Raw genomic sequence first — 144,179 nt, forward strand, 5'->3', positions numbered from 1 at the left:
TTGTCGAGAAGATTGTTATCCTTAATATGTAGGGAAAAGTCTTTCGCTACACACCTTTCTGTGGTTTTCGCATAAAAAAAGGGAGGTTGGTGATGGGGCGGAAGTTGTTGAGGTCATTCGCATCAGCAGAGGGTTTTTTAAGAAGTGGGGTAACCTGTCCTGTTTTAAGGGCAACAGGAAAGGAGCCTTGGCTGAGGAAGAGGTTAAACAGACTAGTCCAATAGGAAAGAATAAGGATGTAGAAGTCGATGGCAATGACACTCGGGATGGGGTCAAAAGAATCGTTAGAGGGTTTTGTTTTGAGAACGCATTTGAGGGTGGCATCTTCAGAGATGACGCCAAAGTTCTGCCAAATACCTAAGGATTTAGGGTGAATGACCTGATTCACCAGTGATTTCAGTTTTTCATCAGAAAATATAGCAAATTCTGCAATTTTTTGGGAGGATCGTCACGCTTGATTGTTGAGGAAGAGAAGTTTATATTTTTGATGAGGTCAAATCGTTTTTTGGATCTGTTTTTGGCTGAGTTGAGGAGGAGAGTTCTGAAGTATGACGCTTTTTCATGGAAGATGTGTTTGTGGTATTTTGATCTTGCTGAATGTAGAACAGAAAGATTAGTGGTGGATGGGGATTGTCGCCATTGTTTCTCCAGGAATCTCAGGTTCTTCCTTTCTTCATAAAGGGATTTATTGAACCATGGTGCTGAAGGAAAAGGCCTTTCCTTTTTGCTTTGAAGTGGAGCAACATTAATAATTTTGACTGCAAGGCTGGAAAGGCATTGGGAGGTAAGATCTTTGACATCTGAATTAGGGTCTAACATTGGAAGTTATAGCAGAGCAGATTCGCAAAGAATGTAAAGTCCAATGTTTTTGGTATTACAAATCCAGGTAGTGGACCTTTTAGGTTGGCCAAGAGTTACAGAGTGAAGTAGGTGAAGAGAGAAAGGGATGAGGACGTTGATGGACCAGTCTACTTGAATAGGGACAGCAATAGTTAAAATATCTGCTTTGGATATAACAAGGTTAAGAATTGAGCCCTTAGAATGTGTTGGTTCTGTGCAGTGTTGGATAAGATAATTTACTGAGAGACAATTGGCAAGCCCCTATTCTTGACACCTTAATCCCTCCAGACTACGCAATTATCAGAAGTAACCGATTGGATAAAATAGGAGGGGGTATTGCCTGTATTCATCGTGCCAACTTCACAGTGAAACAATCCTCATGTACTGATTTATACTCCTGTGAACAGCAAGTCTCTGGAATCTGGAACAAAGGCAAGAAGATTTGCTTGCTGCATTCGTTCTATCACCCTCCTGGTGACAATCTAGTCTTCATTGAGCAAATCATGGAGGTCATCAGCTCGAGCTCGGATCAACTCTGCCACATATTCCTTGGAGACTTCAATCTTCATTGGAATGACACAAATGATCCAATTGTCTGTCCTTTTAAGACTTTCCTCTCTGACCTCAAATTCTCACAGCTCTGTAAAGGCTCTACTCACAAAAAAGGCGACACTCTCGACCTCATCATTGCCAAAGACAACTTCATACAAATAGGGGAAATACTACCTTGTGACTGGTCTGATCATTTTCAAATTCCCTTCCTAATCCTAGAAAAGGGACCGGCTCGACAGGGTCAACCCCTAAAAGTGAAACAACTGACTCGCAACATGCGAGACCTCGACATTAACATGATAACTTCTATCACCAAAAATAGACTTCAATCCCCGTAAATTAGACCAACCTTGATGATCTTTTTGAATATTACATTAATACTTTCTCTAACATTCTTGGCTCTATTGCTATTCTAAACCATGGTTTAATGGTGCCCTGAATTATGAACGGCGCAATCTAAGACTCTCCAAGAGACTCTGGAGAGACTCACCTTCCACCACTAAGCTATCTCAATTGAGGAAAGTGAGAAGCGTCTACAACAAACACATTCACTTGGCCAAAATTGAACAATTCAGAACTCAGCTGGATGGAGTCAAAAATAGACCAAAAAGACTTTTCAAATTATTAAGTAACAACCTAACCAATCCTCTAACCAGAGCTATACTGCGCTACACCTACTCCTTAGTGGTGATGATTTAACAGCTCACTTCGCTAACAAAACAAGGAAAATAGAGCGGGAGCTATATCTGCAACTCCAACCTTGTTATCCATGATACCGCCTGCAGGATTAGGTGAGGTGGCAGAATCCACGAAAATATACTCGCCTTTTGGCAGCTCTCTCAAAAACGCCTCTTGAAGCAGTTTTCTCCTACCAGACTGCTCTGAAATGCTGCGCAACATGTCATCCATCAAACCCTCTATCCACTTTGGTGATCCTCTACCCCCTGAGCTCTATAAAGATTTTATCCCAGCCTTTCTCCCACTTTGGTCCAGGATCATTCATGAATCCCTCTTTACAGGGAAATATTCCAGACTGCCTAAAAGTTGGGCAAGTTACTTCCATTCCTCAAAAGCCCAACGCGGATCTATACAATCCAAACAATGATTGACCTATCACTAGCAGTATGACTCTAGCTAAAGTGCTTGAAAAATGCACACATTCGCAGCTCTGCAAACACCTTGAGAAATATCAACTCCTGGATCCTCATCAATCAGGATTCAGAGTAAGGCACAGCTCTGAAATGGCACTAACTCACATTGTTGATGACGACGTGAGACCCTTGACCAAAATGTCCCATGTCTCCTGATCCTTCTAGACTTGTCCTCAGCCTTCGATACCATCACACATCAAAACCTGATTGATCTCCTACAACATAGGATGGGATTTTCGGGGCCGGTCCTAAACTGGCTTAGCTCTTTCCTTCACAACCACACACAAAGGGTCAAAGTTATTCATGCCATAGCTTCCAATACCCATGTCCTGATTGGAGTCCCCCAAGGTTCTATGGCATCAACCACTCTCTTTAACCTATTTATGGAGCCTCTTGCAGTCATTCTGAACCAAGCGAACCTTCAATACTACATGTATGCAAATGACACGCAATTTTTCCTGAAGGCCTCCTCGCGAGAGGACATAAAAACTTTAAATGCTGCACTTGCCCAAACTCAGCAATGGTTAGCTCAGAACCATCCACTACTAAATAAACTCAAAACTAAATTTCTTTTGAGAACCCCACCTCCTACCCTTGACTGGATTACACACCTAGCTGCTCTGAACTGTACACCTCACGTTGTAGACTCTGCCAAATCTCTAGGTATCACCTTGGATAAACACCTGAATATGCAAGCACACTTCAGTGCTACTACTAGGGGTGCTGATTTCCAACTCAACACACTGAAGAAAATCAAACCATTTCTACCCCCTGAAGATCTCAGGCCGGTAGTTCAATCTCTTATTATTCCTAGATTGGACTATGGGCTTGTGACCCTAGCAGGACTTCCCAAAGATAGCTTGGCCCCACTGAGAGCTACCTTGAACGCATCAACAAGACTTTTAATGGGCTCGAGAAAATTTGATCACATTTCGCCGACTTGCTGCAGCTTAATTGGTTATCCATCGAAGCGAGATTCCGACTTAGGACAGCTTGTTTGACGCATAAAGCCATTCATTACATCACCCCATTCTGCCTTGCAAATAAACTTGAGTTATCGAGCTCCAGCCGGAACCTCAGAAGTTCATCCACCCTTCTCTTGAAACCTCCAAGATTCAAAAAGAAAAAATCATACAACCGTGTGTTTACCGGTCTAGCTCCAAGAATCTGGAACCCCTTGCCTTCTGAGATAAGATCCAATCCATTCACGACTTCCTTTAAAAAACTGGTCAAAAGACTACCAATGAACAAACGTTAATACATTGATCATGCTCCTGTGTTTTGTCAAGAACAGAAACCTTGATATATTTTCACTGATATTCCATTATGTGTTTTTGCCCTCTTGTACAAGTCCTAGATAGCTATTTCAACTGCATTGACTGTTGATTGTGCTAGTTCCTTCCTTCTGTTAAAATTCTTTGTGGCACATGGAACATCTTGATTCATTCTATTGTATGATGTTTTGACTAGGAGCGCTCTATGGCACCTCAGTAACACTATACTCTTTAATTTTGAATGTTTTTTCCACAGGTTGTAACTTCGCTTACTGGTTTATATTTTGTATACTTGCTGGTTCTAACTCTGTACAGCACTCTGATTCCCTTTTTGGATCTTGTTCACGCTCTATAATACTTTTCAAACAAACAAACAAGGATGCCACTAACATGTGAAATGTCGACCGACATGCATAATGCACTGACTGTGCTGGGTTTCTGTAGCTCTCCTTCTTTGAAAATAAGCTTTATATAGGGAGTACTCATTTGCACAGAATGTATTCTCTCAAGAAGGCGTTCTTCTATCACCCTAATTGCCTCCCTGGAAGTACTTACAAAATCCAAACTCATGGGCTGAACATTCCCAGATGTCAGCTGAGAGCGTTTAACACGTGGACTCCTTCTGACGGTATTTGTTAAACACCACTGTGTCCTATGTCATTATAAAAAGAAACATTTCTCCCAAGCATTGCAAATCACAGTTTTCGTGATCAAATACACCATGCATTGGTGACAGATTTAGAAGTAATCATGCCTAAAACAGGATTAAAAACAAAGTACAACTTGAGCCTAATGCGATATGTTAGCTCCGCAGTTTGTGAATGAATGATAAGTGTGCCACAAATCACAGATGTAAATTGAGGTGTGTGCATTCTCATGTGTAAATTGCACATAATTATAATTTCTGGGAAGTGCAATTCGGAATTGGATGCAATTTACACATTTGCTAAATAACTGCAGGCTAGTGGTGATTAGCAGGTACACAATTTTCAACCTGCAATTTTCAGGTCTTGTTTATTTATTTATGCTACGAGTTATTAATTTTCCTTTATTATATTGTTGCTTGTTTCATATTCAGTAATTCAAAATGTAATGTAGGGGTGACAGAAATATATAACTGCCCTATCAAGTTGCTGCTTGATAACATCCCACCATCCCTATTAAACAGGGGAAATGGATGTTTGATGATTGTAATGCGAAAATTATATAGGGCACTTTGTGGAAGTCAGCATTTTTTGTACGGGCAAGGTGTGCCCATATTCACTCTGCACCCCAAGGCAAAAGACGGCGAAACGGGAATAAATTGTAATAATGGACAATTGCCATAAATCCCTGCCGTTGCATCAAAAAGGGTCACTCGGGTCGCACTCTAAAACTGTTCACTCCCACGCACAATGCGTCGAACTCTAAACATGTTCGCTCTCCACACAGTGCACACATTTTAAGACCTGAGCCTTCCAAATTCTTTATATCTGTTTCATTTGTCAAAGCAGAAACTTTCTTCACATGGAGGTAGGTGATTTAATTTGCAGGTCCTACTGTAAATCACAATTTTTCATACAGGATTCACAGTACATTATAAATATCCCTAAAAACTACATGGAAAGTGCAGCCTTAATAATAAAGTGCAGTATTTTACATAAGGGCAACAAAAAAGAATTGTGGGGACATTTATAATGCGCACGACAAAAGCTGCATGTGTGTATTATTTAATACTGCAAGGGCATTGCTTGTGCATACTAGGGAGGCTTTCTGTACACATGCTTCTATTGCAGAAATTCATTTCTTAATGATTAGCCACAGTTTCCAAAATCAAGAACTGTTTTCTATGACGCTTGGTTCTGCTGTTATTGATATGCTGCTGTTATTGCAGCTTATGTGAGTTCTAAAGAGGAGGTTGTTCCATTTGTCAACCCCGGAAGGTCGAATGGCTGAGTTGGCCCACTCGAGATGTCAAACAAGTTAGGCTCAGATTGCAGTAGAGGGAGTTTAACTGACTGAGCCATTGCTCCAGTTGCATCTACCTTTAATGTGTAGCATGGTTGAAAAGAAAAATGCACTATGAACCTGCCCCTTACTCACCTGAACTTACAAATAGCTAAATCTAATGTCGCTCTACTTTACTTGCTGCTTTTTGCCAGCACATCCTCTGCTTTCATTTCATGCTCTGCTTTTGGCATTCATGAAGTCGTGTGGACTCGGGACCAAGTACACCCACAAACACCAAGCTAAACCTTACAAAACACATAAACGCATTATTAATCTCATAGCCAAAACCTATTGCACACAATTCCACAACTAACAAGTCCAATTCAAACCACACAATTCCATCTTGGTGTAATATGAAGCACTCAAGTAGATTGCACCTACCTTTCTGTGTGGAGTTCGATTTTCCATCTCATATCCAAGGAGACAGACAAAAGTTCATTTGTTTTGCGTTTACATATTGTGTTACAATTTTCGTTTTGAAATTGTACTATGATTAGTTGTGAAAAGGGCGGGATTTTCCTTTTAGAGTCTGCATATCATTATCTAGAATCCCGTCTCAGGTCGACTGAACCTTTTTTTATAATAAGAACAACATGAACGGGAAGTTCCCATTACTCTGAAAGGAAGTAAATCACAATATAGACAATTGCCCACAGAGACAGCTGCTGATATCAAATCATTTTATTTTCATATACAAACATTTTATTATTTCATTACTTAAGGGGATCTATAGATTTTTTTAAGTTCAAAAAATTTTATTGAAAGAAATGCATGTTAAAGGAACAGAATATGAACAAGTACTGTAAGGAAAACAAAAAGGGAGCAAAAAGGGAAGGGGGAATATACGATGACGGATTAATAAAAAGATATAGGAACAATATAATTGGAAATAAACAATTCATAATATAAAAACGAATCAGGAAAAACAAGATACAAAATACAGTAAATATGCAATAGAATAAAATGCAAATATAACTATGCAGTAAAATGGATTATTTGAACATGAAGAAATGTAAAGGGTGTCAAGGGAGTTTGGGAACTTCCTGCTGAGCAGGTAGAGGACGAAAGGAACGGGTTGTACAACTGTCTAGATATGAGGTGATAGGAAGCCATAACTCAGCACGTTTAGGTGCCATCTGTGGAGGAAAAACAAAAGCAGTATCTAGTCTATGGTTGTGACACACATTATACCACCAAGCCTTGAATGTAATACTCGACGTAGATTTCCAATTAACCGTGATTTGTTGGAAGGCAACTGCGATTAACAGATCAATAATACGGACATTGAAATCAAAATGGTCCCAACAAGGAGAGAGGCTACCTAGAAAAATATGAGCGTGTGAAAATGGAATAGTTGTTGAAAAAATGACATTGAGTTGAGCCCATACTTGTAACCAAAAGGCATGAACATTCTTGCAAAGGAACAGCATGTGAAACAAGGTAGCGTTCGGGGAAGCACATGACCAACATGTATCTGGTGTGTTGGGAAAACGTTTATGAAGGGTGGAAGGAGTATGAAGTAGACGGTTATAAATTTAAAAAAAAGGGATTGCGTTAAGGAGGCAGCTCTGGAGGATTTGCGAGTCTTCAACCAAATCTTATCCCAAGTGGAAGTGGGCCAAGATAGGGAAAGGTCAGTCTCCCACTGCTCCTCTACTTTGCTTTTGAGTCTAGGGAGAGTGCGTGTATGAAAATGTTTGTATAGGAGTGCAGCTTTTGGAAAGGTAAGTAGAGTAGAATGAAGGTGAGTGGTAGGATCAGGAGTGGATGAAGGACGAGAATGGGGAAGGTTATTGTATGTGTCCAGAACTGATGCTTTAAGTAGAAGATATTGGGGAAGGGAAGAGAGAGGTAGGTGAAAAGTGAGACGAAGAGTGTGAAAAGGTAGGAAGACGGAGTTGGAAAATAGTTGTGAGATCCAAAGCAGCCCTTTGGTTCTCCAAGATGTCCAAAGAATGGGTCGACCGCGAATTAAAAGATGCTTATTATGCCAAATAGTGGAAGATAGGAAGTCAGCAACGCAAGCAGGAGGCGGGGGTTTGGAGGCTAGGAGGAGTTTAAGGGTGAACTTATGTATAGGAGTGAGAATTGAGGCAGGTTTGCGTGAAAAGGAGATACATTCGGCAAAAGAGAAAGGTGAGAGAAACAGGCGCTCTACCTTGGTCCATAAAGGGCAGGGAGAATCAGGGTCTTGTAACCAGAAAGAGGATTGACGTAATAGAAAAGCCTTGTGGTAGGCATAAAAATCCGGAAAATTAACTCCACCTTCAGAAATTGGGCGAATGAGCCGAGCCAGAGACATCCTGGGTCTACGTTTACTCCAAAGAAAGGAAGATAGAATTGAATTAATCTTTTTGACAAATTTAGCTGGAATAGCAACGGGAATATTAGATAGGGTATAAAGAATAACAGGGGAAAGCATCATTTTGATTGTATCTAGGCGACCCCACCAAGACAAATAAAGAGGATGCCACCTAGCAGTGAGATCAGATAATTTCTGGATGCACTTGGTTAAACAAAGGGAAACTGTGTCAGGGATCGAGGGGGTAATATGCAAACCTAAGTATTTAATATGAGAAGGACTCCAGGTAAAGTTAGAAGCACTGAAATCATTCTTAAAAGTGAATTTTGTCAAAGGTAAAATTTCGCATTTGTCATTATTAAGTTTGTAACCAGAGACTGAGGAGTAATGTCGAACCTCCTCTAAAAAAGCGGGAATAGAGACCGTAGGGTTAGAGATAAAGAGTAAAATGTCATCTGCATAAGCAGCCAATTTTATGGAAAGATCATTAACGTGAAAGCCGTGGATATCGGGGTTTTGACGGAGTTTAGATAAAAAAGGTTCTAAGGCCAGGTTAAAGAGAAAGGGCGAAAGAGGACAGCCTTGACGAACACCTCTACGAAGATCAAAATATGAAGAGACTTGGCCATTAGCAAAAACTGCAGCACGTGGGTGAGAATATAGCAGCGAAACTAGGGACATAAATTTAGGGCCAAATCCAAACCAATTAAGGGTGTGAAAAAGGTAAGGCCACTCTACCCTGTCAAATGCCTTTTCTGCGTCCAAGGCAATGGCAGCAAGAGGAGATTGAAGATGTGAAGATTTTGTCAAGATGTTGAACAGGAGTCTGGTATTGTCAGTTATATAACGGCCTTTGACAAAACCTGATTGTTCATCTCCTAGGAGATCAGGGAGCAGATGGTCCAATCGGAGTGCTAGTAATTTGGCAAAAATCTTGTAATCTATATTAACTAGGGAGATGGGTCTATAATTTTTACAATATTGAACATCCTTGCCTGGTTTGGGAATTAAACAAATATGGGCATCGGAAAAGGTACCAGAAGAAGTGCCTAATTCAGTAAAAGAGTGTATGAGAGAGTGAAGTTTTGGAAGAAGAAGCTTCGAAAAATGAAGATAAAACTCAACTGTGAACCCGTCAGGGCCAGGCGCTTTGTTCAATTTTAAACGATTAAGGGCATTAAGCAGTTCTTTGTGCGAGATATCAGATTCTAAGGAGGAGAGGTCGAGAGGGAAAGAGGGAGGGGCTTGAATGGTAGAGAAAAAATGAGTGAGAGTCTGAGGGGAAGAAGGTGTGTCTGAAGTGTATAAGGACTTGTAGAAATGTGAAAAAGTAGCAAGAATGTCGGCATCTTTGTGATGTAAATGGGCATCATCATCGTAAATTGATTCAATGGTTATTTTATTTTGTTTGACTTTCAAGTAGTTAGCAAGAATCTTCCCGGCTTTGTTCCGACCACCATAAAACTTGGCACTAGATTTAAGTAGTAGATCTTCAGTAGACTTCTCGTTAAACTTAAGTTTGGCAGCAACCAAAGATGTCAGACTATCTGAAGAGTGCGAGGTAAAATAGGCGTGTTCCAATCTCTTAATATCCTGAAGAAGGTGTTTGGTGAAGTGACGAGCAGATCTACGTTTTTTAGCAACATAGGTAATAATGAAATCACGGACAGCTGCCTTAAAGGCATCCCAGAGAGTATGTTTCGAAATAGGTGGGATATCATTAAAAAGGAAAAATTCATCAAAAAAGGCAGAAAAATAAGTAGAAAAATTAGGGTCCATAAGGAGAGCATTATTGAAACGCCATCTCTTGGGACCCTCAGTCTTGGGTAAAACGTCAAGACTAACCAAGACAGGGGCATGATCCGAAAGTAGTATTGGACCAATTTCTGCCACCTGTAGAGTTTGGGAAAGAGCGTGTGAAACAAAAATGTAATCGAGGCGTGATTGAGAGCGGTGATGGGGGGAGTAAAAAGTAAATTCTTGCAAAGTTGGGTTACATAAACGCCAAGAATCTACAAGCTTATGTTGTGAAATAGCTTGGGTAAACAATTTGTGAGGCCTTGTGGGAATGTAAGTAGCATCGGATTTCCTATCTAAAAATGGATCAAGAGGATGGTTGCAGTCTCCCGCAAGGATGAAGTTATCATCCATGAATTGAGTGATACGGGGAGAAAGGTCAGCCCAAAAAAGGGGGTCACCCGTCGTGGGACCATAAAAATTAAGGAGAGAGATTGGAACACCTCTAAGTGATAGTCTGACATGAGTCCATCTACCATTGGTATCAGAATCTTGAGATATGACCAATAAAGGAAGTGATTTACGACATAAAATAGCAACACCATTGCGTTTCCCATCACCCTGTGAGAAAAAGACATCACCCACCCACCCTCTCTTAAGTTTACCAGATTCTGTGTCCGATAGGTGAGTTTCTTGAAGAAAGGCAATGTCAGTATTTAATTTGGCTAGGTGAGATAAAATACGTTGTCGCTTAACAGGTGAGTTAATACCCTTAACATTCCATGAAACCAGATTTAAAGACATAGGGGCATATTATCAAGCCTGTGCGATAAAATTATCGCCGCTTTATCGGCCGAAAACGGCCGATAAAGCGGCGGTAATGGGCTTGATAATATGCTCTATGAATTCCAATCGAAGCCCATGTTAGATGTCTTCACATCTAACATGGGCTTCGATTGGAATTCCTTAGAGCATATTATCAAGCCCATTATCGCCGCTTTATCGGCCGTTTTCGGCCGATAAAGCGGCGATAATTTTATCGCACAGGCTTGATAATATGCCCCATAGTTTACGAATAAAGTTCATAAAGTAGCTGAGAAAAGCGTCCATGCAAGAATAAGGAGTAGGAAAAGAAGAAAGTGTAGACCAAAGAATGAGTGATCGAAAGGATATGGAGAAAAATAGAAGGAAAATGAGGAAGAAGGAAGAAGTATACAAGAACAGTGAATTCAGAAATAGGAGAAAGGTTCAAGAAGGAAGAGGGAAGAGTAAGAGATAAAAATGGAGTATTGATGGACGGAGAAGTGAGTAAGAAATAGAAGTGACCGAAAGTAGAAAAAGAGTAAATATAACCTGAAGAGAAAAGAACATCATCGTGAAGCTGTACAAAAAGTACTTTGAAAGAGGAAGGGGAAAGGAAGAGGGACATGAAACAAAAAAGGTACAAAAAACATGAAGAAAACATACCTACTAAGGAAAAATACGAGAAGAAGACGAGGGGGGAAGGAGCCAGGTGGGGGAGGCAACACAACTGAAGACAACCGGGCAAGGAACCGGGGACACATCATCATGGATCAATGGGTTCCTGTGGAAACAAATAAGGGGGAAAAGCTGAGAAGGCAATACAAAACAAAGAGCAGTGGCAAAAATGACGATGAGCAAACGAACTAATGGTATACGTCATAATATGGAAAAAGGAAGATAACAAACAAGCATACATTAAACTTCAAAAAAGGGGGAAATGAGAACAACAAAACGCACGAATGGTGCATAGAGCAACTAACAGAACCAAGTAATCAGCCTAAAACAGGAGGCCGACAACAACACAGTAATGAAAGAGCGTAAGTCTTCAATAAGCATGCAATGTGAACAGTCAGCCAGGAGCAGAAGATGAAGGACCAGAGGTATCCATAGTAGAGGTGCGATGGGCATTGATGAAACTCTGCAATCTTACTGGATCCTCATAGGTGGTGGTTTTGTTATTGTAGGTGACCTTGAAAAGACACGGGTGATATAAACCATATCGGGCACCCATGGCGCGAAGGGCTTCTCTCATACTGAGGAAAGCTTTTCGACGGTTGGCAGTAGCTTTGGCATAATCCTGAGCGAAGAATAGTGGAGAGTCAAGCCAAGTCAGTTTAGGAAGAGCCTTAGCCGCTGCTAGAACTTTCAAAAGGTCGGTGTACTCCAGGAAGTATAGAATAACACCCCTCGGCCTTTGTGACATGGAGAGGGATGTGGGTAAACGGCCCAGACGGTGCGCACGTTGGATGTTAAGAGATGTATCCTGTGGTAGATGGAGCAGTTTAGGAAGGAAGGTTTTAAAAAAGGCAATCGGGTCGGACCCTTCAAGATTTTCTGCAAGACCGTAAATACGAAGATTATTACGTCTGCCTCTATTTTCCAACTCCTCCACCTGTTTTTGAAGAGCTCCTACTTGTGAAGACAAGTGTGTGACTTTGGCTTGGGATTCTTGAAAAGATGCAACAGAGTGTTCCACCGAAGAAACTCTCGTTTCAATTTGAGTCCAATTGTCCGTGAGAACTTGAAGCTTGGCATTAGTCTCCTCCATGAAGGGGCGAAGTGTTCCAATTGCCTCAAGAAAAGGACGAAAAGAGCGTATTTCCTCCAATAGCAGCTCCATGGATACAGGAGACGTTGACTTAGGCGGAGAAAGAGGTGTTTTTTTTAACCGCTTGACAGTGGTCTTCCCCAATGTTGGAGGAGAGGGTGTTTCCATTAGTTCCTCCGAGCCTGAGGGTGAAAGAGAGTCTTCTAATTGAGAGAGAGCAGAGAAGACTTTCGAGTTCTTAATAAAAGCCACCCTTGTTGATGGTTTGGAGGAAGAGCGAGACATGAATTGTTGTTTTCCCATGGAAAGGAGCAAAGAAGTGAAGATTGAGCGACAATTGGTAATAGCGAGGAAGAATTCTGGAAGCAACTCCAGTGATGAGGAGCTACTCAAGAAGAGCAAAAGGCAAAATGGCGGAAACGTGCGGCCAAGTACATCACAGAAAGTGTTCCCAAACTGCGCCAAAAATCTGAAGCTGAAATGGAAGGCAGCAAGACCTTTGAGAAGGGCAAATCACCATACCATCGTCGGGCTGATAGACAAATAGGAAGGAAGCTTCTGCTTCATTAAGGCAGGTCCCATTCAAATATGCTAACTGAGAAGGACAGTATGTATTCTACCATCCCTGCTTGTGGCAAAAATAGAATGTATGCATTAAATTCAGTCCATGGAGCGATCAGAAAAAAAAAATATTGTAAATATGGGAAGCCAGAGTGGAATGTAGAGGGAGGAATAGTCCCACATTAAAGCAGAAATACAGCAGAGTTCGCAAAATGACGGCCGCGCTACGTGAGGAAGGACATTTACCTCAAGTGCGAGGCACCGGAGAGAGAAGGCAGCATGTCTGGATTCTGAAAAATTTCACCGGCATTCCAAAGGACAAGCAGCCGACTTGGGAGGTCTGAGCAATGAATCACCTCCGCCTCCGTGTGAAAGTCGTTCCGTGACAGGACGCGCAAAATGGCGCCTGCGCACACCGGAGCGTCTGTGAAGACGGAGCGACAAATATCTTCTTCTCCGTCGCTCCGAAAAGGTCGTCAAGGGCGCCGCTGCTCAGGAGAGATGTTCCGACGGCTTTGTGTAGCGTCAGGACAGGAACATCGCGGGAATGGAGGCAATAATCCCGGCACCTCGGCGGAGCTTCAGTCAGGCGCCGCCATCACCCACGGCGCCAAGCCACGCCCCCCAAGGGGATCTATAGATATCCAGGATTAATGTAGCATCAGCCCAGAACAGCAAAAGAACAGTAAAAACATTGTTATATACAAAAGTCACTCATACCGTCAGACATACTCACATCCAAAAGTCACCACATACATCAGAAATACTATAAACTACAACCATATTCTCAAACAGCAATCAGAAAAAAGCGCCGACGCGCCTTTCCGAACAAGTGCCACCATAGGAGATTCCTTCATCAGGGCGCAAGACACTCATTTATATATGGCCATCATGGTCCTCCAGTCTGTCAAAGGGGATGAGGTTTTAGCTTAATTCAAACGTTTCTGGGCATAAAGCAGCTTATCACAGCGTATCTGTGGGCAAAAACAAATTTGAGTGAATCAAAATTCGAACCATATTTAATTAAGTTAAAAAGGGGGAGGGAGGAGAATAAGGGGAGGCAGGTCATACTTGGAGTGCAACCAGAACACAATTCAAAACATGCATACATATACATTTCTTCAAGCAAACACACTTTGTTATAAAAACAGATGAACAAAATACAAGTATACCTCTGTGTGATTAGTGTCCATAACCTAGGGTCAAGTGCAGATAAGAAAGGGATGCAAGGAAGAGTAATACTAACCACCAAACATAAGAATACAAGGTCTCCTGAACCAACTCTCGTCAATTTTCCTGCCAGAGGGAACAGCAATGTATGTGCCTTTAAAACCGGAGAAAGCAGGTAACTAAGAAGTTAACCGTTTACAGGGCAGAGAAAAAATGAACGGACCCTGGGGACTGAAAAGAACACATTTCTAAGAATACATATATTCCTATTGTCTGAGGTGATACATACGAGCTAGTTACAGATGGAAAAAACTTCTCACCTTTATTATCAAATCGACACGGTTGCAGCCAAAAGGCGGAATTGCATTAATCACCAAAGTCGGGAATTTAAAACACATGTCTGGATAGAAACACTGTGAACGAAAGAGATAGAAAATATATATACAGCGTTTCTCGTCATCTCAGAATAAACATGGTGAGTTAGACATGAGCCCAATCAAAATAGCCGCCTACGTCAATTTCCGACAAAGAACTTATTCACAGGAAGCCAAGGGGACATCGAGTGAGCCAGAGCGATTGCATGGTGCACAATGGTTGAAACACACGTGAAAACGTCTCCTAATTCTCAATAATAAGTAGTTACCTCTAGGTTCTCACTTGTCAAAGTGCGTGTGAGGCAGACCGAATACAGCAACAACCGCTGAGCCTGGCCAGGTCGGGGCAGGATTTATGCTTTAGATGTATTTTCTGAAAGGTGTTAAAATTACACGATTTAGGTACCCAATTCTAAACAGGTAGACTGAAAACAAGCCTACTGCCGACATATGGACTCCCTGCGGGGGAAGAACTTACTTGTCAACGTGTGGCGAATCTCTCATAAGTCTCTCTGACCGGGAAACCCTCAGCACAGAACCGGAAGGATTATCACCGGAAGGGGAACCTGATATATACCACGTTCAAACTGGGGAATATGTTACACCTGTGTAGAAACATTCAGACTACACTGGAACGATAACCTCAGCCCCACGAGATGTAAACACTTGGGAGGTAGAATGACGCCATATTTAGATTTCATATTTGCCAGGCGAGAGACTTCCCACAGAAACGAAATGATAAACAAGGGACTAAAAAATAACGCCGGATAAAATGACGCCCGCGATTTTGGAACTGAGGCACCAGATTTCATCTCAGTTAAGCAGACGATAATTCTGTAGTTTATAAATGCAGAAAGATAACAACAACTTCGTAGTTCCAAAAGGAAACCACTCTACAGCTATGAAGGAATAGCCATAGAAAAGGGACTGATCGATACACCTTAACAGAAACAAGGGATATTCTAACACTAGAGATGACTGGACCTTTTTACCTGTCATAAAATGATTTAGGCAATCTTATCTATCAATAGTCAATCAACTTCACAATTCCCACTGTTTCCCCCAAAGAACCACCGACTAAGGACTAAGTTTGAAGATTTATTACAAAGCCAAAAACAACTGGATGTATAAACACCTCAGCAAAAGGTTTAGAAGATAAACAGGCACTAATACAAACATAATCCTACGGAAGAGTCTCAGGCGGCTCAGGAATAATACAAGAATCAATTCAAGAATCATCAGGCTAACAAGAATTGCTATAACCTGAGTTTTAGTATGCATTGATAAAAGGTATAAATTCAGGTTAATCTGTCCCTACACTATACTAAGTGACATCCCTACTCAACAATGGCCCAATCTAATAAAGGTGTCAGCAGTGGCGACTTCCAAAGAAGTCCACTCACTTTCTTACGACTTAGTCTAAAGACTCCTCAGTCATAGCTAAGCTCTCTGCCTGGTCAACTGCTCCCTCTCGCCCCTCAGCTCATCTACTCTACCTTCTCCCTCGGGGTGCTGTCCCTAATACAAAACCCCACAATGCGGACGACACGCCTTCAGGTACGCCCCTCTCGAAGGTGTTGGTTTTCAGATTTTTCCATTATGGCACCTTTCCATCCTTGTCCGTTAAAATGTCCTTGGGTCCCAGGCTCTCCTTCTCTTCAAGTTGCTTTCTTAAATTCCTCGTCTACTCCTCCACGTCTGAGCCTAGTATCCTAACACTCATACACAATGGGCCCTTCTACTCCACTATCTACTTGGTCCTGCACCTGCAAAGGAATACATGTGAATCGGCTCACAATTTCTTAATGTTGCAATTGACTTTAGCTAAAGGCAGCTTTCTCCAAAAACATTTCTACGATTTAATGCTAAGCAAGGCATCTTCGATCAGGCCTACACGATTTCCATGAACTGGGCCTCTGCACGTTTATGTGCCCAACATCCTAGCATAAAAAATATCTTTCGTTCTTTAAGCCTCCATCTTTAAAGCAAAATACGTTTCTACCTCAAGCAATTTTATCACGTTTAAAAGGTACAACTTATGAAATTTAATAAAGCAGATCTAGAGTCACAATGGTGATCTATTAAAACACATCTCTTATTAATGAAAGACTTCACATCAAACGACATCTCTATGTTAAAACGGCAATATTGATTTTCAAAACTCTTAACATTAGCTCTCCATGTATTTCTAATACCAAGTACATTAGTTCTCAGCCCTACATTGCATTTGAACATGATTAGTAAATCCTCTATATATGCGGGTGTTAACTACTTGTACATATGATACACCCCTACAAATTTTACTTCTGTTTGGCGCTCTCTCAGTTCCCCCCTTTGATGACCTGTGTTATCACCATCATCACACCATCCCTGAGGGTAAGAACCGAGTTAAACAGAGCCTGTCGCCACTTTCCCCCGCTTGAGCATCTCCATCGCTCTCAAGCTCCGATATTGACTGTCCTGCCGTCTCTCCATTCTGCGCTCCTGCACTCTCACCGATTTTTCCAATCTAGTTGACCTATACCACTTGTACTCTCTTACCAAACCCCACAACCCAATCACACATGCCACAACTATGATGAGGGGTTTCAGTACAACCCCAAGGAAACTCCTTCCCAGATTTGCAAACCAGTTTCCAACATTTCTAAATCCCTTGCCAACCTTCTCCCACACGTTCTCTTGCGTTAAATCCTCAATTTCATAATGATTGGCAGTAATGTTGCTTATATATTTCTCCAGATCCTTGGAATTGTCTGGAATATACGTGCAACATTCCTGTACCTTCAAAAGTTTACAGACTCCTCCTTCTTTTGCTAGAAGGACATCTAAGCCAAGACGGTTCTGTAAAACCATTATCCTTATCGACAACATCTCACCCTCAACCAACACTAATGACTTAGCTGTACTCATTGATAGTTCATCCACCACAGTTGCCAACCGCCGTATCTTCATGTCATTCAAAATCACTCCCAACATGGGTATCACTGCTCCAAACACGTCTCCAACTATTGCACTAGCACTTTCACCTCGCTTTACCCTCGTCTGGTGTCCTCCCTCCAAGAGATCAAAATCCTCAGTATGGTAAATCTTGGGAAAAATAATCGCTAGATAACACGTTCCATACCACTTCTCCGGCAATCTTACATACGCATTCCTTCCGCAGACTAAATAAACTGTAGGAATCACCTGCACCACGCTCTGCAAGAAATCCTTCGTGTAATACTCCAATGTGAAAGTGTGTTCACATGTAGTATGACCCACATACACATTTTCATAATACGTCTGTGGTCTGTGAATGCACAACTTCCCCTTCTGCACTTCATCTAGAGCTATAGGGCCATAACTCCCTCTTGACCTGTGCTGCTTCTCCTCATCCGTCCAATCAACTTTACCTTGCCCTGAATCTTGCAACTGTATTTGCTTTTTTTACCTGTCCTCTACTTGTTCTATGAACTTTTTCTCTGTCTCTGATAGCAAACATGTCAAATTGTGTCGGTGAGCATATGAGGTGTCTAACTCCTGCGTTGGAATGAAGAAATATCCAAGTCTATCCTCTGACTTATAATAATCGAACTTATTCAGGTGTTTATAAGCAGGGACTTCTGGAAGCACAACATCATAATTCGAAAAGAAATACTCAAAATGGTTTCGCCCATAAAATATGCTAAGCAGCAAACTACATGAAATTCCATATGTCAATGGAAGGTGATGGTATCTAATACCCTCATCTACTGAAGCCGGCAATTGCATACACACATAGCAGTCTTTCGCATCTATCGCATCAATGTATTCATACAACAACTTTGCATACGCATTCTGCTTAAAATTGCCTTTAGACAGATCTGCATGTAACCTACGACTCTCTTCTACTAGCAAAGCCTTCTCTGCTCCTAATTTGACCTCTTTCTTGCTAGGAGTGATAGGTGTCGGTGTTCCCTCAACCTCCACTGCCTGCTCGTGTGGTACTAAATAGGAAACTATAACTACTGAGAAAATAAAGAGTATCACTCCTCCAATAAGGGTGCCTATAATGCACTTAGCCCTACGAGTCGGGTTTCCAGCGCCATGGTCTCGGAACAATGTAGTTCGTTCTCAGCAACAACCCAAAGTCTCTTTCTTGGTTATTTTAGTCTCTCGAACCACACCTCTGAAAGCAGAAATCCCCATTTTAGTTCTTCACTTGCATCAACAACAGACAACCCTAACCCTTCTCCGTCCTCTGTGAAAGTCCCTAAATTTCTTCTTCTTCCACTCGGCTCTAGGTTAGTTCAACAGCTATTTACAAAAGTCTTTAGTAATCAATGATCACACTTGCTCCAACTGCACTTAGCACGTATTCCAGAAGTTCCATGCGAAGCACAATCAATTCATGAGATGGTATTTCTGGACCAAATGTAGGAAAAATCAGTCTATTCAGGATTAAATCACGTATCTTGCTTAGGTAAGGGGGATTAGGAACAGTGAGTGTCAGTATGCCCTCGATCTCAAGTCCTGGTACCAACAGCACCACATCCAACTAAACATTTGGATTCGTACTGGTCACTGTCACAGCCCTCACCCTTCCTGATCTCAGTACACCGGGCATCTGTCACAGGGTAGGTCCACTCAGGAGTGGCGTATCTTCGACAAGGTACTCTCACCCTCCTGGACCTTCTCGGACCTCCTTGCTCTATTTCTTGTTCTCCCTCTTCCTGGTCTGATTCTTCAGATACATGAGCAAGATCTCTTTCGGAAGCCAGTCTTACGTTCAATCGCCTCCGCCTCTCAGGCCAATGAGCCTCTGCGCTTCTCACTCTTCTGCTTCTCGTTTGCACACCTTGCTCATCACTACTTTCAGCTCGTTCTGCGCTCGAATCACCTTCATAGCAACTTCCCCATTCAGAGGTAGACTCAGCGTCACTGTCGTCGTGATTTCCTTCAGCTCGATCAGATGAGTTACCTGCCTCTTCAGACACCCCCACAGCTTGACTTGTCCCCTCCAGTGGATCTCCCTCCACGTCTGGATTTTCATCTACGAGAGGAGCTGTTTCTTCCAGGGGTGCTGGAACTCATCGGGTATGAGAAACATGGACCCAGTTTGGCAATCCTCCACACTTCACAGCAGTGTTTATCACCAAGATAACTTTAAACGGTCCTCCCCAGCGTACATCCAAGCAGCTTTTCCTTACGTGCTTCCGCACCAGCACCCAGTCACCCGGACACAGACCGTGACAAAGGTCTCTAGAAGCCGGAATTTCAGCAGTCTGCACCTGAAGGGACACAGAATGGATGACATCAGAAAGTCCTTTACAATAATCAAGAATCAGATCATCTGTGATATTTAGCAAGGCTGTTGAAGGAACAGATGGCAGCCTCATAGCCCTCCCCATCAATACTTCGTGAGGTAAGAGACCTGTTCTCCTGACTGGCGTACTACGCATGCTCATTAGCACCAATGGTAATGCATCTGGCCATTTCAGGGGCGTAGATGAGCACACTTTCGCCATTCGGGCCTTGAGGGTTCCATTTATTTGCTCCACTATGCCAGAAGCCTCTGGTCGATAGCTACAATCCAGTCTCTGGTCAATGTTCAGTGCAGAGCAGAGCATTTTCACAATTTTGCTATTAAAATGCGTCCCTCTGTCCGATTCCAAAGAGGTCGGAACCCCGAATAGTGGCACAAGCTCCCTCAACAATAACTTTGCTACTGTGAGTGTATCGCACCTACGAGTTGGGTATGCCTCAACCCACCTGGAAAACACACACACGATCACCAAGACATACCTGAGGCGATTACACCTCGGCATCTCAATGAAATCCAGTTGCATCCTATTGAAAGGTCCGCCGGACCTCCCAATGTGACTCAATGTGACCGGTGTTCTTTTCCCAATGTTCATTTGTTGACATGTAACACATCTCTGACATACTGCTTCCGCAGCCGTTCGGAATTTCGGATTGTACCAAGTTTGTCTGAACACACGCATCATCGCATCTCTTCCCAGATGTACAGGACCATGTATCTGTCGTGCGATCGGACTGACCAGTTCATTCGGCAACACCGCTCTCCCATCAGCCGAAACCCACAAATCCAACTCTCCTTTGACACAACCAGCTGTCCCCCACACCTTTTTCTCATAGTCTGACGCCTGCTCCTGCATGCTTTTCAACTCTTCCCAGGTATCAGCCACCTCAAGCATCATGTTTAACTCAGTCCTTCCCTGCGCCCCTTCGACAGTTTGTTCAGTAAACGAGTATCCCTGTTCGGCACAGTAACGTGCAACTTCATCAGCATAACGATTACCCAGGGACACAAAGTCGGTACCCTTGCTATGTGCAGTGCATTTAACAACGGCTATCTCTGCTGGACCCTGCAAAGCCTCCAACAGTAATCTTACAAATTCTCCATTCCTGATAGGGGAACCCGATGATGTCATGTAACCCCTTTGAGACCACAACTGACCGAAGTCATGAACCACGCCGAACCCATATTGGCTGTCAGTATATATGGTGATCCGAATCTTGTTGGCTGCCAAACAGGCACGCGTCAACGCAATTATCTCAGCCACCTGAGCGGAGTGTACTCCTTCCAGGCAGGCCGCTTCGACTATTTCAGAAATAGTACAAACAGCAAAAGCTGCTCTCAACTGACCAGTATTGTCCCTTACACATGAGCCATCAACAAAGAAAATTTCATCAGGGTCTATCAGTGGCTCATCAACAATATCCGGTCTAGGTTTAGTGCACAGTTCAGTCACATCGAGGCAATCATGGTCTTCACAATCATCGTCTAAGGCATTTGGTAATGGCATCAAAGTAGCGGGATTCAAGACCGAGCACCTCCTAAGGGTCACATTCTCCGCAGCAAGTATAACCTGCTCGTAGCGTGTGAGCCTATTATTTGTCAAGTGCTGCGTCTTGGTCCTGGTCATCAACAATTCCACTGAGTGGGGAACATGCACCGTCAGTGCATGACCCATCACAATGCTTTCACACCTTTCAATGCTGACACCTGTTGCGGCAACGGATTTAAGACATCCGGGCAACGCTGCGGCTACTGGGTCTAAGGTAGCCGAGAAGTAAGCAACTGGTCTACGGACTCCTCCATGATCTTGTGCTAAGACTGCCAAAGCACACCCCTCCCGCTCACAACAGAACAGTGAAAATGATTTGGTGTAATCAGGCATTCCCAGAGCCGGGGCGCGACACAAGTCCTCTCGCAGCCCAAGGAAAGCCATCATACAGTCTTTGTCCCATGGTACCGGATCACTCACATCCTTGTGCGTCAGTTTCTGCAATGGTTTCGCCTTCAGGGAAAAATTGGCAATCCACTGGCGACAGTAGCCAACCATACCCAGGAACATCCTAACCTCTCTCTGGGTCGAAGGCACCATCATTTTCATGATCGCCTCAATCCTGTCAGGTGACACTTTCCTCTTTCCCTTCACTATCCTGTGACCCGGATACTGTACTTCAGACAAACAGTACTGTAACTTGCTGGGAGATACCTTGTGCCCATTCTCTGCCAAATGGTTCAACAAGGCAATGGTATCCACTCTACAAGCTTCTTCTGTCTCTGACGCAACAAGGAGATCGTCTATGTACTGTACGAGAACTGAGTTCTGCGGCAGTACCAGACTCTCAAGATTCCTTTTCAGCAACTGATTAAAGATCGATGGGCTCTCCGTGTACCCTTGAGGGATACGACACCACGTTAAAACACGATTCTCCAGCTTGAACGCAAAAAGAAATTGGCTCTCCTCATGCAAGGGAATCGAGAAGAAAGCCTGACACAGATCAATCACAGTAAACCACTCAGCTTGGAACGGTATCTGAAACAGTATCACTGATGGATTCGGTACCACTGGACAGCATGGAACAACTATGTTGTTCACCTTTCGCAAATCCTGCACAATCCTGAACTTCCTGCTAGGCTTCTGCAAACCCATGATCGGGGAGTTGCATAGACTGCCTATGACTTCCTTCAGAATTCCATGTCAAAGTCAAAGAGTTTTTATTTGATTTGGTACTCAACTGAGGACCACAAATATTATATAAACACAATTTTCATTACAAGTCAGTATAATGTCAAAAAAGGTTTTAAAAATTTATAAAAATTATAACAAACAAATTCATTGGGAGGCTTTTTACATACAAGTAGCAATTCTTTTGCAGTAACAATTCTACACTTCCGATATATAGGGTCTAGATATCTTAACCGAGCTGTTACTACATTAGCATATGGGCATATAAATAAGAGGTGCTCGATGTTCTGATTTTCCCCATGACATAGAGTACATAACGGGGATCTGCCTGGAGACCACCTTGAAGTAAAAGTTGACACTGGTAAAATTCCCAAACGCAACATTGTGATTGCTCTCCTTGCGCCATGAGTGAGGGAAAAACTTAAATATGGCTGTTCTTGCTTATACTCCAATGACTCGATGTAAGAGTTGTACAGAGATAAATTGCTACAATGTGAGTAATCAAGGTCAAAACTCAACTTAGGGGTAAAACATTTTAGGAAAAGTTTGAGTTGAGAGGGTGACCAAGTCAATAAAATTTCAGAATTAATTTTAGCTAATTGAAATGCTACTGTCATATTTCTAAAGAATATAGAGTATGAAGCGTTTTGATCAAAAGTCTCGATCTTTAACATAAATCGTAAAGAGCCTTCTTTAGCATGAAGGAGGTTATAAGCCCACCTGATAATGTTAGCTACCGCTGTAGCATATGCGCTAGTAATCGAAAATTCAAGTCTTAGCGCTTGCACTGGTGTTGATGCAGAGACTTTCAAGATTTTCTTTAGTATTTTTCCTTCTTTTAGATCCATGTAGGACCACTGTTTTATAGCAATGTGTTCGGTGGCATACGATAAAACAGGAGGTATCTTTGCTCTATACACTTTTAGTAATGTAGAAAAATGCCTATTCCCAGTGGCCGAATACAATCTCAAAAGGGCCCCAGCGTGTAATTCGGATTTCCTTTTTAGATGATTGATTTGCTTAATATTTTGCAGATTCTTTGAAAAAATCCTCCCTAAGTATGTGTATTCCTCGACCTCTTCAATGCGTTCTCCACCCAGCCTCCAACAGTACTTTGCACCTTTTTTCTTACCGGAGAATGAAACCACTTTTGTTTTATTTAAGTTGGGAATTAAAAAGTTATCTTTCGAGTATTTGTGTAGAATGTCGAGAAGTCTTTGTAATCCGAAGGGCGTGAGATCCAACATTACTATATCATCAGCATATAATAAAGCGTGTATGCTTTGTGCAGCGATCTTTGGGGGCAAGCTGGAGCCTTGTTGCAAATGAAGGGGTAGGTCGCTAAGATACAATGAGAATAAGATCGGTGCTAAAAGGCACCCTTGTTTGAGGCCGTTGAACGTGCGAATTATATGAGTCAAACCTTGTTCGCTCCCCATTTGAACTTGGCACCATGTCTTATTGTGGAGATTAACAATAAACCGAAGCAATTGTTCGGGGATACCCAACCTCCTCAATTTGTTCCACAGAGTCGGTCTGTCCACCCGATCAAAAGCAGTAGAGTAATCAATAAATGCTGCGTATATTGATTGTGATCTCCCCACTATATATTTGTCTAGAATGGTCTGAAGTGTTGCTATATTATCAATGACGGAGTGGTTGGGTCGAAATCCTGCCTGGAACATCGGTATTAGACCCTGTGAGAATGTCCAAGTTTTTAATCGATCTAATACTTCTGCTGCAAATATTTTCCCAGATGCATCCATCAGCGCTATTTGCCGGTAGTTACTGGCTATGTTTTTGTTCCCCTTTTTGTGTATTGGAATGATTGTGCTTCCCTGCCAAGACTTCGGTATTTCTCCGGTTTCAAAGATGTAATTAAAAAGGGGAGAAAGCATCTGGCTCCACTCCTTGGGGTCTGTTTGGAGGACCTTGATGGGAATTTGGTCAGGGCCTGAAGCGCCAGTGTTTCTCACTTTTCTGATATGCATTGCGATGGAAATTGACGAGGTCTTAATGATTTTAATGTCATTCCTTTCCGTAATAGTATCGAAATCCTTCCCTTCAAGGTGAGATGGGTTTGGTTTATATAAATCGTGCAGATATATTTCCCAATTCTCTGGCGAGACTGGGATAGCTACAAGTTTCTTTTTCAATCCAGTCATTTTAGCAATTAGAGTCCAGTATTTTCGCTGATTGTGATATTTAGCTGCTATTTGGATATCAACCCAATTGCGGTCCTGCATCAGATTCTTGTGCTTATTTTTCTCTCTTCGTATTTGGTTTTTTAGTTTATTGATTTCTGCCTTGGTTGTTATTGAGAAATTCAAATGTTGAGCTCGAATGAGTGTATTAAGCTTTTTTGCAGCAGGCGATTTCCGATTTTTATTTTTATTGGTAGTTATGCTTTTTCCATAACTGGCCAGTTGTGTTTTATTTATGAGCGCATTCTTAAGGTTATTAACTATATGTTCAAAATTCGTTATGGGGTCGTCTGAGTGGATGTTAGTTAACAGTTGAGTATGAGCGACCATAGTAGTTATGTTATTCAAAGTGGAAGAATTCCAAAAGATCCGCCTCTGGTTGATATTAACTTCAGTTGTAGATTTATGAAATATCGGCTGGTTTGTAAAGGAGGTATAGGCCATCCAAAGAGTAGTTAAATGTAAAAGAGCGTGGTCACTCTCTTCTGTAAAGTAAATATACAGGTACGAGACTGACTCCTTTATATCCATCCCACAGATTAAATAATCGAGAGTAGAAGAAGTTCCATTTCCCCGTCTGGTATATGATGCTGGTATGTCACCTGCCATATTGCCGTTAAGTATTGTCCCATTTATACTTGGTAGTAATGATAGTAGCGACCTACCTCTCTTATCCGATTTATTACCCTTAGGGAATTTTGGGAAGGACATTTCCAGTGATTCTTCTTTAGATAAATTAGCCCATTTGCCAATTTCGCTGTTTGAAATTTTTCCGTTCAGGTCACCCATAATTAAATATGGCATGTGGGAGCGATCGTCAAGTATATGAATTATTGTTTCCATTATCTCACCAAAAAGGGCGTCATGATTATTGCCGGGTGGGGCATAAATGTTAAATAGCAATATTGTATTGCAGGAAGCTGTAGATTGTGTTTTCAATGCCACCTTGATACACTGCAAGTTTTCTAAATTTGTCTCGATATTTTCTTGAGACCATAAATAATCCTCACTTAGCAAAATTGCCAATCCACCCTTTGCGTGGCCCCGATTAGATTTCTTTGCAGGGATGTCATAGACGTAGGATCCCTTCTGGTAGAAGGAATTTGTTGCCCAGGTTTCCTGGAGGGCCAGGATATCTGGATGATTTTTTGTGGCATCGGTCATTTTGTTAGTGGTTTTCCCTGCCATATTCCATGATGTGATGCTCAAGCCTTTACTAAACAGTATATTGTTGGTGATTAATGATTTTTTTACTGTTTAGTGTCTCCGATATCCAAGCCCAAGATTTTATTGTTTTTTCGACATCGCTTCCTTCTGAATCATAACTCCATACTGTCCTTTCACCTTTGTTCACTTGGATTTTTAAGGTGTCATTTCCCAAAACATATGGTACAGACTCTTCCCAGTTAGTGAAGTTATTGTGCTGACTTTTGCTTTGTGTAACAGTATTAAATAGACCGTTGAATCCTTTATTATGTATGATGTTCCTGGGTTCTATTCTTGCAATTACATCATAGCCATTTTTATGTAAAATTTCCTTCTCTCTGAGAATTATCTCTGGAAGTACTGGTGACCAGAATGATACCAGCGCTAATTTGTTATTTTCTTTTTTCGGGAAAGTTACCAAGTCTATTTCGTTACTTGTAAGCGAATGTAGGGAAGATATTTGTTGAAGAAGATTGATTATTCTTCCTCGATTCAGTGGCACATTGTCTGTGGGGAAGAGTTCTTCAATTATTAGATGCTTTGATGATATTCCTACCCCAGACGAAGATTTACTGATGTCTTTTTCTCCTACTCCATTAGTTATCAACCCAGTTTTATGCATTGATGAAACCGGAAGATATGCATCTGCTTTTGGGTTCAAAGATTTCACATTCAATCTAATGTGATTACCTGAAGGTACCTCGAGTATGGATGTATTAGAGTTTATAGCATTTTCGCCCTCTACAATTTTTGTCAGAGTTATTGGTTTTTGGAATTTGAGTTTACGCACTTTTTTTTGGTGAATTCTTCTTAGTGGCTTTCTTCTCCTTTTAATCCCCTTTGCACTTAAAGTTCCTTTTGTTTTAGAGATCTCATCCTTGTGGTCTACTTCAAGATCATTTTGGGTGGTTGTTACCTGGGCCTCGTTATCACACCCAATTTGGTATAAATCTGTTTTTTTTGTAGATTTCGAAAAAATGGAATAGTGTTTGGTTATATTTTTTGGTTCTTCTCTGAATAGCTTTTTAAGTGAATATGTAATTGGTGATCTGTTATTTCTTCTTGGTTCCTTTGTTTTTATTTCTAGTATTACTACTTCAGATGTTTGTGTGCTTGTATCACGTTTGTTTGGAGACTGTGTATTTGTAGTACAATTTGTTAAGTGACCTTCCAGATATAACATCTTGTCAGATTCTTGTTGTTTTTTCGTTACATTAATTAAGTCTTTTTTCCTTTTTTTCTCTACTAAAAATTTAAGTATACCTGTTTGAACATCGAGGGTATCATCCGAGTTTGCTAAGATGTGACCAAGATGAGTGAGGACCGATTCCAGTATTTCCTGCAAGGAAAAAAGGGCTTTTGACATAGGTGTTGCAGGGTTAGCAGAATTTAGGTTTGGGTAAAAAGGATCAGGGAAAGACTCATGTACTGAATGGTGATGAAATAATTTTTGCGGAGAGCTGATAAAAAGATTTTCTTGAATTAAAAGTAATTCCGATTTGTCATTTGCTGACTTCGTGTTGTTGCGCATAGAATCTTCAAAACAGGTTTGGCTACCTAGAGGTTCTGTCGGCCTTAGGGGTGTAGAGTGAGACACCTCGTGATCCAATTTTTGTAGATCCTCGGTTACTGAGTTTTTCTTTTGGTTAACCTCGGAATCTGAATCAGTTAAGTTGTGCGCTCGTTGTTGATTCGGAGAGGGAGACTGTTTTTCCTCCTTAATTTCCATGAGGTCAGAGTTGTTTCCTGTTTCAGAGTTGATAATGGATAGTTGTTTTTTCGGAGATAAAGCAGAAAAGTATTTGCTAATTGCCGGGGTACTAGATATTTGACCGTGCTTTAATACTTTATCGGAGGATTTCCTGACTGCTTCCTCAGTGCCCATACGTCTCATAAAGATTGTACGTGATCGTAACTTTTTTAATGCCATTGAAGTTGCCTAAAAATCCACTGATGAATGTGAGATTACTCTTGCTCCAGTAGGTAAAGTTCTTGAAGTTATCTTAAGAGACTGTTTGAAGTCTACTGAAGATGTAGGTTTAGCAATCACAAAAGTCAGTGACTATTCCCTGTTCGTATACCTGTGTTTTGGTCACGGTAATACCGTTAGTTCTATCCACGACCTACATTAATACAGATGTCAAAATAAGGTGGCCCGTCCCGTCCTCGTACGTCCCCGGACGGCCACAGACGGTCCCGCCCTTATCCCGGGCTTCTCCCGGGACGCTCCCGCGCGCTCCCGCGCCGCGGGTGATGCCCTTGTCTTAAATAGGTGGGCCGTTGGGTTGCAGGCGGGGCGTGGTGGACAGGGAGAGCGGACAGGTGTCGTAAGGCGCGGTTTGCAGAGGCTTCTGGTCCTGGAAGTCCTGCCCCGCTCACTCGCAGCCCTAGTCCGACACACGCAGCAGAGTCAAAGCTTCCTGGGTGGGAAAGGTGCGCTTCGGGACCCGCGGAGCGGGTTCCGCGAGTTGTGGTGCAAAAACGGGTCTAACAGAGCCCACAGCCCTCAGCAGCAGTCAATCAAATCACAAGGGTGTCCCGCGTCGATTACTCCTCCCCAGCCTTTTCAAGGTTGCAGGCGGGGCGTGGTGGACAGGGAGAGCGGCCAGGTGTTGTGAGGCGCGGTTTGCAGAGGCTTCTGGTCCTGGAAGTCCTGCCCCGCTCACTCGCAGCCCTAGTCCGACACACGCAGCAGAGTCAAAGCTTCCTGGGTGGCAAAGGTGCGCTGCGGGACCCGCGGAGCGGGTTCCGCGAGTTGTGGTGCAAAAACGGGTCTAACAGAGCCCACAGCCCTCAGCAGCAGTCGATCAAATCACAAGGGTGTCCCGCGTCGATTACTCCTCCCCAGCCTTTTCAAGGTTGCAGGCGGGGCGTGGTGGACAGGGAGAGCGGCCAGGTGTCGTGAGGCGCGGTTTGCAGAGGCTTCTGGTCCTGGAAGTCCTGCCCCGCTCACTCGCAGCCCTAGTCCGACACACGCAGCAGAGTCAAAGCTTCCTGGGTGGCAAAGGTGCGCTGCGGGACCCGCGGAGCGGGTTCAGCGAGTTGTGGTGCAAAAACGGGTCTAACAGAGCCCACAGCCCTCAGCAGCAGTCGATCAAATCACAAGGGTGTTCCGCGTCGATTACTCCTCCCCAGCCTTTTCAAGGTTGCAGGCGGGGCGTGGTGGACAGGGAGAGCGGCCAGGTGTCGTGAGGCGCGGTTTGCAGAGGCTTCTGGTCCTGGAAGTCCTGCCCCGCTCACTCGCAGCCCTAGTCCAACACACGCAGCAGAGTCAAAGCTTCCTGGGTGGCAAAGGTGCGCTGCGGGACCCGCGGAGCGGCTTCCGCGAGTTGTGGTGCAAAAACGGGTCTAACAGAGCCCACAGCCCTCAGCAGCAGTCGATCAAATCACAAGAATTCCCTGTCTAATCATGGATTCGATCACAGGTTTTATTCCTGCAATAGTTTCCGGAGTCAACTTGTATTGGGGTGTTCTTAGGAACTCCGCATTCGGCCTTACTTGAATCTTAACTGGCTCTACTCCTCTAATCAAACCGATCTCCTCTCCTGTAAAGTCCCACACTTCCTTTGAGACTGTATCCCTCAAATCCCAAGGGAGTTCCTCCACCGTTAAAGCAGGATACAATTCTATGCATACACGCGTATTTGCAACCTTAAAGGCAGCATCATCATCATTCGTCTGCAACTCCACTCCCTTGGGGGTACAGTATATGGTACAATTGAGTTTACACAGGAGAACTCTCCCTAACAGACTCACAGGACTGGAATCACACACTACGAATTGGTGTTTGTCCCTGAAACTTCCGGTCTTCACTGGGACCGGCTCAGTCAGTGGGTTCGTCATTCTTCTGTTTGCAACACCTACAACTTGGATAGTCTGTCCTGAAAGGGGCAAGTTGGGGACTACCGCAGACCGTACAGTAGAACGGGTAGCACCAGTATCAACCAAAAAGGTGGTGGGATGTCCATCTACATCAGCCTCTACGAATGGTCCCCTCTGGTCTACCTCCAGAACTGCCCCGAGGGTACAGTCCTCCCCCCCACTCAGGCACCGTCCTGTCACTGGGTCAAAGTAATAGTACTCATCCCCTTCGACTATGAAAGGCATCTGCTTGTAAACCTTGTTCCCTGTCGAAATCTTCGGTGGCTGGGGAACCGGAGCCCTAGGGGCTGAAGTCCCCCCTTTAGCCATCTGGAACTTGGTTACTGTTACTTTCTGTACCGGAGGTGCTTGAACCTCCTCCTCCTCTTCTTCCTGTCCTTGATTTTCTGGGTTATGGGGACACTCGCGTCTCCAATGTCCGACCTCATGACACTGATGACACTTGGTCGTCTTTTTCAGAGTCGCCAGATCTATCCTGGGTCTTGAGCCGTCCTCGTTGTCCCTTTTTTGTCCCCCCGATTTTCTCCCTAATGTTCCACTTCCTGACTGACCTTGTCCTCCCGATTGCATCTGGACTAACATCAGTTTATCCTTAAGCTTCTTTGTCTTAGAATCTATCTCCTCACTGCAATACCTCGCGTACCTCAAGATCTCGTCCAGAGGCTTGTTCTGCCAACAAATTAAATGTTGTTGTATCATGAGACAGATATCAGGTCTCAGTCCCAGAACAAACTTAGACACAAACTGCCCCATGTCCTTTGGATCCATCACATCCAATCCACTGTACTGCTTAAAAATCTGCAATAATCGCTCATAATACTCGTGAACTGTCTCCTTCGGTTCCTGCCTAGTCCGATCTATCTTCACCCAGTCAATGTCCTGTGGTGGTACCTTAGTCTTCAACCACGTGATCGCCTGCTCATACTTTATCATCACCCTGGGTGAGGGTCCATTCGTGGCAACATCTCGGTCTGGCTCCACTGTGGGCCATTCAACACTGACCTTGCATGCTATCCACAGGTCTCCTGGAACCACAATGTCAAACAGTGTGTTTAGATCAATCCACAGTACCTTTGAGATCTTAACAAACCTCTCTACCTGTTTGTTCCATTCCACTGGACTCTTGCGCAACTTCGGAAACGAGTTCGTAAAGGCAGCCACATCTCCCCTACTCCAGGGTACATGTACATATCCCCCGTGAGCCACCTCCCACAAGGGGTACGCCTCCACATGCATCAACCCTCCTCCCGGAGATGTCTCAATAGCGCTTCGCCTAACACTCTTTTTCTTTGACCACCTTTCCTCCCATTTGTCCAATTGGATCCAGGTTCGGAGTCCCACAACCAATTCCTTGATGTGGGTTCTTAGTCCGATCACCCTCTTCTCTTCTAGATCTTGGTCCGAGTACTGCAACCTATGGCCACCCTGTAATGCTTTCGTCCTTGTCAAATCCACAGCATACTTATTCGTTAATTCAGACAATTTCTCATGAGCTGTCCTAGCCCTTAGAGTAACATCTTTCGCAACAAACAACAGTTCATCGGGTTCATAGAGTTTGATTCTCTCTAGTGGCAATGTGCCTTCCACTATTTCCTCCACTTCTGATTTAAGTCTCATCACATCGATCCTTCTTGCCTTTATCGCCGCCCTCAATGTGCCTTGGCTAGAGTTTCCATGAGAGTCCCTCCCGCCACAGTCCTGACTCACTCGTCTGTCTTCTTCAGGTGTGTTATGGGGAACCCTTCGGTTTTCCCAACTTTCGCGGTCCCACTCCTGTCTATTATCGCTAGGCGCGTGGTGGGACGCCCCCCTACTTTCCACACTCCCGCGATCCCATTCCTGCCTTCTTCCGCTAGGCGCGCCGTGAGACACCCCCCTATTTTCCTGGTTTCTATGGTCAATATCATCCCTCGACCTGTTGCTCTGGGTATCCGCAATCGTTTCCCAAGTTCTCAAATCAGGCCTTAATTCTCTAAGTGACCTTGGCCGTGGTCCTCTCAAGTCCATCAGTCCTCTCAAACCCCCCTGCTCTCCAGGTGAGTCTGCCGATGCTGCCAAAGGGGTGCTCCTTTCTACAGGCCTTGGCAGTTGGCTCCATCCGTCCGCCACAGTACTCCTTCCTTCACTGTCACTTCTCTCTCTCTCTGTTTGTGGCGGACTCTCACTCTGTGTCTGTTCTGGATTGTACACTGATACTATGGGACCTATGGTAACAGGTACCGTAAGAGCATCTGGCAGTCTCTGAGAATAGACACCCTCTTCGTTTTGTACATTTTGTACCGTAAATCTTCCCACTACTCTCGTCCTTGTAGAAAGTGGAGGTGCTCTTTCTCCCTCCACCGAGCCTAACCTGTCCCCTAAGGGGCCCAGGCCGCTCTCCATTGGGAGGCCACCGTCCATGACAGAAGCTTCCCTGCCCATTGCTGGTGCTGGCCTTTCCTCCATCTCAGGATTATATGGAGGTGGTCTCTCCGACAACAGTCTCTCTATCAGGCTGTCGTCTGTCTAACTGTCCTCATCCTCAGTACCCCTTCTCTGCGCATCTCCTGTATTGACCAACAACGGGTACAACCTGTCCCCTTCGATGGTCTGCACTCTCCACCTCTTGGCTAGTGCATCCCATCTCTCATCTTGAACCGCCCTAACTGATCTTTTCACTCTTTCCTGTCTCCTATCTCTGTTCTTTTCATGGGCTGCCCTGATCCACGCATTTAGTGCTTCAAACTGTGTTGGTCTGGGCAAAGGCCGCAAAGAAGCCAAAGTCGCTTTTAACTGATACAGCACCTCCAATCTAAATGTTCCGTATTTAGGAAAAGTCAATTCCTCGCTTCCATCTGTCATCTTACACCAATTCTCAAGCCACAATATGGTATGCAACCCGACATTCGTAGCCATATAATGGGCTGGAGTATCCTCGGGTGGAGCCTCTTCCCCACCCCGAGGTTCTAACTTCTTTTCACCTTTGAAACAATTTCGCAACCCTTTTAACCATTTCATGATGAAAACCACAACGTTTCTTTGTTTACAGCGCTCTTTTACTTCCCGACAACAATCCACCAATCCCAGCGCGGCTCCACACTAACCGCCCTATCCCAGCGCGGCTCCTTCTGACGTCACTCGCCTCCGTTTCGCAGCAGTTCCCCTCCTCTCTCAGTTCGTATCCCGGTCACGCATGCGTCCCAATCATACACTGGAAATGATCACTTCCGACCAAGCAACCACCTCCTTGACTGTACGTCCACAGTCAGGCTGTAATTGTCACCGAACTGGCAAATGTCTGTCCATGAAACGACCGGACAATCGCCACAAACACACGGCAACTTCCGACCAGCGTCCGTTACCCACGCACTCACACATTCGTTCCCCAATCTTGGTCCTGCGGGCGATCAATGGTACCTCATGACCCCCTTAACAATGGTCGACAATTACTATGGGTGTTCGATACACCCGAACCACTTAAACTCCCCGTGAGCCTAAGATTTTCACAGGTTGCACGCGCTCACAACCTGATCTCCTTTCACACTACAGGCACTCATCTCCGCAAGACAATAAAACACAACAATACAATGTAACACCGCAATCTAACAACGCATGACCCTTTTCATACTCACTCTCTTCCGACCTGCTGCTTTCTGCCGCACCGTCACTCTCCGTCAGATTCCAAGGAACGCCATCCTCCATCCGCGACTCTCTGGACGCTCGTCATTGGATCTCTATGGGCCTCGGGGAAAATCTCAACCTACTCCAGATTGGATTGGATTGGATTGGATGTGCATTTGTAGAGCGCAAATTGCTGCCCGGAGGCGTCCAAGCGCTAGGAATACCATGGCCCCACACAATGGCCCAGGAGGGGGGAGAAGTGGGAGTTAATTAGACTGGATGAAATAAAAAGGTTTTCAGCTGTTTGCGGAAAGGCGAGAGATTGGGGTTGGCTCTGAGGTGCAGCGGAAGGGCGTTCCAGACCCTGGCGGCATTGTAGGAAAACGTCCTGCCTCCGGATCTGGATCTTTTTATTCTGGGAGCCATTGCACGGAAAGTCTGACTAGAGCGTAGGCTTCTGTTGGGCGTGTAGTGGGTAATTAGGTCCCGCGTAATCCTGGGGCCAGTGTTCCAGAAGGCCTGGTGTGCTATGCACATAGCTTTAAACATAACTCTCTGGTGCACCGGTAGCCAGTGGAGGGTTACCAATCCGGCCCTCACTGACTGTCTGCGGGGGAGGTCGAGTAGAATACGTGCTGCGCAGTTCTGGACTATCTGAAGCCTTCTCAGAGTGGATTCAGGGGCACCAAGGTAGAGTACATTGTTAAAATCAAGGCGTGACTGAATTAGACCTTGTACGGCTGCTTGTTTGGCTTCCAAGGGGAGGAGAGGGAGAATTTTTTTTAGCATCCTCATGATGCCAAAACATGTGGCTGAGAGTTTTGTGGCTTGTACGTTAAAGGACAGGGATCTGTCCAGCCAAACTCCGAGACTCTTGATACTGTTTTTGGGAGTTGGCGGGGGACCCAGACTGGGCGGCCACAGGGAGGCGGGGATGCTGAGGTCTGGGGGGCCTTTGAGCATCAGTTCGGTTTTGTCCCCATTCAGTTTTAAAGACGATAGGGACATCCAGGTCTTCACTTCCTCTAGGCACTCTCTAAGCCCGCCCAGTGCAGATGGGTTGGCTTCCTGCGTCAGGGAGACCACCAGCTGCGTGTTGTCCACATAGGAGATGATCTTAATCCCAAAAGGGCGGACGACATCAGCCAGCGGCCTCATGTACAGGTTAAAAAGTGCAGGGCTTAGAGATGAGCCCTGGGGGACTCCGCATTTCAATGGTCTGCTGGTGGACACAGACTCGCCTTCAAACACGCGGAAGGATCTATCCTCTAAGAAGGACTGGAACCAAGACCAGGCTTTGTCCTTAATCCCGACATGGGACATACGGTGCAGCAGAGTGTCATGGCTAACCGTATCGAAGGCCGCGCTGAGATCAAGGAGGATCACTGCCACTGATCCTCCTTGATCCAGGATTTTTCTAGCTTCCTCGGTAACCATGAGGAGGGCTGTCTCGGTCCCATGTTTCGGTCAAAAGCCCGTCTGGGTGGGGTCCAGTAGGTGGTGATCTTCCAGGAAGTTTATTAGTTGTTGATTTATATATTTCTCCAGGATCTTACTTGCACATGGGAGCAGGGATATGGGGCGATAGTTACTCAGGTCAGTAGAGTCCAAATTAGGCTTTTTCAATAAGGCTCTGACCATGGCCTGCTTCCATACGGTCGGGACCGTGCCAGAGGAGATGGAGGCATTTAAAACCTCCCTTATGATGGGCAGGGTGGTCTGCGATGCTGCCATTATTATGTCTGGCGGGGCTGGGTCATCGGGGGATCCGGATTTTACTTTCTGTGCTAAGGGTTCAAGGGTAGCGATATCCAAAGGAAGGAAGTGAGTCAGCGTGGGTAGGTGTTGACTGGAGGGGGAGGCTGCGGGATAGAGAGGAGGGGCTGAGGGAGTGGGGGTTTTCGGGGGAAAGGCAGAGTAGATGGAGCTTATTTTCTGATAAAAAGAATTCAGCGACATTATTGCAGTGGGTGGTGGACTTCTCCGCCTGCAAGCTAGGGGGCTGTTTTGTAAATTTTTTAATGATTTGGAAAATTTTCTTGGGTTTAGATTCAGCAAGCAAAATTTTCTCAGAGAAGTATGTGGCCTGGGCCGCTTTTATCAGTGTTTTATATTCACTGATGGCTTCTCGATAAAGGGTTTTGTTGTCTGTGGAGTAATCAGATCGCCAGCGTCTTTCTGATTGCCTGCAGAGTCGTTTCTTGTCCCTAAGATCCCCCGTGTACCACGGGGCAGTTTTGTGGGAGCGTTTGAACGTGATTTTTTTTTTGGGAAGAGCGACGTCTAGAGATTGAGTGATCCAGTTAACATATGCCTGGTTTGCTAGGCTGGGGTTGTCTTTAATCAGGGGTGGATTCTCAGCAAGTGTGCTAGTCCAATTATCAACTGCTAGGTGGGACAAGGCTCTCATGAGTCTCGTGGTAGGTGTTGGTTCAGGGGGTTTAAGCGCAGTCCAGCTGATGGGGATCAGAAAATGGTCCGTCCAGGGCAGGGGGATAGGTGGACTGGTTAGAAGATCAGGGCAGTTGCTGAAAACCGGATCCAGCAGATGACCCTTAACGTGGGTGGGAGAAATAACCCGTTGGGTAAGTTGCAGAGCTGCTAGATCATCTGCTAAGGTCACAGCTATGTGATCTGAGGATGAGTCGAAATGAAAATTAAAATCGCCTAGCAGGGTGAAGTTAGATGTGATATTGAGACGTTCAGCCACACTTGAGGGTAGACTGACGTGGAACTGCTTCGGGGGGCCGGGGGCGGTAAATAAGAGTGCCGGAGAGGCATCTGTTAGGTGAGAGTTCAATATTAAAGGTAAGGCTTTCACAGTCCGGGATGGTTTCGGGAACCACTCGGCAGTGAAGCTGTTCTTTATGAATTATCGCCAAGCCTCCTCCTCTCCCTTTAGGCCGGTCTTGTCGAGAGATTTGGAAACCTGGTGGGAGGGCGTCTATGACCGCTGGATCAGCGTCAGGGGATAGCCAGGTTTCTGTTAGGAACAATATGTCTGGTGTGTGTTCCTCTATTAAAAGCACAATTTCAGCCCTATGTTTAGGGAGAGAGCGGCAGTTCAATAAGAACATGCGGAAGTCATGTAGCAGTTCAGTAGTTGTTTTGGGTTTGAGGGGGATATGGCATTTGGGACAGGCAGGCGGCAGAGTGTCAGCTTGATAGCTGTGTCGACAGCAGTTGCTGGTGGGTGCCCTGAGACTGTGGAGGGTGTCAGCACTGTAGTATATAGGGTCTGAGGGCTGGGATGCAGGGGGACTGGCCCTAGGCCCGGACTCGGCGCGGACGAGCGCAGACGAGCTTGCCTTATGCGCGCCTTCGGCACGCAATCGTCGCGCCCGCTGCGCTCGTCCGCTGCGCCTCCGGTGCATGCACATTATTATGGGGCAGGGAGGGGGCGTAGCCTCGAGGGGGGGTGTGTCCCTCGATTCAGCGTGGCCGATGGCGCCTGACAAGACTCCCGCGAGCTCTCCCTCTCAGCGCTAGAACCGCTGCTGGGGATGCTTTCAGGCAGGAGACAGGCAGGTAATGGGCAAGTTTTAAAACAGATATACAAGTATTTTAAAATTGAAATGTGCAAAATACGCAATAGCTATCTCCCGGCTGTGCCTCAGGAGGGTGAAGGTATTCTAGCGCGCTCGCAGATCAGCGCTCTATTTATACGAGTGAAGAGGGGGCGTGGCCTCGAGGGGGGGCGTGTCCCTCGATTCAGCGTGGCCGATGGCGCCTGACAAGACTCCCGCGAGCTCTCCCTCTCAGCGCTAGAACCGCTGCTGGGGATGCTTTCAGGCAGGAGACAGGCAGGTAATGGGCAAGTTTTAAAACAGATATACAAGTATTTTAAAATTGAAATGTGCAAAATACGCAATAGCTATCTCCCGGCTGTGCCTCAGGAGGGTGAAGGTATTCTAGCGCACTCGCAGATCAGCGCTCTATTTATACGAGTGAAGAGGGGGCGTGGCCTCGAGGGGGGGCGTGTCCCTCGATTCAGCGTGGCCGATGGCGCCTGACAAGACTCCCGCGAGCTCTCCCTCTCAGCGCTAGAACCGCTGCTGGGGATGCTTTCAGGCAGGAGACAGGCAGGTAATGGGCAAGTTTTAAAACAGATATACAAGTATTTTAAAAGTATCTGGAGTTAGATTACCCTAACTCCAGAAGATAAACCATCCTACTCTGCTACCAACTGAAAAGGGCGGGATTTTCATTTTAGAGTCTGCATATCATTCTCTAGAATCCCGTCTCAGGTCGACTGGACCTTTTTACCTGTCATAAAATGATTTAGGCAATCTATCTATCAATAGTCAATCAACTTCACAATTCCCACTGTTTCCCCAAAGAACCACCGACTAAGGACTAAGTTTGAAGATTTATTACAAAGCCAAAAACAACTGGATGTATAAACACCTCAGCAAAAGGTTTAGAAGATAAACAGGCACTAATACAAACATAATCCTACGGAAGAGTCTCAGGCGACTCAGGAATAATACAAGAATCAATTCAAGAATCATCAGGCTAACAAGAATTGCTATAACCTGAGTTTTAGTATGCATTGATAAAAGGTATAAATTCAGGTTAATCTGTCCCTACACTATACTAAGTGACATCCCTACTCAACAATGGCCCAATCTAATAAAGGTGTCAGCAGTGGCGACTTCCAAAGAAGTCCACTCACTTTCTTACGACTTAGTCTAAAGACTCCTCAGTCATAGCTAAGCTCTGTGCCTGGTCAACCGCTCCCTCTCGCCCCTCAGCTCATCTACTCTACCTTCTCCCTCGGGGTGCTGTCCCTATACAAAACCCCACAATGCGGACGACACGCCTTCAGGTACGCCCCTCTCGAAGGTGTTGGTTTTCAGATTTTTCCATTATGGCACCTTTCCATCCTTGTCCGTTAAAACGTCCTTGGGTCCCAGGCTCTCCTTTGCTTCAAGTTGTTTTCTTAAATTCCTCAGCTACTCCTCCACGTCTGAGCCTAGTATCCTAACACTCATACACAATGGGCCCTTCTACTCCACTATCTACTTGGTCCTGCACCTGCAAAGGAATACATGTGAATCGGCTCACAATTTCTTAATGTTGCAATTGACTTTAGCTAAAGGCAGCTTTCGCCAAAAACATTTCTACGATTTAATGCTAAGCAAGGCATCTTCGATCAGGCCTACACGATTTCCATGAACTGGGCCTCGGCACTATTAAGTGCCCAACATCCTAGCATAAACTATATCTTTCGTTCTTTAAGCCTCCATCTTTAAAGCAAAATACGTTTCTACCTCAAGCAATTTTATCACGTTTAAAAGGTACAATTTATGAAATTTAATAAAGCAGATCTAGAGTCACAATGGTGATCTATTAAAACACATCTCTTATTAATGAAAGACTTCACATCAAACGACATCTCTATGTTAAAACGGCATTATTGATTTTCAAAACTCTTAACATTAGCTCTCCATGTATTTCTAATACCAAGTACATTAGTTCTCAGCCCTACATTGCATTTGAACACGACTAGTAAATCCTCTATATATGCGGGTGTTAACTACATGTACATATGATACACCCCTACAAATGTTACTTCTGTTTGGCGCTCTCTCAGTTGTATTAGTATTGCGTGTATTGTGAACTACCTTGAGATTACAATAAACGTACTTTTGAGCAAGTATATGATTCCTGCTAACAGAGTCTCTACTCTGCCCTAAGTTGGTATCCCGCCCACAAAATGTTCTTAGACCATGGATTACACACATGATTGTGGCTAAAAGACCGGAATAGAATTACTGGTGACAATACAAAAGTTACAATTTCCTGTGCTTGGGAGGTTTGAAGTGAAAAAGGATTGAGACTTTGAGATGTGTCATGTTTGAGATTAACCCACAGCTGTGACCTGCTCCCTTCAAAGCCTTGAATGAGTAGGATTACGTGGCAAATAAGAAAGTGCATAGGAAAATGTTGAAAGGGTAAATTGGTAAATCTTTCAACCAATGGACAGATGTGAGATTGTGTTTACCAAAGAATGCTTGGAGACAGGAAGTGCTAGATACTATTTTAGTAGCTTTCCCTGTGATTACTGGTGAATCAGACAAAAGGAAAACAAAGGATGGCAAAAATAAAACCAACAATTAGAATAAGGAAGTGATGAAAACAATTAGTGTGATTCTGAGGGAGAGAACAACTTAATAGAATGATTGATGACTGAAGTGAGACCATCTCTGTATAGTAAAGCTTATGTGTAAGTGAAAGAGATAGTGTCAGGAAAGCGGAGTGAGAGGAGAGATGAGACAGAATCTAGTTCGTCTTTATGAAGTTGTTGGGGATTAATAGTGCCAAACTCAATAGAAATTTGGAAGTAATGTCAGAAATGGAAATTTATGACGACAAAATTTAAATGTAAAATAAAAATGAATTGCCAGTAGGGGGGCAGATCCAAAAATACATGCTCATCATGAATTTGAGAAACTTTAGGAATTGACTAAATCATTTAAAGTGGATACAAAAATGGGTGAATTATATAAGACAGGATTGACTGAAAATGATCTAATACATTAGAATCCCAGAACATTGAAGAAAAGCTCATAGAATTATTAGATACAATTAGAAAAAGGGAGATGTGATGAAGTATCAACACAAACTGACGCAACCATCTGATAAGTGTACGGGGCAAAAAATAGTAGAATGAAGAAAAATGAGAGTTTGATTGATTCTGAATATGAAGTGGTGGTTGAAAAGGTTTCTGTTGAGAGAAGTGTAGGAAAGAGCCGATATTCATGCATCTAGATGAAGAAGTGATCTTTACACATTTAAAAATAATTTCTTTAAATTTAGAGAAAAGCCAGAGAAGTGGTATCGAGAACTGTAAAGGATTAACACGATTTCAAAAGTGTTTTGGATACTTTTATTTTAATAGTGGTGCTTTGAGATTTGTGGACTGAGTGTAAGACCAAATGACAATGGCCAAGTGAAGAACCACAGAGCGAAGGTCCTCACAATAAGCTTTCTTCAATTGTTATGGGGAAATATAATGTGGGTATTGACCATTAGAAAGCAAATGTTGCCTATGAACAAGTAAATTGGGCAAAGATCGTGAGATCAACGCACAAGCTTGTGGAATCGGTGCATGCGCATTATGAGGGATTGATACAGATTTACATACAGTATAGTGGAGGTGAAGTCCTCATGGAAGAAGGGTTTCTTGATTAGTTTTGGTTTTTGTATTGGGATTGCGTCTAGACATGACTTTGTATAGTCAGTAAAGCACAATATATTGGCTGGACAAAGAGTTACATGAGATATTTGCCTACATGAAGTTTTGCAGTGATAGTTGCAATGATAAAAAGAAAATGATACAGGAGAAGTTGATAGCGACTCAAAGAAAGTTTTTCCACAAGTGTGGGTAATCTGGTTTTAGGGCACCTGGTGCTTTTGTGGAGTAGTGTGGCTCACTGGTTAGAGGCGGCAGGCCTGAGAGCAGAAGTCAGCCTGGGACCAGGGTTCAATTCCCGACGCGGCAGGGTCGTGGACCTTGGTCAGCGGACTTGATAAGTCTCGCTTCAGTGCTTACTCTAATCAGGGGTTCCACTCGGCAACTCTGGGCATTAGCTTGCCTAATCTCCACAACGGCCCCACCAATTCCGGGGATGCCTGGCTCCACCTTGGGGACTCCCAGCAAGGGACCATCCCACAGGGAAAGCCAGGACGGGTTCCCCAGAGTTATACAGCGCCGGGACGCCCCGTTGCTGGGGCAGCTGTGCGCTTTACAAGTATACTACATTTACATTTACATTTTGTTCAGGGTGTTAAAGAACAAGGTAATGCATAATTTGTGCAAAGTGGAAACCGTGGGCATCATGGTAGAGGTGTATGATTTAATGATAGTTCGAACATGAATAATGTTAATAATGAATAGATGAGAATTGGTTCTTCCACATTTGTGAGAGAACAGGATAGTAAATATGATTCTAAAAGAGTTGCAAGTGATTCCCACATTAAAGCTAAACATGAATCAAATGGCACAAGGGACAAAGTCAGTGGTCCTAGGCTCTGTCCAGAACATGTAAAATCCAAGGCAGTTCAATGGGAACATGCCTTCATATCCGGTCATGCAACAGGCCATGCAAAACAATATGCAAGGGTTCCAACAGAGTTTCAGAATTCAGCTAAAATCTTCAATGATTAATGATAATTTTCCACAATTTGGAGCTACAATGGGAGGTCAAGCAGGACCGAGTTCGGCACAACAACAATGCCTGACGGTAAAGTCGGATTGCATGCTTGGTGCAGTTCTAGTTATAGACCAAAATGGCCCTTTTGTGAAAGGAGATGTAAATCGTCATCCAGGATCATTCTTGTCCAAAACAGATGCCACCAGCTTCAGTATTAAACCAATAGAAGTTCTCAGTCCACCCTCTCAGGAAGAGAAGTCCAGGCATTTAAAATAAGTATATGACAAATAAGTTATCAGGTTATGTCCTTGTGATAATTGGTTCAATCACAAATAATCTTGAATTCATATTCAGTGAGATGAGTGCAGTTAATTGCAGTTGGAATGAGATCTCTTGTGTAAACTTAACTGTACAATTTACATTTAGATTTAAGACATACTGTGAACAAAAAAGAATTAGATTTTTCAGGAAAAGAAAATGGGTTCATCAAAAGTGCACAGGCATTGCAGATCACTATGAAATCCAAACACAGTGGACCCTTCGACTCCTCAGCAACCAGGGATGCCAAATTGCAAGAAGGAATTTTATTTATTTTGTCAAGAAAGAGAAGGGAGGGCACTTTATGTTTTGACTCAGTAACACAGTGAAGGGAAACGTCTCATTGCATATTTTTTTGCTACATTAGACTCACCCAGTGAGTGTGTTCCTGAGGAACATGAAAAAGAGTGTTCCAACATCTATGAAAATTGTACAAAGTGAGACAATTGTGCTGGCACATACGCTTATTGTGTTGGTTCCACATTCAGTTGAGCCATTGCTGACTCATACATCCAGCATCTTACGGTCACTTTACTAAGTATGGACATATTGTTCTGGTGGCAAATACTATTTCAATTAAATATTGCAATACCCTGAATACTGAAAAACTCGTACCACTGACAAAAGAGAGCTTGATGAATTCTAAGGGCCACCGTCCTGTGGGACTTACATGGCCCAGATCCTGTGCATTGGCCCTTTAAATTTATTAGGGAAATCGCAGACACTTGAGAGAAGGTAACAAGCCAGGGTAACATATGGATAGATATAATGCAATCAGTAGACATATATTTCTCCTAAACTGAGATTTTGAAATCTAGATTGGAAACAGAGGGTAAAAATTGCAATTTCTCTCTATTGGGTCTATATCCTCCCTTGGATAATACAGTGCATATTTATAGAAAGGTAACATTATGATTGGTCAAAATAATCAGAAATACTTAATCAAAACAGAACTACTGTGGAAAACCAGTGTGTCTAAATCTTTCCAAAGTACTTGTGAAAAAATGAAAGGTGACTCCCTATACCCTTGAAGGTGGATATATTATTCAGAACTCACTGACACTGAAGGCAAAAACAAACTGACTTTCAGGATGGAGAAGAAGGCAGAACATAGATAATCAACAGTAAACCAGAAAGCTGTAGTTCGGATATATAACATAACGGTTGTTGGGTTGAGAAACTACAGAAAGGCATAGATCTTGCACAAATCTGTATTTGTCTTTATCTGGATTTTTCATGGGTGGAATGGTGACATTACCAATGGTTACATGGCAGACTAAAGACTTTTTCTTTGAGTAACAGCAATAACTGGTTTGATGACTAAATTACAATCTGCTAATTCCATAACAAAGACAGAACTTGGGCCAAAGCTCCAAGGTTTGGTCAAGGTTTGGTCAAGCACTTTTAGTGTCATAGTTTTTAGCTGCAAATTCATTTTCATAAAACATGACAAAACGTATTTTTCCATTCATTTGTACAATTTAAATAGACACTATGACTGGAGCAATATACACCGGTTGTAAATTGTACCACATGGTTGACAGCATTATTAAAATATAATGCTATTTCTAGCTCCGATGTTCCATTAGCACTTTGATACAGAACTGATAGAACTGTTTGGTGAGCCTGGGTGTTAACTAAGCAGGTAATCAGGCAGGTCCCAGAACAGCAAGTTCAAGAATATTTGAAAGGAAGCATGATGATTACTGTATTGTAATGGTATTTGTATCAATCAATCAGGGGAATTGTAAGATCGCCGCTCAACACTACAGAGGTTGTTTTATGAGATATCATGTAGACATTTTATGTAGAATAATGAGAATTGTATTCTTACTTCAATTATTTATAAAGTTTTGCCCTTGTTTTTTGAGGGTTGGTGTTTCTAATATCATGTAAATTCTACCCTACTGATGATGTATCTTCTATCATTCAAACGCCAAAGTGAACAAATGCAATGTTGAGCTTTCATCATGCCTTGTGGTCGGAATGCTAACTTTTCAGAATGCAAGTAGTGTATTACGCTCACCATCCAAATCTCCCAAGTTTTAGGCCCAGAATGTGTTTGTGAATAGAGGCGACAGAACATTATTTTTCCTTTATGTGCGTCTAACTGCTGCTTCTCATAGTCTTGTGGTAAATTACGCCTTTTACAGGTTTTTTAAGGAGTGTTAATGTTAACCCATTAGCAGCTACATGCTAAGATCTGAACCTGAAAGGCTTTCTCTGCCCTCTCACCCGAGGGCTGTTTAATCTGTGATAATCTACAAGTAAAAAAGCTGAAAGCTAGGACTTATATTTTTTTTAGTTTCACAACTCTGTGCTTTGTAAGTGTGACATGATACCATCATCTATGTCTTCTTATTTTTCTTTTATCAGTTTCATCATGGACTTAAACCCAGGCATAAAATGTGCTGTGGTTAAAATGCCAGAACTGGCTACTTGTCAGCTAAGTTTTAATATTTTACAAAGTCGTCTTACCAGCTATCCTTTAAAGTTTTGCAAAGCCGACTACCCCATATCACACAATTGCTTGTTTCTTGCATACATTTAAAAGTAAACTCTTCATACATATTTTGTGAGGATTCACTCTTTTACTCACAATATTCATTAAAACAAGCATTAGCAATGTGAATATGTATTTCTTATAGGTAATAGAAAATGTTATACTGAGCTTCAAAACACAATAAAGGTACAAGTTGTATTGCAACAGCACAACTCACCATAACACAAATAATACGTTATGGACAGGTAGCCATAGCAGAATGAGCAGAACATGAATCTTTCACAAATACAGATCAGGTACAACACAGGCAGGGAACACACTAAAGAGTGAGTGAGAGGAGGTACAGACTGTTGTACATTTTCAATAAACATACGAGAAGTATAAAACTCATTGAAGAAATAGCCAAACCTCTTATGGAAAAAACATGCTTTCATGTAATCTTATCGGATGATGAACACTCACCAACCTAGTGTGGTAGGCTTCATTAGTGAGTCGGATATCTTGCATTAGAAAACATTCAAGAGTATTACTGTTTACTTACTGGTTATACAGTGTCCTACTTATTGGTTTCCTAGTTTGGGCGAGGTTATATCACTTATGTCAACATTTATCTTTGTAAACTGTCTGATCTATATTAAAATTGCACATGGATTAGGTATAATGTTGTTTACTGGTGTCTCACGCGACACAATTAAATATAGGATGACAAAGCAACAAATTCTGTTTCTCTTTTTTGTCAACATGTGTCTTCCACAGGAATATAGGTATCTCACTACAAATATTAAAACAGTCCCTGTTTCTTAGGGCATATTCACCAGCATCAGACTAGGGCTGGGGGAGGGGGACGATTTAGCAAAATTCCTCCATTTCCTTGAAGAGGTCTGCTAATGTACCATTGGCTAAGCTGTCAGCATGTGTACCATGTTTAACAGGACAAGTCACTGTACTCTTAGCCTGCACTGTGGTATATGCTGTGCCCATGGTACCAAGCCACACTAACAGGTGCCTAGGTGTAGGAAGTAGGAGTTCTTAGGACTTGAGAATACCAACCATGCGCCTAACACCAAAGTTTATCCTTCCAGCACCAATCCAGGGCAGGTTTTCTAAGGCCGTGATAGTAGGGTCCCATAATTATGAGCATCCCTGTCTTTGTTGCTTCCTGTTTGGAGAAGCAGTACTATAGAGGTTAAGAAGAACAGCTCTTACCTCAATTGGACCTACTGCTAGCTGCAAACACCACTTTATTTATAGCTGAGGTACACACTTGGACATATTGTTTCACTTTAGCACCTTAGATTCTACCACTGCACTTAGTAGCCTTTATTAGAACTGGTGATCAACAACCTTGCTGCCAAAACTGTTTTATTAATGACTGAAAATACATGTTATTTGTCTTGGTTCTAATAGATAAGCCTTTATTTTTATAGATGGGTGTAGCATTATGGTCTTTTACACTACAAACTTGAGAGACTGTTGTACAGTGTGCATACTTAACTGAATTATATGAAGGTACGCTCAGATGTGGTGATCATGGAAAGAGAGGCACAGGCAAGAAAAATAATCACATATGGTTGCTCTTTTTGGTCAAGTGTGGAAACCAGACCCGCAACCAGGTTCTCTAAATAGACAATGTGCAATTCCGATCATGGATGGGTATCACATTCTTTACCCTTCTGCCCTGATGATAATTTTATTAGCGACCCACAAAGCAAGTCAATTGACTTGTGCCACCTCTACTAGGTTTCTATTGGTGCTATAGATGTAGCAACAATATTGTCAATTAAACCATGATAAATGTTTTTTACAGTGCATTTCCTTAACTGAATTAATTCAAAGTACTCAGGGAGAAAAGTAATTGCTTAGGATCACATAGTTTGGCCAAGCTGGGAAGCTGTGATTGGAACCATGGTCTCTGGGTAAAGGCCACTGAACAAGTGCTTGCTTTCCCTTGGTCCAACAAAAGCTTCAGACAGGCCTGGGCATGTATGGAAGCGTATTCACAATATCCTTTTAATATTTGTAAGAAGGAGTAATAGCGTCAGAAGCACCCCTTTTTTTAGAACAGGCACACACTGGGCAGAATGCTGCAAGCGTCCCAACTTCAGTAGACTGGTACAGCTAGGGTAGCATCAGCACATGCATTTCCCATCACAGGACAGGTATAAATTGGGCCGTGGCAGTGCACACTTTACTTCATCAAAGAACAGGGACAATATGGCAATGGCAAAACAAACTTGCCTCACTCACAGAAGGCAATACAAGCAATTTTTGATTTCCCAGAGAATAGATTCCGCATTGCTCACAAAATATGCACAGTTAAGGCATGATTGACATGTAGCTTACAGACAGATCTCTGGAGTGGGTGCTTAAGTGACTGAGGCAAATGTATATGTGGATGAGTTAGTGAGTATATGAGTTCTGACACCATTCTTGCATCCTGAAAGTCCAGCTTCTGTCATTTGCAGAACTGCTGTTTGCGTTGATGCTTTGGTGATGCAGATATAAGAAAGTAGTCACCACCTACTAGGTCTTTGTCGTTTGGAGCCACCTTGCCACAGCTTAAATAACTGTGCTCTAGAAAGACGGACAGACAGAGAGGTGCAAACCTCTAGGAAGAGGTTTGTAATATGCTCACACTAGACGCTGTGTTACATCAGGCTCGGTTCTGCACCAGTTCCGGACGTAGAGGGCCGCCAGTGTCAGAATATGTTCTAAAACGTTGGGACTTATATCAACTACTTTTATGTCCGATTTGTTTACCATGACCTTTGGCTCACCAATATTGTGCATGAAAATATACAATTCTTTGAGATACTTCAGTGTATTAGGTCGTTCGTTTTTTTCCCCTCTACTATTAAAGGGCTCAATTTCAACTTTGTGGCTACTCCTATCATCCCAATTCTAGCATTCCTAATCTAAGAACTAAGGGCCAGATGTAGGTGTCCAAATACCGGTCGGAAACGGCCGAAAATACCGATTTTCGGCCGTTTCCGACCGGTATTTGGACATTGGTATGTAGGGGTTTGAAAAACCTACAGATTCGGTAATTTTACCGAATCGGTAATTTTACTGAATCGGTAAAATTACAGAATCGGTAAATTTACCGATTCTGTAAATTTTACCGATTCGGTAAAATTACCGATCGGTAAAAATACTGAATCTGTAATTTGCTATGTAGGTAGCACTGTTAACAGTGCTACAGGCCATTCAGGATTCGGTATTTACCATGTAATACTATTACATGGTAAATAACGAATTCCTGTGTACATGCACATCTGTGCATGTACACCTGTGCCATGTGGCACACAGACATGCCCTAAGGGCATGTCTGTGTGTCACATGGCACACATGCCTGAAACAGGGGTGCAACAGGGTGTCAAAGTGACAACCTGTCCCCCTTGTAAAATCGGTAAATTTACCGATTCTGTAATTACCGATTCGGTATTTGCTATGGAATCCTATGGGCTTCAAGGCCCATAGGATACCATAGCAAATACCGAATCGGTAATTACCGAATCGGTAATTACCGAATCTTACCGATTCGGTAAAAAATACCGAATTTTTACCGACATCTTATTTACCGATTCATAAATACCGAATCGGTAAAATTCGGTATTTATGAATCAGTAAATGAGATTTACCTACATCTGGCCCTAGGGCTTTTCATAAACTTTCGACTGTGCCTCATGACATTTAGAAGGAAGATAAACAACTATTCTGCATTCAGTACTCAGTTGTAACTTAGATGATGCAGAATAAGTTTGAGTGTTGGGGCATTGCTGCTGTGTTGTGTTTTAAAAGTTCAAGTTATTTTGCGCTCAGTCGGCTGAGCTCCGAAGCACAGAATCATATTTTTCATATCGTTTTCACAACGCATTTATTGCAGCTACAGTTCCTCTTCTCACTTTAAAATAATCTCAGGTCCAATTATGCCATTTCACTAAAGCAGTATTTTAAATTGGTTTATACAATAGATTGTTTTTAAGTATTCGGTAATGCTAGTTGAAGGAAATTGATTCAAATGGGAGCTGCCTACTTAATTGCACGATCTCGAAATGTTTTAAAAATCATTAAGAACATAGTTTGCACCTTGTAGAACTTTTAAATGAATTACTGCACTCTAAAATCATATTTTACTTTGAAGTCTTGAATTTCAAATGTTAAATTATAAGCTTGAGTACAATTGTAAGCACTGCCTGAATGGAAATGACAGTATTTGAAAAGGAACAGCTTCTCAGTGGAACTAATAGCGTTTAATGCTAGCATTAGTAATTTTAATTTTATGATAAATAGTGAATGTAATACCGGTTTGCAGTATTTCAGGCATTCAATAACTTATTTTGTGTATGCACTCGGGTATACCATTGTGAACATCCTCGATATGTAACTCATTTTAAAATGCTAATGTGAGACAATACATTCATAACATCAATGCTGTAATAAAAAGACAAACCGCTTTACCCTGGGATGTTTGCTTGGCTTCATATTTCCCTTTCTCCTGCATGTGTACTCTCACATTTCTTTTAATCAGTATTGTTTCCCCCCAATACCATGCCAGTCTCTGGTTCTGAACACATCGATCCTAAACTTATGATCATAGCAAACCTGCATATTTATTTTATTTTGTGTATTTCACAAACGTTTACCTCGCAGCAGGGCCAAGAGTTACATGGGCCCATTACGGTGTGGAACTGATTATCGTTGCGAGAATTTCATTTGTTTTAAAGTTTCCATTCGAAATATAGTTTACAAAACTATTGTCCTATTTGAATTAATTGTAGAAAATCTACACCTAATTGGACAATATGTTTGTTGTTGCTTCAACATGAAATGCCTTGAAAAGACGAGAGGCATTTGGCAGAACAGAAATAGTTTGTTTAATGAAACAGTGCAGCCAGAAGATCAGTCACAGGCACAGTACTTAATTTGTAAAGACATAAGTGCCAGGGCCCTTTTCAGGGGACCACTGCAGCTTGCATCACCCTTTGCACTACTAATGACAATAAAGAAGACTTTTTATACACTAAAAATTACTAATAGCTGCCACCAAACTATTTGTATAGGGTTGGGTGGTAGGTATTAGTCATTTTTAATGTATATAGAATTATTAAACAACTGTTGCTTTGTTTATCACAAATGAGGCAAACAGCGCCACTATTTGGCTGGTTATCATATGTTCTGGTGTTGACAGTTAATTACTGAAGCCGAGCACCTGAAACCACTGGCTCAAATTAAGCATTGCACAGGCATAGGGTCTGAGGACGGTCTCAATTTACAATAGGTCTGACATGGGTTTTTATACATTTCATTGAAAGCAATAAGATAGTTCAGCAATCCTTTGTTGGTAAGGAATGTGAACCTCTGTCTTTAAAGTCATTAATGAATGTATTAGATGAGCAACCTTGCGTGGACACAATGCGGCCAATGGGTAAAGTGTCCAGATGTCCGACATGGAGAGTGTGTGATCACTGCGCCTACTGTGTGTGCTGTGTCCTAATTGGCGATGTGTTCCTAAATTCATGTGGAATGTGACTTTAGGGTGTTTTGGGAACACACACACCCCTACAGCCAAATGTGCTTTACTGATACTAATCTCCCTGGACCATTGTGGTGTTACCGTGCCTATCGGTGGGATTGATCTGGTACTTCCTATTTGACCTTTCAATCAGTGACCTCGGGCCTGGTTCTCAGAGCCTGATTAACTACGTATTCCTGAGTCAAGGTTGACATGGAGTTCACAACAGGCAAATTTGTCAATAAAGAGCCAATTTCGTTTTTATACATGAATGTATTGTTACTCATATTGACATCAACTTTTTCAATATTAACATTCCCCCCTATAGCTGAATTTTCAACTAAACTATCTAACCCATACTTCATAACCATTAAATTATTTGGGGACTATTGTTATTTGGTTTTAGCAACTACTACTTTGCTAGTTATTTCCAATTTTCCCAATTTGAGGACTGCGTTTTTACAGCATTAAATCCCCAATGTCATGGAACCACACACAAACAAGAATATGATGAAAACCGGCAACAACAACATGCACAATCTTGAAAGACACTGGGGAGCCTGGAGAACCAATTTGTGTACCACTCCTGTTCAAGGGCACCTGCCTCCTCATGAATGTCTCTTTGTAAATGGTGCAGTGCTTGGATTGCAAGTGTCAATTTCCTACTATCCAGGTAATTCTCTGGGATAAATATGCAGCAGGATGCACTAATCTTGGCATGCACCCCTCCCTCAAGCGAGGTAATTAAGTCTAACACAAACTGATGCTGCATCACCATGAGGCGCATTGCTCTCAGTTCTTCCTTATTCGTATTAAGGCAGAGTTCAGTGCTGTTCACCATCTTCAGCATTTTCCACCTGGTTATTTGGAACCAGCAAGCATTAGCTTTCGTCTGTACGGAGAAGAAGGGTATGGACCTTGCAGCTGATACTTGTGAGTCTGAGAACAGTGTAAAATCTTCGTGTGTGTCCTTGTACTATGCCCAGCCAAAATAATCAGCAGTTCTTTTTTCACGACCCTGATGCAGCAATGTTGTCTTGTTCCTAAGAAGGTGCTGGTACAAGTCCAATACTTCTTCTCTGGGAATGACCAGGGTCGGGAGTGTATGGTGATGAAATATAAAGAACAGAGTTTGTGGCATCGGGGATGAGCTGAGTGTAGACTAACTTGCTGCACTGCCAGTACATATCCAGCAGCGTGGAAGTGCCCCATTGCATATCCGGAATGTGCAGGATCATGCTACTGTTTTCAGTCCTGCCCAGTGGAAGCGTTCCTTTACCTCTGAAACATAAGGAATACAGTGTAAGTTTCTGTACAGTTAGGAGTTGCCCCTTCTGGTCTAGCCAAGTATATACACCCTCCTTGGTATCCCAGATTTCTTGATGTGGGGTTTCTATGCTTTCATTCAATCCTCCGCTATGAGACCCATTTCCCTTTGCATCATTGAGCTGGATGGCCCTACACAGGAACTCCATGTTGGGGGTCCACTTGTTGTTAAAGAAGACTGCCCCAGATATGCTAAGGGCCACCCTTGAACCACAAATGGAGGCAGTAGCGGATGTGTTTGTACATTGAGTTAAGGGTTTTGCCATCAGAATCTCTTCTCTGGGAAGTATTGAGGCCAAACAATATCCTCCCCTATGGTGCCCTTCCTGTGCATCCTGTCTAGCCCAGTTTGAATATCAGTAGGCTCAGTGAAAAGGTATAGCACCATTGGGTTGGTCTTGTAACCGTCAGATTTACGACTAGTCTGTGACTCTGTGGGGTTCTAGCATGTTAGGCTGGATTTTGGCCTTCGATTCTGCATATGTTTAAGTGGACAAGGCATTGTGCTTTTTCGGGGATAACCTCTTGTGACAAGTAAAGTCTGTCAGCACCTACTGCATGTGATATAAGTGAAAAGACCAAACACAACCTGGCTGATGTCTTAGAGCACACAGCCGTCATGTACTGATACCATGTGTTGTATAAATGGGTGCTGTGTAGAACTTGTGGAATGCTAGTTTTGAGGTTGGTGTAATTATAAGTGACACAAGAGAACTCCTGATGCAAGTGCTGTGATAGTTTTGAACAGACTCCTTTTGGCCAGGCGGTTTTTTAATTGTAAAATGGTGCAGTAGCACTCAACATTGACAGATTGTACATATCGTTGCAATAATGCATACCTTGGTATTGAACATTGCAGGTCTTGGTATGGATCCAGGGAAGGTGGCTGTGGTCCTATGGTAATTGGTATTTTTAAATAATAATAATAATAATAATAATAAAACACTTATAAAGCGCCTGGCTGCACAAAACTGTGTGTCCCCGCGCTAACTGCTCATACATTACATATATCCAGAGGGGTTGTAGTAGTAGAGGAAAAAGAGAGGGTTTATATTTTTGGGAACAGATAGGTTTTCAATTTTGTCTTAAATCTCAATTCGGAGGGCTCCATCCGCAGTTGAAGCGGGAGAGCGTTCCAGTGTTTCGGGGCTATGTACCTAAAAGATTTTCCTCCCATCTTAGCTCTAGTAATGCGGGGGAGTTCGAAGAGCATCGTACCAGATGACCTTAGGTTCCTAATCGGACGATGTATAGTAAGGAGATTTTTTTAATATTCTGGGCCTCTGTCTTGCGCAATGCGATGGGCGTAGCATAGGGTCTTAAATTTGATCCTCTCCCTAACTGGAAGCCAATGGAGTCTGGCTAGGGCAGCTCTCACAGAGGTTCTTCTTGGAAGTCCAAGCACCAGTCGTGCGGCAGCATTCTGCACGCATTGTAATTGATGTAGGCCCCTCTGATTGAGCCCAATCAAAAGGGCGTTACCGTAATCTAGATGGGGAGTTACCAGTGCATGGACTATGGTCTTCCTGGCCTTAGTGGGGAGAAGATCCAACACCTTTCGGAGCACCTTTAAAATGCCGAAGCATCTTCCCGTTACTTTGTTGACCTGTGTTTTACCTGAGAGATCTGAGTCCAGCATAATGCCTAGATTTCTAACCGTCTCTACTGGGGTGGGCAGTTGCCCCAGTTCCCTGGGCCACCATGCATGGGACCATGCGGATGTATCTTTCCCGACCACCAGTAGTTCGGTCTTCTCGCCATTCAGGCGGAGGCAGTTATTATTCATCCAGGCAGCTACTGCTGACATACATTCTGAGAACTTGTTGGCATATTCTCTTCTATCTGGCGTTAACTTAAACACCAGCTGGGTGTCGTCAGCGTAGCTTACTATGCCCACCCCAAAGGCCTCCACAATACGTGCCAGGGGTTCCATATAGATGTTGAACAAAGTGGGGCTTAAGCTTGAGCCCTGTGGAACCCCATGGCTGATCTTCCGAGGAGATGATCTGAAGGGTGGACAATGTAGCTGGAAACTTCTGTTGGTTAGAAAAGAGCGTAGCCAAGCCAGCGCGGGTCCCTTTACTCCCATGTCCGAGAGACGAGACAGCAGCGTTGAGTGCAGCACGGTGTCAAATGCTGCACTCAGGTCCAATAGGACTAACGCCGCCGTCTCGCCCTCGTCCACTATCAGCCTGATGCATTCGGTTGAATATAGCACTGCCGACTCAGTCGAGTAGCCTGGTCTAAATCCTGACTGAGAAGGATGGAGAAGAGCTTCTTTCTCCAAATAATCCACTAGCTGTTTATTGACAGTTTTTCTATAATTTTGGCACAGAAAGGGAGAAGGGAAATTGGCCGAAGATTATGGAATTGAGATATGTGAATGTTGGGCTTTTTCTTTAATGGAATGACTTGCGCAGTTTTCCATGCTTCTGGAACATAACAATCCTCAAAAGATAGTGTGATCATTTGACTAATGTGATCAATTAGTGTGTTTTCCATGACTCCTTTGCACCTGTCAGGTGGACATGCATCGGTGGGGGAGCCGGATTGTATGGTAGTTATAATTTCCAGCAAGTCATGTTTGCCCGGTGTTTGAAAACCAGTAAGTAGGGATTTGTGAGTTTGGTTAAGGCTTGTGTCCACATTGGAGTTCAGGGAAGTTGTGTTATTTATAAAAGTAGCATGTATTTTGTCTACCTTCTCTACAAAGAAGTCAGCAATTTGTTCACATATCTCTATAGAGTATGTGTGTTGAGCGTCTAGTCGTGAAGGGATTGTGAGTTCTTTGTATATACTGAACATCTCTCTCGTGGGATTGTCTGCTAACTCTATTCTGTTTTTATAATGGGTACTTTTCTCCCTTCTAACCAACTTTTGATACTTTTTTATTTCAATTTTGTAGCTTTCTTTGAGATCCGGTGCGTAGCTTTTTATCCACTTCCGCTCCATAGATTTACACTGAGCCTTTGCTAATCTAAGATTCTCCGTAAACCAGGGAGCGATTTTGGATTGTCTTGTTGGAGGTTTAATTGTCCAGGGAGCAATCTTATCTAAGGCTTCAGTTAGCCATAATTCATAATTATCCCAAACCTCCTGCAAGGTGCTACCTGTTGCTGCGGGGTGCTCTATTAAAATACTATTGAAAAGTTCAGGAGTGAAATTTTTCCAATTCCGACGTTTCAGAGGGGTGTGCTTAGTGAATATAGTGCCTATGGGTTTTTTTTCTATCTCGAATGGCACAATACTGTGGTCAGACCAGATTAGAGGGATTGGAGGTAGGATCTTAATGCCTTCCCAATTTGCAAAAATGGGGTCCAAAAGGTGACCTTGCTGATGTGTGGGCGCTGTGGAAAGAAGTTTAATATCCACAGCACTTAGTGCGGCAGCTACCATTTGTGCCTCGTTCGAGTTACTATCTTCAAAGTGAAGATTTAGATCGCCTAAGACCATTAGGTTTTTATATCTAACTGCTAGCTGTGTTGCCAACTCAATGAGGTGGCTACAGAAAGATGCTGCAGCTCCCGGGGGTTGATATATTAATAGGCCAGTTATCACATTTGTTGAATCTGTTTTTATTGTAAATATACCGCACTCACTGTTGGATATGGCTGTTTTAAGTAGCGTGCAATCGAGTACAGCCTTATAGATTAATGCTAGCCCTCCACCACGCTTTTTTTGTCTGTCTATTCTCAATAAACTGTAGCCAGTGGGTATTGCGTCCAGAATATCAGGAGACGACATTTCTTCAAGCCACGTTTCAGTGAGAAACATGGCATCCAGATCTTTCTTTATCAATAGGTCATAGATTTCCATTTTGTGCTTACTCAAAGACCTACAATTTAGCAGTATCATTTTGAGATTATCTACCTTTCTTGAGGGTTTAGCTATCGTAGGAATTGTTTGATTGCATATTTTACAAAGGGACGGTAGATCAGCGGGGTCTAAAATGTGTAAGCATCTTTGAGTCGATATCTTACCAATTTTTAAAAGATCCGCGTTGGAGTATTGTAGTCTAGTGCTGATACTGCTCGAGGCATCTGATGTATGGATGTGGTCATAGAGTCCTGCCCCGTGTCCCGGTCGGTCACGGACGGGCGCAGACGGGTAGGACTCTGGCTTGACTCCGGCGCGCGATCGGCGCGCTCGCAGTTCAATTGAAAAATGTTTCAGTGTAGTTCATAATTTTGATTCACGCATATTAGATCAGCGTTGGGGTGATGATGTGGCAGCTGAAAGGTGGTGCACTTGGAGGATTGATTGCAGACTTGTTGGATAAGAACTTGGTTTATTTGTTAATTCAAAAAAATATTGTATGTGTGCTGTTGTCAATGATCTGTTCTATTGGAGTTCCTCTATTTTCCCTCAGAGGTGTGTTGTCCACATTCCATTTACGCAATTTTTAGTGAGGCAACTGCAGGTGACCCGATCGTGGCAGCTTTTTTGTTTGTCATATTTAAAGGTGTTTTTGCAGTGGTAACACAAATAATTCTATTTTATGAGCCTTCATACCTAGCTGGGTGCTTAGATTAGTGTAACATTTTTATGGAGAAGTCTTGTGATCATAGGGGTAGATTGAATCAGTTTGTATCTAGGGATTTATGGGCTCTGCCAGTTTTATGAGACCCTGTCTCTCCTGTTATGTGCATGGGGAGCTATTGGTGCAGGCTGATTTCAACCTACATGTGCACTGGACTGTGTGAGGCAGGGGCGTGCCGCTGTTAAGTGTTGTTGGAGGTTGCAATGTGCACTGAGATCACACATATGTATTCTTCTCTGTTGTCAGCATGTGGAGTGCAACGTATACCTCTCTTAAGGTGCAAATATCTTGACTCCACCGTGTCTCTAGGGACTTCTTTTTGGTCTCCTTTTATTGGTTTTTGGGTGCTTCCTTTGATCTCACATGATCTTCTATCTCACTTATCATGAGGCGTAGGGAGTTGGAAAGATGTTCTGTGGCCCCCATGTACTCCATATCATATGATCTTTGGGTGACTGAGGCCGGGGCTTAATGCTCTCTCCGGATGGTGTATTTGATGCCTGGTGTATTGCTTAATTGCTAGGCATGGTAGAGGGGCAAGTGCATTATGCGACTACTCTAGTCTGGAGCTGTGATGCAGACTCCTCTCTCCCAGGCACTTCCCTCTCCCTAGGACCATGTCTTTTCAGTGCATTTGGAGTCTGCGGTTCCTAGCATGTGGCTAGGGAGTTCTAACCAGTGGGCATGCTCCTGTCACTATTTTGGAGGGATATGAAACGGTGACCAGACTTTGAAACTAGAAGGAAAGAAAAAATAACATCACCAGGATCATAAGCAGCCACCCTTACTTAATGACAAACTTTAGTGGGGATACCTAATCGATAGAACACATACAGCAGTCCTGAATCCCCAGATGCAAGTAAACATTTGTATTCCCAATGTTGTCTCATTGGTCCTTATTTTGGTTTTGATACAGTTAATTTTTGGGATGTGGGTGAATAGTTATATTTTACTCTGGGGTTTTATCCTACTACATATTTGAATTCTGGGAAGGCATTACCTCTCCAGACATTTACCCCTCCCTGCTGAGTCTGTGGTCCCAGACCCTGTTGGACTGAGTCCCCTGTCTGTGTTAGTTGTTGCCACATGTTTTTCCAACTACCTGATCCCTGTTGTGGTGGTGCTGCCACTGTCTGACCTCCCTTCAGCTGAATGTAAGGTGCATTCCGTTGTCCCAGGGCTTGGTTTTGTGGATGAAGATTGTGTGGTGGCTGGTCCTTGCCAATCTATCTCTGTTTGTGGTATGCTTTTATTAAAAATGTATAAGCAAAAACAGTTCCCAACAGGTATCATTCAAGGGCAGTTTTAGCAATGTATGCAGTTCGCATTACATAAATAAGCAACAAGGAGTCTCTAAGATTTTTAGAAAAGGGGTATTATTCACCAATTGGAGAAAAAAGGGGGGTCTTTCTCATGGCAATACAGTTAGACAGCACTGTACAGAACAAATCATGTGACAACCCGGTGGCACTTGGTGAGTAGTGATATATACAGTTGGTGATAGTGGAAGTGCAAGTGCTAAGGTGAACAGCGTGATCGACGCATAGTGACAAATTATAAAACAATAATGGCTCCAAAAGATCAAGTTGCAGTCACTTATAACATGATTGAGTAAATTTTAACAGGAGCACAAAACGTAATATGCGCCATATGATTATGCTGTGAAGCCGATGGCGTTTCGATCCCCGTGAGTCGGGATCGTCATCAGGACAGGGTTGTCGATGAGGACAGTGATAGTCACCCAAGCGGAGGCGCGTGGGTGGCTAGGTCCAAGCGGTCGCTCAGGAGTCGGCGGCTGATCGTGAGTTGCGGCGAACCTGATCAGCGGGGGGGGGCGCCTGGATGAATCAGGGCAGCGGAGGGCGATTAGGGCTCTCAGGACTTGTGTTGCTCGCAGTAAATGCAGGAGCTACGTTTACTGCGAGCAACACAAGTCCTGAGAGCCCTAATCGCCCTCCGCTGCCCTGATTCATCCAGGCGCCCCCCCCCCGCTGATCAGATTCGCCGCAACTCACGATCAGCCGCCGACTCCTGAGCGACCGCTTGGACCTAGCCACCCACGCGCCTCCGCTTGGGTGACTATCACTGTCCTCATCGACAACCCTGTCCTGATGACGATCCCGACTCACGGGGATCGAAACACCGTCGACTTCACAGTATAATCATATGGCGCATATTAAGTTTTGTGCTCCTGTTAAAATGTACTCAATCATGTTATAAGTGACTGCAACTTGATCTTTTGGAGCCATTATTGTTTTATAATTTGTCACTATGCGTCGATCACGCTGTTCACCTTAGCACTTGCACTTCCACTATCACAACTGTATATATCACTACTCACCAAGTGCCACCGGGTTGTCACATGATTTGTTCTGTACAGTGCTGTCTAACTGTATTGCCATGTGAAAGACCCCCCTTTTTTCTCCCCAATTGGTGAATAATACCCCTTTTCAAAAAATCTTAGAGACTCCTTGTGGCTTATTTATGTAATGCAAACTGCATACATTGCTAAAACTGCCCTTGAATGATACCTGTTGGGAACTGTTTTTGCTTATACTACACACCCATCCCAACGTGGTTTATGGGTTTACTCCTGTTGCTCCTACACATTTATTCAAAATGTGGCTGCCAAGTGGCCCATCCTGTGACAAAAGTAACATTCTCTAGGGTCTGGTTGCTCCTAATCTCCCTGGACTCTACTGCTATAGCTAGGTTGCAACACTCTGTGGTTTAGCGGTGGAGCTCCTTTTAACATCTGTGCCATTTGAACTCATGGCCAATGCAGCCTCCTCGATGGTGGTCTATTTCAATTTGTGTCAGACCAATTTAGCAGTATCTCTCTGGGCTTGCTACTGTTTTTCTATATCCTTCTCTTGCTTTTCTTGTGGTAATGCAATATATGGATTTGTATCTCCCTCCAGAGTTTGGTGCCGAAACCAACCACGCTGTCCAATCCACTAGTATCTTGGTGGGCAGCCCCTTTTTGAGAATATTGTAAAAGAATGCGACGTGTGGGCCTGCATCAGTCCAAGGCTGACCTGTCTCTTGTCTCCATCCTATCCAGAAAATCAATTATTGTCTCCCCAGACTTCATGGTTTCCGCCATTAACCCTCCTACATCAGGGCGGTCAGAGAGCATCTTATTCAGGGCTATCCATATTAGGTGCCTGTATTAATTGAATACAGCCAAGGCATGCTCTGTGTTTGTCAGCGTAATTTCTTGGATGCGAGCTTGGGCTAACACCATGCTAGTCAGCTCCCCGATAAGACTACTTAGCAGACTTTTAATATATCCTGTCGCAGGGTTTATTCCTGCGGTCTTCTTGTAAAAACCTGAGATCCATTTCCTCGCTCCATTCAGAAATGGTGGTAACGTTGTCGTTATCCCTTCTTTATCCATTTGAGCCCATAGCACAGAGATGGTCCCTCACATGCTCTTTTGTAGTAGCAGGTACATTTTTACTTGGGTAGCTCTACCAGTTTGTCCCTAGCATGGTGCTCCCATCCTTTTAGGCATTCCTGCATGTAGGGGAATTTTCACCTTGGATCTTCTCCATGCCGGATGCAGTCTTTCACTATGGCCATGCCCTCTGGTTCAAAGGATCCCTCCTTAAGCCAACGTCTATTGTACTAGTCTTTTCCCTTGGTCCAGTGAGCTAGCAGGTGGCAGAACAGCCATGAAAAGGTCTCGTCTTTCTCTCTGGCCACTATCTCCCTTGGGGTCAGTCTATCTTTCCTGTGTTTTCAGGTTGAGCAGCACACGTCTTGATCGCTGCTCCCCTCGTGCATGCACAAGGGTGCCATCATGTTTTTGCTATGTCTTGGTTGGGTCAGTACCAGGCTACCTTGGTCTCCTTTTTCCTGGTCAGCCCCTCTTCTACATTGAAAATGTGGTGAGGCATGGATCCCAGCCATACGCCTCTCTTCTCTTTCTACCTCTGATTCTCACCCAATCAGTGCCCTATGCCTATACTGGCTCTCATGTGGAGGGTGTGCTACTATGTTTTTTCACTGTGCTTCCTGTGTGCAAGCTCTTTCTCTTTTACTCCTTAGCTCGTGCCTTACTTCCACATCCCATCTCGGTTACCTCCTTAACTCTGAGCTATGCGCTGTTCTTTTTGGTCGAGTCTTGCCCTCAAATTCGCTCTATGTGGTTTCCTCGGCTACCTGAGCAAATCCAGTAGTTCAACCCTCGTCATCGGATTCCGGGGGACTTGGGCTGACTTTCTCACTCCTCCTAGAACTGCTACATACTTCTCTGTCACTCATGTATGTTCACCTAGAACTGTGGGGTTGCATTTTCACAGCAATGCTGGCGTTCTATGTGTTGGATGCGACGGATGGGAGGTCGAACTTCTGAGAGCCCTCACTCGGGAGGGAGGGCTGGGCTGGGACTGCCTGGACCTGCTGGCCTCATATCTAGGCCTAACCATTTATTGATCAGTAGGGGGTTTTCCAGCTTATTCAATTGGTGGATTGGAGTATCCTAATGCGGAGAGAGTCGGCAAAAGTACCTCCATATCTGCATATGATGCAGAGGTGCTGACTCCTTGCCTGTTATCTGTAGTGCAGAACTGTCAATCTGGACTTCTATGAAGATGGCCCATAGCTCTGGTAATACCACTCTTTCATCTTTCTTTGGATCTGTGTATTTGGTTTGTACGTGTGTTCTCATGATTTCAATTGCATTACTGTAAAAATTTCCATCCTTTGGCAAGGGACATGTATGTGCCTTCCTGTGTGTGTGTGCCATCCTTGACAAACCTTATTATGTTTTTAGCTTGTGGGGGGAACTTGGTTTGCATGCATTTTAATGGTGTCACCATCATAAGTTTAGTAGTTTTAAAGGTTAAGATACCTTAGTTTCTTTGTTTTAGGGACTCCTTGGTTTCGATCAGAATCATGGGGAAAATAAACACAGGGGTTACTGATTCTAATTATGTAACTAAAAGCTCAGTGTTATCTAAAGATGCATCAACACTTCAACATGAACATTTCATAAACACAAATAATCATGCATATCAAGGATTGCAACATAGAAGAAGTGAATTTTGTCAATAGAAACAATATCTGAAGGATATTGACTCTTTGCATCAAATAAAGTTTGTGGGAAATAGCAGCACCTTCATATATGAAACAATGGGTCATCAACAAAAATATACGTAAGACAAAACACAGTTTCCAGAAACTGATAGAACCACAACATCACACATTTACCATATATCAATCTCAACCAAAACGAACAGAGAAAAAATATTGGCTTTCTCAAACATTTCTTAGCCTACTCCTCGCACATGTTATCCGTGGCCAGGGGAAGCTCTGCGGTGTACACGTAACTAAATGAGTCTGAAAGACTATCAATATTGGCTCTGTGACAAAGACAATACAAATAGTTTGCGGAAAAAAGGGGATAACTCATGAACCACAGGCCACTCTTGGCAAAACACAAGTTACACCTAAATTCCCAGGTCCAAATCTTTTTCCAAGAATGTCAGAATCACACCCTGTGTCACAAAGAGGGTCCAAGTTTACCATCCATGCCACACCCATCAGTCCAAGAATACCAGCTGTGTCATGCCAAGCGGAAAACTTAGTATCTCTGTTACGCCCAGCTGTCCAAGCGGTCAAAATCTCTCACTTGTTTGAGATATAAATGGTGTTGAGGAACCAGTGGTACTGAAAAAACCCTTTTAAACTAAATAATAAGATTGAGGTACCAACTTCACCCAATCAGATAACATAACTCAAAAATAGCGTCTTGGGAACCATTAAGGGGTATAATGAAATAAATATTCACCTTTTCTAGCATGCTGGCTATTGAAAAAAAGTGACCTTCACAGGATCACCTGTGAGGCCGCCTTGCGACTACTCAGCTGGGAAATAAAAAAATAGGTAATATGCCTCAGTGGCAGGGTGCTCAGGTTATCTTTTTACGCTTGTCCGCAGTTTGCCATACGCCACATGCTTTACTAAGGTTTTGATGTAGTCTCTTACCCTCCGTGACAACTGCTTCAGGACAGACATCCGCCGCATGGATTCAGCAGAACTTCAAATCAATTGCTGTGTCTACTCACCTTCCTTGTTGCACAAATGTGAATCCGTCCGGGCTGGGCCTCCATCATTTGGCTGCAGTATAATTCAAGGCACCAATAAGCTCCAGATTGGTTTGTTAAAATGTTGCTTGAACTGAAATACCTTGAAAAAACGCAAAAGTCACTTGGCAAAACGGGAACAGTTGCTTTAATTAAACAGTTTGCCGGGAGATCAGCATCAGGCATAGGATCTGAAAACTGTCTCAATGTACAATTGGTCTGACATGTGCTTTTGATACAGTTCACTGAATGCAATAAAATAGTTCAGGTGATCCTTTTTTGGTAAGCAATGTGAACCAGTCTTTGCAGTCATAAATTAATGCATCGGATGAGGAATCAACGTGGGCCTCAACCTTGCATGGACACAATGAGGCCAGTGGGTAACTTGTTCCGATGTACGCATGGGGTGAGCATGGTCACTGCATGCACTGTGTGTGTTGTGTCCTGATTGCCTATGTGTTACTAATTTCATGTGGCCTCTGACTTCATGGTGTTTTTTTTTAACGTGCACACCCCTACAGCCAAGTTTTCTTTCTTGGGGCCAAACTACCTGGACCATTGTGGTGTTGCTGTGCCTATCTGTGGGATTGATTGCGCATTAGTCTGCCGGCTGCACGCCTCTCCATCTGTGACCTGTCAATCAGTGACCATGGGTCTTGGCATAGAGAGCCTGTAAAACAATATATTTCTGATTTGGGGTTGACGTGGAGACCACAGCGGTCAAATTTGTCAATAAAGATGCCATTTCATTTTATACACAAATGTGTCATTATTCATATTAACTCTTCAGATATTAACATTGTAAATATTCTTTAGACAACCCACATTATTTATGTTAGATGATAACTATAACTACAATTTTCTGACTTACAAGGACGCTTTATATGTAACTCAGCAATGAATATACAGAACTGGTTGTAGCTCTACTCGTCGAACAAACAATCAGCAAAATCCAACTAGCTCAAGGCCTGATTTTCAACATATTGGCGGCTTTCAACAAGGTCCTGAGGGCAAGACACAGTTGTCGGAAAACATTTCTCACTAGGGGATGATGACAAAATGCCTGGGTGCAATAATTAACCCCTATACCAACACGTAGGTCCAAATCAAGATCAGTGATGGCGAAGAACCTCAAAAAGTTTCCACTAATATTAGACTAAAACAGGGATGCATCCAGGCCACCTGTCTATTCAACATCTACAGGCCCGACCTCGACAGACCTCTGGCCAAAGTGTTGAGTGATCCCCCCAGGCTGGGCTAGGAACAACTCAAGCACCTGCAATATGCAGATGGCATACTTTGATTAGCCAAACACCAATCAGCCAGAACCTGCAATTGGATTTTAAATACAGAAAATCTAAGGTGCTCTGCTGTTCTAGTGCACACAACAAAACACAGCCCAAATTCACTTGGTGGGCCAAGGGCAATGCCCTAGACCTGGCAAAATCCTATAAGTATCTTGGTGTCCATTTAGATTCTTGTTTAATGCTTAAAATTCAAGTTGCATCCAGAAAAGCTATAGCAAACAATCTTCAGTTTGTATTCAAAATATTACAGCAAAAGACACAAAATACCTTGACATATCATCTTCTCTAGGTTGTGGCCACCAAATGTATGCCTTCACTATGCAATGGTTCAGAACTTCTTAAAAGGAAGGAAGTGGTGAATGAATTTAAACGCACTACAATCAAGCCTCTTAAAAAAAAACTCTTTGAAATACCACAGCAGCTTTCAAAAGCCCAAATCAGGCTTGAGATTGGCCTGTACAATCAGGGCCCAGTGATGAAATGGACCTTAGTCAAACTGTGCTGGAGGCTGAGAATTGCCAATGTGAACTCGCTTTCACACCACTGCTGGATTGAATCGAAAAGCAGGCCCACAAAAATAACTAATTGTTTTCTGTCATCCAGCATGCAATCAGCATGTTGCAATTAGAGGACGCTTGGCATTCCCCTATGGAATATGCCCCCTGTAAATGAATGACCAGCAGAGCAGCCACGTTTTTATCACATACCTTGAACAAGGCTCCATTTGATTGCAAAAGGCATGCTAGGGCATTCATGGCATCATACAACCTGGGACCCACAGAACTATCTGTCCTCTCACTTCGCAGCAGCCAAGAAACATGACCTGATGCTTATCCACCTTGGCATTTTCCCATCCAAGGAATTAGCCTCCTCCTGGAAGCAGTACTGGCCCAACAACCAGTGGCAATTTTACAGGTATAAAAAACAATATCCTTTGGACAAGGCTGTTTTATCCAAACATCACTCAATCTATACATTACATTCAAGTCTAATTTCTCTCTTTTCAAACTCACTCGTCCATGCTGAGGAAGACTGGACCATATATAATCAGCAGATAAACAATACAAAAGAGCTAGTAAAAATCTACATATTGATTTATTAATTATACAGAACACAGATAAAATAGGACAGAACATTTGTTGACATGATCTCTCACAATATTCATTAGCACCAGTCCTTCATACAATACAATAACATGGGATAATAAAAATCAAGACAATAAAAGACCGAGAGTAACTAATACAGACAAGCACAATATGTAATTTAAGATTTACACACCCGAGATATAACAATGCCTAGAGCGTGGAACCTGGTACTTTGTGGTTTATACTCGTTAGTCAACGCCGGTGTTCACAGATTGTGTGGTTAACTGGGCGTTGACGTGTTTCGATGGACAAATTATACCTCCACCTTTCCCAACTTTGCAGGCATACCAATGAAATCCTTTTCCACCTAGTGTGTGTTTCCCGCCATGTTATGGCTAAATCGTTTACATCCAAACTTAAGATCTTTACAAGTCAGGACATGTCACCCAGCAGTACCAGTCCTTCTAAGAGAGAATCCAGTGCAATGATCATGGAAGCCTGTGTAGTTTCTGAACTATGCACCCAAAATGCTTAAAGGGCACAGCATCTGGACTGCAGTGTTCCAAAAAACGAATTTGTTACCTGTCATCTTATTTATGGTGCGTTATAATACTCACTTAATTGTTCCCTTATACTACTCATAGCAGTATTTACACACATAGTATTCACATAGGAAGCAGGAAGCAGGAAGGAAGCAAGCAGGAAGCAAGCAAATGCAAAACGTGATCTCTTCTCAGACTGTGGGGCTCTCAATGTCACTGGGGTTGGAAGCCCCTCTGAATACATCCAGGTATGTCCACAGCATTACTAAAGGCAAGTTTAAGTTAGTTGTTGTATAAATTCCCCAGCTACTAATTTATTACATTTTACTCTATATTTCTGTATTGGTGTGGCATTTTTCTTGTGCACTATCACTTTATTACTGTTTGAGTGCTGCATAAAAACTTTACACAATGCCTCTAAGTTAAGCCTGACTGTTTTTGTGCCAAGTTACCAGAGGGTCAAGCACAGGTTAATTTTGTGACTTTTATGGTGCACCCTGACAAGGATTATGGATGTTGCTTGAGAGGGGCTCACACCCCCATCAACCACTATCCCAATTTCTCACAATATTTATTACCAAGAGCCAAGCGTATGGAGTCACCCACTACTCTGTTCATACATTCCACAAGACTATTGGTCTGAGGGTGGTAAAGTGAGCTCTTTAGGTGACTGATACTACTTGCATTCTACTTCAGTACTTACTAACTGAACTCCATTGTCAGAGATAAGTGTTTCAATAAAACAGTCCTTCTCTAGGGAATACATCTTTTACAAAATCGATAACTGTCTCTGAATAGGGCTAACTGACAAACCTTAAATTATAATACATAGAACAATAGTCATTCATAACGAAAATGAACCTTGAATGATGAGGTAAAGAACTGAAGTGACTCATGATGTCAATATCAATCTTCCTACAAGATCCTGGGGCTAAGTCAATTGGTATTGGGAAGAGTTGAATCTTCTATGCCTTAATCAATGTCATAGAATCCTTCTCAACCTCATCAATATCTTTGTCCAGACCGGCCACCATTACCATGCCCATAATCTACACTAGTAGAGCGTACCTCCCTAATATATTCTTCAAGTGTTTTATTGACCGGGACGGGTCTTACAGTAGATGGAAGGACCAACCTGTCTACCCTTAAAAGCAAACAACCCCCTAAAACAGTTCTTCTGCTATCTTAGCAAAAGGTTAAAGTTTTCTGTCCAGATTATTTTCTTTAGGCAGCTCTTTCATCACACAACATATGACTTGGACAAATACTGCCTCTTCGGAAGCACGACTCATCCATTCTTCTTTAGAACAAGTACACACATTTTCATATTCACCTGTAGCAAACAAACATTTCTAAAAGTCATCATCTTCTTAATCAGCCTCAAATTCATGACTTCTCAAGTCCCAGTGGAAGGAAACCTTGATAATTAGCCCACCTTGGAATTTCTATCACCTGAAATGTAAAAAAAAATCAATTGATACCGTAGAAGTTTAGTAGACAGCCTAGCAATTCTGGGAGTACTGTTCGTCACAGTCAAACCAATAACAATGTATACTAATGGATTGTGATCAATTTGGAGAATAAAACGCTTTCCCCAAGTAGAGATGAAGAACATCTCTTTGGACCAACAACAAGATAAGTGTCTTTTTCATTGACCAAGTGGTGGACTTCAGTGCTTTTATGGACTCTGGATGCTAAACCTACAGTAAATTAACAACTCCCACTTTTCTGAGTAAGGATAGCACCCGATCTATAACTACTCGCATCCACAGTCAGACAACATGTGAGAGTGAGAGCACAAGGTTTCAAAGCTTTCACACTCTCTAGTTGTGATTAGATGCATAGTAAAACATTCTGACAACTCTCATCTTATTCAAAAACTATTTTTTTCTTTAGAAGATTATTGATTAATCTTATTGCATAAGGATAACATCCATTCAATCCTAAGAAACGCTTAATTTTTGTCTCCTCTGAAGGTGATGGTGCTTAAAGAATGGCCCCTATCAATCAAGAATTTGGCTGAATAACTTCACTTGAAAGGATATGCCCCAGATACTCAACACTGTCTTAGGAGAATTCACATTTGTCACTCTTCAGAACCACACCATGCTCTCTAAAAATAGTAGATTTCCCAAACCAGAATTGTGTGTTCCACTATCAGAAGCAAAAATGAATTCATCATCTTGACAAATGGAATGCCACTGATATGCCTCAGTATATTGAATTTAACGCATTGGAACACTGAAGCCTCGGAGGCCAACTCAAAAGGCCTGGCGCAGTACTAAAAAGTACTAGCTGGTGAAACAAAAGCTCTGAGGTGTCTCGACAGGTGTTCAACCTGGAGGTAGGCTTCCACTTAGTTGAGTTTGGTGAACCTACTTGCGCCAGCTGTCAAAGTAAGCCCATTTCTATTCACAAAGGACCCAAAACAATGGCAAATGTACTCCAACTCAGGCCTTAAGTACATCCAGCACAGCACTTGACAACCACTGGTACTGCAGCTCTCTTCAATAGCAATGAATGGAAGTAGGGACTTAAAATTGCACCATATAGGCAATGATGTTAAAATACCGTAATTTATTTGGGCTTCTTAACATTATATATAAATGTAATTAAATGTGCACAAATATATCAGTATAAATAAAAGCAAAATAATATTTCAATACAAACTATATTAGTAACCTTTTTTATTTGAAGATACATGTATCTTGAATTTGTTTAAAAGATAAATACATTTGTTTAAAACATTACATTTCTTTAAAGCATAATTATGTATTGTATGTTAATTACAATTGATAACATAGTTGCACTAGCCTACATAGCCCAGCAAGCAAACATCAAAAACAAAAAAACAGTGTTCGTCTGCTTTGTCGATTACTCAGCAATGTTTGATGGAGTCTGCCGCAACACGCTGTGGACCAAGCTAAGAAAATGGAACATCCTGGATGGCCTCTTGAACACAGCCATTTCCCTGTATAGCAAATAAGAATCAAATTGGCTGGGGAAACTATCTCAAAAAATGCTACACAGACTGAGGTCTAAAACAGGACTGTGTCCTTGCCCCAAACACTCTTCAGTTTATATACAGCAGATTTGGGGAAGATGCTTCAAAAAGCAAACCTTGCAATCCTGAAAATTGGCTCAAACAGAGTTCACTTATTACATTACGCAGACGACTTGTAATATTGTATCACATCAAAACTGGACCTCAAAGGGAAATGGACGCTCTTAACACCTACAACAAAAGCAATGAATTGGTTGTTAAACCTAACAAGACCAAAATGATGGCTTTTGGACATTACACAAAAAGGTTTTACTGAGATGAAGACTAGGTGCCCAGACAATTACCACCACAAGAATGTATAACTACCTCGGGGCTTGGCTCAGTGATACCAGGAAGGCAACTTCACACCAGCAAAGAATGACGTCTAAGCCTCAATCAACAAGCTACACTTTATGCAAACTTCACAGGAAGCTGTGCAGTCCAATGACTGTGCCAATCAGGAGGGTTGTACAATGTAAAATACTAGCGATAGAGCCTATGCACAAACAAGTGTTCCCTGGCCAAAAGGACAGCTTGTCAAAAAATCCCAGTGTCAGGCATACAAAAGTATCTTTAAGTTATCTAAATATACCCGAAACAGTCTGAACCGCCTGGAGTTTGGCCTTGTGCAGCAAAACTATGAATGTTTGGGAACACAGGCGAAATATTATTACAAAGTCCTTAAAGCACCCACTGGATCCTTAAAAAACGTGCAATATACGAAGGAACAGACAATTTGTGGAACAGCTACATGCAAAAAGCTGTGACAGTACTTGACTTGGCAATGGAAAACTGTTATTTCGAAGGGATGATCTATGCTGCAATTAAGAATGCTCTAAACAAACTCATCAATTATCACGGGAAGCAGACACACTTACCTATATAGCCATGGGAGCAGTCGGTGATGCTGCAAGCGCAAGGTAGTGGTTTATTTATTTAATTTGACTTTCCCATCATCTGTCAACTAATGCACAGAAGCAGTCTCCGCATTGTTCTCTAGCACCTCACCATCCAAACCGGCCAAATTTGGGAAATATATAGCAGAGGTGCGGGTGCCTGAACAACAAGGGCGTGATGACTTGTCTATGGCATTAACAAACTGTAAGCAACTGATCACAAAGTGTGAGCGACTGGGTAGGCAAAGATGTCATCCGGCAGCTATAATACGCACCTTAACATGCCATACTAAGCACACTAGCACTTTAATGTCTAGGGTTATTAACTAGAACGCAATTGGCAGATTCAACAAAAGGAACCCATGCTATTCGCTTTTCACTGTTTGTTTTATGATTAGAAACTGCACACAACATTTAACTGGTTGTCTAAAGGTGTTTTTAATGGGGTTATTCTTTTTACTGTTTTTCATTAACTATTAAGCAACGGGTACATTAACTATTAAGCAATGGGTACATTCTTAATGGGGAAAATATATGATTGCACTATCGTTGGAACATTGCAAATGATTTTAAATAATTGTGCAATACAATTTTCACTCATTCATGTATTAAGTCATTCAGAATTACTAGCACGATTTTCTCTAGCCTAATTACGAATAATTACTGCAAAATTACAGGTTTTTATGCATAATTATGTGAGCAGTGTGACCCAGCACTTAGCATTATTGTCTTAGTGCAAAATGCACCCTTGTGTCCAACTCTTGTCCAAGAATGCATTTTGCACGAAGAAAGAACCACTAAATGATACACGACATGAACAGCAGTAGGCAGCAACAGCTCGCTCACTTTTAACTCGTTATTCCTGTGCTCCTGTTGTAGGATGTTTGTTCCAAATTACTCTTAGTTACCTAAGTAGGCCACAAATGAGTACTCCATCATAGTAAAAATTTCACCCAGCCTAACATTTACATTAAGTTACATCAATTCAGTACATAACATTTAGCCATTTTTACTTTAATATTTAACATAAATCACTTCAAGTAATAGTTTCTTTTACGTTTAATGAACTTTACTTTGACCTATAAGTTAGCAAGAAGAAGACCTCTACGAAAAGTTAGTAGTAGTAGCTTTACACTAAAAAATTAGGCTCCACCCTTTGAGTTCAGGGGTATAGAATCCTAAATCTACACTGCATAGGAAATTTACACCAAAAATGGTAACTAGCAAAAAGTAGTACATTTACAAAAAAGTGTAGCAGTAAATTTCCAGATGTAGATCTCCTCATATTTATGGTAACCTTTGTCAATAGCCCCTTCAGCATTTAGAGGAGTCACCATTTTGTAAACCCTCTGACCTACATAAAATGTTATGTTATGTTATGCTAATAACAACTAATAGAGCGCACGTACAACCGTGGGTTTCATGGCGCTGAGTCTGAGGGAGTACCTATGCATAAGCTTGCTCAAACAGCCAAGTCTACAGGGCCTTCCTGAAGACCAGGAGATTGTCACTGCTCCTAAGTTTCAAGGGGAGGGAATTCCAGAAACTGGAGGCTAGATAGGAGAAGCAACTACCTCCTTGCCATTTACGTTTGAATAAGGGGATTGTTGCCAGGTGGAGGTGGGCAGAGCGTAAGTTACGCGGGGGGTTGTATTTAATGATCATGTTTTTAATAAACCTGGGGCTGTTGTCTTGCAGGGCCTTAAAAGCTAAGCATCCCGTCTTAAAAAAAGCCCGTTGGGCCATTGGTAACCCATGAAGTTTCGACAGTCCCGGTCTAGCTGACCGCCATTTAGGCTGTTTCCAGATGAGTCTTGCTGCCTGGTTCTGAACAATCTGGAGTCATTTTAGCAAGCCCACTGGCAGGCCGAGGTAGAGAGCGTTCAAAAAATTGAGCGGCGAAAGTACCAGGGCTATCACTACCTGTATGAGGGCTGAGTGTGTCAGAAAATGGGCAATTTTCTTAATTTTCCGTACTTGGAAAAAACTGGAAGAGATAACTGCTCCCACCTGTCCTTCGAGTGAGAGGTCAGCATTAAGAATGACCCCTAAGCTTTTGACCGAGGTGGCAGGAGTAGGAGGGGATCCCATGTCTGTGTGCCAGTAGTGCGGGCCCCAGCTAATCTCACTCTTCCCAGGCAACACTAGTTCCATCTTGCCTGGGTTGAGTTTCAGGTGGTTCAGGTCCATCCAGCGCTGTATGTGAGACATGGTCGCCCGGAACTCTGCCGCTGAGTCTGGGGAACTCAGTGGTATTATCAACTGAAGATCATCTGCGTAATTAAAAATGGTGATCTTGCTGTTTTTTAGAGAGTGTATCAAGGGTCTGAGATATAAATTAAACAATAGCGGCGATAAAGAAGAACCCTGAGGAACCGCACAGGAGGAGGTAAGTTTAGGAGCGGTGAAAGCTCCAAGCCTGACAGATTGAGTCCGGTCGGCAAGGAAAGATTCTATCCATCTGAGTGCGGGCCCCCTTAGGCCAGCCTGCTCGACACGGTTCAACAGAATGTTATGGTCGACCGTGTTGATGGCGGCTGACAAATCCAGAAGCACCAGGGCCTGGTGGTCACCCCTGTCAGCGTTTGCTCTGAGAGTATCCAGGACTGCGAGCATCACAGCCTCTGTTGAATGAGCCGGACGAAAGCCGGCTTGATTGGGTTCTAAGTAGTCAGAGCGTTAGATGAAATTCGAGAGGCATATCGACACGTGGGCCTCCAGTATTTTAGCCATGAAGCGGAGAAGGGAAATAGGACGGTAATTAGAGGGATTTGTTGGGTCTGCCCCTGTTTTTTTTATGAGGGGGAAGACCATTGCATTCTTAAAGGCGGTGGGAACCTTGCCTTGAGCGAGAGAATCATTAAGGAAGGGAAGTACGCTCTGAGGTAGGGCCAAAAATACTTCTTTCAGAACGTGTGGTGGGCAGCTGTCATTAGGAGACCCGGAATTGACACAGGACACAAGGTCCAAAAGTGTTTTAGGGCAGATAGGTTGAAGGGCGTCTAAAGTCAAGTGGTTGTTAAAGATGCCATCCAATGGTTCCCTGCTGGAAGAATTAGGGAGGCTGTCTTTGATGACAGAGATTTTATCTTTGAAGAAATTGTTCAGCGAGTTGCAGAGCTCTTGTGTAGGGGTCTGAGTGGATGCGGCTCTCCCATCATTGCATAGGTCATTCACTATCTTAAAAATTTCTTTGGATTTATTTTGAGAGTTTAGTATTTTGGTAGAAAAGTATGCCGCTTTACTATTCAGAATGTTTTTTTTATCATACCACTGCTCAACATTCTTTATGCTGGCTAACCATGCAGATAAGGATGAACTGTAAAGTAGTCACATAAATATATTTACAATTATATGCCAGAATACCTGTATCACTTTTCATTGCTCTGCAAGGACATTGCATTCCAGTCAAAAAAATAAAACTCCTGACCTGTTAAAGATCAATAGGCCCAGAATGACAAGTAAACCTTACTGACTCAGCCAGGGATCTCTGGAAACAGTCACAGGATGAGAGGTGCTTGACTAAGAACACTTAAAAGATACAATGGATTACATTTTCAGGGCATCCTAGACTCCCATGTTACATTATTAGCATGGCAGTTTTCTTATATTTTTCAGCACTGTGTAAAAATCACACTGATGAAGATGATAGGCCAAATAGTAAAGCACTCCATATAGAAATAAAGGGCAGGCTATCCTCTGCATGTGTTTTATATCTGTCCAACAACATTGTGAGTCACCAAACATGTGCAGGGGTCTGCACATATGCTTTTCTCACACAGCACAGCACTTAAAGCTTGTAGGAAGGTGGATACCTGACTATGGTTACCCCAGATTTTTTGCCTAGTGTTTAGCTGGTTTTCGACTTAGTTGGCCTGGGATCCTGCTAACCAGGACCCCAGGCTATCTGCTCTCTCTTAAAATGGACTCCATGCACCCTAGGTGCATAACCAAATTGGTACTGGAAACCTTGTCAGCCCCTATACAGTTCACTATAGGTGCCATGGACATAGGTGCATCCAATGCCTACCAGGGGCTGCAGCATATCTTTTGCCACCCCTGGCTGGTACTTAAGTCGACACAACTGGCTGTTCACACAGCTGGGGCAAGGTGGTGTAATCACCCCTTGCTTAGATATAGTATACCTATGTCTAAACCTATACCTGGACACATATATACCTATCAGCCACTCCTATAGCAGGCCTTAACAATCCTGGAGACAGAGTGCTTGGTTTTATGTGAGATAGTGCTCTGGCATGAGCTGAGCCTGTCTGCAGCTTCCGGGACCATTTCCCTATAGCTGTTCCAGTGATACTGCCATACCATATACTCTTAAGTGCATTATAATCCTCGCGGTTAATGCTAACTTTGGTTTGGCTTTATCAAAACATGTCGTGTTTGGTGTCATACATTTTGGAATACTACCCCCTGGCGACGGGGGTTGCATTCCACCCTTCTAGAGGGAGAAGACATGTTACTTACTGCAAATGCGGTTAATCCTAACCAGAGCCCCAGACACAGGTCTGCCCTCCTGCTGCTGACCGAAAGTCGACAGAGGAGGCTTGATCAAAGGATCTCCTGTCACAGGGAGGTGTCACACCACCCCAGACAGGAGATAGTGGATTGTAGCAGGGAGGATGAATGAAACTAGGCACTGCCTGGGGCACACAAGGTGTCACTGGGCAGATTCCAGTCAAACCGGTTCTGGGGCACTCCAGCCCCAGTCTTGGCGGAAAACTGGACAAAGGAAAGGGGTGTAACCACCCACTTCCTGGGTCCCACCCATAGGAGGGACCTAGCAGGTAATCCAGCCCCCAGATTTGGAATATAGGTGGGAGCAGGGCCAATGCACATCAGATTATCCTGACTGAAACTTATGAAACGAAACTCTGGACCCTTCGACATCCTACTCGACGTAGAAGACTAAAGAATCTCCCTTGTGGTCAAGGAGTGACCACCCTGTGCAAACAGGCACCATCCAGCACCTTGACGTTTGCTTTGTTGCAGTTCCCGCCGGAACTCGAGCAACAGAGACTGACAAGAGCCAGATTTCCTGACTTCCAACAGCTCGATCCACAGTCCATGCAGAGCTGGGGCCCGTGAAGGAGACCTGAAGCGTGTTGAAGTAACAACAAAGCGCTGACCGTGCAGCACCCGAGGATCCCTTGAAGCTGTGCATTGGAGTGTGAGAAGCTTCAGCCCCGAGCAGCTTTTGCACCGAAGCTCACCCCTCTACACTGGACGAGTGCTGCGTGGGGCCCTTCTGCATTTTCCTGCTTGACGTGTTGGTCCGGTCGCTTGCCCGTTGGCTAGTGACCCCTGAACTGACGAACCTTTGAATTTACACTGTTGGTCTGGTTGCTATAGACTGGCCCTCGCTCCCCTGTAAAGGAGCACCCGCTCTGACCTTGCTGATCCGAGTACAACGCTTTCTTTGAATCCTGCGTGGGTTGCCCTTGCCAAGGCTTGTTGACTCCGATCTGGAAGCCGACACCGCCGACAGCGAGAACCTTTCTGGGACAGCTCGTGATCCACTCCAGGACATCCTCGGTGCCCCAGAGTCCACCTGGCAGCAGAGACAAGGCACCCGTCATCAACCTGATTGCGCCCGACATCGCCTGGTTCCTTCCTGGTTCCTTCCTGGTCACTGGCTAGTGACCCAGACTCTGTCCCCTCTGCTTTCAGGTACCCTTCAACTTCGATCCACCCTTGGATCGCACCGGACACTTCTCTCCTGGACGCCTGCAGCATCTTCATCCTCAGGCACCATCGAACTGCGTGACGAAACCCGACCCAGGTTGGCACCCATGCACCCGCGTCCTGTGGGTGAGGTAACTTACTAGCGCCGGTGTTCCCACACTGGTACACACCTCTAGTGCCTAAGTCTAAAGTTTGGTAGTCCTAGTCCAGTCGGAAGACTCCTTTTGCAATAACATTGTAACTTTTACGCACCATTGACTTTACATTGGTGAAAGCCGTGCTTCCCGCACTGCACCCGAATCCCGCGGGCTACTCCCGTCCTAACTGCTGTTAGTCCAGTGTAGTCCCAGCGATTCACAAGGCCCTAGGCCTTACCCCCGATCGATTAGTGATTGTTATACCACTTTATTGATATATGGTTTGAGTGGCCACCGGCCTCATCCAAAACGTGCAACTTGCTTATGTTATACTGTGCTTTTATTTAAACGCTTGTGCTTCATTGCTCATAAAGAGTAGTGGGGATTATTCTGAGAATAAATACTTATATTTTGATAATATATAACTTGTGTGGTGTCCTTTCATTTGATATTACAGGATTGTATATGGTAAAACAGCTGGCTTCACATGTCCTTTTGAGTTAAGCCTTTAAGGCTGCTTAGTCCATGCTACCCCTAGGATAGCTTGTCTATAAGGTTGACTTACAACCACCACCATAAGGGATTGTTTGGACTGATACAGGGTGCCCACAGAACTGTGGACATCATACATCAGGCCAACTTCTCACATTGGTGAGCAGCGGTACGGATTTGAGCGTGCTGTTGTTTTACCTTTGCAATCTTTTTATCAAATTGAAAGTTCACATTAAGTACCATAGGTACATATAAATAAAAGCTTAGCATATTTAAGTTCTACTGAACTTAGTAGTTGTAGAGAAAAGGGAGTAGCACACCCTGACTACAACTCACTAGTGAGGTACAGTAGGAAAACACTTAGTGTAGGTAGGTGCATCACTTACACCACACTAGAGTCATGTCTGGCACAGGTGAACCTACAGGGTCTCTACCTGTGAGGGTTGACCCTCCAAAGGCAACCTCCAGCTACGACAAATTCAGCTACAAAGACTTGAGCGCCTTGTGCACTGCAAGGAAGCTGAGAAAGGGTCACAACCCTACCATTCCTATAATGATAGCCATCCTAGAAAAGGATGACATTGAGAAAGCTGTAGTAGCTCCCTCAGGATCAGGAACAGGAGTGAACCCCCAGACACAGAGAACGCCCCCCCAGATGTTGAAGATGTGGAGGCAGACCCTGAGTCAAATGGTGAAGGTTCAGATGTGGATCAAAGGGTTAGCCAGGTACCAGTTGGAAGGCTTAGCCAAGCCAACTTGGACCTACATGGAAATGGAGAGGGCCAGCACCTCCCCAGAGTACATAACAGGATTCTCCCAGGCAATAGGAGAGAGAGAAGCCCTTCCAGGGATTCTCACATTTCTAGTGCCTCAAGAGAATCACAGAAAGGAATGACTTCCCCTCAAAGAAGAGAGCATACGGCCAGGATGAGAGCAGTTAATCTCCAAATAGAGAGAGAGAGGAATTAGCCCTGGCCCAAGCTAGACTAGCTTTTGCAAGAGAGCAGAAGTTAAGTGGGGAGACTCCCACTGGTGGCAGCATTATCCCAAGAGATAAAGACAGGTCCTATGATCATAGAAACCTGAGTAAGATTGTGCCCCCCTACAGAGATGGGGATGATATCCACAAATGGATAACTGCTCTGGAGAGGGCCTGCATGGTACAGCAGGTCCCCCAAGATCAGTGGGGAGCAATCTTGTGGCTCTCCTTTTCTGAGAAAGGGAGAGATAAGCTCCTCATTGTTAGAGCTGAGGATGCTAAACATTACACTGTCCTGAAGAGTGCTCTTATTGATGGGTTTAGATTAACCACTGAACAATACAGGTTGTTGTTCAGAGACACCCAAAAAGCACAGACTCAGGACTGGACTGATTTTGTAGATTGTGCTACTAAGGCTCTGGAAGGTTGGCTACATGGCAGCAAAGTACATGACTATACAGGATTGTATAATTTGATTATGAGGGAGCAGATCCTAAGTAATTGTCAGAACCAGCTTTTACACCAGCACCTGGTGGACTCAGATCTGACCTCTCCACAAGAATTGGGTAAGAGGGCAGACAAATGGGTCAGAACCAGGATTAGGCCTAAGAATCAGGGTAATGACCAAAAGAAGGATACTTCCAAGGCTCAAGAGAAGGGTGGGGATACATCTAAAGACAAGTCTCCCACAGGGCCCCAAAACTCCAAGGATGGGGGTGAGTCCCAAAACAACTCCTCTACCCAGAAGAAACCTTACTGCCATGACTGTAAACAGCCTGGCCACTGGAAAACAGACAGCTGTTGTCCAAGGAATAGCAATAAAGAAAATATACCTCCAAGTAAAGCTCCACCACCTCCTGTTACTGTCAGCAGTAATCCCCCAGGTGGTGGGAGCACCCCCAGAAATTTGGGTGGGTTTAGTTTTGGAGCTCAGGTGGATTCTGGCCTAACCAGGTCCCCTAGTCCAGATACTCTTGTCTATGAGAATGGCATGGGGTTTGCCAACTTCACTGATTGCCCAAACATTTTGAGCAAATATAGACAGGAGCCCCTCATCAATGGTCAAAAAGTTGAGGCCTACCGAGACACAGGGGCTAGCATCACTATGGTGACTGAGAATCTAGTCCCCTCAAGGCAACTTTTACCTGGTGCCACATATAAGGTGATATTGATGGAGCTTAGAAGAATCATCCCATGGCAGTAGTAAATCTCAGCTGGGGAGGTGTCACTGGCCCAAAGAGAGTGGCAGTGTCATCAAATTTGCCTGTAGATTGTCTACTTGGGAAGGATTTAGAAATCTCAGCCTGGGCTGAGGTGGAACAAGAAACCCATTCTAAAATGGTAAATCTCCATGGAAAGGTTAGTGGGGCTGTAATGGCTACAGCCCCAATACAAGATGTCCTTCCTGAAAAGGTTGGTAGGGCTGTGCAGGACTCAGCCCCATCTTCAGCAGAATCCCTTCCTGAAAAGGTTAGCAAAGCTGTTATGGTAACAGCCCATACCCAAACTGAGTCCCTTCCTGAAAAGGTTGGTGGGGCTGTGATGGCCACACCCCAAACTCAAACTGATCACTGTGTTGTGAAGCCTGAAACTATGGATCACTCCACACAAACAGAGAGCATTGAGGAAGAGAAATCTCCCTCCTACCAGACATTAGGAAAGGATCAGCCTCTTCAGGGAACTGATCTTACCCCTTGTGAAGGAACTGCCCCAGAGGTAGTCAGGCCTAGCCTGACAGAGCCCCTGATGTCAGTGGACCCTTCCAAGGTGGGACCCAGTCTGGAGCAGGTAACCTGCCCCTCTCTACCCTGCCTCAGCCAGCCCAGGGCTGCAGAGGTCGAGGAAGTCAGGGAGCCCCAAAGGGCCCCCTGTCAAATAAAGCACCCCCATCAGCAGATTAGGAGCACCAAAGCTAGCAGCCCTGGCAAGGTGAAAAAGCTAACAACTCCTGAGGGATCCCCCTTACCACTAGTTAGGGACCTCCCACAGATGGAAACTGTTGGGCACAGCCAAACCTGGGACCTAAGGGCCCCAAACCTGACCTGTCCCTCCAGTAAGCCAACAGAAGGGACCCAGCCTCCAGCTGTAGGCAGCCAGAGGATGACCCTGAGAGCACAGTGCAACTCAGTCAAGGAAAGAAAGGCACACATGGTGGAAGAGGATTGGAGGAAGCTGAGCCCTAATCTAGTGGAGCCTCACTTCAGTACTCCATCTCAACACCATCCCTTAACTTTGCCAAAACACACCAAAGGTAGTGATTCCCTATGGTGGAGACCCTCTGATACCCCTAGGGTGAGGGATTGCTTAGTGGACCATGAGACAGGGGGTAACCATGCTAGTGCAGGTACTTCCTTGTATGGCCACTTAGGCAATATAGGCTTACCTGGTCAAGGATAGCCTTATCTCCTTTCGTTTGGGGGGGGCTATATAGGAAGGTGGATACCTGACTATGGTTACCCCAGATTTTTTGCCTAGTGTTTAGCTGGTTTTCGACTTAGTTGGCCTGGGATCCTGCTAACCAGGACCCCAGGCTATCTGCTCTCTCTTAAAATGGACTCCATGCACCCTAGGTGCATAACCAATTTGGTACTGGACACCTTGTCAGCCCCTATACCGTGCACTATAGGTGCCATGGGCATAGGTGCATCCAAGGCCTACCAGGGGCTGCAGCATATCTTTTGCCACCCCTGGCTGGTACTTAAGTCGACACAACTGGCTGTTCACACAGCTGGGGCAAGGTGGTGTAATCACCCCTTGCTTAGATATAGTAAAACCTATGTCTAAACCTATATCTGGACACATATATACCTATCAGCCACTCCTATAGCAGGCCTTAACAATCCTGGAGGCAGAGTGCTTGGTTTTATGTGAGATAGTGCTCTGGCATGAGCTGAGCCTGTCTGCAGCTTGCGGGACCATTTCCCTATAGCTGTTCCAGTGATACTGCCATACCATATACTCTTAAGTGCATTATAATCCTCGCGATTAATGCTAACTTTGGTTTGGCTTTATCAAAACATGTCCTGTTTGGTGTCATACATTTTGGAATACTACCCCCTCGCCAGTTCTGGCGACGGGAGTAGCATTCCACCCTTCTAGAGGGAGAAGACATGTTACTTACTGCAAATGCGGTTAATCCTAACCAGAGCCCCAGCATCACAAAATGGATGCTGCTGTCACAGACACAGGTCTGCCCTCCTGCTGCTGACCGAAAGTCGACAGAGGAGGCTTGATCAAAGGATCTCCTGTTACAGGGAGGTGTCACACCACCCCAGACAGGAGATAGTGGATTGTAGCAGGGAGGGTTGAATGAAACTAGACACTGCCAGGGGCACACAAGGTGTCACCGGGCAGATTCCAGTCAAACTGGTTCTGGGGCACTCCAGCCCCAGTCTTGGCGGCAAACTGGACAAAGGAAAGGGGTGTAACCACCCCTTTCCTGGGTCCCACCCATAGGAGGGACCTAGCAGGTAATCCAGCCCCCAGATTTGGAATATAGGTGGGAGCAGTGCCAATGCACATCAGATTATCCTGACTGAAACTTATGAAATGAAACTCTGGACCCTTCGACATCCTACTCGACGTAGAAGACTGAAGAATCTCCCTTGTGGTCAAGGAGTGACCACCCTGTCCAAACAGGCACCATCCAGCACCTCGACATTTGCTTTGTTGCAGTTCCCGCCGGAACTCGAGCGACAGAGACCGACAAGAGCCAGCTTTCCTGACTTCCAACAGCCCGATCCACAGTCCATGCAGAGCTGGGACCCGTGGAGGCGACCTGAAGCGTGGGAGCGGCCATCTTGAAGTAACTACGAAGCGCTGACCGTGCAGCACCCGAGGCTCCCTCGAAGCTGTGCATTGGAGCGTGAGAAGCTCCAGCCCCGAGCAGCTTTTGCCCGAAGCTCACCCCTCTACACTCGAGTGCTGCGTGGGGCCCTTCTGCATTTTCCTGCTTGACGCATTGGTTCAGTCGCTTGCCCGTTGGCTAGTGGCCCCTGAACCGACGAACCTTTGAATTTACACCACTGGTCTGGTTGTTCCAGACTGGCCCTCACTCCCCTGAAAAGGAGCACCCGCTCTGACCTTGCTGGTCCGAGTGCAATGCCTTCTTCGAATCGTGCGTGGGATGCCCTTGCCAAGGCTTGTTGACTCCGATCCGGAAGCCGACACCGCCGACAGCAAGAGCCTCTGTGGTACAGCTCGTGATCCACTCCAGGATATCCTCGGTGCCCCAGAGTCTACGTGGCAGCGGAGACAAGGCACCCGTCATCAAGCTGATTGCGCCCAACATCGCCTGGTTCCTTCCTGGTTCCTTCCTGGTCACTGGCTAGTGACCCAGACTCTGTCCCCTCTGCTTTCAGGTACCCTTCAACTTCGATCCACCCTTGGATCGCACCGGACACGTCTCCCCTGGACGCCTGCAGCATCTTCATCCTCAGGCACCATCGAACTGCATGACGAAACCCGACCCAGGTTGGCACCTGTGCACCCGCGTCCTGTGGGTGAGGTAACTTACTAGCGCCAGTGTTCCCACACTGGTACACACCTCTAGTGCCTAAGTCTAAAGTTTGGTAGTCCTAGTCCAGTCGGAAGACTCCTTTTGCAATAACATTGTGACTTTTACTCACCATTGACTTTACATTGGTGAAAGCTGTGCTTCCCGCACTGCACCCGAATCCCGGGGGCTACTCCCGTCCTAACTGCTGTTAGTCCAGTGTAGTCCCAGCGATTCACAAGGCCCTAGGCCTTACCCCCGATCGATTAGTGATTGTTATACCACTTTATTGATATATGGTTTGAGTGGCCACCGGCCTCATCCAAAACGTGCAACTTGCTTATGTTATACTGTGCTTTTATTTAAACGCTTGTGCTTCATTGCTCATAAAGAGTAGTGGGGATTATTCTGAGAATAAATACATATATTTTGATAATATATAACTTGTGTGGTGTCCTTTCATTTGATATTACAGGATTGTATATGGTAAAACAGCTGGCTTCACATGTCCTCTTGAGTTAAGCCTTTAAGGCTGCTTAGTCCATGCTACCCCTAGGATAGCTTGTCTACAAGGTTGACTTACAACCACCACCATAAGGGATTGTTTGGACTGATACAGGGTGCCCACAGAACTGTGGACATCATACATCAGGCCAACTTCTCACAAAGCTGATCTGTGGTATATATTATCCTAGATCAGTGCTTCTCCTACTTTTTGGAACCACAACCCAATTTTAAAATAGATGGTATTCCCCACGGTCCACTCATGTAACTCCGAACATGAGCAAGATAATACAAGGCAACACATAGCGCTACCTGGCCTTACAATGCCAGACAAAGCCACGAAAAAAGGGCTTTGCATGGTTTTATAAGATAGACTTTGCAGCGGGGCAGTGCCAAAAAGGAAAAAAACCCTAAAGCAAAATCATAGGGCCTGATTATGAGTCAATAATTTTTTCATGACCTGTATGTTAACCACTGTTTACATCGGTCAGAATTTCAGGTTCAGTGTTATTTAAGGTATCTGGTAATTATCGGATGCGTTAAATACCTCAAACTTCATAACATTTCGGCTGTCAAACCTGCCAGAATTTAACAGGGAAAAAAACATACAGTAATAACAGTATAATGTGGATTTTGCTGAGTGAAACACCAACATCTCCTTGCTATTCCCCAGAAACTGGTAATAAGTGCTATTTATCGCACCTGATAAATAACGAACCACATTGTATTGTTATTTACCAGGGGCCATATAAATGAAGTTAATTTGCGATTGCAAAAGCTGAGAATTCTCAGAATTTCTGCATTTGCGATCGCAAATTAGCAGTGTGCAATGTAGCAAACAAAAACCCCCTTGCAAAATAAAGAATCACAAATTTTGCGATTCCCTATTTTGCAATTGAATTTAAGGAATCACAAATTGCAATTCCTTAAATGCAATGTAAGAAGCACATAAGAAAGTGCTATTTGGCCTTGAGGAATCGCAAATTACCACCAACTTTAAGTTGGTGATAATTTTCAGAACGGAGGCGAATGTCTGAGGTATTATGCAGAACCGCCCGACATTTTGAGGCCAAATCGCAAGTATATTCCACCTTAACTAGCGGTTTACTTCCTCACCTCCAACAGTACAACCTCCCTCTGTACGCCCCTTCCCTGAAGAAGCAAAGCCTGTAATCCGTAGAGGTAGGCTCTAACATTTATCATACAGTTAATTTATAAGCTAACACGTGACTTAGCACTCAGCTTGACTACCGTAACTCTCTAAACAAAATGAGAGTTTTATAACAACACGAACACTAAGGGAGCACCAGACATCGAGCGCAATTCCCTTCAAGTACGCCCGTATAGACACGTGTAACTTTCAAGGGATAAAATGAGAAATATATGTATAAACTAAGCACGCCGTATACTAAGCATATCACAGTAACATGACCAATATGTCATCGCGGTCAATCTATAGGGTTAGCACATCACCAAGACTATTGTAGAGACACTACCGAACCAATACAGGGCTAACATAATGACCACCCACAAATGAGCACATGACTATCACCTGTTTTTTCGTGATTAAGCATGTCATCGCACAATGTATCAGTATTCTCGAGGTTATTATGACACGGAGATAATTAAAGCTAAGGGCACCGCACTACAGTATAGCAAAATCACTTTCCTTCGCTGCAGCATGAGAATGGGAGAGTTAACGCCTGAAATGACCGTGATTCTGCGCAAAGTATTGCCATTTTTTAGTTTCTTTTCAAAATCTAGTGCTTTTGAGATTGTACAATTGTACATAATTGTGTGTCTTCCCCTACCCCTTCCCCCCTTCGTTGTTGTGTGTAGGTTTCTTTTTCTTTACAGGTACAATGCGACCTTCTACTATCCGAAGAATCAGGTTATAATTTTACCTATTCTTTCACTTTTGTTCACTTCACCACTTACTGGTCCTGAAGAAAGCCTACTGACCAATTGGCAAAAAAGGCTGAAACATGTCGACCGTTTTTTATCACACTATCTAAGTGCGCTAGAATCCATAACCAATTCCATAGCTGCACAAATTAATTTTATAATTGTCCGAATCCAGACTCATTAAAGTCCAATTTCTGGCTGTCTGGGCAATTTTTAACATATCACCACCTCCCCACTCACTTTTCCACGATCACTACTGCCTTAACCAAAGGTAAAGCCTCCTGGGGGAGGGTGCACACAAAAGAATTGACCCAAGGATTACGCACTCACGTGTTAAAACAAGCGGGACACATCATATACCGCTACGAGAAATCAAGAAAAAAACGCGTGTATGAGGGTCTTTTTATTGGGAGACACCCACTTACCTACCTGCAGACCTTGGTTTACGCAGGACTAGTGATCCCTTCCCTTGTTGATTATGGATAATTTTCAGTGCACATACGTGCCCTTAGGGCATGTATGTGTGCCACATGTGCACACATGCACATTTCAGGGGTGTAACATGGTGTCCTGTTTACACCCTGGCACCCTTGAATTTGCATTCTCAATTTGCGATTCCCCAATTGCTAATCGCAAATTGGAATGCCTTCCCATTCATTCCTATGGGCCTCTTTGCCCATAAGAATGAATAGGAAGGTATTCCTTATTTGCGAATCTCAATTTGCGATTCACAAATAAGGAATATGTGGGATTTGCAAAATTATTAGCAAATCCCACATGCATTGTATTTTGCGATTCTCAAATTGCGATTTGCTGAAACTCGCAATTTGAGAATCGCAAAACTCTAGTTTCATACATATGGCCCATAGTGCGATTGATAGCATGTGTACTTTAATCAGACACTTAGTAAATCCTGTCTTTAGTGCATAAACACCAACACATATGGCATATTAACCACCATTTCTAAAATCATCAAAAAGTAATGAAGAACATATATTTTCTCTGTGTCTGTTTCTGAAAGATGGGAATAGGTTAATTCTACTGATGTCATGTTTAAAACAAAGTGACATATTTTCATGTTCAACATTTGTCTTATTTAAAATAGAAGGGTTCCATAGATCTTCATATTTTGTACAGGCCCCTATAGATTCAAACACCAACACTGTATAGATTTACAATGGCCAACATGTGGGAAAAGGACATCATTTTTGAATCAATATTAATTATGGAAAAAAGTAAAGAACTGTTAAGTGCAAACTGTCCCACATGTCAAACAATAACATAGCACAAGTGGCAGAATTTCCAGCTGGCAGGGTGGCTGCATAGTCCCACACCAACCACAGTGAAGAATTCCTGCCTTGACCGTTAGTAACTTGAAATGACAATATGAAGCAATGTGTATTTACTCCTAGACATATTACTGTTTTCAAATGGTTCTCTGTCCTTGTATGTTTGGGGGCCCCTCCTATTATATAATAATGAGGAATTACCAGAACGATTGAGAGCATCAAAGTCTAACAGATTATGCTTGATAACCTCACTCTATATCCACCCTACAGTGCTACTATAGCTCCAATTATTGGTAACTCTAGGAGTATGGAGGTTTGGGTACATTGGATAATCATAATCTTTGCTATGTACTGCGGTATGAAACTGAAAATTGTGTTGATATCATACATGCTTCCCTGGGCTGTGCTTTGCAATGTTATGTTTTCTTATGTTCAGTGATATTGAAGGACATCTTTTTACTTTCAGTAACTCAGTTTTAATCTGGCGACAGAAAAGTAATTGTACTATTTTCACATAAACAGAACATTTACCTATTGTATTTTTAGCTACTGATCACATTAAACTGTATTTTTAAAAATATTTAATTGTGGCAGCATTGAAAATGTCTGACTATTGGAAGCCAGGTACAAATTCTGATTATTTAGTCAACATATCTGGGGTTTTTCAAAAGTTCACCCTAAAAACAAATGAAGTGACATTTGAAAATGTATATTTTAGTCACAACAAGCCACCATGATTTATCAAAGTATTTTTGAGGTGTTTATGCCCTATGCTGAACTCCATTTTAGAGTAACCCAAGGACAGTTACCTTTTGTTTTCTTTGACTGGTGTTTAAATAGCCTCCTCAATGATTGAGTGGCAGTTTGACCAATTTGTATAACTGTAAACAATCATCAAATTACACTCCCACATGTGTTCAAAATATAATGTATATTGGCTGGGATTCAACAATGTTCTAAACTTCAAGAGTGGACTGGAAACAGTTTGAAACTGTGTACATTAGGGGCTGATTACGTGCCTGGAAGTCCGAGTACCACCAGACTAGTGAGGGCAAAGCGGCGGTGGTCTCCCCACTGCCCTATTATGAGTTGGGCGGTGGGACTGCCCAGCCCCGCCGGAGCTGCCGTGGTGCTGCAGCGTTGTAGGGTATCAATATGCTTGATGGGACTGCCGTAGTCTCGCCAAGCATATTAGAAGCTTCCTCTCTGCCAAGGTTTTCATGGCGGTTCCTCCTCCACAAAAGCCTGGCAGAGAGAAAACATGCCATGCAGGAACTGTTTTTGGCGTCCCCATTGTGGTGCCTGTTTTTAGAAGCACCACTGTGGGATTGCCAAAAAAAGCCCACCAGAGAGGAAGAAACTTCTAATCTGGTGAGTGGCCTCACGCGGGTTTGACGGTGCAACAGCAGGGTGGCGGACTCGGTGCTGCACTTCCAAACTGATAATCAGGCTCTTAGTGTTACTGAAGGTGTCTACTTTGTATTCAGTATGGAAAAGAAATGAGGGGGTCCATAAATAGATGTGTCTAAAGCTGTTTTCTGAACTATTGAAGACATAAAGCAAATATAATTACCAGACGATTTTTTTATTATCTGGGTCCAAAGTTGAAGCTATCTTACCTTTTTTATATTTTTCTCTTAGTTTACTTTACTACAGACCTTTTCAGCTATTATCACAAGTTTCAGGTGGCATTTAATATTTAGTATCTTGATCATGACGTGGGTTTCAAGGGTGGTGTATGTATACAGCTCTTTTTACCTAGTCACCCCAATTTCTTTGAGACTGATGCTGCTCTGTTTTTACTCTACACACTGGGTCTCTGCTAACCAAGTGGCAGTGCATGTGATCTGACCCTTAAAACATGTCCAAATTGGGCTATACTCCTAATTGACATCTTTAACTTGTTGTAAAGTGAGTTATTTCTAGTGGAAAGTTTGCATCTACCATTGGCAATACGGCCACTAACCCAGTCTAGGGCTCTGTACAGGTCTCAATAAATGATTTCCGTGCTCAACCCTGGGTAGGTTGGCTTCAAGCAGGCAGGCTTAACTTAGGAGACAGGTATGTAAAGCATTTAAAAACACCAGATTCAGTGAATTATTTTTATCTTTTAACCCCTTCGGTGCTCATGGCGGAGCGGTTCCGTCATGAGCGCCGGTTGGGCTGTGCTCATGACGGAACCGTTCCGTCATGACCACACCCGTTTTTAAGAACGTTCAGCAGAGCGCGAAAATTCGCGCTGCCCTGAACGGGTTAAATAACACCAACACAACAAAAATCCAATGTAGGGAACAGGAGATATGAATTTTTAATGATTTAGCACTACATAGAACTTAAAAACCAATAGCGCCACTCTGGGACATCTGGTCCCGCTTGACCTGGACAAAGTCAAAGTTTCAGGCCAACTGCCTTGGAGCCCAGCTCAGATACCCCTTGTGCTAGGCCTCAGTTGAGATTTTTCCTTCTGACTTGGAAATATTTCTGGAACTTTTTCTGCCAGGGTTCCTCGATGCACTTCACTAGTCCTAAATCAGTGTGCGTGTGCCGGCTTACTTGTCAGGGAGCTACCGGTCAAACACTGGAAGTCGGACCTCTAGAGCTTTTCAGTGGGACAAACCTTCAGGTCAAGCTGGCTCGCAGTTGAAGGTGGCCAGCTTGGCTTTAGTGGTTGAGTCGGTCCCCTTATGAAGCTTTTTTCCAAAGTTTCTCCAAACTTCTGGAACCTTTTCCTGAAGTTCTTCTTGAGGGTCCAAAGTGTCCAAAAAACAATCCAAGGGTCTGGAACCTCCACAATGGTCCTTGAAAGGATAGGACCGCAATTCCCACAATGCACCCAAGCAAAACCCTTACAAATCAACTGGCAGGAGATTCTTGATGGTGATGGTTCAGTTGAGCTCTGTTAACCTGTAGCTTGCAGAGAGTCCAGTCTGTATTCCTCTTGAAGCAAGGTACATCCAAAGGGCTGGAGTTCCAGATAATGCAACAGGCGCCGTCAGTCAGAGTGCTGGGCCTGATGGTGCAAATTATGTTTCCAGCTTGGCAAGCCATTTTCTCCTAGTTTCAAGCAGCAGATCGGAGATGCTCTGCTCCTCTTACATATTTATCAAGTGTTCTCTGGGGTCAACCAGGAGAGCACTACTGTCCAATGAAGTGCAGGGCAACACCCCAGATCATGACCACGTCCTCCAAAGTGTCGCATAATCTTCTCCTAGAAAGAACTATTCCCCCAAAAATCAGTATTGCTGAAATTCCAGCAGAGGAGCAAGAACTAGTTAAACCAACCTCCAGTATTGCTCATGTCCATAGCTATCCTCCCCCTACAATCTGTGAATTCCTGCGGTAAGCCTGCCACCTGGCTGGGTCAGAGAGGGGGTTGTAAAATGACCTGGCATGCCCTGCCTGCCCTTTTTTCCCATTTGAAGCTTCATGCTTTAGAACCCCTCCACCCTGCTCGGTCATTCTTGTCTCTCCACCAGCTAGCCTCTCCCTGGGTTTGCCACTTACAGCTTCATCAAAGCAGCCTGGCTAATCCTGTTAACTCTGACCAATCAGGGAAGAGGGAAGCAGGCAGACTTTTGGCTTACAGATAAGAAAGTCTTATAATTTTTTTACGGCATACTTTAGGATAAATTCAACAACTTTATACTGTTGGATTTATCAATACCATCCTCCTAAGTCCTTGAATGATATTCCTTTTTAATTCCTAGAAATATTTATGCATTCATAAACTATTGCCATGTTATCCTATAGGGCTGAGGCACCTACAATGGGAAAACTCCATCAGCAGGGCATATAAAACATCTATTACAAGGCCCCTGCTGATAGTTACAGAGACTCCCCAACCCTGGGATGCCGAGGGCAGAAATTAGGGGTCCTGAATATGCAAACATAGTGTAGAGCCTCACACCACAGTGCTCCTAGCACCAGAGTCAAGTTTGAGGGGCACTTTACTTCAATGGGGAAAGTGAAATGTGCAGTTTCCCTATCCCAAGGGCATATAAAAAACATTTTATAAGGGCCCTCCTTATAATGGCATGGCCCTCCACCCCTGGGATGCCTAATTGAGGCCCTGGGGGTACCAAAAATGCCATAAAATTCTATTTCATCACTTGTTTTGCAGTGCCCCTTCCACCACAGTTAACTTTGGGCACAATTTGTGATTAAAAGCAGTGCTGCAACATGGGGCTGCTTTTAAAATGATCTTAGTCTCCCAGCAGCTCACACATGCAAGTGCAACAAAGGCTGCTGGTATCTAAACGGCCATGCCCCAATATATACTAGGCACTTAAAGGTAGTTTCAATTCCCCTGCCCTATCATCCACTATGGACTTATGGGGTAGGTCATGCTAATCATAGGTGTACCCTAACATATAGTGTACCCTAATGCATGTACGTGTTTTCACTGGGAGCTTTCAAAATAGCACTGGCTCTGGGCCTGCTAAGAGTAGAGCCCAGGGCACTCTCAGAGTCAGAAAACTAGCATCTAGGGGTCTTACATGGAGCAGAAAGTGGGGGAACACTGCAAACAGGTCCTGATTCCCAACAGAACTTACTGATAATTTTCTAATATATCGTACAAAATGTACACAGGGTCTCTAAGTTAAATGTGACTAGTGAACTGAAACACACAATATGCCGGTCCTAGAGTGACAGTGTAAAATGTATCTGCAAGCTCCCTACCAATAACCAAGTTGTGCAGGTTCAAACTGAAAATTTGACCTGACAAAATGAATCCTTTAAGGTCTAAATCCTCCTCTCAAATAATTCACTACTAGGTAAGCCATAATGCCCAATAATACAAGGTGGACATTATTTAAAATTAGAAAATGTAAATGTTTATAGCAAAATATGTCCTTAGAGTGACAAGTTCCCAAAAAGCTATATTCGCTGTACCGTGGAAAGCTATACCATACCAAAGCAATGAGCATGAATGTTAAAAATAAATAATGTTATATCCATCCAAGAATTATCTAAAATGTTCATTCATGGACTTTCTGAAATCTTTATTACAAATCCAATTCACTGGTATTGGTAAAGTGTGAATCGTACTAAATATGGTGTAAACAATATTGTTAAAAGCAATTATTGCCTATCTGAAACCTTTAAAAGCCATTTGCATGGACATTCAAAAGTGGCCCAGGAGCTGAATAGCTCAATGATGAGCTGTGATCTTGCTTTCAGAGCTGGGACAAAGGTATGGGGTGTAGAAAGATTTTCTGTTCATTTGACACAATGACCACCTGTGCAGTGCATACCAGCTTAATTATCTTCGAAGGGGCCTACACTTCCTCAGGCAGATGTAGTAACACCTTGGCTTGACCTTTCCATTGTCCCCTGAGCCAGTCAGGCACTAGGCTCAGTGGGAAGGGAGGTGGCCCCAGAATTTTTGAGTTATGATAGAGGAGAGGTTGTTCATTTTCCTGACAACACCTCCAAGGTGGGCCCAGGAGCTCTGCACAAGGAAACAAAGCTTCTGCCACCTTCGTTTTAGATAGAGAGTGGCACAGTGGGACTGATTGTAGTAGCGAAAAGGGGAACTTCTGCAAAAGTAGATTGAGTTACTTTTCAGAGCTTTTTCCTTATTCGTGAAGGAGGGCCCACTCACAGACTTGTGCCTAGCTTAAATGGGGTCCCCCTGGGCACCCACTTCCAAACAGATTGTGACCTAAAACCCTCTGCAGCTACAGCCTGCTTCCTTGCCACTCTAAGGAAATCCGACTCCCAGAAAAGTCTAAGTCTTAAAGTAGACATCTTCATGGGGCCTGAGTACAATCTGCATCTGATCGATATTGATGACTTCCTGGGTGCAAACGCTGGACTTTTCCCTCTTTGAACACCCCCCCCCCCCTTTGTTGATAGCTTTACTGAAACCTCATCTTTAGTCAAACTGTCATTGATGAGCCTGTCTTCTGATCCAGCCAACAGCCTTACCCTGTAGTGGACTCTACCTTCTGGAAGGTAACTTTCTGATCAGCACATTGATGGTCCTCGTATCCCACCCGCACTCTGTTGTGGTCTCCTCAAACATTACCCTTTTCTCGGTCTAGCTTAAGACAGATGTCCGTTCTTGGCTTTTTACACTTTTTGGTGCTATTTTTCTTTCAAACTTTAAAAATTCTTACCTTAGAAGTTTTGAAGTTTCAAATAAAAATAGTGCCAAAAAGAGTCCCCCTTCTTCGATTTTTGTCAATTAGGATTCATTCATAAAATATTCTCTATTTTGCAAAATGAGAGTGGAATTTTTATTGTGTTATGTTTTTAATGTTTGTATCTTCTAAATATTTTACACATTTTCTTAAGTTAAGCTTGTCTACTCTATCACACAGCTATCAGGAGTTGACCTCAGGTTTGAATTACTGAAGCTTTTACTGGAGCTACTAAGAGTAGTATTATTCTTCCTGTGGTGGAGTACCATCCATGCCAACTAATGATTCACTAATAATTCACTTTCTCGCAGGTAACAAGAATAGCACTTCAAAAATATGAGATACTTCATCATATTCGGTAAACTTGTAGATGTATACATGAACAAATCATTTTCAAATAGGCTATCTGCTGACAACAATGCCATTGCCACCATCAGGTCTTAAAATACAGAGGTCGACAGCTTTTGCTATCAGATCAAGAAGGAAAATGTTTCAAACAAAATATTCTTAACATATATATTAGTTAGTAATGTTTAAGTCAATATGTAGAAGATGATCTTTTGTCACGCTATGTATTAAAATAGTCAAATGCCCCTACGGTCTCCTTAATTTATCTTGAAAATGAAGTCTGATGGTAGTATAGGCGTATGAGAAACCCTCAATTTCCTTTGTGGAAATTACACAAAGTACACAAAGTTCCAGCATGTTGTGGTATTTTATATGTAGTGTCAAATGCGACCTTGTTTCTGAAATGGATGCTAAGATGTATTTCCTGCAAACAAATTCACAACATTTTGTGTGAAATGAACAGTGGTCATGTTTGGATCATTTTCATTGATTTTTTTCCAAACAAAATCTAAATTATATGAAATAACGAAATGGTCTAATCTCAGACATTTTGCATAATAATTGTAATGTGGAATGTTTTGTGGGTGTAAACAAGATTTTACCTGAGTTTATATACTGTTTTATGAGAGTAAGTTTGATAGTGGTTGTTGAAGGATATATTGTATTCATTTTTTACACTGGCTCTTGCAGATCTCAATTATTGGTGTTTGCTTAAACTTTGAGGCATATGCATCATAAGCCCAAGTGCTTCATTTGACATGCTGGATGTAGTTTCCTAGACACTGTGAAAACATTTAAGAATAACACATTTGAACCTAGTTTAGGTTTGTACAACTGAGCTAGGAACCATCTTTAATTATCTTGTTTAGAAAAAAAATCTAACCCACTGTGTGAGACTGCCATATCTATGGTGAAAATCTGGAATCTTGCATTAGCCTCTAGAAGTAAATATTTCAGCTCAGAGCACTTCCTTAATAACAAAATTCCCCAAATTGATAACCCTCTGAGTCACGCCAAGGTCACAGAAAACTATTTAGACACCCACCTGTTAGCTATTGCACCTTAATGGATATTTTTTACAATTGCGAGGTAACCTAACACCTTTTCGTCCAAGGGTTGTCAAGAATTATTCTGCCATTAACAGTGTCTTTCCTGCCTCGAGTTTTTTCAGTTGATTGATTCATTGATAGATTGTTTGTTTTATCGTGGACACTTGCATGCACACTCTCTGTAAGTAATCTCTATGCATTGAGTGCCTCAGAAAGTGCTTCTGCCAAGTTCATCAAAACTATCTAGGCCTCTTGATGAATGCAATCTGCTTCTTACTTTCCGCTCAGGGAACTAAGGGTTGAATTGATCTAAGAACCAGTCATGAAATAGTCACCGTTCAAAAACGGTGACTGATTTGTGACCGAATTTTCTTTTTGTACTATGACATACATTCAAAGTTCTCACAGTGCCAATTGACCATTCTGTAGGATTCACAAAATATGCCCCATTAACAATAAAGGGAGATGATTCTGTTTGAGAATTTTACTGTCCCGTTCTCACTAAGCCACTGGAGTCAAGCTATCCTGGCAGAAGACGGCTGATAGCCAGAAACCGGTCCTAGGATGCTTGATTCCGATCCAGGAAAAACATGGCTTGGCAGTTCGGTCTAGACTGTTCCCATGAGGCACAGGGTCAAGACTGATTTGCATATGGCCATGTCTGAACTGGGGTGGCTTGGTGAGCAAAATAACGATGGATTAAACCCAGATCTGTGACTGGGGGTGAATGTTTTGCCATTGTGCAACATTCCGTCCCTCATCTTGTGTGTTTTGCTGAGAATTTTACTGAACATGTTGCACAGGGCCCAAGGCACTTAAGGGACAGCCGACATTCATCCCTGTGTTAGGGTATTTGTTTTTGTTTTTTGAAAGGCTGCAATGAAAACATAAACTAGGCATTCTGTGAATGTTATGCCATAGGGTGAAGAAGGCCGCTGTCCCCTGGAGTTTGTCTCCTCCCTCCAATGCTGAATGATCACATGCACTAATTGGAAGCTGTGTCTCATGCACCTTCCTCTTTGAGATGTGATACCCTCTTTTGGCTATCAGTAACTAGTTGATGCGTTGTAATCGCAATTTTGTTTGCAAATCATCAATGTGCTTCATTTAAGTTCAGAAGTAGAGGTGCTCCTTTTTTGCACCTCCCATTTCTGAACTGCAATGAGTTTAAAATACATTTCTAACTCCCAGTACACTTTTAGTACTTTGCTATTTATGGTTTTGAGGTCTCACAGCTTGTGATTTTGTAAATCGCAGGCTTTTATTTATTATATCAGGCTGTGAGCTCCGTATGTGTTCTAAATTGGCTGATAATTATTCTAAGCAATAAGCAGGTCCAAATTACATGATATGCTGATGAATTCTGACTTAATTATCACTAGAGATACTGAACAATATTTAAATGCCATAAACCTTAAAAGAGAACCTAAATAAAACTTTGCAATAATAGGACCTTTAGAATACCAATTGTAACACCTCGTTACATATTTAGTCCAATATGTTTGTAGTAAAATATTGTGGTGCAGAAATGTCACAAAATAAAGTTGAAAACTTAAAAATGTTTAAGTGACAACGTGTCACAGTATGTTATCCACAATATTTCTTAAACGTCACGATGTAAAAAGAAAGGAAGGCAATTGATGATGACTGACATGATAGAGGAGGAAAGGAGTTGTTAACATGCAAAGATCTCCAAAGGTGAGAAGAGGTACTCAACGGTGGGGCGTACACCCCAGAGCACATAAGAGAAAGCGAACATAACTGGAGATTTGAGCAGCCAGAGGCGCAGCTACCAGTGGTTTAATCGGTGCAAAGCAGAGAGGGGAAGGGCGGAGGTCCAACCGGCCCTGCATCAGCTTCTATAGCTTCTTCATATTTTATTTTCCGAATGCCTGACTTTGAATGGCTCGGTGTTTACTCTTGCTTCAGTTAGGTGGGGCTGTCAAAGAGAGGTAGACAGGGCCCAGGGACGTAGCTTCCATTTGTACCTCGAGTGCAGTGGGACTGGGGCTTAGAGGTCCGAGGGTCCCACTAAACTCTGAATATCGCTGTATTTCAGAGTTCAAATAGCCGCCAGGGGCCCATTTCCAGATTTACACCAGGGCCCATGACACAATGGCTATGCTACTGTGAGCAGCTTGATAAAAACAACTAAGATGAGGACACAAAGAAAGAGACTGAGGAAGTAAGTATCGGGTATGGGCTTATACCCCATAAAAGTATGTTTTATTGTTAAAATGAGCAGAGCTGCAGAGTGTACACAACGGGAGGACTACAGCACTTGGCAAAGCAATTGTTGTGATGGGACAGCAAAGGAAAAGGAATAATGGGGAAGTAGAAGTGTGGCAGAGTAGAACAATACAGGAGGGAATAGAAGAGGGGCTATGTAGGGGAACGTCAAGCAGAATTGAGAAGAAAAAACACCGGAAAATGATAAAGTTAGATTAACATTATGCAAAAAGATTCAGAATTAAGGGCATCTTTATTAGGCTTGCGCCAGTGTGGCACTACATATTGTGATGCAATGGCGGCGCAAGAAGCAAGTCAGATCTATAAAATGATGCATTTGCAAAGCTTGATTTGTGCCACACTTGCTGTAGCCCACCAAACCAGGATTAGGAAATGATGCAGTGGCTGTGGTGTAAAACATCTACATCACAAAACACTTGAGCAAGCTCAACTATGCCATGGAGGTCTGCATACAGCAGCTTGGAGTAGCTACAAGATCACAACTACCACGCAGGCAGCGAAGGAAGCGGGACCGTGTTTTATAGAAATGCATATCTTGCAGTTTTACAGACTCAAGAGGAAGTCCATCATGGAATTGCTGAAGAAGATTGGGCCAAGTCTCCAGCCACCAACTGCAATGCCCACTAGCATCCAATCACATGTAGAGCTTAGGGCTGTGCTCCACATGCTGGTATCACGTTCCCTCCAAGTCACAACAGCTTGATTGGCAAGGATCTCACAGGGAGCATTTTCTGCCCTCCTCCCCTCTATTTTGGATGCCATAATTAAACTCACACACCTGTACATTCTCTTCCCCCAAAACTCCACAAGAATAACTGACTACCAATCAAGAATTCGATGCTCTAAATGGATTTCAGCATATTCTAGGTGTAATTGATTGCCCCATGCTGAAGCATGCCACCTGCATCAATGTCCAGGCCTTAGTGGATCATATGGGAATGTTCATAATTATGCTGGCTTAATATCCTGGATGTTACTTCCCAGGGAATAGAGGTGGAGTGCTATTGAGACGGAAGGTTTTGCTATGATTTGGGTACTGGAGAGGCTGAGATCATTTCTGAATTCAGACAGACCACAGGCCCTCAGATAGCTTGTGCAAATGAGGTATAAGAATCCTAAAAGACTGAGGTAGTCCATCTCTCTAGGGGGAATTAACTTTATGTTGGAATACTGTCCTGTGTCAGACTTCTTCAATGCTGATGGTCTGTCCAGAAAGCAGAAAAGCAGACCAGTCCTCTGAGGGCACAGGACAGGCATAAAGCTCCAAGGCAATCCTCTTGGTGTCACAGGGCAGTATTCTGAAGTATGCAACAAGCCTCAGGCTGCAGGGTAGTCATTTAAGAGAGCTTCCGCAGATCCAGATGTGAACTGAAATTTGGTTCTGAGAGTTCTATCCTTATATCTGATACCAGCTTTGAAGTGGAAGAAACTTCTGCAGTTTTCCAGCACAGATATGTCTTGAATTTTGAATTTCCTGTATCCCTGCCCTGGCCCCAGTCTGTCTGCTATATCAACAGGTTAGTGTGAGGTTCCTGTGTAGAAGTGATGCAATGTCTTTGAAGTGCAGTATGGCTGCTCACAGCTCCATCATCCCAGCCTGCTTTGTATGGCTCATCCGGCCAACACCCAGTCCCTTTATTGTGTGGCTGTGGCCCAGGGTACAGGCTACAGGCACCAATTGGTTAGGACAAAAATAGTAACTCTCTAAAAGTTACATTTTCAGAATTGTGACTACAAATCCAACTTTACATGTAAAGATGATTCTAAATTACAATTATTTAGACACCAACCATGACATCTCTAACAGTTTAAAAACAAATGCTATCGCGTATTAAAATGTAAAAAGGTAAACTAATGGTATCCTATGGCAGAGGTGGCCTCACAAAAGTGAAACATGAATTATTAGTTTTGCATTACCAGAAAATGAAAAAACGTAAACGTACACCTCCAATATTTTAAATATAATGTGCTGTGCCCTATCGGCTGTTTAGTGCCTGCCCTAAATGTGACATATTTATTAAAAGAGAGTTTTAGGGTTGGCAAAAAGATGTATTTTGCCAGGCCGAATAGAAAACTGCACATGTGCTGCCATGGAATGGCTGTGAAATGTTTTAATGAGCTACTGAAGTGTTTCCGGTACATTAGTAGCATTTCATTTACTGGCCCTAATATTACCATACTCACCTGGGCCCATATACATTCACACTTTGAACTAGAAGTCCTGCTTTATTACTGACAACTCAACAGTACTTTGAGTCCTTTTAGGACTTATACCTGTAAACCATGACATACCATTCTTTGTCACCTATGTTATAAGTCCTAGGGATCGAAAAGGGTGTTAGAATAATGAGCAGTTAGTCTAATAATTTTACCTAAATGTTTACCTATCCTGAAAAGAACCACAGACTCAAGGTGAGTTTTAAACACTTTATCTATGCACACAGTACAGTCACCATACATTTTACAAGCAAGAATATAATAATAGGACATAAAGTTTGCAGGAAATCACAGTAACACCTTTTGACATTGGTACCTGGGAAGGGTGAAAAAGAGAAATAGCACAAGGACATACAACATGGATTATATTTACCTAGAATGGTGTAAGGACCAATCCTAGCCACGGGCTGGGGCAAAGACAAGGGCGACTGACTAATCAGGTACCCACGGGACAGGACTGGTGCAGATCAGGACAGGTGACCTCAGCTAAGTGTAATGCCCTAGTCACACCCCTCTCTAGCAAATTTGGGTACCCCGACTGGGTAATCGATAATTTCCCTCACCAACACCTCGATTCTTCTGACAGAGTGCTCGGCCAGCACCTCTGCTCTCGATCTCCTATAGCATGCGTTGGGTCAGTGACAGGTCAGCTACTCTGACAAGTCAGACAATTTCTCTATCTAAGCCTACCTTAGTTATACCATTTCCAGGGCAATGTACAACCCCTAAATGTTGCAATTCTATGTGTTCCCCTTTAGTGATTGGTCAGAAAGACGAGGAGAGGTCATCACACCATACCAAGATGAGATCATTCTTCATTGACTTGTATTGATCAAGTTCCCGCCAATAATTTATTTTCTCACAATCTTATTCTACTCAGCAATATTATTTCATTTTGGTACACAATGTTTAAAAAAATTGCACGTTGTCCTCCTTTTCCCAGATCATGGGGTGAGGTTCCCAGGCGCATCGCGGGTAAGAAGGGTTTCGGCCAGGTTTCAATGCCACTGCTTGAGGTCTTTCAATGCTCCCAGCACATGCGCAGTTTTGGTTTTCAATATGGCAGTTCAAGTCACCCTTGGGCCCAGATACAAGCAAGTAACAAAGTCAAAGAAAGACACATTAGAATACAAAAATAAATGAATGCACTTTATACCACGTATTTCTACTCTAACCCCTTTACTTTATTTATACTATAGCATTAATAGTTAAGCAGAACGAACAAAGTTTAGTCCAAGCAGCAGCATATGCTTTAGTATGAGTAAGCATGAAGCGGCCATCTTGGCATTAGTGCGCAGGAGCAAGAAGTTCCCACCAAAAGCACAGATACTTCACACTACGTAGATGTGGCAGACGCATGCGCAGAAGAGTTCCCGCGTTTCCGGTGACCATTTTAGGACACTCGGGTTACTGTTAGTAAAAGCACATAGGTAAGCTTCCCCATGAAAATAAAAATGTTGTGTAATGCAAATATTAATAGACAACACATGTTGATTCATTTATTATATGTTATTTTGAGAGGGTTGAGTCCAAGCAAGTTTCTGTATGTATGAAACCTTGCTCCATCAATCCCCTCTTTGATGATATTTTATATCACTAATTACGGAACCAGATGCCAACTTTACCACTCTCCCAGTTCAATTTCTTCAATTACTTTGGGAGTTCTTTTTTCATTTTCATTCTGGAAGACTTTCATTATTTTGTATATATCTCCCTTCAACTCTTCCATTTAAATTTGATCTATCTTTAGTTTCTTCCTTTTCTCATTACCTGTATATCTTTTTCAGTTTCTGCAGCATTTGCAACAGATCATTATCACCAATATTATTAGTGATATTCCCATTATTGGCATCAGTACTTTACCTACAATACTCCTGCCTACATTAGAAATCCAGTTACCAACAGGGGAGAGACCATCAGTTAGTCTTTCCATGCACAATCAACCTCCAGTGATTTTAATTCATCTTCCAAATGAGTAATATTTCTGACATACCTTCCAATTTCAACACTTTTATCAGGTATGTAAGTGCAACAATGTTGCGCCGTCAACATTCTACAGGCTCCGCCCTCTTTTGCCAATAATATGTCAAAAGCAAGTCGATTTTGTAAAACCATTGATCTGATTGCCACTAATTCGGTATTGATCAATAAAAATCCTCCAGCAGTTGCAGTCGATAAGCGATCCACCACTGTAGACAATTTACAAATTCTTTGAGTATTTAGAACTACTCCTGCTGAAGGTATCAATACACTAAATATATCATCTACAAGTTCTGCAAAACTAGCTCTTTTATATCGTGTTAGTTCATTTTCGTGTTAATTGCTTCCAACCTTGTACCTTTGGGAATACTATTCCAAAATAGCAACTCCCATACCAATGATCAGGCAGCTTAAAATAAGCTTTGTTCCCACAAATATATTAGACTCCAGGAAATACTGGTTCAGTTCGATCTTTAAAACCCCAACCACCAATTATCAGGAAATGTTGTACACATTCACTGGAACCGATTAATACATTGTTATACTCGGCTTTTCTTTTTATGGAGACAGATTTTCCCTTTCTCTTCAAAGTCCAGAGACAAAGCAGTATGAGTCTTACCATTTGCCATAAAATCTTCCCTTTCAGCCCACTGTGGTATCTTCGGTCTCGGTTCCTTGGCCTTTCTATGGAAATCCTGTCTTCTCTTTTCTACTAAATTCAAAAACACCTTTTCTTGTTCATATAACTTACATGTTAAGTTTTCGTTATGTGCCTCAGCTATATTTATTGCTTTCATTGTTAAGAAAAATTCACCAAACAACTGTGCATGTTTAGCGCTAAGGGCAGGGTTCATGTTTCTACGTACAGGGATCTCAGGAAAAATCACATCTATGTTAGAATAATAATATGGTAATTTTCCAGTTCTATAAAAAAAAACTAGTTAGAACACTACAGGAAATACCATACGTCAGGAGTAAATGATTGTAGGTCACTCTTTCTGCTACTGACGTGGGTAACTTAATGCACACGTAACAATCACTAATTTGCATTGTTTCTACATAATGTTCTCATAGGTTAGTAAATACATTCATATCGGTTTCATTTCTATTTCCAAAATGATATAATTCTATCTCATCTGGTGCTTCTATGTCTACTCTTAAAAAGAAAAAACAGTCCCTATATTTAAGGATATCCCTTATGTCGAGGTGTCCCTTGTAGCAACTACTCCAGTAAGACACACCAAGACTCAAAGAACAACCATATGGTCAAAAAACAGCAATAAAACTCAGCTAACCAATAACTGAGCATCAGTTTTGTAGGGTACTCAAAGTCATATACAAGTCATGTGGATAGGTTCGCTGATATCCGGAAACGCTGTACCAGGAAGAGATGACAGGGAGGCCGCTGGTTCTTAACAAGATAAACCGACATAAGGAAGCACAAAGCAAGACGCTTTCAGCCGGTACAAGGAGAACGGATATATAGCTCCTCTAGACCCCACGAGTGGATCCCAAGAAACTTGTTCTAAGTAAGATTGTATGCGAATACATTATTCATACGGTGGTCATCCCTGGTACAGCGAACCTATCCAGTTTATATAAACACTTGGATCCAGGTGAAATTATGTGTAATATTCAACAAAGCAGAAAATATGCAACAAATGGATTAAGAAATTGCTGGTATTAGAGGTAGCTCGCAACTACCAGATTCACTCACAATTTGAGTGATTTTTAAAAAAACGTCCTGAAGAAGGTGTACCTATCCTTTCAAGACACCGAAACGCCGCGTCGACCTTTGGTTTTTAATGTATTTGTTCGTATGATTGTACAATATTAAATTTTATGTATTGTTACTAAATTCTTTTTAATAAACTGTTATTTTTATCACATATGCACATAGGATTGTTTTTGTAATGCCACATGACTTGTATATGACTTTGAGTACCCTACAAAACTGATGCTCAGTTATTGGTTAGCTGAGTTTTATTGCTGTTTTTTGACCATATGGTTGTTCTTTGAGTCTTGGTGTGTCTTACTGGAGTAGTTGCTACAAGGGACACCTCGACATAAGGGATATCCTTAAATTTAGAGACTGTTTTTCCTTTTTAAGATTGTTTCACCCTGTCCCGTATTGGCACATAGGGTATCTCCCTTGTTTGTTCTCTGATTCTATGTCTACTCTAACTTGTTTGTGGTGCGCTACCTTTCCGTGTATACTAGTGTGATTTTGTTTAGCAGCCATCAAATAAGGTATTGCTATTGTCAGTCCTAACCATACTATGAGCACTATCAATAAACTACATATGCATATTCTACAGCATGTCTTCACACGTTTTTTCAAGTTTCGAGTAACTCTAGTATCAGCCATTTTGGCTAAGGAGATTTAGTTCCTCTTAGTGAACTGTACACAGAATATAACAGAATTTATCTCAAGTTGGTCTCACTTCTTCAAAAGACTGATCAGTAATTAGTTCTTCATCACTTTCATCACTGATTTCCAGATTTTTGAAATTTTCAAGGATGACGTAAGTCCATTCAGGACCTCTGAATTTATTGTTCAGTCTTTTCAATCGTGGACTTCTTCTTCTTTGAGTACTTGTTGACGGTTCTGTTAGACTTGTTACTTCGTCTACTTGTTCAGGTTCTTCATTTATTGTGACTAAGTGATATTTCAGTCTCTTAACAACACCAGGCCATTTATCACCTTTTCTGAGTCTTTTAGCTGGCACTGTGCTTTCAGTTTCTTTAGATGTTCTTTTCTTTGAGTTGTGGCACAATTTGATTTTCGTCAACTTTAGGTATCCTCTCTAACTGACCTTGTCCAGGACTTATTACTGTTTACGTTTCTGCCTGGATGGTTTTTCTAGACTAATCTGACCTGGTTCAAGATATTGCTTTGGTGGGCCTGGAGTTTTATGTTTGTCCTGAACCCGTTTTGCTAATCCTGTCTGGTCCTGCACATGTCATGCAGTTTCTTGATTGTCTTCTGCCTGTGCGTTTTTTCTAGTACCTATCTGCCCCTCTTCAGACACAGAAGTTCTGGGGGGCGTTTCATTGGTCTGAGTATATTGCTCTTTCCTCATCTGGTCCTCCTCATGATTACTATTAACAGGGGTCTCAATGAATTAGATGCTAATTTTGCTCAAATGGCAGGTCTCGAACCCGAATAATCACACTGGAGTGCGGGTGGATGGCTAGCCCACCCGACATACATACAGATCTAGTGGGCTAGGCTCTGCCAGGTTACCAATACCATCAATATACAGAGCACTTGTGTTTACACTTCAGATGCCTTTAATAATCCAATATCAACTGTGTGAAATGTATTTTACAATTCCACATGTTGTGTTGAAGTTCGCTAACTTTCTTTGTTATGATTGACATATAGGCATTACAATGTCTCCTGGCCTTTTTCTCTACATCTTGAGATTCACCTAATTGTATGGTTATTATAATATGTATTGATCTTTTGACATTTTGACATAATCACAACCAATTCTTGATGTTTCTTGATAGTTATGATGTTTACGCAATGTCACTGTATGATTGTCCAGATCGCGACCCCAAGGCTATTTCGATAAGATAATATATGTCCTTATGTACAGACTATTGCTTTATAATACCCATTCTATTTCATTGCATGTGTATCATACTATGTACCGTTGTACTGGCACTAACAATCAGAGCCGATTTTTCTTGATAGATATGAATTACGCAATGTTACTTTAAGAAGGTTCGGATTATGTATATATTAACATACATCTTTGTGAAACATATTCCTTATCCATAATGCGCCCTGACAGTGACTTCGCACATGCAGGATGCCAAACTGACCGAATCGCTTCCCGTACGACAAAAGGACACACTAGGTTTGACGATCCCTTACAACCAAGAAACGTTCCTTTTAGACGTTCCCTACTGCACACCGGCACGACGTGTCATGCAGTAACGTGATTGGCCCTAGGATGTCGAGCCCCTGGACATCCAGCATCTATCGGCGGCACCGCGAGCATCCACAGATGCATCGACGGAACCGTGCTGTGAGGACGGCGACTTTCAGACGCCGATGAGGTATTACTACTGTTACGATGCCAAAGCAACCCTAAGCACTGCCTGATTAGTCCATACCCCAGTATCTAATGTACTCGTGTACATGAGGGATTGTTTCATAGCCCGTGACTCGATAAATGAGACTATCCCGTGTATTCACTTGAGTTAATGATGTATATTACACAGGCTGGATTTGTAACCGTGTATTCCATGAGTAGCACGATGGCTTAACTTTAACTTCTACATCGTACCTTTCTGACTATTTATGTACTATTGGCCCCCTCCGAGTCTCATTCTGGGAACTCTATTGATTTCTAGAACGGTGTCAGACAAGCACGTCGACCATACAAAAACCTTTATTTGGACAAGTTTTTCCACGCTGACTCCAGAGGAGTACTGCCCAAGTAAGTCTCCCTCCCCACTAAAATTACCAGTGTTCGGCTTTCCAGCCGGATCTATCCATTGAGAATTTCCCTAATTTCATGTCATTTCAGAATTGAAAGGAGCGCGCCCAGGCCCACACATCGGCGGCGCAGTCACTGACCGTCTTTTTCATGTAGGTAACTCCTACATCCCTTTTTACTATAAAGCCAATACACCAGTTAGAATACTAAATGTCAGTATTTATATTCATTTATAGGCTCTCCAACTTTGTCCTGACGAAGTCCCCAACATGAGGTTACATTAACCCTTCAGCGTCTATGGGGGTCGAAACGTAGACTACGCCAACCTAACATACCATAGGATCTAAAGAAAAGAATATACCTTACCTATGTGTGATGTGTTTTGGGAACATTAATACTAACTTGTTTGTAAAGGCGTTTTAAATTTTACTGTGATGTTATCAATGTCACACCACCTTTACCCAGTCCCTCACTACCTCTTCACTTCTCCTCCTTCTCACACCGAGAGCACCTTCTATGTAATGATTGTACAATTACATTGAATTAATGATGAACGATGATGATAAAATTTCGTTGATGAAATCTATATGAGTAAACTTTTTGCTAAATGCAAACTGACTTGAAATTTTGCATCTTTACCTTAATTTAATTGCATTTTACAAATATGTGGTGTATATTGGTATGAAGTAATACCTAATAAAGTTTTTTGCAAATTGATTTATAACTCGGACCACGTTTTCTTGTACCTATGTAATGACCCAGGTCTAAGAGTTTTAAGGGCCAACCCCTTTATAACTTACACTCTCGAGAGCAAGAGCCGTCTTGCGAGGGTTTCTTTTCACAAGAACTATTCATTCATTGTTTCACGTATTGAGGGCCACATCATTATGGAGCTTGAGACCCTCTCTTATACAGAGGATTATATAAAAGATTTGATTGGGGGAGAGACAGGGACAGCATTCCTCACTTCCAACAGCACTAGTGTAGATCACTCATTAAATGAGAAAATAAACAAATTAGAACGTCTTGAAAATAAAGCTGGTACGAACAAAACTCCATGGTCACCTCCTAACAGGATACCTGCGCTCCAACATTATCCCCACGGGACTTCAAGTCCGCAACGAACCCGCTATATTCGTTGACAACCCCAAGTTTAAAGAAGGGTTCAGTTTCGTGGCAAATAACTGCTCCAGGCACTGGATGGTGCTGGGGGTGGAGACGGCTAAAGAACAGGTTGAACAGCTAACTAAAGAAATTGAGGAACTAAAAGCAGAAATAGCCAGTCATTCGGCCTTTGCAGATGCCAAAGAAACTCTGGAAAGATTACAAAAAACTCTGAACGACTTTGACGTGGAGACACAATCGAAGAAATTGGACAAGCTAGCTCGAGACATTCAGTATTATGACAAAAAGAAGATCTACCCTTACCTACAAGCAGATTACTACAGGCAGGATACCCAAGGCCATTTCTTTTACAGAGGGAGAGGTGGATACAGAGGAACACGCAGATTTACAAACTTCTCTGATTCCTCTTATAGTGGTGACAGTGAAAACAAACCAACTGGACCAGGAAACTACTCACACCAAGAGCAATGGTACCAGACACCTCAAGAAGACACAAGAGGAGCACATCAACCTTTTTTAGAGGACGCCCAGTGGAGACCACCGAGCGGCAGAGGCAGAGGAGGCTCATGGAACAACCGCCCGACTCGCGGACAGAACCAACAGAACTGGGACGGAGGGAGACAACAGGGCCAGAACCTGAAACAAGTACGTTTCCAACCAGAGGATCACGGGGAGAGAAGTACCAGGAGGAAGACTTACAGATGATGAATGAGGGGCCCCCCGGAAACACGACAAGAGTCAGCCCAATAATTAATTTATCCAACCACACATTAACGGCTGAGGAAACAAGCATACTATGTAAAGGGCTATCCTTCGTACCTACATCCCAGGTGAATAGATTTACTATCCAGACGGAACTCACCCGATTCTTCAGGAAGATAAGATTAAAGAACTTTTTTATGAACCGATCCTTACCAATCATAACGGCCTTTACAAATCTTCGTCCACCTTCCACATTCATGCCTACCATGGCATCAGTATCACATAGGGTCTTGACATACGACAGTGTGGTACTAAGGGATGTTCTGAGGGCATGTGATAAAAGATCCTATGTTAAACATAACATTACCGCAGGAGAAGGGATAGCGTTGAACACACTGAAGAACAACAAGTCAGTTGTGATCAAACCGGCAGATAAAGGGGGATCCATTGTGATGCTGAACGTGGAAGACTACAAGGCAGAAATGTATTCCCAACTAACGGATGGGGTTAGCTATAGACCTGTAGCTTCGGACCCTACCAAGGAGACCGAGATTGTAGCCATCACCAAAAAAGCATTGGAAATGGGTTTTGTGACAAAGAAGGAGTTTGATTACCTCAATGTGGAACAGCCACGGGTCCCCACAATATATGTACTACCCAAGGTCCACAAGGATCCAGCCAAACCACCAGGACGGCCCATCATATCAGGTTGTGGCTCCTTGCTCGAACCCCTCTGCAAATATGTGGATGCTTTCCTGAAACCCCTGGCGGAAGCCACACCCACATACCTTAGAGATACGATGCAGGTGATTAACTTGGTGGACCAGACAACATTCAACAGAGATAATCAGATTCTGGTGACAATGGATATTGTCTCCTTATACACTAGTATTCCCCAAAGACCTGCCCTGGAATGTATGAGGAGAGTTTTACAAAAACGGGTGCAACCAGCGGGGCTCCCAACTGAGTTTATCATTGATCTGCTTGAAATCGCTATGACAAAAAACGTCTTTGTATTCCGGAACAGATTCTACATTCAAAGCAAAGGAGTGGCTATGGGCGCTGCCTTCGCCCCAGACCTTTCTATTTTATTCATGTCTGAATATGAACAAGACTGTATTTTATCCCAATACAATCCTTACCAGAATAAGATTTCAAATTGGTACAGATACATAGATGACGTCCTGACCGTATGGACTGGCGAGGAACACGACCTGAAGGATTTCATGGAGTGGCTGAACACACAATCGGGGGATATAAAATTCAGATGCACATGAGTAAGGAACGCATTGACCTCCTTGACATTACCATTAAAAATATGGATGGCAAACTCTACACCACCCTCTATAGGAAATCAGCGGAAAGAAATTCCCTTCTAAGATATACTAGCCATCACACGAGAGGCCTACGTAACAATCTGCCGTTCGGCCAATTTCTTCGCATCCGCAGAAACTGCTCCCTGAAGGAAGATTTCTTTAAACAATCTGATGACCTAATTACCCGCCTGATTAATAGGGGCTACCCTAAGCGACTCGTCAAAAGATCTAGAAAACGAGCATGGTTTCAGGATAGATCCACACTTCTGATACCTAAAGAACGCCAGTCATCCCAGGAACGCATGATCTGTGTCACTACATTTTGTAACAAGAGCAATGAAATTAAGAGAATCATCAACAAACATTGGGGCCTGGTGGCAGATATAATAGACACCCCAGATCCGCCTATGCATGCAATCAAAAAGGCCAAAAGCATAAAGGACCACGTTGTTCGATCTCTACTAGACACACCGCAGACACCTACCATTCAAGGACTCTGGAATCTACCAGAGGTAGTAGGCCATTTCAGATGTACCACATGCAAAGCATGTTCGAGCTGTTGGGAGACTAAACAAGTAACTTACAACAACCTGACCATAGACCTCGTGTCCTTCACAAATTGCAATACCAGCGGAGTAATTTATGCTATTCTGTGCCCATGCGAACAGATGTACATTGGGCAAACCAAACAGAAGATCAAGAACCGAATTTACCAGCACTGTAGCAGGATCCGCTGCCAAACAGCAGGAGCGCCACTCGTTGAACACTTTCTGGACCAAAAACACCCCCCTGAATCCATGAGATGGGTGATACTTGAAAAGATCACCCTAGGACCTAGAGGTGGTAACTTGAACTCCATCCTAAACATCAGGGAGTGCAAATGGATGCACAAATTCAAGACTATTAACAGGGGTCTCAATGAATTAGATGCTAATTTTGCTCAAATGGCAGGTCTCGAACCCGAATAATCACACTGGAGTGCGGGTGGATCGCTAGCCCACCGGACATACATACAGATCTAGTGGGCTAGGCTCTGACAGGTTACCAATTAAGCATGGGCGGATTTTGCGGATTGGCAATCCGCGAACTTGCGTATTTACGGATTCGCAATCCGCGAAGATCCGCGAACTCTAGCGGATTTGCGGATTTTTCCGTTTTTTGTGTTGGCGCGTGTTCGCGCCGATTTTGGGACAAGTTCGCAATTGCGAACTTACTTTTCGGCTTGCAACGGCCGCGACTATGTTGTTTCTACGTCTGGTTTATCATCACAGGTTCACAGCACCCTCTGTTTCACCACTGCCACCCTCTGGGACACCCATGCCACCCTCTAGTACATCCTCACAGGCACCTATTAGGTTTATTTATTACTGTAGATTATGGTGGTTGAAAAAAGCTAGCACACCTGCCCTTCTTCAACTGCCATCAATTAATTTGTGTTTCATTAATGTGTCAGTAATTTTGAAAGTTCCAGTCTGGCTGGCACCTGCTTCCTTCCTTATCTGTAATTTGCTTTTTGTTGCAGTGAAATTTTTTTTTTACAGGACCTTTATGGTGCTATTCTATGAGCCTGCTGTTTGGGTCATAGCAGGGTCATAGAATTGTTGCAAACTCTGGAGGGGCCCATCAGGAAGCACTACCTTGAATGTTACTAATGTTAAGTTTGAACTTTTGCACCTGCTCATTGCTTTCATTTTAGCTAAAATCGTTTTTTTTGCAATTTCGCGCGTTATTTGGGGCGCGAATCCGTGCGAGATCGATTTCGGAAGCCGCGAATACGTGCGAATACAAAATTGTTTTTGTTGCGACGTGTATGTTCGCGTGATCTTGCGCGTGTTCGCGAGGCGCTTCTAGCTATTCGTTTGCCAAGTTACCCTATCGGTCGTACACGGGCGCGGCCATCTTGTTGGCGTGACGTAATTCCGTTTCCGCCCGCTATGTGTAATCTCGCAAAGTGTGCTGCTCGCGAGTACAATTTCGCGCGTACTCGCAAGGAAAATCTCGCGCGAACTTACCCACGCGGTCGTGAACGGGCGCGGCCATCTTGTTTCTCATTCATTGCTATGGTTCTGGCCATGCTTTCTGTATCCTCTCTCAATCTCTGCCATCCTTTGCTTGTTTGAAGTTTTTTTGATCTAATTTTACTTATTATCTAACCCTCTATTTTTCTAGCTCTATATTTTTGTGTTTTCTGCAGCTTTTATTTACTTTTAAACTACTTTTTTAAACTCTTTTCTTTTCTTCTTCACTATTCTATTTCTTCTTTATCATTTAAGTTTATTTCTGCCCAGACCATGGTAAAGGGAGCCGGGAAGCACCCTGAGAAGGGGAAGGGTCCCGCACCCCGTGCCCGGCTCCCGTGCGGGCGTTTAAGGGGGGAGCAAGAGGTCCCGAGGGAGATCTTCAGCGCGGAGGAAGTGGCGGCACTGATCTTCCATGTCCAGCGCCGCCTCCCCAAGACGATCCTGGGAGGCGGCAAGATCGCGACCGGCTATGGCATCCGGGAGCGCCGCCAGCGGTGGGAGAAGGTGTGCCGGGCCATGTACAAGATCTCTGGGGTCCGGCGCACATATAACCAGGCCACCCACCGCTGGACCGATGTCATGGACCGGGAGCGGGACTTGCTGGACGCGCTCGGCGTAGAGGTCCCCGGGCTTGGTGAGTAGTAGTAGTAGTACATTTACTACTCTGTTTTATCCTGCTCTGTTATTTGCAAATCTTTGTTCTTTACCAAGAGCAATAATGCTGCCGATTACATTGAGGTAAATTATATTTCAAAATCTTCTATGCATTTCATTTTCAGGTGCACTGCTCTCCTTCTCAGTAGCCTTGCTTGCTACTATGCTTCTTTGTTTTGTATGTTGTGTTCAGAAGCATTTCATTGGCCTGAGAAATTATGTATGAGTGTACTGTAAAGAAAAGAACTGCGTAATGCTAGACAGTAAGGGTCATATTTTCAATTACCGGCGCATCCCTGCAAAGTAGCAGGGATGCGGCAGTAATTGTGTGCCATGCCACCACCACCCATTGGCCCAAAACGTCACAGAAGCCTTACGCATCTGTGCCGTAAAGGCAGCGCATTGCTGGAGTTGCGTGCCAACGATGGCGCAGCTCCAGCAATGCTCTGGGGTACCCTATCTCCCCAATGCTGCATCAAGCCGTACGTCGGCTTCAAGCGCGCAGGGTTTGAGTCATGCATCATTGTCCTAAAAATGACTGATTGACATCTTGTAGATTTCCCTCAGCCACTTTTAGGATTCGTTCCTGCGCAGGTACGCCCTCCCTTGCGCCGGAACGCCCCCTGATGGCGCAGGGCTTTACAACGTGATGCATCGCCCATATGCCCATATGTGTTTTTTTTTTTAATATATACGCCGCACCAACACCATGGCGAGTCTTTTGTTCTGCCGCTGCGTCAGAAAAGGCACGCAACAATGGAGGAAAATCAGCCGCAACTTCCGCAAGGGACTTATAAATCAGCCCCAACAGACTGAAGTCCAGTGTCCTTCCTTTAGACAGTCACATGGCTATCAGAAGAAATAGTGGCGGTGGTGGCGGGTGGATTGATAGTTTGAGTATTCACTGATCTGCAAGCAGGATGGACTTTGTCTGTCACGTGTTGCGCACTACTGCCTGCAGTGCCAGGCCTAGGCAAACCTCTTTAGTAGTCTGTTTATTGAGTTACATAGGAACTTTCTAAGTCAACGTTCCGCAAATCAGGCAATACGAATAACGTAGTATACCACATGAGATAGATCCCGTGGAATAGTTGTCTATCTATTTGCTATTTTTCCAAAATATGTTGTTATTGTTCTTTTGAAATGTTTGATTTGGTTGAAAAATCTCATCCATGTTTTATGGTTTTTCTTTCTTTCATGTTGTACATCAGCTCCCCCCAAGGGCAAGAGGACACAGGAGGAGGGTGCTGAGGATGCAGGCCAGGATCGGGCAGGCGAGGGCTCCTTTGCTGGCCCCAGTAAGTTTACATTTTACTAAACAGTACCTATTTTTTCCTAGCGTTCCTCATTCGATTTTTTCTAAATCGTCTTTGATCTTCTTGTAGACTGGATATAAATTCTTATCCTGCCTCGAATATGACTCCCTGTGGTATTACTAGACTATTCTTATTAGTCTGTCTGTGTAGCTAACTAAGATTGGACTTTTGGCAATTCCATTGGACTCCCATTATATTCAGCAATACCTCTATGCACTGTCTCCTTACTGACTAGATAGTGTGGCAGAGTCATTCAGCTCCCGAAGTCACCGATTATAGATCCCCAATGATCTCTAGATTATCGTACGCAGGACAAGAGAGTAGTACGGAGTCACAGCACAGTCAAGAAGTGTCAGAGGCACTCATGCTTGCAAAAATTCCAAAACCTTTAGCTCATCCACTCTAGTCTAGAGGAACAAAAACCACAGAGTCTATTTAAGTGTAAAAGCTTTATTAAAAGTAAACACATTTATTAAAATCTACTTTGTCATAAAACTATTTAACTGTAAACGGAAAAGTGGTTAGTGCTGACGATTAATTGGACACATTTCTTGTGGTCGAGCCGAACTCTCACCTACTTTGAACTTGATCCTGGTCGTGTTCTTAGGACTCAGGAGTCAAGCTTCTGTCTGTTAGGAGAAAAAGTGGTGCGTGTTAAAAATCAAAAGCAAGCATTCATCAGTTGTGCATAAAAGTGCAGCAAGACAACAGCCTTCCCTGGAAAATGGGACATTTTTACTATGGAGTAGACAGTCACAAATTATTACATTGTATTCTGTTTTTTTAACATTTCTCCTAGACCAAATATTATATAGTAGTGAGTGGTGTATTCTAACTTTCTTAAATGTACTTTGTAGGTGTAACATCTGGTGACGGGGCCAGCGCGGAGGTGGCTGTGTTGGACTTGGACTCGGAGGCCTCTGGGGAGGATGCGGCGTTAGAAGAGCTGGTGGCCGTTCCTGTGGGGGATCAAACGGTGGTGGCGGAAACAGGTAAGCTATATATTCCTTACTTATTGAGATTGAAGACTGCATAGTGTGCTTTCTGCACGGGTGTATTACAATTACAAATCAACCAGGTAGTAGCCTCCTCGAAATGTACTTCGACTTAGCTGTGAAGTTTTTGGTGAGAAGAATCCCAATAAGTTCTTAGACGAACGTGATGGATGGGATGAACGAAAAGCGAAAGAAGGGTGTAAGTAAGTGGGACGCGAACTTGTATGATGGCTGGCAAAGAAGAACGATATGTGTTTGCTTGGACCCAGAGGTGGCTGGGAAGGAAAGAATATGGTATGGTGCATGGCTGGGTCAATGATGAAGCAAGGATGGGTGGAAGGACAGCAGCCTGGGTGGGTGAAACAGAAACTGTATGTGTGCGTATACTTTGAATGAATGGATGCCTGGAGCATGGTATTCTCTGACTCTTACATAGCAAATGTGTATCTAGAGAGAGTAGATGGTCGCCAGGTGAAGTAAGTGTTACCTTGAAGAGCATGTACCACCGCACCCGCATGTCCGTCCCAGTGCAGGGAAGGCAAGGAAAAGAAATTGTAAATGTGTCCAATACTACCATGAATAGTAGCAGTACTTTGTATTGCGTTTGCATTCACAGCATATATCTGGTTATTACGGTGGACACTCCGTACCTCTCTTAATAACTTTAGTTTACTTGTAGTACGTCATTCATGTGTGGGTGTATCACTGTGTTCACTCAATATTAAGCAAAGCACCTAAAGTCATCTCATCTGTCATTAAATACGTCCCATGTGAAGTGATAGATAATCAAATTAGTTAGCTTCTTCAGTTTCCTTTTCTAGTACTCATTTGCACTGTAGGGTGAAAGGTAAATTAATTAAGCAGTAGCCCTTGTAACAGAGTATTCTCAGTGCCACCCGTAATAGAAAAGTAATAGCTTCACCACCTGCATGTACTGGACCGGTACAGTAACGCAAGTCTGTCTCCATCATCATGGTGTGCAACTTTTTTTCTCGGGTGCAACTTCACTGTGCTGTGTCCATGTCATTCTGCCGGCTTGCATAAGATAACGTACCCATTTCCCTAAACAAGAGAGAAGAAGAAGAATAAGACTGGTGTACTGTCATAGTCGACTGTAATGGAAGTCCATAGTGGTCGTAGAATTAGTTCATTAAACTACCACTACTGTTAGAGCAAGGATGCAGAAGTGGGAGGTTACATAGATACTGTCCTCAATAGTTATGTACTGTGCTTTCAATTTGCTACTTGTACTCTGTGACCCAACTTTCGGCTCAATCACTTTGTGTTATTAATAAGGAGCATTGGTTACAGACTATGTCTTTCTTTCTTCATATAGTTGCTCCTTCCAAATCAACAACAAGGAGGGAGCAGGCTAGATTGGCCCGGCAACGGAGGCTGGAGGCCACAGTCGCCGAGTATCGGCGGCTGGTGGCCCTGGAGGAGGAGGAGGACACGCAGTCGAGCGGGGCAACATCTTCGACTGTGACCACTGCATCCTCCTCCGTGACTAAACCAGCGGGACCGAGCCGGGCTAAGAAAGCCGACCGCCACCGCCAAGCACCCGAAATACCAGCTGCCCCCCACAGGAGCTGCAAGGAACGCCAACGCCGCCTGCGAGTCCGCATGTCCAACCTGGAGCAGGAGGTCCTGAGGTATAAGACCTTGGTTAAGGGCCTCCGCTCCGAGCTTGCCACCCTCCGCAAGGAGTATGATGCCCATGCCGCATCATGCACCAGCACCAGCACCCTCCAGTAGTGGAGTGTCCCTTGCCCTTTTTTTATAGACTTTTGGGGGGTGGGATTTGGCAGTTGGGATCGTTTTGGGACGTTTCAGAGACAATCGTTGGGGTTAGGGTGGGTGAGGGAGATTATTTTGTTAGGGATAAATAAATATATTTTTCAACTTTATCTGACCATACCTGTTTTTTACTGCTTTTCAGTCTGGTGGGTGGGGGGCGGGGGTGTAACAGTAACTTTGTTTTCCTGAACAGTCGTAGGACTTTAGTAGTACAACCGTCAATCTCTTGTCTACTCCGAAATAATACTCCATTATACTACCTCCCACCAAACGCTTATCTTACCTGTAATTTGTGTTAGAAATTAGGGCTAGGCCCAGGGCTGGCTACAGGTGAAATGGGGATTAACGTTGTCATTCCTGGGCGGGTGACATTTCCTCATTGCGGTGTTACTAGTGGTGTGACACAGTGGCAGTTGCATGCCTATGGAAAAAAAGAAAACGAAACCTTGTTTGTACTCCTTACTGTAGCATTACAACGGTTACGGTACGATCGAGAAAATAGCAGGTGACAGTACACTAGAACAGTGCCATAATGTAGCCTAACAAATGGTAAAGTATTGCAAGTATAACTAGTACTTGCGTTGAATTTATTTGACATAGGCTACTACTACTAGAAGATATAGTACTGAAGCTGAGTAAGTCTAGAAGATATCCTCGTATTCCTTCACCAGCCTGTTGCTGCTATCACCTTATCCTCCCCAGCAAGTGTGTGGAATTATTGATGTCATTTTAGTCAGACATCAAGCAAAACAACACAGCCCGGGGGAAGAGGGTTAGGGTTTGTAAAATGGATGGGAATGGGGGTTTCTTTTTGGGTAGGTTTTGTTGAGAGAAGAAAAAAAAAGCAGAGCATGGACAAACAATAATTGAAGATACAGAGTTTACAGACAATCTTTGGTTACAAACTAAAGGTAAGCACATGCAGTCACACTCATAGAATAAAAGACAACAATGGATACTGTATCTGTATTGCGTATGTTGTTGGAGTTGTCCTGTTGAAATTGGTAAGTAAGTTGCATGCAGCAAACAATTCCTCTTATTGGCGGCACTCCTCCATTCCAGCTGACGCTTCGTCCATCAATGTGGTGGTGACCACTGACAGAAGAGACACCCTGTCCACTGCCTGCCTGGCGGATGTTGACTGAAACCCGGCCTGTAATTATTGAACGGAAAACAGGAAGTGCTATTACAATACCACTGATAAATAAATAAAAGGTATGTACGCTGTGTGGTTCAAAAAGTGACACTTTGATTTCCCTAATAGACAGTACAATATTTTTGAAATTGCGTGCTCTGTCTGAGTCACCTTTTTAAGGATCAATAAGTATGGCCAAAATATTATAGCGGATCTTTCCCCTCAAGGTGGGTGTACTACTGTGTTTTAGAACAAAATTTGACCTTCCCAGCAATGCTCCCACCAAGACCCTTACTAAAGCCAGTCGCAAAAATGTAGAAGAACCCAATCATATCTCCAAAAACGATGCCTAGCAGAAAAATGGTTACAAAACGTACTTTGAAAGTAACAGTAGACCCAAATACAGACCGTGGATTGTATTCAAACCACTTGCCTGCAAGCAAAAGTATCCATAGCCAGCATCGCTCCAACAGTGCTCTACAACAACAGAACCGCGTTGCAATCGAACCCCCCTAAACACATGCAATCCTGCTGCTAGGGCTAACCCTAACGAACCCTAACTTACAAAAAGTGCCAAAACTGGTGTTTCCTTATGGATTTTGTCCAACTAACTTCTAGCCGGTATTAGACCTTCCCAGGAATGCCCCAGGCAAGACCCGCCAACCCACCCGCAAAAAAACACCCGACACAACACCACCAAACAGCGAAAAAGCTAAATCTCATACTTACAATGTCTCTCGGCCTTCGGTCCAAACGCGGCGCTGTGCAGCTAGGTCGTCATCATCATCAATCATCATAACTCCTGTTTTCCACCACGGATTTCCTGAAAAGCAAATGCAATCAAGATTAGACTGTCGCAGCAGTGCTTCGACAGAGACCCCGGCCGCAACCCACCCACGAACAGCAGGAAGCCCCCCAAAACGCTACATTGAGCAAGATGTCTGAAGAAATGGCAAAAAAAAGGCTGTTCCTTATGGATTTTGTCCAAAACACTTGTATCCGGTATTAGACCTTCCCAGGAATGCCCCAGGCAAGACCCGCCGGCGCCAACCCACCCGCAAAAAAACACCCGACAACACCCCCAAACAGCGAAAAAGCTAAATCTCATACTTACAAGTTACAATATCTCTCGGCCTTCGTTCCAAATGCCGCGCTGTTCAGCTAGGTCATCATCATCAATCATCATAACTCCTGTTTTCCACCACGGATTTCCTGAAAAGCAAATGCAATCAAGATTAGACTGTCGCAGCAGTGCTTCGACAGACACCAAAAATTACACACAAACCCCCGGAACCCCGCCAAAGAGCACCTCAAAGGCAAGCAAGTCAGCAAAAACGGCAAGAAATTTCCACCTCATATTTGGTCCAAAACACTTTTGTCCATTATTAGAGCTTCACAGCAATGGGCCCAAAACCGTCAACTCACCCGCAAAGAAGTACAACACCCCCACAAGTGCTGAGTCTTTCTTCATTGTGCGTAATCCAGCACTCTGCTTGGAGGTAAATCGCAGTCTGGAGGAGGAGGATAGAGGAGCATGTTCTTCAGAACTTGTGAACCTGAGGAATGTAGACTGCGGCACCTTCAAATCAATAAGCAAACAAGTGAAGACAGTTCTGATGATGGTCTTGTTTTTGGGATTAGGTGATTAAAGTTTGAATTAAATTAACTGTGCAAAACAAAGAAAGAGAGACACAAAGCACACAGGAATAAAAGTGAATAAGGACGAAAAAGAAAGTTCTTGATTGATTGTCTCATTTTCAGGGCTCGGTGTCAGGGAATAAGAACAAGATTTCGTCATCATACTCTGCGAATTCAGGCTGGATGAGGTCAGTGGCACCGAACAGAGAAAAAATCCCCTCATCTACGTTGCTGTCGTCCTCGTCTTCATGTGGCGTGCTTTCTCGCACTTTGTAATCTGGTGGTATGAGGTGCTGATTCATCTTGATCATTGTCAGCCGCTCCACATTTTTGGGAGATAGGCGGCTCCGTTTGGGAGTTACAATGCCACCAGCAGCACTGAAAACACGTTCAGAAGACACACTTGCGAGTGGGCAAGACAAATAGTTTATAGCCAGGTTGTAGAGCTGTGGCCACAATTGTTTTTTGCCATGCCAATACTGCAATGGCTCCTCATTAAGAAAGACCACTGTTGAGTCATTCAGATAGTCCTGCACCATCGACTCAAGGTCATCAACTGTTCCTCCACTTTGCTTACTTTTTGCTGTGCCTGTGACATTTTTTCGAGAACCATACCCCATCAAACTTAGCCAATCCTCCTCCCCAGCCACTGTTAGTGTTGTCATTGTGTGTGGTGCAGATGATCCAGTTGCCGGTGTCTTTAACGGCTGAGAGGTCACTTGTGCCCCAGCCACAGGTGCAGAAGTGGATTCTTGTGACTGCGGATGGCCTGCTGATGCTGATGTACTGGCTTCTCCTTCAATAACCTGCCGTTCTTTTTCAAACCTCTTGGCTGACCAGGCTAACCAATGTTTGTACTTTTGAACATCTGCATCAGCGAAAGGAAAGAATGCGTTGTCTGCCAGCGCCTTTTTGTAGCGTGGATCCAGAATAGTAGCACAAATGTAATGCTGATCTGAGTTGATGTTCTTAAGACGTTCATCACCACGTAGGCGATGTAATAATTTCTCAGACAAAATGAAATGTTTTTTTTTTTTTTCATCTTTTTCAAACTCAGAAGAAACCGCCATCAGTTGGTGCTCCAGTATGCACAACAATGGGATAGCTTTTCCCAAATTACAGTCCTCCTGGCTGACTGCACGCGTGAAGAACTCAAAAGGACGAAGCATGTCTGTCAGGCTTTTAACTATGGCCCATTGCGCCTTACTCATCCGCAGGTCCTCCTTCTGAGATGTAGCCTCTGTCAAGAAATAGTGATCGAGTACCGTATACTGCTCATGCAGACGCTCAAGCATGTAGAAGGTTGAGTTCCAACGTGTTGCCACCTCCTGGATGAGTGCTTTCACTGGCATTCCACGTTGAAGTAGCAGTCTCCGCAGATGCTTCCGGGCCTTAAAAGAATGGCTGAAATGGTTGCACATTTTGCGGCAGGTGGCCATTACCTCGAACGCTGGACTCTCTTTATCACTCAAGAATTTTTGAACTACCAGGTTGATACAGTGCGCCAAACACGGCACTCTAACATGGTCACCCTGTAACATGGCCTTAACTACATTGGCGCCATTATCCGTGGAAACATAACCAATCTTGCGTTTTAGGGGGGATAGCATTGTCAAGACCTTTTTGTTAAACTCTTGCAAAAGGTTTTCTGCTGTGTGACTTTTCTCCAAGCCAAACATGGCTAGTGTTGCATGTTTCCGAGCAGCTTTGAAAACTTGGTCCGGGTCAACACCTGCGTTTAGCTTTGCTATAACACCTGAAAAAGAGACCCAGTGTGCAGTGATGCACATGTAATCATCGCCTGGGCCACTGGTCCACATGTCTGTTGTCAGATGTATTGTGTGAACAGCACTCTTCTGCAAAGCTGCCCCAATCGCCTGCAGCACATCTTCATGTAGTGCTGGAACCGCAACTCTGGCAAAATAGAACCGGCTCGGAACCTTCCATTTAGGGCAGAGCGTTGCAACTAATTCAAGAAAACCTACCGCTTCTACAAAAGAAAAAGGTAGAAGGTCCACAGCTAGCATTTTAGCCAGCTTAGTGTTATACAGACGCGTCAGTGGGTGGTTGCGTTCATATGGCACCTCTGAAGTAAGCATTGTTCTAATGTTGCCCTGGACCAAGCATTTACGGGCTGATAATGACTTCGTTGACCCAATTTTGCTCGCTGGTGAACTTTTGTGCGTTGGTGTCTCACTCGCTCCAACACTCTTAGTGTGCCTCACATTGGGTGTGCTGCTGAGAGGGGTACTGGGTGTAAGGGAAGTGTTTCACACGTCTTCTTCCTGCTCGTCAACATCAGATGAAACATCAACGTTTCCTTGATTTTGGCCTTTCTTGATCGCAGCTAGGTGCGCAAACCATTTGACAGCGTGCTTTCTCTCAAGATGACCACTCTGGCCGCCGGTACCATAGTTGCTACCTGGCTTACCACGACTAACTGCAAGCTTACAAAGGGTACAAATGGCAAACTTTGGATTTTTGGGACAAACAGTAAAGAAGTCCCAAACTGGGGACTTGAAGTGTCTGTGGGACCTGGAGGAGGCGGCGATACTGGTGGTGGTGGTCATGAAGCTAATGCCAGATGAAGTGGAGGATCTGGATTGGCCAACTTTTGTACGTTTTCCACTTTCACCGCCACTAATTAAGGTCGAGGTTGACGCAGGTCTCTTCTTGCCAGAAAGAAATATGGAAGCGGGACGAGTTGGTGTACTACTTAACTCCAATGATTGTGGTGTTTCCACTGCCTCCTCATCGACAACATCATCATCATCATCATCACGCGCAGCAGCTCTTCGGGCTAGGGTCAAAATGTCTGTTTGCTGCATGCCCGCTGGGGCTGCAGTGACCTTTATGATGACTGGGTCGTCGTTGGCAGAGTCTTCATCAGCAGCAGTATCCGCCACTTCTTGTTGAGCCTCATCACACTCCATAAGTCTGAGACTTTGGACGAGCTTCCTTTTACGCTTAAGTACCTTTGTTGGATCATGGTGTGCCTCACTCTCAGACGGCTGTGGTGCTGGTTCCCAAGTTTGATCCGTATCATCAGAAGGAGGTGTGCTTGAAGAAGATGTAGACACCACCCTTGATCTCTTCCTTGCTAGGGGTGTGGAAGACAATGAAGGATCATCAGGAGGAGTGGCTTCCTCAAATGATACCTCGCCTTGATTGTCGATTTCCTGATGTGCCCCTACTTCGGGAGGAACAACTATTGTGGGCACTTGTGACCCTCCATGCACCTCTGCTTGCGCATCTCCTTGCGCTGCCTCTCCTTCCACATGTACTTGGGCTTGTACTTGCACATGTGATTGTTGTTGCGGCTGTGGTTGTTCAACACTCGTCAGATGAGCTACAACAACCTGTGTTGATTGAGGGACATTGCTGCTGCTTTCTTGCGATGAGCCAACATCACTGGTCGATGGTGATTGAAGAGCTATACTGGCTGCCTCTGCAGCACTCAAGGGCTTGGACTTAAGTTGGCGTGGTGGTGGTGGTGGCACTGAGCCCAATGGAGCGGGGGTGCTGCTGCCAGCTTGGTCCCCAGCAGATCCCGCTGCTGCTGCAGGCATACTTTTTTTTTTACTCCCAAAAAAAGGGGCGGGCGGCACACCAGTGTCCTTGGTAACTTGCTTCTTCTGCTCCTTACTGGCACCTTTCTTGCTAGAGGAGCTACGGGTTACTTTTTTGGGGGCCATCTTCTTCAGAGCAGGTCAGCAGGCAGCAGTTGCACGAGTTGCAGAGGGTTCTGTGTCCAGACGTGACGTCGCGTGACGTTATGCTGCACACACACACCGCTGCAGGACTTCTTCCTGGCACTGGTGGTTCTCTTGAGTCTTCTTGTGCACCTAAAAGCAATGGAAGACAGAGGAACATCAGTTCAGTTATACACCCCAAAAAATCGACAAAACACAGAAAAATTAGCACAATCCCATGCCATCCATGATGTTTACATTGAAGACACCCCACAGAAAGACTACGGACATGCAAGTATGCAACACTCACTACCCCTGGGCATAATGGATGAAAAGTAGGCAAAATAAGTGCAGGCCTCAGACACTGCCTCTCCTCAAAATGGCCCCTTACACCCCAGGCACATGTTGCCTGTACCAGCCAGCACTCAAGATGGCCACCACCACCACCCACATGACCAGTCCACATCAACAGTACACCCCCAAAAAACAGAAAAACAGCCAGAAATCACCACAATCCAATGCCATCCATGATGTTTACATTAAAGAGAGTGAGACCACACCACAGGCACACTCAGTCCATGCACCACCACCCCTGGGCAAAAGGCCACACCAGCAGCCCCCCAAAAACGACAAAAAACAATAAAATAAGCACAATCCCAGCCCATCCATGGCCTCTATTATGTTTAAATTCAAGAAGACACCCCACAGAAAGACTAGGCCCATGCAACACTCACCACCCCTGGGCAAAGGGCCCCACCAGCAGGCCCAAAAAACGACAAAAAACAATAAAATCAGCACAATCCCAGCCCATCCATGGCCTCAATGGTGTTTAAATTCAAGAAGACACCCCTCAGAAACACTAGGCCCATGCAACACTCACTACCCCTGGGCATAATGGATGAAAAGTAGGCAAAATAAGTACAGGCCTCAGACACTGCCTCTCCTCAAAATGGCCCCTTACACCCCAGGCACATGTTGCCTGTACCAGCCAGCACTCAAGATGGCCACCACCACCACCCACATGACCAGTCCACATCAACAGTACACCCCCAAAAAACAGAAAAACAGCCAGAAATCACCACAATCCAATGCCATCCATGATGTTTACATTAAAGAGAGTGAGACCACACCACAGGCACACTCAGTCCATGCACCACCACCCCTGGGCAAAAGGCCACACCAGCAGCCCCCCAAAAACGACAAAAAACAATAAAATAAGCACAATCCCAGCCCATCCATGGCCTCTATTATGTTTAAATTCAAGAAGACACCCCACAGAAAGACTAGGCCCATGCAACACTCACCACCCCTGGGCAAAGGGCCCCACCAGCAGGCCCAAAAAACGACAAAAAACAATAAAATCAGCACAATCCCAGCCCATCCATGGCCTCAATGGTGTTTAAATTCAAGAAGACACCCCTCAGAAACACTAGGCCCATGCAACACTCACTACCCCTGGGCATAATGGATGAAAAGTAGGCAAAATAAGTGCAGGCCTCAGACACTGCCTCTCCTCAAAATGGCCCCTTACACCCCAAGCACATATTGCCTGTAGCAGCCAGCACTCAAGATGGCCACCACCACCACCCACATGACCAGTCCACATCAACAGTACACCCCCAAAAAACAGAAAAACAGCCAGAAATCACCACAATCCAACGCCATCCATGATGTTTACATTAAAGAGAGTGAGACCACACCACAGGCACACTCAGTCCATGCACCACCCACCACCCCTGGGCAAAAGGCCACACCAGCAGCCCCCCAAAAACGACAAAAAACAATAAAATAAGCACAATCCCAGCCCATCCATGGCCTCTATTATGTTTAAATTCAAGAAGACACCCCACAGAAAGACTAGGCCCATGCAACACTCACCACCCCTGGGCAAAGGGCCCCACCAGCAGGCCCAAAAAAACGACAAAAAACAATAAAATCAGCACAATCCCAGCCCATCCATGGCCTCAATGGTGTTTAAATTCAAGAAGACACCCCTCAGAAACACTAGGCCCATGCAACACTCACTACCCCTGGGCATAATGGATGAAAAGTAGGCAAAATAAGTGCAGGCCTCAGACACTGCCTCTCCTCAAAATGGCCCCTTACACCCCAGGCACATGTTGCCTGTACCAGCCAGCACTCAAGATGGCCACCACCACCACCCACATGACCAGTCCACATCAACAGTACACCCCCAAAAAACAGAAAAACAGCCAGAAATCACCACAATCCAATGCCATCCATGATGTTTACATTAAAGAGAGTGAGACCACACCACAGGCACACTCAGTCCATGCACCACCACCCCTGGGCAAAAGGCCACACCAGCAGCCCCCCAAAAACGACAAAAAACAATAAAATAAGCACAATCCCAGCCCATCCATGGCCTCTATTATGTTGAAATTCAAGAAGACACCCCACAGAAAGACTAGGCCCATGCAACACTCACCACCCCTGGGCAAAGGGCCCCACCAGCAGGCCCAAAAAACGACAAAAAACAATAAAATCAGCACAATCCCAGCCCATCCATGGCCTCAATGGTGTTTAAATTCAAGAAGACACCCCTCAGAAACACTAGGCCCATGCAACACTCACTACCCCTGGGCATAATGGATGAAAAGTAGGCAAAATAAGTGCAGGCCTCAGACACTGCCTCTCCTCAAAATGGCCCCTTACACCCCAAGCACATATTGCCTGTAGCAGCCAGCACTCAAGATGGCCACCACCACCACCCACATGACCAGTCCACATCAACAGTACACCCCCAAAAAACAGAAAAACAGCCAGAAATCACCACAATCCAATGCCATCCATGATGTTTACATTAAAGAGAGTGAGACCACACCACAGGCACACTCAGTCCATGCACCACCACCCCTGGGCAAAAGGCCACACCAGCAGCCCCCCAAAAACGACAAAAAACAATAAAATAAGCACAATCCCAGCCCATCCATGGCCTCTATTATGTTTAAATTCAAGAAGACACCCCACAGAAAGACTAGGCCCATGCAACACTCACCACCCCTGGGCAAAGGGCCCCACCAGCAGGCCCAAAAAACGACAAAAAACAATAAAATCAGCACAATCCCAGCCCATCCATGGCCTCAATTATGTTTAAATTTAAGAAGACACCCCACAGAAAGACTAGGCCCATGCAACACTCACCACCCCTGGGCAAAGGGCCCCACCAGCAGTCCCAAAAAAAAGACAAAAATCAGCACAATCCCAGCCCATCCATGGCCTCAATGGTGTTTAAATTCAACAAAACAGTTGTATCATGCACCCCTAACCAACCCTGGTCCTACTGGATACTGTGGCTACCCACAATATAATTTATTTAATGTTCTGAAAAAGTTCCAAAATTTTACTTGCAGCAACTGTAATGCCCCAAACAAACTTACTTGTGAAAGTTGATTTCTAATCCAAAAGTGATCCAAAGACAGTCAAAAAGGCCTCAAATCCAAATATCCAGCAGCACCCACAAAAAGTAATCCTTCCAGCTCCAGATCCAAATGAAAGTGACCAGGAGATGGACAAAGCACTGGGAGGAGCCTGCTGGACAGGAACAGGAAGTTGGAGACTGTGGGGCACTTCCTTCCTCCCCCCCCCCCAAAATGGACTCCTTGCAAAAAAAAAAAGCCATGCAAATGTCAACCTGAGGAGTGATTCTGATAAAAATCATAATTTTCTGAAGGTTTATCCTGTTTGCTGGTGATTTTCTTGTGCGAAATTGCAAAATCTCTATTTCGCAAGTGCGAGATTGTTCCTTTCCGCCGCAACTACGTGTTCGCAATTGCGAACTCTCGCGAGGTGTGCTGTGCAAGGTGGCAAGCCGCGAGTACGTATTCGCGGGCGACAAACTCCCGCGGGAACACGCAGCAAGATCTAAAATGGCGCGTCACTCGCAAAGAAAAACAACTCGGCAAACGCTAAAATGACGGAAAGTGAACTCCGTGCACCACGCCGCGCGCCGCAACCACGCAAAAAATTCGCCGCGAGCGGATTCACGGATTTTCGACAAATTCGCGAGCGTTCGCGGATTGCGGATTTGCCGAAAATCCGAAAAATCCGCGAGCGGAGCGGATTTTACGCCCATGCTTATTACCAATACCATCAATATACAGAGCACTTGTGTTTACACTTCAGATGCCTTTAATAATTCAATATCAACTGTGTGAAATTTATTTTACAATTCCACATGTTGTGTTGAAGTTCGCTAACTTTCTTTGTTATGATTGACATATATTGACATACCTCCTGAGGCACAGCCGGGAGCACTTCATTTTATCGCTAGCACTTGTTTTAAAAATTATTTCTGTGTGATAACGTGTTCACTTGATTCTGCTCTTTGCCCACTTTGCTCGAAGCTCAGGACTTCCCCGCGCAGCTGATTGAGCGCTGCAGCGGGTTCTAATCTGCCGCCATTTCGCCAGACAGGCGACGCCCACCGCTCTAGACACGCCCCCCGCCGACACTTGATAAGCGCTGAATGCGAGCGCGAGTTGAATGTGTTGACATACCTCCTGAGGCACAGCCGGGAGCACTTCATTTTATCGCTAGCACTTGTTTTTAAAATTATTTCTGTGTGATAACGTGTTCACTTGATTCTGCTCTTTGCCCACTTTGCTCGAAGCTCAGGACTTCCCCGCGCAGCTGATTGAGCGCTGCAGCGGGTTCTAATCTGCCGCCATTTCGCCAGACAGGCGACGCCCACCGCTCTAGACACGCCCCCCGCCGACACTTGATAAGCGCTGAATGCGAGCGCGAGTTGAATGTGTTGACATACCTCCTGAGGCACAGCCGGGAGCACTTCATTTTATCGCTAGCACTTGTTTTTAAAATTATTTCTGTGTGATAACGTGTTCACTTGATTCTGCTCTTTGCACACTTTGCTCGAAGCTCAGGACTTCCCCGCGCAGCTGATTGAGCGCTGCAGCGGGTTCCAATCTGCCGCCATTTCGCCAGACAGGCGACGGCCACCGCTCTAGACACGCCCCCCACCGACACTTGATAAGCGCTGAATGCGAGCGCGAGTTGAATGTGTTGACATACCTCCTGAGGCACAGCCGGGAGCACTTAATTTTATCGCTAGCACTTGTTTTAAAAATTATTTCTGTGTAATAACGTGTTCACTTGATTCTGCTCTTTGCCCACTTTGCTCGAAGCTCAGGACTTCCCCGCGCAGCTGATTGAGCGCTGCAGCGGGTTCTAATCTGCCGCCATTTCGCCAGACAGGCGACGCCCACCGCTCTAGACACGCCCCCCGCCGACACTTGATAAGCGCTGAATGCGAGCGCGAGTTGAATGTGTTGACATACCTCCTGAGGCACAGCCGGGAGCACTTCATTTTATCGCTAGCACTTGTTTTTAAAATTATTTCTGTGTGATAACGTGTTCACTTGATTCTGCTCTTTGCCCACTTTGCTCGAAGCTCAGGACTTCCCCGCGCAGCTGATTGAGCGCTGCAGCGGGTTCTAATCTGCCGCCATTTCGCCAGACAGGCGACGCCCCCCGCTCTAGACACGCCCCCCCGCCGACACTTGATAAGCGCTGAATGCGAGCGCGAGTTGAATGTGTTGACATACCTCCTGAGGCACATCCGGGAGCACTTCATTTTATCGCTAGCACTTGTTTTTAAAATTATTTCTGTGTGATAACGTGTTCACTTGATTCTGCTCTTTGCCCACTTTGCTCGAAGCTCAGGACTTCCCCGCGCAGCTGATTGAGCGCTGCAGCGGGTTCTAATCTGCCGCCATTTCCCCAGACAGGCGACGCCCACCGCTCTAGACACGCCCCCCACCGACACTTGATAAGCGCTGAATGCGAGCGCGAGTTGAATGTGTTGACATACCTCCTGAGTCACAGCCGGGAGCACTTCATTTTATCGCTAGCACTTGTTTTTAAAATTATTTCTGTGTGATAACGTGTTCACTTGATTCTGCTCTTTGCCCACTTTGCTGGAAGCTCAGGACTTCCCCGCGCAGCTGATTGAGCGCTGCAGCGGGTTCTAATCTGCCGCCATTTCGCCAGACAGGCGACGCCCACCGCTCTAGACACGCCCCCCGCCGACACTTGATAAGCGCTTAATGCGAGCGCGAGTTGAATGTGTTGACATACCTCCTGAGGCACAGCCGGGAGCACTTCATTTTATCGCTAGCACTTGTTTTTAAAATTATTTCTGTGTGATAACGTGTTCACTTGATTCTGCTCTTTGCCCACTTTGCTCGAAGCTCAGGACTTCCCCGCGCAGCTGATTGAGCGCTGCAGCGGGTTCTAATCTGCCGCCATTTCGCCAGACAGGCGACGCCCACCGCTCTAGACACGCCCCACGCCGACACTTGATAAGCGCTGAATGCGAGCGCGAGTTGAATGTGTTGACATACCTCCTGAGGCACAGCCGGGAGCACTTCATTTTATCGCTAGCACTTGTTTTTAAAATTATTTCTGTGTGATAACGTGTTCACTTGATTCTGCTCTTTGCACACTTTGCTCGAAGCTCAGGACTTCCCCGCGCAGCTGATTGAGCGCTGCAGCGGGTTCCAATCTGCCGCCATTTCGCCAGACAGGCGACGGCCACCGCTCTAGACACGCCCCCCACCGACACTTGATAAGCGCTGAATGCGAGCGCGAGTTGAATGTGTTGACATACCTCCTGAGGCACAGCCGGGAGCACTTAATTTTATCGCTAGCACTTGTTTTAAAAATTATTTCTGTGTAATAACGTGTTCACTTGATTCTGCTCTTTGCCCACTTTGCTCGAAGCTCAGGACTTCCCCGCGCAGCTGATTGAGCGCTGCAGCGGGTTCTAATCTGCCGCCATTTCGCCAGACAGGCGACGCCCACCGCTCTAGACACGCCCCCCGCCGACACTTGATAAGCGCTGAATGCGAGCGCGAGTTGAATGTGTTGACATACCTCCTGAGGCACAGCCGGGAGCACTTCATTTTATCGCTAGCACTTGTTTTTAAAATTATTTTTGTGTGATAACGTGTTCACTTGATTCTGCTCTTTGCCCACTTTGCTCGAAGCTCAGGACTTCCCCGCGCAGCTGATTGAGCGCTGCAGCGGGTTCTAATCTGCCGCCATTTCGCCAGACAGGCGACGCCCACCGCTCTAGACACGCCCCCCCCGCCGACACTTGATAAGCGCTGAATGCGAGCGCGAGTTGAATGTGTTGACATACCTCCTGAGGCACAGCCGGGAGCACTTCATTTTATCGCTAGCACTTGTGTAATCTCACAGCTCTCAGCGCATGTGATTGTAGCGCCGCCCGCCCTGCACTGCATTTAACTGTATTGGCCCACCTGGCAGCAACGTGCATTATTGTATTAATTTTCGCTGGCGACCTACTGCCCCTGCCTCGCCTCCCCTCTGACCTCCATCTTGTTTGCTGTTGTTGTTTTCCCTGCCCCTCCTCCCCGCTACCGCCTCCCAGCTGCTGACCCTCCCACCCACGTTCACAGAGCCTACCTCGTACTTTCAGCCCCTGTGACCGCCCGGACTCGCTCCTGACCGGTTGCTCCCTCCTTGCTCCTCTCCCTGTACTGCTGCTATCTTCCTGGAGATCTCCGCACTGCTGAATCAACTTCACGGTATCGCCTGCATTCTATAATTTAGTGATATCGCCTGCATTAGACTAATTTGCGCTGTGTTTAAAATCTGCTCGCCTGCATTTCACCAATTTGCGCAGTGTTTTTATAATCTCACAGCTCTCAGCGCATGTGATTGTAGCGCCGCCCGCCCTGCACTGCATTTAACTGTATTGGCCCACCTGGCAGCAACGTGCATTATTGTATTAATTTTCGCTGGCGACCTACTGCCCCTGCCTCGCCTCCCCTCTGACCTCCATCTTGTTTGCTGTTGTTGTTTTCCCTGCCCCTCCTCCCCGCTACCGCCTCCCAGCTGCTGACCCTCCCACGCTCCGCCCCCTCCACCATCCATTTATGGCCAATGCCTCCACGCGCAGCGTCCACGCGCTTCGGCCACGCCGAAGGCGCGCCAAAGGTAAGCCCGTCTACGCCCGTCTACGCCCGTCCGCGCCTGGACCACGCCCAGCGCCAGACCCCCTGCCCCTCGCGCTGCCCAGCCCTCCCGCATTACCTACGATGCCTCCACCCTCCTAGACCTTAACCCTGGTCGCGCTCCCAACTGCGTCCAAGCCGCTCCTGGACACACCCATGGACCTTTCTCTTGCTACTCCTGCAAATTCATCGGCACCGACAACATCTCCGCTACAACCTCACCACAGATACCCGACCCCAACCACCTACATTGTATCCTTCTCAACACCCGATCAGTCCACAGGCACGCCATCGACCTATGGAACCTACTAGACACCATCTCTCCGGACATCGCCTTCCTTACGGAAACATGGATGAATGCTTCCTCAGCACCAGACATCACCATTGCCATCCCTGATGAATATAAGATCACACGCAAGGACCGCACCAGCCACACAGGAGGAGGAATCGCTATAGTCCATAAGAAATCTATCCGCATCTCAACCAGCTCTGACGCCAACCTCGCCAATTCCGAACACCTTCACTTCCAGATCCACATCGACCCCAAGACCACACTCAGAGGCACCCTCCTTTACAGGCCACCAGGACCCCGCGCAAAATTCAGTGAAGACATCACGGACTTCATCACTCCACACGCGCTCCCCTCCAAAGAATACATCCTTCTGGGAGACCTCAACTTTCACTTCGATAAGATCAACGACCGCAACACCGCCACCCTCGTGGACAACCTCTCCAACCTCGGACTTAAACAACTGGTTACTTCCCCCACCCACATCGCAGGTCACACACTCGACCCCATCTTCACCTCCAGCAACCATGTCTCCTTCAGCCACACTACGGACCTCATCTGGACTGACCACAGATGCGTTCACTTCACCTACAACAAACCAAAACCCAGCATCCACCTCCAACCTACCTTGAAAAGGAACTGGAACAAAATCACCACGGACCAAATCTCCGCATCGCTCCTTCAACACACCCCAGCCCCCTCCTCCAACGCTAACGAAGCCGCCGCTAATCTCACCCTATGGTTATCCAACACCGCTGACACCTTAGCACCTCTGAAAAAACATCAAAACAAACCTGGCAGCAAGAAGGCCTCATGGTTCAACGATGATCTCAAGAAGTCCAAGAAACTCTGCCGCTCCCTTGAAAAGGCCTGGAAAAAAGACCCAACCACCAGCACCAAGGACGCCTTCAAAAACGCCACCCGCACTCACCACCAACTAATCCGAAAAGCCAAGAAAGCAGCATTCAAGGATCGACTCGACAACAACGCTCACAACAGCAAGGAACTTTTCAACATCGTCAAGGAATTTTCCAATCCCTCGGCCAACTCCAACGACATCACCCCCTCTCAAACCCTCTGCGACTCCCTAGCCTCTTTTTTCCACAACAAGATTGCAGACATCCACAACAGCTTTGACAACCAACCCGGAAACCAACCCACCCTACCGTCTGCTGTCCATCCTCCCCCCGTGAACACCCTTAACGACTGGAAGCCAATCTCCACTGAGGACACCATCCGCCTGATGAACTCCATCCACTCAGGATCCCCCACAGACCCATGCCCTCACCACATCTTCAACAAAGCAGACTCCATCATAGCACCGCACCTCCGAGACGTCATCAACTGCTCCTTCAACTCCGCTACCTTCCCTGAAGACTGGAAACACGCTGAACTCACCGCCCTTCTGAAAAAACCAACAGCGGACCCCACCGAACTCAAAAATTACCGCCCCATCTCGCTTCTTCCATTCCCGACCAAAGTCATCGAGAAAGCCGTCAACAACCAGCTCGCCGCCTTCCTCGAAGCCAACAAATCCCTCGACCCCTCACAATCTGGCTTCCGAGCAAAACACAGCACTGAGACCGCCCTCATCGCAGCAACAGACGACATTCGAACTCTACTGGACAATGGAGACACAGTCGCCCTCATCCTCCTCGACCTCTCTGCAGCATTCGATACAGTCTGCCACAGCACCCTTCTACAACGCCTCAATAACATCGGAATCCAAGGAAAAGCACTGGAATGGATCACCTCGTTCCTCACCGGTAGAACCCAGAGAGTCCGCCTTCCTCCATTCAAGTCCGAGGCCTCTGAAGTCATCTGCGGCGTACCTCAAGGATCCTCACTCAGTCCCACCCTCTTCAACGTATACATGAGCCCCCTCGCGGCCATCGCACGCCAACACAACCTCAACATCATCTCTTACGCGGACGACACTCAACTGATCCTTTCTCTCACCAATGACCCCGGCGCCGCCAAAGCTAACCTGCACAAAGGAATGAAAGAAGTCGCCGAATGGATGAAACAAAGCCGTCTGAAACTGAACTCAGACAAAACAGAAGTCCTCATCCTAGGCACATCCCCCTCTGCTTGGGACGACTCCTGGTGGCCAGAAGCCCTCGGAAAAGCACCCATCCCGACAGACCATGCACGGAACCTTGGCGTCATTCTGGACTCTTCACTCTCAATGAACAAACAAGTCAACGCCGTATCCTCTTCCTGCTTCAACATTATTCGCATGCTCAGAAAAACATTTCGCTGGATCCCCTCCGAAACTAGGAAAACAGTCACCCACGCCCTGGTCACGAGCCGACTGGACTACGGAAACACCCTCTACGCAGGTACCACCGCTAAACTCCAGAAGAAACTCCAACGAATCCAAAACGCCTCAGCCAGGCTCATACTAGACATCCCACGCAACGAACACATCTCTGGTCACCTTAAAGACCTCCACTGGCTACCCGTCAATAAGAGGATCACTTTCCGACTGCTCACCCACGCACACAAATCACTTTACGACATCGGACCAGACTGCCTCAACTCTCGACTGTCCTTCTACACCCCCTCCCGCCAACTACGCTCTTCCGACCAAGCCCTCGCCACTGTACCTCGCATCAACAAGACCACCATGGGAGGCAGATCCTTTTCTTACCTGGCTGCTAAAACATGGAACTCACTCCCCGCTTACCTCCGCCTCACCCAGAACCACCTAGCGTTCAGAAAACAGCTTAAAACGTGGATATTTGACAAATAATCCTCCTCCTCCTCCTAAGCGCCTTGACACCCTCTGGGTATGTAGTGCGCTATACAAATTTCATGACTTGACTTGACTGGATCTGTCTGCGGCCTTCGACACGGTCGATCACTCCACCTTGATCGACCGTGTCGAAACGGCAGGCATCACGGGTGCAGCTAAGGACCTCCTTGCCTCATTCCTCACTGATCGAGTTCAATCCGTTGCATTCGGTAAGTTCAACTCACCTCCGTTCACTCTTCCTTGTGGTGTTCCCCAGGGATCCTCGCTAAGTCCTACATTATTCAACATCTATGTATCAGACTTAGCGAGGACCATCAAAATCCATCACCTGGCGGTTACATCCTACGCCGACGACACCCAGATTGTCTTAGCTATAAACAAAAATGGAGATGAAGTGGCCTCCAACTTTAATCTGGGAATGTTGGCAATAAGTAATTGGATGGCCAGAAACTGCCTGAAATTAAACTCCGATAAAACGGAGGTGATGCTGTTTGGCAATCTCTCCCCTGCTTGGTCTCACACATGGTGGCCAGATGCCTTAGGACCACCCCCTCCCCCTGTGACCAAGGCAAGAAATCTCGGAGTTATAATGGACACCAAACTCACCTTCATGCACCATGTCAACGCGGTAGTATCCTCCTCATTCTAAACCTTAAGAATGATAAAAAAACTTCTACCCTACCTTCCCATGAATATGACTAAAACTCTGATCAGCGCACTCATCATGGCCCGCATTGACTATTGCAATGGTCTGCTAGTCAACGCTCAAGAAGGTGTCTTAAAGAAATTACAACTGGTGCAGAACGCTGCGGCCAGATTGATTACCGGATGTCCTGAATATGCCTCCATTTCTGGGACACTCCGAGAACTCCATTGGCTACCTGTAAAGAAAAGAACTAAGTTTAAGGCTCTCTGCATTGCCTACAAGGCAATTCACGATCAAGGGCCAGCGTATTTGAAAGATTCCTTTTGTCCTTACAAACCTGCTAGATCCCTACGATCCTCAACTGCTGGACTCATGCAGGTTGCCAGGACTAAGAAAGTCTCCTGGGGAGACAGATCCTTCATAGTTACCACTACTAAACTATGGAACAGTCTTCCACCTCATATCAAAGCCTCCCCATCTCTTCTCTTTTTCCGCAGACAGATAAAATCCTGGCTGTTCACGCAATAACTCCTCATGGACCAGTCCTCTCACTCAGCGCCGAGACACCCACGGGTAATTGAGCGCTTAACAAATCGCCTAAATTAAATAAATAAATAGGCATTACAATGTCTCCTGACCTTTTTCTCTACATCTTGAGATTCACCTAATTGCATGGTTATTATAATATGTATTGATCTATTGACATTTTGACATAATCACAACCAATTCTCGATTTTTCTTGATAGTTATGATGTTTACGCAATGTCACTGTATGATTGTCCAGATCGCGACCCCAAGGCTATTTCGATAAGATAATATATGTCCTTATGTACAGACTATTGCTTTATAATACCCATTCTATTTCATTGCATGTGTATCATACTATGTACCGTTGTACTGGCACTAACAATCAGAGCCGATTTTTCTTGATAGATATGAATCACGCAATGTTATTTTAAGAATGTTCGGATTATGTATATATTAACATACATCTTTGTGAAACATATTCCTTATCCATAATGCGCCCTGACAGTGACTTCGCACATGCAGAATGCCAAACTGACCGAATCGCTTCCCGTACGATAAAAGGACACACTAGGTTTGACGATCCCTTACAACCAAGAAACGTTCCTTTTAGACGTTCCCTACTGCACACCGACACAACGTGTCATGCAGTAACGTAATTGGCCCTAGGATGTCGAGCCCCTGGACATCCAGCATCTAGCGGCGGCACCGCGAGCATCCACAGATGCATCGACGGAACCGTGCTGTGAGGACGGCGACTTTCAGACGCCGATGAGGTATTACTACTGTTACGATGCCAAAGCGATCCTAAGCACTGCCTGATTAGTCCATACCCCAGTATCTAATGTACTCGTGTACATGAGGGATTGTTTTCGAGCCCGTGACTCGATAAATGATCCCGTGTATTCACTTGAGTTAATGATGTATATTACACAGGCTGGATTTGTAACCGTGTATTCCATGAGTAGCACGATGGCTTAACTTTAACTTCTACATCGTACCTTTCTGACTATTTATGTACTATTGGCCCCCTCTGAGTCTCATTCTGTGAACTCTATTGATTTCTACAACGGTGTCAGACCAGCACGTCGACCATACAAAAACCTTTATTTGGACACGTTTTTCCACGCTGACTCCAGAGGAGTACTCCCCAAGTAAGTCTCCCTCCCCACTAAAATGACCAGTGTTCGGCTTTCCAGCCGGATCTATCCATTGAGAATTTCCCTAATTTCATGTCATTTCAGAATTGAAAGGAGCACGCCCAGGCCCACACATCGGCGGCGCAGTCACTGACCGTCTTTTTCGTGTAGCTAACTCCTACATCCCTTTTTACTATAAAGCCAATACACCAGTTAGAATACTAAATGTCATTATTTATATTCATCTATAGGCTCTCCAACTTTGTCCTAACGAAGACCCCAACATGAGGTTACATTAACCCTTCAGCGTCTATGGGGGTCGAAACGTAGACTACGCCAACCTAACACACCATAGGATCTAAAGAAAAGAATATACCTTACCTATGTGTGATGTGTTTTGGGAACATTAATACTAACTTGTTTGTAAAGGCGTTTTTAATTTTACTGTGATGTTATCAATGTCACACCACCTTTACCCAGTCCCTCACTACCTCTTCACTTCTCCTCCTTCTCACACCGAGAGCACCTTCTATGTAATGATTGTACAATTACATTGAATTAATGATGAACGATGATGATAAAATTTGGTTGATGAAATCTATATGAGTAAACTTTTTGCTAAATGCAAACTGACTTGAAATTTTGCATCTTTAACTTAATTTAATTGCATTTTACAAATATGTGGTGTATATTGGTATGAAGTTATACATAATAACGTTTTTTGCAAATTGATTTATAACTCGGACCACGTTTTCTTGTACCTATGTAATGACCCAGGTCTAAGAGTTTTAAGGGCCAACCCCTTTATAACTTACACTCATGATTACTATTAGCTTTGATTTCTGTAATATGAGTATGTTCTTCTATTCCTATCTCGTCTTCACGATCAGTCTGACTATCAAAATATGTTTGGCTACTTGTTCTTATTCTTTTTTCAGGTATTTCGACTACTGGAATCCAAACTGGGGCAACCTCTTGATTTAACTATTGGCAGTAGCTCTGCTTGTAGTAATTTAGTATACAGCACAGATACACGAAAAAAGAGAAAGAATTGACTTTCTTTTGGATTATGTTTTATTTATCCAAAACATTATTTTTCTCTTTTTTTAATTTATATTTCTTTTTTGTATATAAAAATATTTTTTCTCATAAAATACAATGCATAAGGTTATTTGCAATATTATATAGAAATACAATGTCATACAAAGATACAGACCAGAAATCACATTCTAATATTTCTCCATTCATATAATCCATTCAAATAATCGGGATACCTTAGCTTTATAGCGACTACTGGAACCCATTCATCCTGACTGGGGCTCGGTTGTTCTTCGTCAACTACTTCAGGATCAACTTCTTGAGACCCTTCAGCTGCGCAACCTTCAGCCTTACCTTCGTCAGGTTCTGTTACCCTTTTGGTATGACTGGTGTGGATCCAGTTTGGAATTCCCTTGCACTTTACAGCTGTGGTGGTAATCAGTATCACTTGATGTGGCTTTCCCCACCTTGGTCCTAGGCAAGATTCATGAGTGTGATTTTTTATCACTACCCAATCTCCAGGGTTCAAATCATGCGCTGGAGTTGAATATCTGGCTTCTGCATCTTCCCCAACCTGGTGAAAGATAGAACCCACTTGGTCAGCCAACTCTATGCAGTACTCCAACACAAAATCATCAGATATAGTTAACAGCTGATGTCCTGGTACACATGCCTGCTTCATTGCCCTTCCCAGGAGTATTTTATGGGGACTCAAGACTGTTTTCTTGTCTGGAATGCTTCTAAGTCCCATCAGGAGAAAAGGTAAATTATCAGGACATTAGAATCGGATATATTCACACATCTTTCCCAATCTTCCTTTGGTTGTGCCATTCAGTTGTTCTACCACTCCAGAAGCCTCTGGGCGGTATGCACAGTGCAGCTTTTGCTCAATTTTGAATGCTTCACAAATTAGTTCAATTATTTCATTATTAAAATCTTTTCCTCGGTCTGATTCAATCGTCACTGGAAACCCGAACCGAGGAATGAGGTCTCTCAAAAAGAGCTTGGTCACAGTTAAGCTGTCATTCCTCCGCATAGGGTATGCTTCTACCCAATTGGAAAATAAACAAACAATTACTAGTACATATTTAAGTCCTCGACATGCAGGTAATTGAATCAAGTCAATTTGTAGTCTGCTAAATGTGCCTTCAGACTTCCCAATCTTCCCGGGATAAACCACAGTTTTCCTACCAGGGTTCATTCGCTGACAAGTTAAGCATCTCAGGCAAAGACTTTCTGCTACATTCCTGAACTTCGCATTAAACCAATCTTGTCTGAACAACCTAATCATGGCATCTCTACGTATGTGTGTGTCCCCATGGTACACTCTGGCCATTGGTGCAAGCATACAATCAGGTAACACTGGTCTCCCATCTAGGTAAATTATCACCCCATCTTCAGGTCTCATCTGACACCCTATTTTCTGCCAGTCTTCTTTTTCATTTGGGTCTGCTTCATTTTGTAAATTTTTTACTTACTCTCATGTATTCAATCCTCTCAACAGCATAAGTTGGCAGCTGGCTTCACATGCTTCGATTTTTTTGTTTACTGGCAATTTATATCTGGCACAATGTTGGGCCATTTAGTCAGCATATCGATTACCAGCGGTCACTTTATCATTTCAAGATTGGTGAGCAGCACACTTGACCACGGCCAATTCTTTTGGCAATTGAATTGCTTCAAGTAATTTTTTTACAAATTGTTGATTTTTATTAGGGGTGAAGAAGTCATGAACTCCTTTTGCATCCAGAGTTGGCCAAAGTCATGCACAACCCCATAACCATACCTGCTATCAGTGTAAATGGTTACTCTCCAATTTTTTCCAATTTTGCACGCTTTTATTAAAGCAATCAATTTGGCTACATGTGCAGACTTGACTCCTTGTAAATAGGATGCTTCGACTATACCAGAAAATGTGTACACAGCATAAGCAGAGCTTAGTCCTCCTTCCTCATGGCACATACACAAGCCATCTACAAATAGCTCATGTTCTGGGTCTTTTAAAGGTTCTTCACGTTTGTCTGCACGAGGTTTAGTACTGAATTCAGTGAGGTCGATACAATCATGTTCAACTTCCTCTCTTACTTCCTCAAAGTGGGAATCTCGCAATAAGGTAGCTGGATTTAGAATAGTGCACCTCCCTATTGTCACGTTCTCTGAACCAATGATAATTCTTTCATTAAGTCATCCAACTAGGAGTAAATTGCTCAGTATGTGTTCTAGTTAACAGAATCACAACTGAATGTGGGACATACACTGTTACAGGGTGTCCCATGATAATGGAATAACTTTGATCAAGACTCATCCAGGTTGCAGCTACCGCTTTCAGGCAACCTGGCAGTGGTGATGCTACTGGGTCCAATGTGGCAGAAAAATACGCCACAGGACGTCACATTAACCCATGGGTCTGGCTTAGAACTGAAAGAGCACAATTGTCTCTTGTGTCACAAAATAGTGCAAACATTTTTGAATAATCAGGCATTCCTAATGCTGGAGCTTCACACAGACTGTTACGCAATTTTAAGAAAGCAGTCATTCTTTCATCGTCCCACTCGACTGGATCCTTTTCCCGTTTCTTTGTTAGCTGAATCAAAGGTTTAACTAGCACTGTAAATGCCACAATCCACTGCCTGCAGTAACCTACAACTCGGAGAAACATTCTGATCTCTTTCTGAGTTTGGGGTAGTTTCATGTTTTGAATTATTTTGATTCTCTCAGGTGTCACTCTTCTAACCCGTCACTCTACCTGGTGTCCAAGATACTTGACTGAGGTTGTATAGTATTGCAATTTTTCTGGGGACACTTTATGTCCACCTTTTGCTAAATGGTTCAATAATGCAATGGAATCAATCATGCAGTCATTTCGGGTTCTCAATGCGAACAATAGGTCATCGGTATACTGCACCAGAACAAATTGTCCGGGCAGCACCAGTGATTCACAGCACTTTTTCAGAATTTGATTAAAGATGGATGGGCTTTCTGTGTACCCTTGTGGAACACGATTCCAGACATAAACATGCTCGTCAAATTTGAACGAAAATAAAAACTAGCTATCTGGATGCACTGGAATAGAAAAGAAGAACAGGGCATAAATCAATTACAGTGAACCATCCTGCTCCCCATGGTACTTGATACAGAATCAATGCTGGATTCGGTACTATTGGGCAACATGGATGACAATTTTATTAATTTTTCAGAGGTCTTGGTTTCTGTATGCAAATTATAGGTGATTTGCAACGGCTGCTCTAGAATGCCTTGTTCAACCAAACGCTCTATTTCTTTTGTAACTCCAGCTTTTATTTCAGGATTCATTTTGTACTGTCAAATATTTGGGTAAACTGCACCTTCTTTTATTGTCGCTTTTATGGGATCAACATCTGCCATTAGACCTACTTCTTTTCCTGAAAAATCCTACACATCAGGATTCACAAAGGTTTTTAATTCTCCTGGTAAATCTTCAAGAAAATCTTTTTAACTTCTGTTTCTTGTGTGGCTAGCATCATTTTTCGGTCTTCATCTGGGGGCTGAATTTCAATACCATTTGGTGTGCAAAAAATTGTGCAATTCATCTTGCACAGTAGATCCCTTTCTAGAAATTTTACAGGGCTAGAATCACGCACTACGAATGTATGCATTTCTTTAAAATTACCGATACAAACTTCCATTAGTTCTGTGACAGGGGTCCTAATTTGTTTATTAGAAACGCCCACTACTTGGATCACTTCTCCTGAGAGGGGTAGGTTTGGGATGTCTGCTGTTCTCACAGTAGAAAGGGGAGCACCAGTGTCCAACAAAAAGGTAACATCATTTCCCTCCGCTTTTCCCTCAATGTAAGGACCTGACTGATCTATCGGTAAGGATGCGCCAAGTACGCATTCCTCTTCCCCCCCAGGCACCGTCAGTAGTCTTCTGATTAAAAAAAATATGTCCTGCAAAGGAAACTGTGGTGTTACCGTATTTCTCTTACCACTTCCCTCCCGAAATCCGGTGTCCACACTGTATTTGGGTTGACTCACAAAATCTGGCATTGGGGCTTGAGGTAACTGATTCTGTATTACGTGTTGCGGCTGTCTCATTGACACCTCGTTCTGCGTCTGTGGCTTTAAATTTTAATTGTGGACATTATTATTCTGTATTAACTTACATTCTTTTTTCCACAGCCCCAATGTTCCGCACCCATGACAGGAAAAAAATGTCTTCTCCTCTTCTTTACTCATTTTACCTCTGGGTTTCCCCCACTACTTTCCCTTGGCCTTCCCCCTTTTTATGATTATTTGCTTGCTGACTTAACTGAAGTTCCTGTTGTTCTGCCATTTCCACTTGAGCCCACATTACCTTTCCTTCTAATTTCTTTCGCTTATATCAATTTCATCCTCACAGTACTTTGCATACTTGAGAATCTCGTCAACAGGCTTCGCTTGCCAACACAGTTTATGTTCTTTAATCGTTTGGGAGATTTCTGTTTTTTGTCCGTACACAAAATGATAAATAAAATGTGTCATGTCCTTATTGTCAATATTTTCTAAACCACTGTACTGTTTAAATACCTGCAGTAGGCTTTTATAATATGCATGCACAGATTCATCTTTATTTTGGGGGGTTCTGTGAATTTTAGTCCAGTCTGTTTCTTTTGGGGGAATCTTTCCCTTTAAATAGGTTATTACCTGATTGTACTTTTTCATTACGTCTTCTGACGGAGCTCCTGTTTTAGGATCTCTAGGATATTCATCATTTGGCCAATCTACTGTAATGTTGCTTTCAGTCCACAAATCAGCTGGCACAACAATTTCAAACAATCCATCAAAATCCTTTAACAGTACGTTCAACACTTTCACAAATCTTTCGACCTGCCAGAACCATTCTACAGGTTTTTCTGTAAGCTTTGGGAAGTCATTAGTAAATGACAAAATATCCTGTCGGGAAAATGGGACATGTACATACCCACCACCTGGCACCTCTCTCATTTGACACAACCTTTCAACTATCTCTGTTTCTTTTAGTAAATACTCAGAGGTACTTTTATTTCCTGTGCCTCTTCTTTTTTCTTAGTCCCTCTAGCTTTCCATTTGTCAAGATTGCCCCATTATTGCAACGACAACAATTCCTTTATCTGCAATTTACGTCGTGACACATTCATGTTTTCCAAATCTTTGTCAGAAAATTCAGCTTTATACGGTTTCTGTGATACTTTTGATTTGCCAATGTCAATCCCCATATCAGAAGCCAAATTCATTAATTTTTCATGGTATATTTTCATATTTCAAGTAATACTTCTGCATATAAACAATAATTAATTTTCATCAAAAGAATTTAACCTTTCCAATCCTACATTTCCAGCTAACATTTCCTCTAATTCTACCCTTAATTTGAATATGTCCAATACTTTTGGCTGTGATTTTGGCTTTTCTATATCTAGGGTCCATCTTTCTCAATCATCAGGGCTCGCTACAGTTGCATTTCTTTTTCCTGTAGATGTTTCGATCTGTACTTCCTTTGAGCATCTGGGAGTAATATTTCTGATCGAGTCACCCACTGGTTATCGTATAGATAAATCCATTAGGGAAATTACTGACTCACATTCACTTGCTTGGTCATCAACTATTAAGTTTCTGACTCACATTCACTTGCTTGGTCATCAACTATTAAGTTTTTTTTCCTGGGCTGTACTCTGGGTGTAGTCAGAACAGGTGTTTTAGGACTGAGTTGCTTATTTCTATATAAAGGAACTACGGGACCTATAGTCACTGGTATTGTCAGGGCTTTAGGACTTGTATTTAATTTAGTGATTTTCCGAATTAACTCACTACGCTCTTTGTTTAATGCTTCTTTCTCTTTTTCTTGGAGTACCTTTCCCAATGAGGTTTCATGCATAATCTGCGGAACCAAGGGTGGTTGTAGTAATGAAGCACTAGGAGTAACTCTATGGGTTTCTTCTTGGTAAGGTGGCGGATTTTTCATTAAAAAAATCTTCTAAATAATCATCATCCGAATCCCAAGCACTAGTCAATAAACATTTTGTTTTCTCATTACTTTTACTTCCAGTCGGTTCTTCTGTGGTGAAAACAGGATATAATCCTTCCACTAGCATAGAATCTCTTCATTGTTTCATTTGTTTATCTCGAGTATCTTTCGGAAAACTGGGAGAAAATCTCCTAAAACTTCTGTCACTTCAAGATCCATCTCGCTCAAAAGACTCTGTCTCCCACTCTTCTAGGGCTCCATATTGTGTTAATCTTTGTCTGTGGTCTAATTCATTCATGCAAGTTCTCAAACTGTGCAATATTCTACCATTAAATGTACCACATTCCGGAAATGCTAATATGCCATCATCTTTGGTGTATTCTACCCAATTTTCTAACCACACACAAGTTTGGTATCCTCTTTTGACCATCATGCATGATGCAGGTGTTTTTTGTGGTGTAATAATAAATCCCTTTCTAGTTTTCACTGGCTTATCCTTTTTAAAATAATTCTTGATTTTCTGATTTACAAGCAGCGTTAACCAATGATTGCGCTGCTTTTCTGTGATGTGAGTCTCACTCCCTGCACTCTCCCCTCCTTTACAATTTTCTCACGGTTACACACCCGCTGGTTCTGCCAATCCCAGCATGGCTCTCAATGACGTCAGTGCAGCACCCGCGACTGACTCCCTCGTTTGCAAGGTAATACGGCAACTCAATACATTTTCAATTTAAATGCACATTATACTATAAAACAACATAGAAACATTTGCTACTGTGCCTGATTAACTAAATTCAAAGAACAGATAATTCCTTTCACAAAGAGTAAACCTTTTTCCATTTACCCTTCATGCACTGCAAGTAAACAACCTTCCGCTTACTCTTCACTTAAGCCAAAAAGAACCTGTTACTACTTCAGACTTACCCTTTCTAGGTGTTATAAGACCAAAATTTCACCAGCGAACTCTCTTGCTACCAATCACATTCACTTTTATACTAGAAAATAATCCCTATCTAGTGCTTCAAGTTTTACCTAACTTTCCACACTTATTCCATCAAGGCAAGTAACCTCACAGCAGTGTGGCTTCTATTTACCAACTGCTTTCAGTATCCCAGGATATTCCAAATGACACTTAACAATACAAGCAGGTTTTTGATTAGTACATGGAAATCAATAAAATCAATAAATAATCAATAATCAACACACAACTAACTACCTATCTTTACCTAAACCCTAACCATCATACTGCTACCAAAAAATGTATACTGATAGAGCGCACACAACCACTGGCTAAATGTTACCATACTCACCTGGGCCCATATACATTCACACTTTGAACTAGTAGTCCTGCTTTATTACTGACAGCTCATCAGTACTTTGAGTCATTTTAGGACTTATAACTGTAAACCATGACTTACCAATCTTTGTCACCTATGTTATAAGTCCTAGGGATCGAAAAGGGTGTTAGAAATATGAGCAGTTAGTCTAATAATTTTACCTAAATGTTTACCTATCCTGAAAAGAACCACAGACTCAAGGTACGTTTTAAACACTTTATCTATGCAAGGTTTTCTGAGTCAAAGGCCACAGTACAGTGACCATAAATTTTACAAGCAAGAATAAAATTAATAGGACATAAAGTTTGCAGGAAATCACAGTAACACCTTTTGACAATTGTACCTGGGAAGGGTGAAAAAGTAAAATAGCACAAGGACATACCACATGGATTATACTTACCACGAATGGTGTAAGGACCAATACTGGTGAAGGGCTGGGGCAAAGACAAGGGATTTTGACTAATAAGGTACCCACAGGACAGGACAGGTGCAGATCAGGAAAGGTGACCTCAGCTAAGTGTAACGCCAGCGTCACACCCCTCTCTAGCAAATTTGGGTACCCCGACTGGGTAATCAATAATTTCCCTCAGCAACACCTCGATTCTTTTGACAGAGTGCTCCACCAGCACCTCTCCTCTCGATCTCCTATGGCATGCGTTGGGTCAGTGACAGGTCAGCTACTCGGACAATTCAGACAATTTCTCTATCTAAGCCTACCTTAGTTATACCATTTCCAGGGCAATGTACCACCCCTACATGTTGCAAATCTATGTGTTCCCCTTCAGTGATTGGACAGAAAGACAAGGAGAGGTCATCACACCATACCAAGATGAGATCATTCTTCAATGACTTGTATTGATCAAGTTCCCGCCCATGATCTATTTTGTCACGATGTTATTCCACTCAGCAATATTATTTCATTTTATTACACAATGTTTAACACAATTGCAAGTTGTCTTCCTTTTCCCAGGTCATAGGGTGAGGTTCCCAGGCGCATCGCAGGGAAGAAGGGTTTTGGCCAGATTTCAATGCCACTGCTCGAGGTCTTTCAATGCTCCCAGCACATGCGCAGTTTTGGTTTTTAATATGGCAGTACATGCCACCCTTGGGCCCAAATACCAGCTAGTAACAAAGTCAAAGAAAGACACATTAGAATACAAAAATAAATGAATGCACTGTTTACCACTTATTTCTACTCTAACCCCATTACTTTATTTATACTATAGCATTAATAGTTAGGCAGAACAAACAAAGTTTAGTACAAGCAGCAGCATATGCGTTAGTATGAGTAAGCATGAAGCGGCCATCTTGGCACTAGTGCGCAGAAGCAAGAAGTTCCCACCAAAAGCACAGATACTTCACACCACGTAGATGTGGCAGCCGCATGCGCAGAAGAGTCCCCGTGTTTTTGGCGGCCATTTTAGGACACTCGGGTTACTGTTAGTAAAATCACATAGGTAAGCTTCCCCTAGATAATAAAAATATTGTGCAATGCAAATATTAATGGACAAAACATATTGATTAATTTATTATATGTTATTTCGATAGGGTTGAGCCCAAGCAAGTTTCTCTACGTATGAAACCTTGCTCCATCAATGGTATACCAATTAACGAGAGACTTATAAGTAAATTAAATATGCCAGTAAGATTTAATCCACTTTTAGCAGGTTTTATGAAATGAGCATAAACATTTTATCACTGGTTAGCATTGGTAAAGTGCACATTGAGGTCAACACAAAATGAATTTATAGAACAGGAGAGGAGAAGGAAAACATTTTGAAGGAAGACATCCCTAAGGCTGACAGGTCTACAGGCATATAAATAAAATGTAGACCGTTGTTTCCTTGCCAGAAGCACATAGGCAGGAATGTAGCTTGAGATTTGTTCCATGAGTTTTCAAATTGCAATAATGGAAAATAAAGTAGCCAAAATCTGAGGAAACATTTTTTTTACAAGTGGTGTTAGTGAGGAGTCCAGGCACTGTTATCTCCTTGTAGTATGGATATGCGGTAGGTAACGGCTGTTATTTGTAATCAGACATTTGCTGTAATCAAAATTGAATTGAGCTATATTTAGCATTTTTTTAGGACCAATTTGTGTACCGTCCTATTCGTATTGATAAGCGTGATTCTGGATGACATGGCATCATACTCTTGCAGTAACCCCCGAGTTGTTGATAGGAAAAAATGCCTTTTCTGGGAGGACTAAAAGACCTCCTTTTAAAATTTGAGCTTTAACATATGAGTCTTATGATGAAAAGCAGTCACATATGTAGTTCAAAATATTTCTGGAGTTTTAATGTTTAAGTTTATTGTGAAAAACTGATTATAATTTTTAGCAAATAACAGTTAGCAAATAACAATTTATAAAAGAGGGAAAAGGAAAAGAGATACGGGGAGGGAGATTGGAAGGAAGGGAGAAATACGGGAAGGGAAAAAACAATATATTATTATGACATCAAAATTAGAAATAACACCTGAATTCAGACTATAAGCATAAAAAAAGAGAAAAAAAGAAGGGCATTGACGATATACTTAGTAACTGTAACAAGCAATACAACGAAAGGAGTAACCATGAGAACATATGTCAATAAAATATAAAGACAACAAGTGCTTCAAGGAGGTTTTCAGACTTCATCAGAATAGTTAACCGGTTTTGCGTTAACATAGGCAATGCATGTTAAATATGTGGATAAAGGTAGCCATAAAAGATCTCTTTTAATGGATAAAGGAGTAACGTAGCTTGTGTCTAGTCTATGATGAAATCAAACAGCATTCCACCATGCTTTCAAGTTGACTGTGTTAAGTAGAGGACTATTGCTAATAATAAATCAACTCGTTTAGGGCTGGATGATGTAGGGGGCCAGGAGGATGATAAAGATCCTAATAACATGTTAGTAGGTGAAAATGAGATTTGAGTTTTAAAGATTTTGTTAATTTGAGGTCAAACTAATTGCCAGAAATGAGAAATGGGAGGACAATCAAAAAGCATATGCTTTAAATCAGCAAGTGCACAAGGACAGGACCAGCAAGCAGACGAAAAGTTTGGAGAACAATAAGCTAGTTTTACATGAGTGAATACAATGTGTTGGTAAACGAAATAAAGGGTTTGAGAAGTGTTGGCAGCTCTGGATGTCTTATGAATCTTGAGTTACAGCTTATCCCAAAAAGAGATAGGCCAACATTCAGCTAAGTCTTTTTCCCAAGCCAATTCAACCTTCCTTTTATTCCTATTGGAGGAGAGAAAAACATTTATAAAAAGAAGAAGCAGATGAGGGAGCTGATAATAATGGAATAAGAGTTGAGCATCTGGATGAGGGAATGGTAAGGAATGAAGATACTTGAAAAGAGAGGATCAAAGCAAAGCATGTTTAGCCTTACAAGAAGATGGCAGATAACATTTTGATTGAGATCAAAAAAGGATATAGG

This window comes from Lissotriton helveticus, chromosome 8 (assembly GCF_964261635.1).
Source record: "Lissotriton helveticus chromosome 8, aLisHel1.1, whole genome shotgun sequence".
NCBI lineage: Eukaryota > Metazoa > Chordata > Amphibia > Caudata > Salamandridae > Lissotriton > Lissotriton helveticus.